General features: G+C 40.7%; 2 protein-coding genes and 1 long non-coding RNA gene across 4 annotated transcripts; 2 read left to right on the forward strand and 1 right to left on the reverse strand.

The window, feature by feature from the left end:
* Positions 1–29,449: 29,449 nt before the first annotated feature.
* On the reverse strand, positions 29,450–71,790 carry LOC134209182 (proton channel OtopLc-like). 2 transcript variants are annotated; one of them, XM_062685172.1, is made up of 6 exons: positions 71,519–71,790; positions 51,860–52,207; positions 37,509–37,729; positions 31,427–31,573; positions 30,903–31,169; positions 29,450–30,596 (listed from the first exon to the last, which is right to left on the reverse strand). In XM_062685172.1, exons 1-6 carry the CDS (start codon positions 71,623–71,625, stop codon positions 29,593–29,595), a joined length of 2,094 nt encoding a protein of 697 aa, XP_062541156.1. In that variant the 5' UTR covers positions 71,626–71,790; the 3' UTR covers positions 29,450–29,592. The 2 variants fall into 2 exon arrangements, with proteins under 2 accessions (XP_062541156.1, XP_062541151.1); XM_062685167.1 differs by lacking the exon at positions 71,519–71,790 and adding an exon at positions 52,273–52,423.
* An 8,613-nt stretch (positions 71,791–80,403) lies between these two features.
* Positions 80,404–81,368, forward strand: LOC134209194 (uncharacterized). Its single transcript, XR_009978726.1, has 3 exons — positions 80,404–80,721; positions 80,787–80,849; positions 80,952–81,368. It is a non-coding gene; the product is annotated as an uncharacterized LOC134209194 (long non-coding RNA).
* A 48,697-nt stretch (positions 81,369–130,065) lies between these two features.
* Positions 130,066–131,365, forward strand: LOC134209196 (argininosuccinate synthase). Its single transcript, XM_062685191.1, has one exon. The coding sequence runs from the start codon at positions 130,103–130,105 to the stop codon at positions 131,339–131,341; it is 1,239 nt and encodes a 412-aa protein (XP_062541175.1). The 5' UTR covers positions 130,066–130,102; the 3' UTR covers positions 131,342–131,365.
* Positions 131,366–144,179: the final 12,814 nt, after the last annotated feature.

Consider the following 144,179-nt stretch of genomic DNA (forward strand, 5'->3'; position numbering starts at 1 on the left):
AAGGAACTTCCAGACGATATCCGGGAGGAGTATCTGGAAGAATTTCCCAGAGGCACTTATAGAGGAATATCTGGAAGAATGTCCAAAGGAATTTCTTGACGATCTTTTAAAAAAACTCGTGGAGGAACTTCTGGATGAATTTCTGGAGGAACTTCTGAATAAATTTTGGCGCTTGAAACTGGTTCACGCCGATCCACGCCGCTGGCTGAAAATGATCTATCACGCCACCGGCGGTTAAATTTCAATCAGCACACAGGTCTACCTGTAAGTACCCGGAGGGTGGCCAATTCAATCGAAAATCGCCGAAATGTACTCCAGTGTACTTGTTTTACAAAATCATGAAGTTTGACATGTCGCAAGATGGGTTCCAAGATTGAACGAAAATTGGCCACTTTCCCAAGGGAACCAGGCCCTGGAAGTACCCGGAGGGTGGCCAACTCGATCGAAAATCACCGAAATGTACTCCAGTGTACTTGTTTTGCAAAATCATGAAGTTTGACATGTCGCAAGATGGGTTCCAAGATTGAACGAAAATTGGCCACTTCCCCAAGGGAACCAGGCCCTGGAAGTACCCGAAGGGTGGCCAATTCGATCGAAAATCGCAGAAATGTTCTCCATTGTACTTGTTTTGCAAAATCATGAAGTTTGACATGTCGCAAGATGGGTTCCAAGATTGAACGAAATTGGGCACCTTCCCCAAGGGAACCAGGCCCTGGAAGTGCCAGGAAGGTGGCCAATTCGATCGAAAATCGCCGAAATGTACTCCAGTGTACTTGTTTTGCAAAATCATGAAGTTTGATATGTCGCAAGATGGATTTCAAGATTGAACGAAAATTGGCCACTTCCCCAAGGGAACCAGGCCCTGGAAGTACCCGGAGGGTGGCCAATTCGATCGAAAATCACCGAAATGTACTCCAGTGTACTTGTTTTGCAAAATCATGAAGTTTGACATGTAGCAAGATGGGTTCCAAGATTGAACGAAAATTGGCCACTTCCCCAAGGGAACCAGGCCCTGGAAGTACCCGGAAGGAGGCCAATTCGATCGAAAATTGCCTAAATGTACTCCAGCGTACTTGTTTTGCAAAATCATGAAGTTTGACATGTCGCAAGATGGGTTCCAAGATTGAACGAAAATTGGCCACTTCCCCAAGGGAACCAGGTCCTGGAAGTATCCGGAGGGTGGCCATCGATCGAGAAGCATCGAAATGTAGTCCAGTGTACTTGTTTTGCAGAATCATGAAGTTTGATATGTCGCAAGATGGATTTCAAGATTGAACGAAAATTGACCACTTTCTCAAGGGAGCCAGGCCCTTGAAGTACCCGGAGGGTGGCCAATTCGATCGAAAATCAGCGAAATGTACTCCAGTGTACTTGTTTTGTAAAATCATGAAGTTTGACATGTCGCAAGATGGGTTCCAAGATTGAACGAAACTTGACCACTTCCCCAAGGGAACCAGGCCCTGGAAGTACCTGGAGGGTGGCCAATTCGATCGAAAATCGCCGAAATGTACTCCACTGTACTTATTTTGCAAAATCATGAAGTTTGATATGTTGCAAGATGGGTTCCAAGATTGAATGAAAATTGGCCACTTTCCCAAGGGAACCAGGCCCTGGAAGTACCCGGAGGGTGGCCAATTCGATCGAAAAACGCCGAAATGTACTCCAGTGTACTTGTTTTGCAAAATCATGAAGTTTGACATGTCGCACGATGGATTTCGAAGCCGATCTGCCAGTGACCATTTTTTCCGGGAGGAGGTAACCCCAGTACTCCCGGAATATATCCGGAACCATGGCCATTGGACAAAATTGACATCGGTTCCTAAAACTATAGGAATTTTGTGATCGATTCCAGAAGATTGCTTGAAAATCCGTTAGAAATTGACTGAGCTGCGTGGTTTTGAATTTTGAGTTTTGTCGTAAAATGGGGGTTGGGGACGTACGTGTTAATTCATATATTGCCTACATACCTGACCATCTTCTCACTAAAAATGTAAATCTGGACTTACTTCTAAGTTCAATCTATGCGGCGATATGATGATATTACCACATAGCGCTAATTTAGGGAAGATATATAAGCAAGTGAACAAAGTGAAAAAATCCCCCCAGTAACGCACTATGCCAACGACGTCGCCGGCTTCAACAATCTGCACGTCGTCGGTAGCGTCGTATGCAAGCAATCATTGATCAGCAGCAGACAGTGATGTCGATATGAACTATTGTGAAATCATAGCGGAAACATGTAAAATATCGATTTAATTAATCAATCTTTTCCTAACGCATTATGTATTGATGCAATAATAATATCTTATTGATTCTGTTTTGGGGTGCGTTTCAAAAATTGAAAAATCGGAGCAAAAAATGATTTTGTTATTGGTACGTTTGACCAGCTGGCAACAACGGTTGAGGATGTAAACATAAACAGCCAGCATCGTGAAAACATAATTCATAAATATTCACCTAAACCAAAGAAAAACTGATGCTTTTCTGGCAAATTCGATCAGTTAATCCCATACTTAGACTGTATTGATTGATACTGTTTCTAAGTTGGGCTGAATTCTTCCGAATGCGTGCAATGTTTACTGTTGTCGGATGTTAACAAAAAATGAATCCCACGTGTATGCTTACTGAATTGGTATTGGAAGTTTCCACCACTACAAATCCATGGTTGATGATTTTTATGATACAAATACATAGCAATTTGAGTGTCACAACGCTTCACCTTAAAAAAATCAGATATTTTGATTTTCGGTAGAGATTCATTCACATTTTGAGCAAAATTAGAGAACTTTTTTTTCGATTCTATTTTTTTTTTATGGAATCGCTGTATATATTTATGAAAAAAATATGGAAAACTTCGATTTCTTTATGGAAAATTCTTCATTAAGAAGATCCATTAATTACGTAACGCAAAAATTGAGCATTTTATATTCCCCTCCCCCCTACCTCACACTTCTTGTATGAAAACTATGAAAATTTTGTATGAAGCGTCACACTTCGCTTAAACCGCCCCTCCCCCTCTAAGCGTTACGTAATTTGTGGACGCTCCCATTTATAATTGTAATCTTAAATGTGTTAATATATTTTTATTAGCCTGCCTACCTACCTGTTTTTTAAATTGTTTATGTAAATTTAGCGTATTTTAGGAAAAAAATTATATTTATTTTATGCTTCTACTCTGATTTCTTCATTGGAAATTGACTACTTCTATGAAAAAGACAAAGCTTTAAGACAAAGAACATTTACCGTATTTATTTTTGGCATGTGCCGCTCATACTAGTCGTCTCAGTCTACAAGTCCTTTTTGTTCCCGTCGGATCGTTGTCGAGAACCATTTTCTCCGGATTACTGTCCGATATTCTGGCAACGTGCCCGGTCCACCGCAGTCTTCCGATTTTCGCGGTATGAACGATGGATGGTTCTCCCAACAGCTGATGCAATTCGTGGTTTATTCGCCTCCTCCACGTACCGTCCGCCATCTGCACCCCACCATAGATGGTACGCAGCACTTTCCTTTCGAAAACTCTCAGTGTGCTTTGACCCTCCACGAGCATCGTCCAGGTTTCGTGTCCGTAGAGAACTACCGGTCTAATAAGCGTTTTGTAGATAGTCAGTTTGGTACGGCGGCGAACTCTATTCGATCGGAGCGTTTTGCGGAGTCCAAAGTACGTACGATTTCCTGCCATGATGCGTCTCCGAATTTCTCTGCTGTCGTTATCGGAGGTCACCAGTGAGCCCAAGTACAAGAATGCTTCAACCACCTCGACTGCGTCACCAACAATACACACTCGTGATGGGTGGCTTGCGTTGTCCTCTCTTGAGACTCTTCCTGTCATGTACTTCGTCTTTGACGTGTTGATGACTAATCTAATCCGTTTATCTTCGCTTTTCAGTCTGATGTAGGATTCCTCCTTCCTCTCAAAGTAACGTTCCATAATATTAATGTCGTCGGCGAAACCAAAAAACTGGACGGACTTTGTAAAAATCGTACCACTCGTGTCAATCCCTGCCTTTCGTACTATTCCCTCCGAAGCGATGTTGAATAGCTGACACGAAAGACCATCACCTTGTCGTAACCCTTTGCGCGCTTTGAAGGCACTCGAGAATACCCCTGAAACTCGAACTACTCACATTACCCGACCCATCGTCGCCTTGATCAACCTCAGTTTATCCGGAAATCCGCACGAAAGCTGCCATAGCTGGTCCCGATCGATTTTATCATATGCGGCTTTGAAGTCGATAAATATATGATGTGCGGGCACGTTGTATTCGCGGTATTTCTGCATTACCTGACGTACTTCGAACACCTTATCTGTGGTGGAGCGTTCACCCATAGATTTCGCCTGGTACTGCCACACGAACTCTCTTGCAATTGGTGTTATTCGGCGGCATAAAATTCGGGAGAGTACCTTGTAGGCGGCGTTCAGCAATGTGACTGCGAGGTAGTTGCTGCAATCCAGCTTATCACCCGCGTACTCCTATGTTCATTACCATACCGCCACCGTTGTCTACCACATCGCCATTCAGGTGCACTTAGTGCTGCCGCCACTTTTGGATCCCCTTACGCTCGTTCGTAAGAAGGTTCCCGTTTATGTCCTTACACATATTGGGCTGTGGCGCGTGGCCCTTACGTGAATGGTTTAACTACTCGTAGAACTTTCGTGCGTTATTATCGCGGTACAGTTGCTTTCTTCACGGTCTCGATCTTCCTGCTGGCGCTTTTTGCTCCGAAAAATCGAGTTTTGTTCGTTCCGCGCCCGTTGTATCGTGCCTCGTTCGCCCTTGTGCGGTGTTGCAGCAATCTCGCCCATGCTGCATTCTTCTCCACAACTAACTGCTCACATTCGCCGTCATGCCAGTCGTTTCTCAGAACCGGGGGCACCGTGCCTAGTGCAGCGGCTGCGGTGCTTCCAATGGCGGATCGAATATCTTTCCAGCCATCTTCAAGAGACGCTGTGCCTAGCTGCTCTTCCGTTGGGAATGCCACTTCCAGCTGCTGCGCGTAGTCTTGGGCTAGTCTACCGTCCTGTAGCCGCCCAATATTCAGCCGCGGCGGACGACTCCGACGCGTGTTGTACACCGTCGTGAGTTTTGAGCGCAGACATACTGCAACGAGGTAGTGGTTGGATTCGATATTCGCACTGCGGTGCGTACGTTCGTGATGTCGGAGACGAACTTATCGTCAATTAGAACGTGGTCAATTTGGTTTTCCGTTTCTTGATTAGGTGATTTACATGTGGCCTTGTGGATATTCTTGCTGGGAAGAAAAAGCTTCGGACTACCATTCCGCGGGAAGCAGCGAAGTTTATGCATCGTTGGCCGTTGTCGTTCGAGACGGTATGCAGACTATCCGATCCGATGACTGGTCTATACATTTCCTCCCTTCCTGCCTGAGCGTTCATGTCGCCGAAGACGATTTTGACGTCCCGCAGTGGGCATCCATCGTATGTCTGCTACAGCTGTGCATTAATCGCTTCTTTCTCGTCGTCGGGTCTCCCTTCGTGTGGGCAGTGCACGTTGATGACGCTATAGTTGAAAAAACGGCCCTTTATCCTCAGCTTGCACATCCTTGCGCTGATTGACTGCCACCCAATCACGCGTTGGTGCATCTTGCCCAGAACTATGAAGCCGGTTCCCAATTCGATGGTGGTGCCACATATTTGGTGGAAGGTAGCCGCTTGATGCCCGCTTTTCTACACTTTTTGTCCTCTCCAGCAGATTTCCTGCAGCGCTACGACGTCGAAGCTGCGGGATGTAAATTCATCTTAGATTATCCTGTCGCAACCTGCGAAGCCTAGCAACTTTCAGTTCCATGTTCGAAGCTTCCAATCGTGATCCTTTATTCGTCGCCTAGGTCTTTGCCGATTATATCGAGTCGTATTATCTTATATGTCGTGCATAATGGTTGTTTTTATTGGCGGCTTATTGGGCCTGCGCAAACCTCCTGTCTCGTCGGAGGACCGTCGTGTCAGGTCTGTTTAGCTTCCCACCTAACACCAGGACTTGTGCGCGTTGAACGGCACACGGTCGCTTTGGCGGAGCCTACTTGCGGATACATGCAGCTTTTTATAGAAGTTTAACAGAGCCCACTGTCAAACCCCACCACATCCTAGGCAGGCACCACAACTCGCAGATGACTTGGGGAGGGATCGTCAAGCCCTTGGACATAGTCCCTGCTGCCATCAAAAGAAACAGTAACATACTCTTATTTTGTGGTCAACAAACATCAATACAGTGGAAGTGGTCGTTGGATTCTCGTTAGTTGTTGAAATCGATCATTTAGTGCTAGCTGCAGCATAATTGGTAAACCTTTCATATGTAATAAGTTAACTCATGTGCGATCAACACAGAAGCATGTAGTTAAATGATGGTATGTTACTCGGTTGTGATACAACCAGCGAAAGACGATAATAACGATAAATAACTTATTTAGTCTTGACATTTAAGAGATGTTTAAATGTCACTACGGGAAAGGATAAAAATTGAACCCTCTATAAAAAACACACGTGGTGACTCGATTTTATTCTGATGAAATGACGCAACGTGACGACGCAGCAGGCTATAATCATCGAAAAAGCGCCACCGGCCAGATCAAAACCGAAACTACTCGTTGCAAGATTGTGTACAATGACAAGGGAATGTGGTCCAAACATTTCAAGGCAGAACTGGATTGATATTGTAAATCGTCCAGAATTTTAGTATAACAAATGAACCCTAATTTAAAGGTACTAGGTACATCTAATTAAAAAGCATCAATTTTAACTGGCACTTATTGCTGGATTCGTTGGTACTTTTCTCCCCTTTTAATAGCTTCAATAGTGCGACAGTGCAACCTGGCAGCGTCAGTAAGGCGGTGCACTTCTGTCATCGTGCCTCCAGTTAAGACAACCCGAAAGTCATTTGACCGGCACTGTTCGAACCTTTCGAACAAAGTGTTTTAAATTACACGCAAGCGGTTCACCCCAAGGTGTAGCTACGACCGACGGTTGCATCAGCGTTGAGTCATAGGGCACCACACATTTGGATTTGTGTTGGGTAGTCCAGCTAAGTGATAATTAACTTTTTTTTTGGCTAGGAGTCGTATTACTGGTTTGAATGTTATCATCATTTGATTGTATCTGCTTGATTGATCTATGATTGGTTTTTCAGTACCTTTAAAAATCTACGTGTTTAATGTATTATAAGGCATTTCTCGCCAAATCGTATTCGGAACCTTCTCAGGTTTTAATGAAATTTTCTGGATAAGTAGATTTTGTCAAAAAAGCCACTTTTCATACTTAGTTTTCCAAAAATAATCTGGACTATCTTTTGAAAAGAGATCAAAAACTATCAACAGTTCGTATATTTTTTATTGAAATTTCTTTTTATTATTAATTTTATTTAGAGTTTATTTTGTTGCCACCATCATTTCCTAATAAGTTATTTCTGAAATGTAAATATCTACCTTTGAGAGCTTTGCGTGCCTTAAACTGTAATGTTATGATAAAATGTTGAAAACTCTTTTCGAAACGATGGATTACGCTTTAAGTTTTAAATCCATAAACCTTCCATATTTATATAATCCGCTAAGTACAATTTTAAAAATATGCATTTGTGTGGAATTAAGACTTAGAAGCAGTAGATCAATTATTCAATTATTATCGCATTGTGGGTTTACTGCAGTAGCTGAATAGTATTGAACAATTCGCCAAAGGTAACCCGGTTTCAACGCAAAATAATTTAACTAACCATTTGAAGCAACTCATGACAGCATTCAATCAATCCGAGAAGAGTGCTGGAAGTGCGTAAATACCTACGACCACAGCGGAGAAGCTTTCGTTAGGTGCTGAAAAGCGTGTACGCATTCTCCCATTTCAAGATTGATTGATTATACCCGTGTTTGTGACTGTCGTTGAAGATCGCAGTTCTGCTAACGATTTAGAGACTGCCTCTCTACTAGTTAGCACGCTCGAAATCTTAATGCGGTGCACATTCTAATCTATAACATTACATCAGTCACCGAGGGCGACAGGTTAGTTGTTTCTCGCCTGCACCGGGGAAACCATTTGATTTATGCTCTGTCAAGGGGAGGGCACCACTTTGTGCAGTCAGTGGCGCTAAGTGACCAGACTCGGTTGACAGTACATATAGTTCTAATTGAGCATATAGCTCCAATTTCATGCGTTAGTTGTCTAGGGTCACTAGTTAACTTAGTGCACTGTACCTTTCAATCGACGATTCGCTTTATAGATGCCAATATCTATTATGACTGGATAGAAATATCTTCGGTTCTTATTGTAATTATATCGTTAATGATGAAAGCTTCCAATAAATGACTAAATTGCTTTTTTGATAACATTTTTATGCTCTGTCTCATGTTTTAAATATTATTTTCTGGCAAACTCCTAGCACTTCATTTTATGCAATACAATTCTAGTGCAAGTAACGTCGTTCATCATTTGCAATTTCTGTATGCGAATGTCCATTGTTATAAATTTAATAATATAACAATAATGTTCCGAGAAAACTTTCCGCTTTATTTTTTAAATGTATTTTAAATTGGGCTGGAACTTTCCTTTGAAATACATAGGGAAAAAAAATGCTCGGCCAGCTTCCCGATGTGTGAGGCTGATTAAACTCTGAACATTTCCACGAGTTCGGCAGGTTGACGTTTCTTAGTATAAATAGAACATTGTTGTTTTTGTGGCAGTTAAATTATACAAAGTTAAACAACATTGGCTGCGGATAGTGGCCTTCTTGCCTCCTTTAGACCACAGAATAAGGAGAGAGCTTTTTTTTTTTAGAAAATTGCTCTAGCCCAAGTCCTGGTGTGGATATGACTCTAATCAGATGTAACACGACGGTCCCCCAGCGAGACAGGAGGTTAGAGCAATCTCAACAAGCAATTAATATTAAAGTTTACGAATGAAAAAAAAAACATGAAAAAGATAATACAGTCGACTCTCTACATCTCGATGTTCTATATCTCGATATCTCTCCCTATGTCAATGGTTTCCTCAGTTCCTTCAATCTATATACATTTGGACTTTCTACAGCTCGATAACCTTCCTATCTCGATATCTCTCCATCTCTATCTCTCTATCGATGTGTTCTGATCATATTTTTTTCAGAATTCACTCTCTATATCGATATGTTCAAATTTTGAGGCTACTAGACCATTTTTGGACAATAACAAACACATAAACAACAGGAAACGACATTTGTTTTGTTGGTTTTTCATAGCAATGAGCTTTTTTGGATCTAGCATCCATTTCAATTTTCCTTCCATTCCTCGATCTCTCCCTATCTCGATGGTCCCTTCAATATCGAGATGTGGAGAGGCGACTGTATTTACAACTGGATACATTTGGCCAGCTAGTCGACAAAAAAGGACCACAACCTTGAACGGTAACAGTTGTTATCGGCCTCTGGTGACAACGGCGATGGAGCTCGTTTTTTGAGATAAACACCTGCAGCCGTTGAGTGTTCTCCACCGATACATACCGTGTTTCGCAGGCGTATAGCAGCCCAGATTGCACGTTTCATTGTTTTTGCAGATATTTCGTAAAATGGCAAAGGCAGCCCTTGCTTTATTGATCCGTGCGCCTACATCGATATTGGTACCGCTGTCTGATGCCATTTGGCTACCAAGATATTAGAAGCTTTCAACATTCTCCACTGATTGCCCGACTACAGTGAAACGGTCGGTGTTTACATCCAACGATTTGGTTTTGTACACATTGATGACCGAACGTGCCGAAGAGGAGCGCTCGGCAAGGTCGTTGATGTTATTCTGCATATCAGAGCGCCGTGGAGCGATGAGTGCAACGTCAACAATATTGAAAAATAAATTACAGTTAGCCGAGAATTGTTAAATAACGTATATTTCATTATAAACAAAAACTAACCTAAAAATTTAATAGAATTAAGAACACTCTTGGTTGACGGGTAAGCTTTGTCAAAATAACTTTTGATCCTCTCCGATGAGCGGAGAAATAGCTTTCAGTAGCGTGTTTTTGCGATTGATCTCCAATTCAACAGGGTGTTCTTGTATTTTCGAAGTGCAAACACTCGAATCCAGGGAGCAGTAAATTGCTTGAGTTGTTTTTTAGAAAACAATGTGCAACGATGGATTGGTTGGCCACAAAGTACAGAGCTACTGTACTTCAGTTCCAAACTTCCTTTCTCCACAACAATTCTTTTAATTTTATCGATGAACGGCCGTTTCGGTAACTTATTGCGAGTGTACTGGCTAACGCTGAAGGCAGTTTGAATAAATTTAGAAGGTTCCATGTTCAACACAACAACCTCCTTTTTTGCTCGCAATACAGCATCAGTGAACTCCGGGAATGTAACTGGTGGCTTTTGACGTATGGATTTTCCCACGGTAGTGTGAAATGAATCCGCGGCCATAAAGGTGTGCCCTGATTATAAAAAAATGAAGGCGATTTTATTCACTTGAATTGTTGAAGAATTGACCAACAATATCAAAAAAGCCCTCAATTTTTATTTTCAGCGGCAAAATTATCTAGCCAGAACGTTAGTTTGTGATAGTTGCCAAGGTGTTCGATAACCTCATGGAAGCAGCTAATAATTTCGCATGCTGATCTGCCTGCGACAGCTTCATTCCATAGGCAAGCTATCACTGAGTTGGATTTGGTGTAGTCCCCAACTGGCGCAAAAGTCTCATTAAAAGCCAGAAGACGTTGCAGAAACTTGATCGTCTTGAAACCATCCAAACGAGGTAGCTGAATCACCTAAAGGAAGAAAAGAGTTTTTTTGTTCTAGCTTTTAGGTAATTGGAAGAAATGTTTACCTTTTATAAATTGACAGCTAGAACTATTTCGTTTGTCTCTGCAAGATCAAGATCTTTCCTATACTCTGTGGGGAATAAAGTGAGTCTGAAAAATGCATTTGCATTTGTTGGTTACATTGATGGATAAAGTGGAACGTATTTCTTATTTCATGATAAAAATAATGAAATAAACTTAAATATTTAAAAATGACATTAATAGAAAAAGTGATAACGAATTTGAAATTCAATCGTAGTTGGCATTTGAAATGCCAGCATACTAAGAAGCTAATGAGAAGAAATTTGAAATTCAATCTCAGTAGGCTGCCAGGAATTCTAAATGATTCGAACGGTGAAAATAAACGATCATTCAGTGTTATGTTTTTGAGGCGTGAACATGCGAATTATCCTTCGGTGTTCCGCGCTTGTTTTCGTTGGTAAAAGGCAAATCGGAAGACTGATTTGCTTGGCTACGACATACTCTTCGCGAGATTCATTTTGTAGACGCTTGTGATCATTGTCGACGCTTGTGATCAAATAGAGCATCCATACTCAGATTCTTCATCTTTATGTCCCATAGAATTTTGATGTTCTTCAGCAGCAACACAGATTTCGCATTGCTCATGACTGAGCTCGACGATAGATATATTGAGCTCTTTTACAACTTTTTTACAACTTTTACTGCTCCGTTTATATTTGCCACGCGTTTTCGGTTTGACTGAAATGTTGTCCTCATCAGAGACAAGGCAACGATATATCATATTTCTTTAAAAGAATCTATATTTCATCTCATGTAAACATTTGTAATCCCGGAGATCGCTTACCCGAAATTTTCTCCGTTATCAACGGTGCACAATAGGACAGCCCCATATAAAGGAGTGGCCAAAACTACCAAAAGGCCAATTCTCGATTTGAGCGAGTAAAATGTGATGAATACACAGCTTATAACCTATATTTTTATAATCAGGACGGTTTTTATTTTTGAATTTTTTTAGGGAAGGGTTCGTTCCAACTTGCCCCTCCTAGAAATTATATATTTACGTATTTTTGGGATAACAGGCCGATTTGCGATATTTTCGTCTCAAAAGTAACATATTTATATATCGTTACAAAGCTCTTAAACAGATCTATGCAATATGCTTGATAATGTAATAATAGCTCCGTCCAGAATTTAGTTTTAAGTAGTTTTGTAAAAGCATATTTTACGCAGTTTTTAACGAACAAAACAGTTTGGTACCCCGCAATACCCCGCAGTTAAACATCATGCCCTATACTATTGAACGTTTAAGCTTTGAGGACCATGAATAAAATTCTGCCCAAATTCACAACTTTGTAAGATACATGATTTTTTAAAAATGCCTATTTTTGCCTTTCTCGTGTACTAAGTATACGTAGAAGCTATATGATTGCTCCAAAAGCATTAAAAAGAACGCCCAAACACTCATAGTGTTGTATACCGATCGTCTCAGTTCGACGAATTGAGGTGATGTCTGTGTGTACGTGTATGTTAATGTCTGTATGTGTGTGAGCAAAAATTATCTTAACTATTTTTTAGGCACTTACACTTAACCGATTTACTCGCAACGAGTTTCATTCGTCAGAGAACGTTGTTCCATTGCTCCCTATTAGAAATAGGCTGGATCGGACTATGGGCTCAAAAGTTATGGCCAAAATACATTTTCTTATAATGTACGAGAAAGATAACATTACCGCTAGGGGATTAATTAGGTGTTTTGGTAAGCTTCTTTTTTCAATTTTCATCTGAGTTATTCAATAATGCAACTTCAATTGAAAATGGTGACGAACACAATTTACATAACATTTGAAGGGGAGGGTTATGTCCAGTGTTGTAAAATGTCATTTGCATTCGTTTGTTTAATTTTCCCAGAACTTTTTTCAGAAGGTAGCTATCGATTCATGAGGTATGACGAACTTATAGCGCTTAAATGTGTCTAGAACTTTGTCGAACAAGACATTGCTGTAAATATGTAATCTGGGGCGTGGGAGGCAAAATGTCATTCAAATGACATTATGTCAAATGACACGTGACATTTTGGAGAGTTTTCACTCTCCAGACTCAGATGTTATATTTAGAGAAATGTACCCTTGGACAAAAATATAGCCCTACTCAAGCGTTATGAGTACATCTAAAATTATGGAATAGATTTGGCTTCTAAAGAAAGTTATGAACAAATTAGTCAAATGACATGCAGATGACATTTTACAAGCCTGGTTATGCCTTAACGTTGCGCATAATACAAGAAAAAATCAACTAACACATAAAAAGCGTCACGCAGTAGAAGGGAAGGGGTTCAAAATTTACAATTTTGACATTACTACATAATAGAAGCGAATTATAGATTTAACCATAACGTGTCATAAAGTGGTGGATGAGTAGTGTGTTAAATAACTCCTTGTCACAATACGTTTTATATTTATGAAAGAAATCTTATGGAAATATCAAATAAATGAAATTCCATTTCGTTGATGTCACAATATGACGCTAATTGAATCTGTTTTACTCACCTTTGCTGGTTTAATAAGTTTTATTCAGTGAATTTTCAACACCAGAAGCTAATAGTGCTTTTTTGATCATTTTAGGAAAACTGTGTTGCGTCCATTTGTCTGTGACACGAATATACAGTAAAACCCTTTATATGACCAGTAGTATTTTATCCAGCATCAATTGGGGTTATTGCAAGCCAAAAAATGTGACAAAATTCCGTTGGTTTTGTAATATATGATTAAAATCGATACTATGCCAAAAATTGGTCCCATACCCCATTAAAGGCTCGAACAAAATATTTTTCGTTTCTATCTATGTTTTTATGATTAATAAAACCAAACACTGCAGGATTCATAATTTTGGCCAAAAATCCCTCCTACCTCCTTTTCCTATTGCTATAAAACTTTCGACAAACTCGCATGACCCGTTTGTCAGCCATCTCAACGTGAAAACCGATATGAGTGTTGCTTAAGAGGTCCCTTGATATCATGACGGTGGGTGCTTCTGGTTCTAACGGATACTCGGTTTACTCTCTCGCGAAAAAACGCGGCTTGTCCTGCGATGTTTAACTTCCAGATAACTCGATGTATAACTATGCGATCTTCCATCGATACATTATTCGGGCAACCTTTTCTGCAACCGCATAGAGCGAGTTTCGGTGGATGAGAAACTCGGCGCTTTTTTGCTACAACAGCTCTACGTTGTTCTTTCTTTGTTCGCTTTCGTTTTCTTCTGCGCTGCTCTGCGAAATAGCTTCCTTCGGAATCTAGAGTTTCACTGCTGCTTACATCCTCCACCGACTGGTTATCAGTCATATTCAATCCGACTAAAAGATTCTATCTCCGTGTATGAAGAATCGAGATATAACGTCCACGTGCGAGACACTTCCAGGTACTTTCCGTTCTGATTATTTGAATCGAACCCATAAAAATCACCTTCCGAACTATCACTATCACTACTCAGTTCACTATCGTAGATTTAATTGCATCGAGAGCAGCCATTTTTCACGAAATATAACGAATGTTAACCTTGTGCTTTCAAAATACAATGTCATCATTCATAGTGAAAAATCAAAGTAAGCGAATAATAGGACTTGTATGCGAGTACTTTTGGTACCTTTAAATAAAGTACCCGAAAAAGCACTCGCAATTAGTTTTATCTGATTTTGGTAAATGAAAAACAAGTCATCTATTAATATTTTAATTTTAGACGATAAATATATATTGTGAAACTTTCTGAAGGATATCGTCGATTTTTACTGCTGTTTGAAGCGATAATCAAACGTATTATATGATTAAATACAAACTTAGTTTTCCTAATGCCTTTATTTTCGGAATGGGACTGATGTACGAGTAACGGCAGTATAGCCTATATAGTCCACCGGTAGACGCCCAATGTTCAGCCGCGGCGTAGGACTTCGACGCGTGTTGTACACTTTCGAGAGTTTTGAGTGCAGGCATACTGCAACGAGGTAGTGGTCGGATTCGCACTGCGGTAAAGGCGGACGTTCGTGTTGACGAAGAAGAATTCACCGTCGATTAGAACGTGGTCGATTTGGTTTTCCGTTTCTTAGTTCGGTGATTTCCATGTGGCCTTGGGGATATTTATGCGGGTGAAGAAAGTGCTTCGGTTTATGCATCGTTGGCCGTTGTCATTCGATACGGTATGCATACTGTCCTGTCCGATAACCGGTCTGTACATTTTCTCCCTTCATGTCGCCGATGACGATTTTGACGTCCCGCAGTGGGCATCCTTCGTATGCCTGGTCCAGCTGTGCATAGAACGCTTCTTTATCGTCGTCGTTCCACACTTTCTGTCCTGTTCAGCAGATTTCTTGCAGGGCTGCGTCGTTGATAATCATACATCGATTGTGTGAACGTGGTCGGCATTGTTTTGGTATTAATTCAAGATTAATATATTCCCAAGCATGTAGAGTGAGAATAGTTTTATAATCCCAAGACGGCCATTCAAACTAAGCAAAGCTCGCTTTCCGGATGTATTTACGGAATTCTGGAAAAAAATATTACTATTCATACCAAGGATGACGTTTTGAATCGTTTTTTCATCTTGCCCCGCAGTTCACATTTCTATTTGCCCCGATCGATGGGTTAAAAATGCGGAGATTGATTTTTGATTGACATTGATTTTTCATAATCATTATGCTTATTTAGCATTAATAATTACCTACCTTCATTGGCACGCCAAAAAGTTGGATTGGATTTTGCAAAGGGCTAAAAGTAAACAATGGCAGAGTGTGCTTTGATTAGCTGCAATCTTCCGGGAATAGGGCACTGCAAGATTTTTTTATGTACAGGTTATCCGACTTCGTCAGTAGATGGGAAAAACCAGCGCGGGGGGAAACATACATTTTCAGTGCAAAACGTAAACAAACGAGCATAAATTCCATACAAAAATCCAAGATGACTGAGTTGGGGATATTGACAAGTCGGATAACCTGTATACATAAAAAAATCTTGGCACGGACTGCTTTGTCCCTTTCTCGCTGCAAAGAAATTAGAAAACAACAAGGCCAGTAAACGTCAAAATTTATGAGGAACGAAAGAGAAAGAGATGTTTCCGTGCAGTGCCCTATGATAGTCTGAAGATGCATTTCGGGGAGTAGGGTAAATGTACTATTTTGGACCCCTAGAGGAAGTGCATTCAAATATAAACTAATAGCTATTAAAATACAGGTTCGATATGGGCGGAAATCACACAATTTCAAAGATGATAGTCTTATTTATGAAACAGAAATTCGAAATGGGCTTCAGTTATTGATAAACCGGTGATATTTGAAAATTTTCTGAAATGAAAATATTCTTCGTTTTGTACAGTGCAACATATTTTGGGGGTCAAATTAAGAGATTTATCAAATTATCAGTTCGTTCTGGTCAATTGAGCCGAAGCAAAGACTTATCATTCGATTGGCATACATCAGCGGTTCTCAACCTTTTTGATGAGTGGTACCCCTTGAGGCTTTGGCAATTTGTAATTCTTAAGTTAGGTGCAAATGAACTGTTCGTTATTCAGAAATATTCCTCTATTTTATTTTAAAATTTATTTTCAGACTTCCAATAAAACTTCAAGAGTTTTGCCTTTCTCGTATACAAAGTATACGTAAAGGCTATATGTTCGCTCCAAAACAAACTTTTGAACCGAGGACCGGAGACCCATAGTGTTATATACCAATCGATTCAGCTCGACGAATTGGAGTGATGTCTGTGTGTGTGTATGTGTGTGTATGTGTGTGTATGTGTGTGTGTGTGCGCAAAAAGTTTAGCTCACTTTTTAGGCACTTATCCTCAACCGATTTGCTCTCAACAAGTTTCATTCGACGCAGAATCCTATCCCATTGTTTCCTATTGAAAATTGACCCGATCGGACTATGGGCTTGGAAGTTATGGCCAAAATACTTTTTTTTCATATAAAAGCACATTAAAAAGTCTAGCTCACTTTTTGGGCACTTATCCTCAACCGATTTGCTCTCAACAAGTTTCATTCGACGCAGAATCCTATCCCATTGTTTCCTATTGAAAATTGACCCGATCGGACTATGGGCTTGGAAGTTATGGCCAAAATACTTTTTGCCTTTCTCGTATACAAAGTATACGTAAAGGCTATATGTTCGCTCCAAAAACGAACTTTTTATAGGAGGCCCGGAGACCCATAGTGTTATATACCGATCGACTCAGCTCGACGAATTGGAGTGATGTCTGTGTGTGTGTATGTGTGTGTGTGTGTGTGTATGTGTGTGTGCGCAAAAAGTCTAGCTCACTTTTGGGAACTTATTCTCAACTGATTTGCTTCGCAACAAGTTGCATTCGAAGAAGAATACTGTGCCATTGTTTCCTATTGAAAAGTGACCCGCGCGGACTATGGGCTTAGAAGTTATGGCCAAAATACTTTTTCTCATAAAAAAGCACATTAAAAAGTCTAGCTCACTTTTTGGGCACTTATCTTCAACCGATTTGCTTGCAGCAAGTTGCAATCGACGCAAAAACCTGTCTCATTATTTCCTATTGAAAACTGACCTGATCGGACTTTGGGCGTAGAAGTTATGGCCAAAATACTTTTTTCATAAAAAGCACATTAAAAAGTCTAGCTCACTTTTGGGCACTTATTCTCAACTGATTTGCTCGCAACAAGTTGCATTCGATGGGGAATCCTGTCCCATTATTTCCAATTGAAAACTGACCTGATCGGACTATGGGCTTAGAAGTTATGGCCAAAATACTTTTTTTCATAAAAAAGCACATTTAAAAGTCTAGCTCACTTTTTGGGCACTTATTTTCAATCGATTTGCTCGCAACAAGTTGCAATCGACGCAAAAACCTGTCTCATTATTTCCTATTGAAAACTGACCTGAGCGGACTATGGGCTTAGAAGTTATGACCAAAATACTTTTTTTCATAAAAAAGCACATCAAAAAGTCTAGTTCACTTTTTGGACACTTATTCTCAACCGATTTGCTCGCAACAAGTTGCAATCGACGCAAAATCCTGTCCCATTGTTTCCTATTGAAAACTGACCTGATCGGACTATGGGCTTAGAAGTTATGGCCAAAATACTTTTTTTCATAAAAAAGCACATTAAAAAGTCTAGCTCACTTTTTGGGCACTTATTCTCGACCGATTTGCTCGCAACAAATTGAATTCGACGCAGAATCCTGTCCCATTGTTTCCTATTGAAAACTGACCTGATCGGGCTTAGAAGTTATGGCCAAAATACTTTTTTTCATATAAAAGCACATTAAAAAGTCTAGCTCACTTTTTGGGCACTTATTGCTCGCAACAAGTTGCATTCGATGCAGAATCCTGTCCCATTGTTTCTTATTGAAAATTGACCCGATCGGACTATGGGCTTAGAAGTAATGACCAAAATTCTTTTTGCCTTTCTTGTATACAAAGTATACTTAAAGGCTATATGTTTTCTCCAAAAACGAACTTTTTATAGGAGGCCCGTAGACTCATAGTGTTATATACCGATCGACTCAGCTCGACGAATTAAAGTGATGTCTGTGTGTGTATGTGTGTGCGCAAAATAATCTCACTGATTTTTCAGGCACTTATCCTTAACCAGTTCATTTCTTAGGCGTTTATCCTCAGCCGATTTGCTCGCAACAAGTTGAGTTTGACGCGGAATCTTGTCCCATTGTTTTGGATCGAGAACCGGCCCAGTTGGACTATGGGCGTCGGAGTTATGGCCACTTTTTACAAGAAAATTCTTTTCCTCTATTTAGGCACTTACTCGGCTGATTTACTCGCAACATTCGACGCAGAATCCTGTCCCATTGTTTCCTATTAAAATTGGTCGGGTTGGACTATGGGCTCAGAAGTTGTGGCCAAAATACTTTTTGTCATACCAGAAGTGCGAAGAAATTACTCACTCACAAGAAACGAGAAAAGCACTTTCACTGCTAGGTGGATTAATCTGGGTTTTTTTTTTTGTATTTTGACAGAGCTGTTGGAATTTGGAAATTATTTGTCTATCATTTGTAAGACTCTAAATTTTGTGGCCCCGGAACCGCTCAGTTCCAGAAGGGAACTGGCCTAAACCCCTAGCTGCTGGTCTAGCCACGGCAGCCGTCTAGGGTGGACTCAAAAGGCCTCTTTTGTTCCAGGTCCCAGGGTCACTGGTGTGGGAAGGTTTTCGGGAGCGTGAAGGACCTAACCATGAAATTGGATAATACAGGTTTTTATTACAAAAAAAAAACACTTACGAGTGGGTCTTAATAATGCAGCCGTCGGGTGATCGAGCGATGGAGCTGCCGACTAGAGGGCCGGCGGCGGTTGGGTAGCAGGGGAGGCTTCCGATCGAATATTCCGCTAGGTGCAGCCGCCGGTACGTCAGCTGCGGAGTAGAAAAGCTATCGGTGTGGCTGGCCGGTGACGCCGCCAACGCCTTGTTGACGAGCTGCGTTGTGGTTGGCCGGCGGAAGAATATTGCGAGCGATGATCAAGCAATTCGGTTGCCGGATGGTGGTATAGCAAAAGGTAAGGTAAGGCGGTCGGACGGAGGCTTGACGATTCCGCAGTGACAGGACGGCCGGACGAAGGGGCGGCCGGGTGATTATAGAATCGACGGGCTCCAATGCTTCGGTGAGGTGGCTGTCGGATGGCTGATCGATGAATTGGCCAGCAAGTGGCCGGGCGACAGTACAGCCGACGGGCGGCGATGCGTTGGCGATGTGGCAGTCGGATGGCCGGATGAAGAATCGGGCAACAATACGGCCGACGGGCTGCGATGCGTTGGTGATGTGACAGACCAACGGCTGGACGAGGTATCGGCCGACAGGTGGCCAGGCGACAATAGGGCCAACAGGGCGGGAATCCGACTAGATGCCGGACGATAATACGGTTGGCGATCTCCACAGTCCCAGGTATGTAGCCGAACTCGGAAGCAGCTCACGGTTCTACCCAGGCGACGAGGCGACCGACCGAAAATTCGGGGTCAGAAATACACTAACTCGTGGCTTGGGACAATGCTACAAATTACCACTTTTCACCATAAACACCTCTCGTGCTCTCAAAGCCAGAAGACTCACTGTCTAGTCCCTTGCTTTCGTTTTTTTTCCTCTAGCCTCTTTTTTTGGTACTCATTTGTCCACAGAAAGCATGCGATCCATATTTCCGCCTTTCAATGTCGTTTCATACTGGGCAAGGCGCTCATTTTTTTGGCTTGCGTTTCGACCACCCAACGCAAGATTTAAACCCACCATTTGGAAGATTAACCTTTTGTCTGTGCTCTGGGGTCAATATGACCCCAGGCCACTTTGAGTGGCTGCCATTTTTTTAGTTTTCAACCGATTCTCCTATTTTTTGTTAGTTTGGTTAAAACGCCGAGATCTGTCTCCTAGGTGCAAATTCGCTTGGAAAATCTTGAAAACAAGCGCTACAGTGTCCTTTTTCAAAAACTTACGTTGTCTGTGCTCTGGGGTCAAATTGACCCCAAATTGAAATTGCTATAACTATTTTAATGTTTGGCCAATTTTGGATTTTTGGGGCTGTTTCGAAAGATAATTTAATCATCTTTCAGGGCATTACCAAAGATTGACTATAGGTAGGCGGGTACATCGCAGGGAGGGGTTTTCGTAAAAAAGGGTACAAAACAGTGATTTTTCATGCTTATTTTATTATATCTGAAAATAATACCCATTTTGAACTGCACCTTTTCAAAAAGGTTATGCAGGAAGGCGTCTGCTTTGACATGAGGCATTGATTAGTTTAGCGCTTAATCGCTAGGTGGCGGTATATTTGAATTCATTATTGTAGACTACTCAAGTAACTCCGATATATGGAATTTTCTTCATTGTAAATATTCTTATCGCACGATTTTGAAATTTGTTCGTCTGGTGGGATTAGACTGTCATGTGACGGAATAAATAATAAGGAAATTTACAAATAGGCGGCGCTAGTGTACTTGCAGTATTCTTGCATATATGAAATATTGCTTTAGCTTGAGATCCCTCATACCTACACCCATCTTGTATTCGGCAACATTGTTCAGGATGTCTAGCACTACAAAGCGGTGCTTAATATAATGAGCACTTCTTCCCATTTTTTAATTTGTGCGATAAGAATATTTACACTGAGGAGAATTCTATATACCGGAATATCTTGAGTAGTCTAAAATAATGAATTCAAATATACCAAAACCTGGCGGCCGAGTTCTAAACTTATCAACGCCTCATGCCAAAGCACATGCCTTCCTGCATAGCCTTTTTTAAAAAAGTTGCAGTTCAAAATGGGTAGGATTTTCGGATATAAGTAAAATAATCATGAAAAATCACTGTTTTGTACCCTTGTTCACTAAAACCCTCCTCGCGAGGTACCCGCCCACCTATAGTCAATCTAGTCAATCTTTGGCAACGACCTGAGAGATGATTAAATTATCTTTTGAAACAGCCCAAAAAATCCAAAATTGGCCAAACAATAAAAAAGTTATAGCAATTTCAATTTGGGGTCAATTTGACCCCAGAGCACAGACAACGTAAGTTTTTTGAGCACAGACAGAAGATTAAACAAATCTAACAAAATCTTCACGCTCGAATTAGGGAAAAAAAAGTTCAAATATTACCCGCCGGTAACACATTTTTCGGCGATTTCGACAAGAAACAAAGAAAATTAAAAAAAAACAAAACCATATAAAAAAATTGGATACCTATGATTGCTCTTTAGGAAAACTCAGAAATCGTTTGAGACACAAATTAAAATTTCTAGAATTGGACATTGGTTTTTGTTTCTGGAAAAACTGTTTTTTTCCCAAACTTAGATATTATGGAGGCAAAATTCGTCCACTTCATTCGATTAATTTGATGTAAACAATGTATGAATATTTTATCTTATGATTCTCGTAGGCTTTAAAATAAAACATTAAAAATAAATCGACAACCAACGTACGTATTTTGTTCGCATGTTGAAAATGTACCAAATATTCTGTATTTAGTTTCTAAATTACATTACATTAATTGGTTAAGTACAAATCAAAGTGTCCGTTTCTCAATGTCCAGTTTAATCATTCAGTTAATAAATAGCGGAGCGAATTTTGAAACAACATCTGTCCATGGTTGTTGAGTTATTTAGATTCAGGAGGTGTTAAATTATACATCAGTATCAGGCCTCTATGCAACTGTACTAACGACGATTGGTTATGATTGATTGGCACGTTTTTAATTTTATTTGTAGAAGTTTTATGTTTTTGATGCTATTTTTATTTTAAAATTCTTAGTTTTTTTATTGGGAATCTGAAATTGTAATAATGTGAAGTGATTTCTGAGTAATATAAGAAATAGTCGTACAACTTTCAAATAGTGACAAATTTCCCTAATTAAATAAGTAAGCGGAGATCTTATTATTTTAGTAAATGTGTAGTAGTGTTTTGCCTTCGTTCAGTTGACGCTATTTGCCCATTTTACTCATATGTCAATAAAACCGTTTCAACAATGCAATCGGTAAAAACCTTTAATTGTCTCTTAATGTTGTATTTTGTACAACACTGTTTTTAGGTGATTAGCTTAAGAATAATCCAAAAATCCCTTTGAAAAAACTTGAAAAATACAGAACTGTCGAAAATTTTGGAATTGGACTGGATTGCACTCTGAAGCGCGCTCGTGCTGAACCGTAGGGGCACCGAAATCCGAACACTTAAGCACATGTAAAAGTCTTCTGAAATACGACAAACATTCGTCGTTGATAAAGGTGCACAAGGGCCTCTATTTTTGATGTGGTCCATTTTTACGCATTAAAAACTACGGAAAACATTAAATCAACACCTCCTGAATCAAAATATCAAAATTCGTACAGCTATTATTGGACTCACTGGACCACCACTGTAAATAGTTCAATACGCACCTTGAGAAGGGATTCATTTGATTTATTTTGCGCTGATCTTACTTTATTCATTGCGATTTGCAGTTTAAACAAAGTCACTATGATACAATTATGGTGCAAACATATGACACCAGAAACTTTGCGTTTACTGGGTGTCGATTTGTGTTTAAATTATAAAGCGTACTTTTTACTTCATTGGCCAAAATGTTCACTGTCACGTATTTGAACAGGATAAGATAAATCATTTATCAATTCACTACTTCAAACACCCTTTATTATTGTCTGATTTTGTCAAAATTGCACGCGGCGAACCCTTCAGGAAAGGTACTGCCGCGCTTTCTGCACCCCGTTTACTTGATTCTTATGTGTAATTGCATTTGGGAACATTACAAACGCCGCGCAGTGTATCACATCCAGAGAATCTGACAATCCTACATGTATAGATAAGATATCTCATAAGGTGGATAGAATTAGGTGTTCTACGGATTTCGTAACCTCATGGTACTTTTTATTTCACATTGTTATGATGCGATGGTTGTCTTGTCATAGTTTAAAATGTTTATACTCTATAACTGAGACATTGTTGTTTAATTCAAGAATTATGTAATATGCAAATATGTTTATATCTTTGAGGTCACACTTTCAGAATAACGGTATTGTAACAAAAAAATAACTCATCGGATTTAAAACATCATCTACCTATGTGCCAAAATGTGTTGCGGGTAACAAAACCCTAATTTCGAAGAAAACTCGCTTTGTGCTCCACTTTGTTTACAATGTTATGAAAACTCATATGTGAATATGTAGGGGAACTGTTCCGATCTCAATCTCACTGTACATATATCCATCTCATCGCTAAACAAAGAATACGGAACCAAATTCGTTGCTTCTTTTTATCAACAGGCATGCTCACTGCTGAAAAAATCACAAAAATAATAAACTAACCAAATTACTTTCCATTTCTGGTTTTGATGGGATGGAAATAGGAGCTATGAGATGAAGTGGCGAACCGTTCCCCTACGTTATGTGGAAGATATTGCTTTGAAAATGTATTGGAGATAACCACTTTCCCTCTAAACATTTGGGAATCTCGAGCTCGTTCAGTAGCCGCTAGGTTGCGAAGGCAGACGGAGGTCCTTCGTAGCTTAGTTAGCACCAATCTAGCGTACTGTAGGGTCATGGTTTCGAGTCCCATCTTAGGAAAAGTGCTTACCTCCAATACATTTTCCAAATCAATATCTTCCACATAACGTACATATTCACGTATGAGTTTTCATAACATTGTAAATTAACGTCCAAGTCGGGTGGTTTAATCCCCGGAAATAGGCAATTAACTTTGATTGAACTCCACTTTGTTATTATGTTAAAAGCAACTTTTAAAGCACAAAAACAAGCCCCGTCGTGCCCAAACTGATTTTATTAAAATTTCATCTAAATATCGATAAGAAAAATTATTTTGAGTCGAGTCAAGTACGAGACACTGAAGACGGCCTTACTGTTGAGGTCGAAATAAGTATCTGTCAAGATACAATTAAGTGGTGGAATTCAATGGGATTGTATTAACTCGTCTTATGACAAGTGATCTAAATATCGTTATTCTCGCACAGGTAAGGTACCCCGGGGCAAGTGAAAATACGGGGTAAGTGGGTAATATGGTTGCCGGTAAATCTAAGAACATTTGTAATGGTAACAATGTTGTAGAAAGATGAAGCAGAACTATCAACGAATTCGCCTGACACAAAAAAATGGAATCAAAACCATACTATGGTATTGTTTAATCATGACTTTAACCCTTTTGTTACCGACAGGGTATCCGGGCACCTTTTTCGTTTTCAAGTAAAATTTTTTTAGGGTTCTAAACATCGCAGGAAATTGAAATTCCGTGACATCTTCAAAATCGGCAAAATTAAGGTTTTGGTGGTACGAAAATGAAAATCCAGTAAGGGGGGGGCTTGGGGAGGGGCTTCTGAATATTTTTACCCCGTAACGTACCGACAGGGTACCCGGGTACCCACGTTTTGGTATGACCATAACTTCGTCAGTTTTCAACCGATTTGGACGATTCCATTTGCTTGGATTAAGAAATTCATCCTCTATCCGATTCATGTCGCATAGGACCAATCAGAATTACCTGGTTACCGGAGTTCCGGATTTGCTAGACCATGTCTCAAAAGTGGAGAAGTTGATCTTATAGAATCCAAATGATGATTTCTTGTATCCTGAGTTACCAGTTTCGCAGAAAATTCGAGGATTATGATTTCCCAACGTATTAGGACCACGTGATCATATGGACTCGGAACGGACATCCCGGAATAGGTTCCCGTGGGCCCTATAGTGGCCGCAAATTCATTCCTGGCAATATGGGTATCAAAATTCTTGGAATTGTTCCGGAAACATGTTTTCCATGTAGTTAAGACCATAGGATGGATGTGAACCGGAATGGTCACTCTGGCACAGGTTCCCGGAGGGCCCGTAGGGGCCAAACACTCATTTAGAATAAACCCTAGCAATATGGGTATCAAAATTTTTGGAATCGTTTCGGAAACATGTTTTCCATCCATGTACATGAGACCATAGATTGGATATGACCCGGAACGGTCCTTCTGGAACAGGTTCCCGGAGGGCCTAAAATGACCATTAATTCATTTGGTAGGAACCCTGACAATATTAGTATCAAAATTCTTGGAATTTTTCCGGAACCATGTTTTTCATGTAGTAAGGACCATAGAATGGATATCAACCGGAACGGTCATTCTGGAACAGGTTCCTGAGGCCCTAAAGTGACCATAAATTCATTTGGGAGAATCCCTGGCAATATGGGTATCAAAATTCTTGGAATTGTCCCGGAAACATGTTTTTCATGTAGTTGATACCATAGGATGGATATCAACCGGAACGGTCATTCTAGAACAAGTTCCCGGAAGGCCAGTAGTGGCAAAAAACTAATTTAGAATAAACCCTGGCAATATTAGTATCGAAATTCTTGGAATTTTTCCGGAAACATGTTTTTCATGTAGTTGAGACCATAGAATGGATATCAACCGGAACGGTCATTCTGGAACAAGTTCCCGGAAGGCCAGTAGGGGCCAAAAACTCATTTAGAATAAACCCTGGCAATATGGGTATCAAAATTCTTGGAATTGTTCCGGAAACATGTTATTCATGTAGTTGAGACCATAGGATGAATATCAACCGGAATGGTCATTCTTGAACAGTTTCTCGGAGGCCTAAAGTGACCATAAATTCATTTAGAATAAACCCTGGCAATATAATAACGTGACAAAAGCGGGACGTGATAAAATCGGGTCGAAAATGTGATAAAGTCGGAGGTAGATAAAATCGGGGAGTGACAAAATCGGGTCAACACTGTGTAACTTTTCACTTCTCTCTTCTCATTTCTCTCATTTCACTTTTCACTTTTTACTTTCCACTTCTCACTGCTCACTTCTCACTGCTCACTTCTCACTATTCACTCCTCACTTCTAATTCGACCCAAGAACCATTCGGCCTAACAGCCATTCAGCCTGATGACCCAACATCGGTCCCATCTTTTTGGAAAAAACATGTTTCCGAAAATATTCCAAGAATTTTGATGTCAGGGTGTCTTCTAAATGAGATTGAGGCGACTTTAGGCTCCACGGGAACCTGTTCCAGGATGACCGGTCCGTTGTTAGACCATCCAATGGTCCAATTAGTTATCAGATCATGCTTCCGAAACAATTTCATGAATTTTGATACCCATATTGCCAGGGTTTCTTCAGAATAAGCTTGTGTCCACTTTAGGCCCGACGGGAGCCTGTTTCCGGAACAACCGTTCCGGGATTAATTCATAAGATGGTCCTGTAACGTAGTTAAGTTATATACTTTAAATTTCCAACGAAGTTTATTAGTCATGACGCAATAAATCTTCATTTGGTTGATATATATTCAATTTACACATACTTTTGGACTTGTCCCAGTTAGTCCAGAATTCCGGTTACCACATATTCCGACTCGGTGCTCCGTAACATGTAGCGAATAGCGGGAAAGATCCTGCTTCCTTAGCAACCACAATCCTCTAACTCGGTGAAAAACTGACAATGTTGTGATAATTTTAAATCCGTAGGTACCTGGGTACCCTGTCGGTAACGTAAGGGTGTTTTTTGTCGGTAACAAAAGGGTTAAACTACCGGCAAAATCTATTACTTTTATTTAATTCAATGGATTTCCAACAAAATAGTCGTTCCTAAATTCATCAATGATGTGGAAAGTGAATATTTTGAGCAATAAAAAAATTGTGTGACATCAAAAACGATTTAAAAGTTTTGATTAAAGCCAAAATCTGCAATTTTCACTTTCCCTTGATTTTTAACATACATGGGGCAAGTGGGACCTATTTGAATAACATTTTCGATAGAGCCATTTTAACTGTTTTTAGATTGTTGTCTAGTGAAAAATAACTTCGACACTCATATATCATATGGATCTGATATCGTTGGTTTAGTTGTTAATAAGTAGTGTAAGTTGATTTACCAAATGTGTATTATACTTTCTGAAAATTATCTACCTCATGGAAAAGAGCAATGGTTAATTATAACTATGCAAAATTTTCCGTTTACAGTGCAAACAATCTCCTTATTCTACAATAGATCAACAGGTTTTGTCTTGTGTTTTGTTATTTTTAAACTTCGCATCAGATTAACAGATTTTAAGATAAATAAAGTGCTTAAGACAAAATTGGCCTTTTCGTTCTATTACAAATTTACAACACCGTCTGAATAAAAACGTTCCGTTTGAGGCTCTTCTTTTTTTTTTTATCTTTTCTTTTTTATCTTTTTTATTGAGAGGGAAAAGCCGGCGGGAGCGGAGTTTAGGAAATATTACGCTCCTTCTCCCGTAGGCATAAAACCTCTATTTTTTTATATCAACAGTTCACAACCAAATGATACAGACATGATAACCTTAAAACTAATAATTGATGATAAGCACTAGATTTTACAATAAAATCTTAATACATTATTACTACGTCTAACATAACAAAAGGCTCAACTTACATAGAATTGGACAAATATCTACTATAGTTCTTCTTTAGTGTGGAACGAGACAAATGAAAATCGAATACACTATAACAAAGATTGAAAGTTCTACACATACCACGGATTGGTTCATTTTGGCCATAATTTGTACGGGATCTTGGGAGGTTCTGAGGATCGTTCCAAGGCAAGAGACGAAGAGCAAAACGAACAAACTTACGCTGGATAGACTCAATGCGTTGGATGCCATTTTGATAGTATGGGGACCACACTACGGCTGCGAATTCCAATATTGGTCTAACTATAGAGCAATATAAAGCTTTCAAACAGTGCACATTTGTGAAGTTTTTAGTAACTCGAAATAGAAATCCAAGATTTTTAGACGCTTTTGAAGAAACATACGCTATTTGGTCCTTGAATGAGAGCTTACAGTCAAGCATTACTCCTAAGTCTTTCACGGTTTTGTCCTTCCGTAAGGTTGTATCAAAGATTTTGTAATCGAAATTAATAATTGATTGCTTGCGAGCAAAACTAATAACAGAGCACTTAGAGGCATTCAAAACCATCCGATTTGTAACACACCATTCGGCAAACGCGTTGAGCTGAGATTGCAAGTACAAAGCATCAGTTTCAGTACGAATTACATGATAGAGTTTAAAATCATCTGCATACGAAACTTTGAAGCTTTCGATAGAGAAATTCACGTCGTTTAAATATAAAAGGAAAAGATATGGCCCGAGATGGCTTCCTTGAGGAACACCTGATGTAACATTGAAAGATGTAGAAATATTGTTTCCTATTTTGACAGACATTTTGCGACCAACTAGATAGGAATTGAGCCAATTTAAGATGTTTCCATGAAATCCAAGTCGCTGCAGTTTGATGCAGCTGCACGCTGCAGCTCTCATTTATATAATAATTTGTGTTAAACGGAGAAACATTCATTCGAAAAGTGAACAAAGATTTGCTTATCTCTTCCATTTAACACATTTGGTAAGAACGTAAGCTAATGTAAAGCGAGACAACAGACAATTAAACGGTAAACCGGCTGTTGTCTTGATTTTATATCTGCTAACATTGTAATCCTTTCTTTGCCAAAAATAAAAAGCCTGACAAGCAATAAACCTCCATCCATGATATGAAATACTACGACTCATAAATTACATGAGCATTATATTTACATTTTTCAAATTAGTTTCGTTCGACAGTATAGAATAGAATAGGTCCCACTTGCCCCGTTTGAAGGGGTAAGTGGGTCCCACAGGTAAATTTATTTAAGTCACTACCAATATTTTTGTAATTGAATAAATGGCTTCCAACACCTCTACACTTTGGAAGTATATAATGATGTATATGTGGTTAATGTCATGAAATACCCTGTTTTCTAAGCATGCTTTAGCGATTTTGCTGATCTAGCGTTTTTTTAGGTCCCACTTGCCCCGGGGTACCTTAACTAAACTAAACTAACTAAACAAATGCAGAACAACATTATTCTCTTGAAACCAGTGATGGAATTAGCAGCGGCATTGATTTTGGGTCAGAATTCAAGAAAATGTCAGCAATAGGGTCCAAAATCTGTAGGGGTCCAACCCTAGTTTGTTGGAAAAAATAATCAGAGCATTCGGTCATTTCTGGTCTAAATTACAACTTCCGTTTCAACCTACCCCATCACGGTGTACCCCATTCCCAAGCATATTGCGCATGACAAAATAAAAACAAAATTCAAACTCAACATAGTTTAGAGAGGGCCTGTCAGTTTGCCTTATACTTACCCAACCTGATCATTTCTCATATTAGAACAATAGCCAATAAAACAAAGTTTAAGAACCGATATATTCTCTATGATAGCGAATAATAACAAAATATTTGTTCCTATTGATTATAATATAATACATGTACTACTTAGTAGCACATAATTGTAACCTATCCCATTAATCACATTTTCTGCTTTTGACTAGCTATAGTCTTATCATATTCTTCAATTGTGGTCGTATCTTACTTTATAAGTATTTTTCCATATTTCGAAAAGACAAATTGTTGAATGAAATCGATAAAATATAGCCATCGGCATCGAGACATGTGTGATGATTGTCCAGGCCCAGACGCCATAAAAGTTCATCAGCGTCGGGCGGAAACTTGCATTGGTTTTAATCAACGTGTTGATAATCCAAAAGGACATATTGGTAATTAACAAAAACGTAATATTCTCTCTCCCTGGCTTAGCCCTGTTTTGTTTGGCGCCCTTGCAACGACGCCACCACGCGTTCATCACAAATAATGTTTGAAGCGACGTCTGCAGGAGTGAAGCTATTTCCGCTACCAGCGAGTAAACTGTAACGTGCTCTGAGACGCCGATCGAAAAGAAAGTTCCGATTATACTGAACATGCAGTAAATGTAGATGCCGATCTGCGCCAGAACCAGAAGAGTGCAATCCAAGCTTATTCCGGCATCGCCCTTCTTCTGGGAAAATTTCAAATCTCTCATTTGAAACATGGCCCAGACAACGGCGATTGTAGTTATCGTGTAGAGGATGATTTCGCTCACAGTAACTTCGATGGTCGCCACCCGTTGAAAGTACTTTTGCTTTTGAAGAACGAAGTACATTATCAGGACGATGATGGTGAGCACGATGACCAGAATGCCTGCGAACATTCCCCGCTGGGCATTGGAGCAGTCGATCGAGAGCATATTGGCACTTTTTCCAGTGAGACTTTTCCGGGAGCTTTTACGCGAGCCATTTCCTCCATGGCCACTTTCCCGAAGCTTCTTCCACATCTCGTACAGAATGACCGCGCAAATTAGCGAATATTCTATGGTGCAGGGGAACAAGAACGGGGCCGCGTTCTGTACCAAAGAACCCATTATGTTGGTCCGGTGGCACTCAAAGCCGTGCAGCGTTGGTGTAGTCACCACATCACGTTTGCTCAGTTGGTGTCGGGTGGCATTTGGTGTGATTGGATTCGAGCCGAATCCGGTGCTGTCTGTGGAATAGAAGTTAGTAAGATGCGTTAGTATTGGTCAGCAATATATTGACGAGATAAATGAATTTATTTTTTGTTAAAAACAGTAGCCAAAACATTTAGAGAAAAAAAAACTTTTGAAGCATATTAAAACTATATGGAATTGGCATATTTTCTTAATTTATTATTTTTCTTGCTTTAAACCATATCTAGGTTATTAAATTATTAATATATGGTCATCAGCATTCGCTTATTTTAAAATCTTCCATAAACAAAATGGGCTACAAGGCTAACAAGACATTCCAAATCACAAATAGGAAATCTCACCTGCCATTGCTGCTGCTGTGTGCTGCTCTATCCCCTCGTGTGCGATGTGGACAATCTCGTGCTTGGCCTCTTCGATAATCACGTACAACCATTCACACAGGTTGGTGGCCAGCATGTGCATCAGTCCGAAGCGGGAAATGAATTTGTGCCGGCTCATGTGCCGCTGCGAAACGCTACTGAAGAACAGAAAGTGCATCTGCACAATGCACAGAGCCATTCGAGCGGCCGGAATTAATGCAATTAGAACATTTTGACATCTTTCATCGCCTGCGTGTCAACGAGAGTCAATGAAAGGGGACGAGAATTTATACATCATGGTGAACGAAACTATATCATATGTACCAGCGCAAAGACGCTGCAGAACTAACTATCCGACATAAATGCGATTGCAGCCAATTCTAGTTGCTAGACATGTGAGTCCACTATAACAGTCGGTATGCCATCCCCGAGGGGAAATCGAATTGAATTTTCTACTGAAATTGCATTCATTCGGCTTCTTACGGTAGAGGTGTCATTCAACTTACGTTTTAACTCAAAGTATTGGCCAAACTCAAGCCCCGCGTATACCATATTACCAATTCCGAAGGCAATCGCTCCGACTCGCAGGTAGAAGGACCCAAGTCGATGTTCCTTAGGCTTGAGTTCTTCCGCTATATGGCTACCGGGTTCATCTATGAAGAGGAAGATTATTTAAACAATGTTTGTCGTTATAATGTCATAGATATTAATAGAGCTTGAATGATTGAAGATTGTCAATAAATATATTTAAAAGGAATCTATAATATTTCAAATTCAAAGTAATCGAAGATTCCAAAGACCAAAACGATAATTGCAATTATTAAATCTGAAACTGCTATGATGCAGATTGCCATGCTAACACTATTTAGTTTTTGTAGAAATAAAATATGGTACATGGCTTAAACAATAGCCTATTACGCTGTGGTGGAGGATATAATCGTTGTAAATCTGCATATATTAAAGCTCTATCCAAAATTATGCCCCTGACGGCTTGCTTACTTTTGGTACGCCAAATAGTAAAAAGTAACATTTATTGCGAACAATCTATTATTTGAGCCTACTAAAGTCTCTAGGGAAATGGACTTCATGTTCGACAAATTTACCTAATCTATAAGCTCTGTTGGTGGATGCTTTTTCAGCCCATGAAAAGTTGGTGCAAGATGTAAGATGTTGGTGGTAGGGGTTGGATGATTTTGCTAATTTATAGTACAATTCTTTAGACGAGAAATACTGTACCGTTGTCCCAACTCATTTACTGTGTTGTGTTTTTGATTATGGTATTTGGTGTGATAACAAGATACAATTAGTTGAGTGACGGTATGATCTCGTGGGAATATAATCGGAATCATTGCCTCCGGATGCACAAACGAACAAACTTTTGTTATGTCATGAACGCGAAAAACATAGTTTTAATCGAGGAATGGACCTAGATGATATATTAGACTGCTTTTGGGTGTCTTTAAAGTGGAGTTTTCGTTCTCTTGCACTTTTGATAATAATGCCATGCCACTTCGTCGGATTAGGAACTTTGCGTGATCCGGTACAGATAATTTTCAGCCGTATTCAGTTCACAATCCGTCAACGATCCAACTTTCCATTTCCTTATGTTTTACGTTTTATTAAACCGGAACACGTATGCGGTACGACTAAGAAGTGGAAACCATTTAGACACTTCTTGGTGATCGATAATTGACTCCAAGGATTTGAAATGGACGAAATATGGACGCAATCCTTCCATGATAGAACTATCGAGGTATAGCTTCACAAACCATTCTTCTTCAGCGTTTTGTAAAAAATCCGGCCTGTTGAACCACCGACTTGTTCTTTTCATGTCTGGCACACGTTCCAACTTTGTACCCTCATCTGCAACATTGTTCTTCGTTTGAATCCACCGCCATTCACTGACGTCTGAAGCTCTAAGGATCTCAATCACTCTGAAGGCAATAAACTGGCTCTATCTTGACATCGCTTGAATCGGTCCAGGGACTGCGCTGTCCTATTTGTAGTCCTGACTCTGATGACTAGCCAGTAACTCCGAACGCGGGACAGACATGAATTTGATTGGTGCCATACGAGCCTTCGATCTTACCAGTGCTGTTTAGATGGAGAGTCCCTCCTTAATCCGCAGATAAACTACCCCAGCAAAACCTTTCTCGTTTGAGTTTTCAACAAACGTAACCATCCGCACCGCGGAACTTCTACTCCGGCACATCAGGCAGTACCTTTAGCCATTGCATCCACATCTCGAATTGTGTCTCTTTAATGGGGACGTCCGGACGTCCCATCGGACGAATGTTCTCCAAATCCCTTGCAATACTACCTTGTGAAACATCAAGAAATGACCAATTCATCCAAAAGGATAAAAAAAACATCATCAGAACTCTGAGAACTCCACGCTTCGCAGGTTTTCGCTGTCCTGAAAGTAACTCAGGATCATAACGTAGAGAAACTTTGAACGTGAAACAGACAGTGGATGTATTCCACTACATTTCCAAAACTTTTTCTGTTTGCACTCCTTCTGCCATGTTAAGGTCTTTCTCTGGTGCTTCGAGTACGGTAGGGCATTTTCATATCCAATATTTGATATATTTTTCACATCACGTGTGAGATCTACTGGTTGTTGGACAGACGTTTGAAAGCATGTCATAGACATAGTGATGATCGACGATAGCTCGAACCGCTAATATATATTCTTTCTCAAAACGTCGGGCGTTGGCATTTTTGACAATTGCGCAACACTAGGAGCGCACAATACTTCAAATAACAACACGTTCATGAGGTACACGTTAGGCTCTGTGATACTGTCATCGTCTTTCCAAAAGAAGCACAGTCGGACGTCTTGCCTCAATAGGACATTTCTCGGGTATCTTCGCAAATGGCAATCTGGAATTCCCGAAATTTTACGAGAACTGCAAGTAACGATGCCAAAAGATCAGGGCCATTAAGTAGAAGAGAGTTGAGGGAAACACCATACAAATTCATTTTTTACAGGGATCTCAGCAAAATGTTAAACTTTTACCGAGATTCGCACAGCCGTGCTCCAGCAAACATATTTTTGCTGCCGCTGTCGCTGCGAACAACTCCCATAGACTACCCACCCATCTTGAGGGCGTTTTGACGGCGGTTTTCCTTCTCCACTTTTTAAAGCATGGCCAAGCGACCAAGACCTATCAGGATCCTAGGGCAAGCGTTGCAGTAAGATTCTACCGGGAGCCCGCTGAGGTGGTGAAACCGGTGCATCATTTTCGAGTTGATTAATCTTTGCGGTCTTATTTGAAGATCCTGAATCGTGTGTATGTACGCTAGACATCCTGTGCGACTTGGAAGAATTTCCGATGGCTGATATGTCTACCACAACTCAATCCTCTTGGTACCTCCCGTCCACATCAAACACAACAGCGTTTGCGGACCATCTACTCCGAGTTCATTTGCTAGGCTGTTCTCCAAAATGGCTAGCCCCGCTGGTTGATACATTCTGTTTCTCTTTATGTTGTAACTGGTGCAATGCATCCTTGAATCCCACTTTCTGCCGTCTACAGGAGCCAATGTGCTTTCTCAGACTCCACTCTTACGGCATTACTTTGCCTTCCGTACACAAGCCCATTTACCATCTAGACTTAATTCAGCAAACCAACTGTGCTGCAGCTACCTTCCATGATTTTGGTGCCGCTAATGATCCTCGAATACTTTCTCTTATCGAGATCGTTTTAACCGTATGAAACCGTCACATCTAGTTCGTTTCTCGAATCTATATCTGTAGCTTACATAACTGTACTTGCATCCTCAGCAATTGAATACAGCCAACCATTGAAATCCAGTAAGATGAGTGCTTGGTGATTTTGGGAATGCTTTGCCCAATCCAGGAGGTAGACGATCTATCAGCTCAAATGTTTCCAATTTTGATGGGAACGACCTTAGGGAAGATCCATTAATTACGTAACGCCAAAATTTGACTTTTTCAACCCTCCTCCTCCCTATGCCACACTTTTTGTATGAAGCTTCTGAAAATTTTTTATGGATTGTCACACTTCACTCAACCCCCCCTCCCCCCTCTAGCGTTACGTAATTTGTGGATGTTCCCTTATCTTCCATATCGAAGCTTGCACTATTGCTTCTGGCATGCCGTATAACATTCTTAGAGTATAAATCACACTTGCCACGTTCTATGGGTGGAGTAGTCTGCACCGTACGGCTTCTAGATCCTTTCCCCTGAGACATTGTCGTAATCGCAGCAAGTTCTCTTAATTAGAAATCCGCACATCTGCGTAAATGAATTGTACTTGGAAAAAAGTAACGACTAGTCTTCGGGATTTCAGTAAAAATCCGGCAGTTCTTTGGATACAGCTGGTCCTGCCGCCAACTGCCTCCGGTTCAGAATGCACACCCTCTCTTCGTTGCAACGAGGTTCCACTTCACAACGTAATTGGTTTCCAACAGGTTGGAAATTTCTACTTGGCTATTCGCTGCCCTGCGGCAATCGGAACTGGCTGACGGATATCCGCATCCGGGAATTGCACGCCAGCGGAAGGAACTGCTTGATGGAAAGAAGAATATCCAGGTTACGAAACTGCACTGCTGCACCACTTATGCGCCGGCTCCAAGAGATTGTATTTAAACCTGGTCGACCGAACGGGGGTTTCCACCACGGACGGTCGGCGGAGCATACTTCCAGAAACAGCAGCCGAAATTGAAGTTCTCTACAATCCGGAAGTCTCCACTTGATTAACCGCTGAACCCCTTTCACGTGGCGTTGATCATTGATGCGGGTTGAAATCATGTAGTGTACACACAGAGCGTCGTTAAGCCAGTCTAGTGTACATGTCCTAGTGAATCGAATGTTGGACTATTTTATTTCCTTCCTCTTCAAGAAGTCCGGGATCATAATATCCGCCTTAATTAGTATCTTGCAGCCACTCTCTCACTTTGGACATCTGCATCTGCAGCGCACGCTCCAGACAATACTGATAGCGAATTCCTGAACATTCCGAACACTACATAATTTTCTAAAATGTTGGATAACACTCAACTAGGCTTTCTTGTTGGAATATTATTTTTTGGATCAAATGACGTCTATGTGAATTTCGTTGGCTCGTGGAGATATGGATTATTCACGTTTAATAATAGAGATACTTATCAATAAATTCAGATTAGGCTAGGGAGAATTCATCAGCAATATCTGACTAGCTTCTACTTAGCACAAGAAAATACAACAAAATACAATATTTGAGGGGTTATATTAGAAATCCATTTGCTTTCCTGTTCACGATTGGCAATAGCTTCTGATGGCGATGGGCTATGGATGTATATTGGCAATTCTTCTCATCACAGCTCTAGCGGTCAACTTTTGCGGTTTCGTTTGACTCATCGACAGTCCTCTCGATAGGTAATGGGTGCGACTACAGTCGCGGTTCAGTTTCGATTGCAAAGGGGTATGTGGAGTTCGATGGAGCTCTGCCGTAGCGCAATCAACAACTATACACCGTTTGTTAAAGCCGTAAGATACGGAATTAGAATATTCTGCTTCAAATGAAATTCGTATGCTATATTTTGACAACGAATGCTTCAAATATAGTCCAAAAAAATGTGGTTTACCGTGTCACTATACTAATGAAAATTGTGAATTTGATATGAATGTTAAAATAGTGTGATTGTTAGCCGTTCATCTAATGTTTGAAAATTGTTAAGTTCATTCGTAAAACTACTTTATTGGGCAAAAGAAAAAAACTCCACAGCTTGCCTGCTTGTCTGTTAAAAAATAAGTCAAAGTGATTCCAAGCAGGTTCGTTGCGTTTTTCAGTTGAAGATGAATCGACTGCATGAATCGAGCGTAAAATAAATAAAATACACTTGCTCCTTTTTTTAAAGGAGTGGTAAATACCTCTCTACGAAACGATGTATTATCGCTGATTGATTTACTAACATCACCTCCCGTCACATTTGTAATGTAAGCATAACGTAAGCATAATGTAATGAGCAAGAAACGAATTGAATAAAAATCTATAAGATTTAATTCTAATTTATGTATGGACAACTAGTATATTTTTATATGAACAATTAGCAGTTTTCATTTCAAGTGACAAAATATGTAACGCAAACTTGGGCAATTTTAGACCCAGCCCCGTTCTTCCTCGTAACAGCCTAGCCTAGTGGTAAGATGCGCGGCCATAAAGCAAGACCATGCTGAGGGTGGCTGTGTTCGATGCCCTGTCACTAACATAAGTTTTTTTTTTAATTATTAAAGATGTAAATATTCAGTTTATTATTTTCAGATCAAATTGTTTATTGGCAATTTTCATACTTCAAATTTCCCATGGAGCGCTTCTGTTTTGGCCGGTAATGAAAGATTACAGAAAATAATAAAATGCTTGGTATGAACGTGCGCCCGTGACTGACTTATCTAATCAAGCTAATCGAAATAACTAGATAGCTGCAATTGCACCGCCAAAATGGAAACCTGAACAACATATAAGTCTCGTGCTATAAAATTTCAAAGACGCAGGTGATCCCCGTCAACGACTGATAGAGGACTCGTAAATTACGGTAATTTCGATTGATAGACAGATGTCTGAGAGAGTCAAACGTACTTACTGTATTGGCCCAGAATGTAGTTCAGCTTGGCCTTGTGACGGTATTGAACTACGTAAAGGAACATTGTGAAACAGAAGCTGAGTGCGTACAGATACAAGTAGAAGCCCTGGTAGAAGTTCTGCGGTGCTCTTTCAGTTACGACATCCGTCACAGGAAACGCAATGCCTAGTACTATAAGAAGTTTGGCGTACAATGCCGACACCGCGGTACTGATTTGATCTCTGGAAATAAAGGGAAATTATTAGTAGTGAATCTTATTATGCTTTGACTTAGATCTATTGTTTCCATATCACAAATTATGTCCACTGTAAGTTGTGTTCAATATAGAAAAGTTTTATGTTTTTCGAATAGAAAAGTTAACTCATTCATTCACAGCATTCGGGCATAAAAGTAGTTTTGTTCAAAGCGTTCATTTAACCTTTGCGAATGCAACCTCTATTGTAATACTTAATTTTGATGATGTGTTTGCTCTTACTCAGACGTAAACCATAAAGTATCAAAGCTATTAGTATAACGTACAGCTGTTTCCGCACTAGCTGTGGAAATTTTTCGATGTTTTCACCTAAACAAAAAAGAGTATCGATCCATTTTAACGTGTAGATGTAGATTTATAAAACTAGCTACATTTCATAATGATATCTTATTCAAAACAATAAGATTTTGTATGACTTCCTAACGCATTTAAAATAAATGAACGCATGGTTGATTGTTTTGTCCCAATGGATTAAACGACAATCTTACAGGTGAGGTGAATAATTCGCAAATAGTTGAATTTAAGCGAAAATGAAAGGATTTTGTTATTTTTTTTTCATTGCAGCTTAATAATAAATAACAACTATTGAATTCTAATAGTAATATTCGTTCATAAATGTCCTACAAAAGATTATACGAGTGATTTTATCAGTGAAGCCATTTGCCTAAGGGGTGCGTTTATGCAGCGGAGAGAAGGGAGAAGAAAGAAAGAAGAAAAAAGAAGAATAAAGAAGAAAGAAGAAAGGAGGAAGAAGAAAAAAAGGACGCAAGAAGAAATAAGGGAGAAGCAAAATGGAGAAGGATGAAGAAAAACGGAAGTAGGAAGAAGAAAGAAGGAAGAAGGTGATGGAAGAAAGAAGAAGAGAGAAGAACGAAGAGAGAAGGGAGTGGGAAGAAGGGAGAAAGAAAAAGGAAGAAGGAAAAAGGAAGAAGGAAGAAAGAAGGAAAAAGAAGAAAGAAGAAGTAATAAGTGAGAAGTAAGAAGTGAGAAGTAAGAAGGAAGAAGGAAGAAGGAAGAAGTAAGCAGGAAGCAGGAAGAAGGAAGAAAGAAGAAGCAGGCAGGAATCAGGAAGAAGGAAGAAGGAAATAAGAAGAAAGAAGAAGGAAGGAGGAAGAAGGAAGAAAGAAGAAGGATAAGGAGAGAAAGAAGAAGGAAGGAGGATAAAGGTAGAAGGAAGAAGGAAGAATCAAGGAAGAAAGTAGAAGAGAGAAATAAGATAAAGGAAAGAAAAAGACAAAAGGAAGAAGACGGAAAAGAGGTATAAGGAAGGAAGAAGGATGATGGAATAAGGAGAAAGGGAAAGTGAATAAGTATGAAAAAAGAAAGAAAGGAGAAAGAAGAAGGAAGAAGGACAAAGGAGAAAGGAAGAAGAAAGAAAAACAAAGAAGCAAGAAGGAAGTTCTTTTCGACCGTTTGTCCCTTTCCATCTTTTTTTTCGTCCATATATCCTTTCGGACTTTTGTCCTTTTGTCTTTCGATTTTTTGTTCCTAACCCAGTTGTGCAAACCTATCTTGGTAAATTTGTGTATTCCAAGTTACAGGTAGTCTACGAACTCCATAGAGTTAAGTACTGCGAATAAACTTCCGTGACGGAAGCAGTCAGTGAAGAATTACAGCGATTATAAAACTGAATCATTATAAATGTCAGGACTGTCCTAAACTGCAAAAGAACAGGACAATGATTGTTTGCCACGCATCTTGCCAGTTTATGACGATGTTTTCAAATAAAAATGTATCGGTTGTCAATATGATGACATGAATGCAGTTTTGGTTTTGAAATATACAAATAATTGAAAAGATCACAACAAATGATTGTACGACAATTCCCCGAATGCAATTTCCTGAATGTAACAACTCCCCGAATGCAATTTCCCTGAATGTAACAATTCTGAATGTAACATTTTACTGAATGTAACAAATCCCCGAAAATAAAGTAGTTTATGCAAACACATAATTGTCATCGACTATTGACACCCGAACAGAGCAGCGTTCAAAGATTTGTTCCAGAGTGTCTCTTTGGAGATGCCGAACATGACCAAATCTTTCGATAGTATTGTATGCCCTTGATCTTCCTTACTGTTAAATTATATATCTTATTGTTAAATTATAAAGATATTATAATAAAGTGTTTTCCTATTCATTTTTTTCTAAAATATTCGAACATAGGCTGAATTTATTTGGTGGAGCAGAATCGCGAACATAAATTCAAAAGCATAATGGTAAAAATTTGTGAAATCAAACTCCTGTCCTATGTAAGGTCTATCTCTTCTTAAGAAGTTACTGTAATCGTGGATATGAATCCTTAAAAAAATATTGCGTATGCCCGGAATAAGGCAATGGTGAATGTGATCTCTTCTTTAAAAGTAGTACATCTACTCGAACTAACGCAATGAATTAATTTGATCTCTACTTTGAAAGTAGATGTTTTTTCCAGAATAATGAAGAAGTGAATGTTATTCCTTCTATAGAAATCTGTATCTTCCTGGTCTATGGAAACGGTAGATGTGATCAATTCATTAAAGTTAGGCGTTAGCTCAAAATAAGCCAAAGTAGAATGAAATTACCTTTTCAGAAGTAGAAATTTGCCTGCAATAAGGTTATGATAAATGTAGTCTCTTCCTTTGATGTAGACGAGTTGGCTGGAATAGATATAATATATGAGATAGCATCTAGCAATAAATATCAATTATATAAACCGAAAAAATGATGTGTTCATTCAAAGAAGGCAATATCTCCTCCATTGTCCTTATAGTGCGTAGACGCGATCATTTAAGGAAGGCATTATCTCCTTCCTTCGCTTTACTCCAGGCAAACGTGTACAATTGAAGAAGGGCCTATCTACCCTCTTTGTCTTATATCGGGCAAACGTGTTCATTTTAAGAAGGCATTATAACTCGTATTATCCCTTTCCTTCCTTTACCGGAAGACGCATTAATTTTCTTCCTGTATCTCTATCCTTTTTCCTTATTTTTCCATTCTCTCTTCCTACATCTCACTTCGTATTTCTCCATTTCTCGCTCCTCACATAACACTTCTTGCATCATATTTTTCACTTCTCACTACTTACTCCATACTTTCCACTCTTTACTATGTACTTACTTACTGTACTTACTTCTCATTTCTTACTTTTCACTTCTCACTTCCCACTACTCACTACTCACTTCTCACACCTCGCTTCTCACTTCTCATATCTCGCTTCTCACTTCTCACTTTTCATTTCTCACTTCTCATTACTCACTTCTAATTACGCTCTTCTCACTTCTCACGTCTCACTTTTCACTACTCACTACTCATTTTTCACTTTTTACTTCTAAACCTCCAGTTTAGACTCGATATCGACTCATGGAAGCAAATTATGCCATATTAAAAAATATTTCCTGGGTTACTTAGATGGTCCCTTCAATCAGCTTCCAAAGGATTTTCTATTCCACATCTCGAGATTTCCATGAGTCGACGATCCCTTCTACATCGACTCATGGAGGTTTGACTGTAATGATTGTACGACAATTCCCCGAAAACAAATTCTGAATGCAATTTCCTGAATGTAAATTCCCTGAATGTAACAATTCCCAGAATGCAATTTCCCCTAATGTAACAATTCCTCGAATGTAACATTTCCCCGAATTGAACAATTTCCCGAAAACATAGTACCTCTTATAAACACATTACCAGCGCAATATCCTTTGGTGAATATGGGTGTGGCCAGGAGTAGTAATCCTCGCTTTCGTGATTTTTATCCTAGATTGAAATCAAGTATCACACCTTCCTTGATTTCTGATAGCAATTTGTATAAGGATTTCAAAAGAAAAACATAAGTATCACTAGTGTCAAATCTACAAAGTACACCGTAACTATGCTACACTTATCAGCTAAATATCCTTTGGTAGTGATATTTTTGATCCTCCAAGATCTGTTTTTAAATTAAAAAAATATCAGTGTAGTATGATTTTCAAGGTGCTTTTTAATCTATAATAGTCGATCAACGGCTGTTAAAGCAGAATCGCAAACGGCGATTCCGATTGAAAGCGTTTTTGGTAAATATTTTTTTATCTTCGAAATTAAACTCCGGTCCTGTAAATACCTTCTTAAGAAGTTTGAGGCAATGGTTGATGTGAATCCGTTTAAACAAAAATATTGCACGGAAGACAATGGTGAATGTGATTCCTTCTTTAAAAATAATGCATTTGCTCGGACTAATGCAATGGTAAATGCGTCGCTCCTTTAGATAGTGTTTCCTCAGATTATTATTATTCTATTTTTAATAACACGTATCTGCCCGAAATAAGATAATATGGATGTAATCCATTCTTTAAAAGAAATCATTTCCACGAAGTAAGGCAATGGTAGGTGTGGTCCCTTCTACAGAAATAGGCGTTAGCTCGAAATAATGCAAATATGAATGAATTGAAAATGATAATAAGAATTAATGTGCTCTCTCATTTCGATATCAATTTGGCCAGAATAAGGAAAAAAATATAAGCAATATATATTGAATGTATAATATTTTATCGAAAAACAATTTGCCGAATTCATTTTCTTATAATAGCATTAGACTTTTTTTTCAGATTGTTTCTCAAATTGGCTTTTTCTTGGATAAGTGTGGCATAGCAGCAGTTTTGAAACATATATTCTCCATATCAATCCTTTATTATATCCGGCAAGCGCGCTCCTATAGTGAAAGAATTATCTCCTCTTCTTGCCTTATTATGGACAGACGTTCTCTCTCGAGACGCTTTATACTTAATAGACGAGTTTATATAAAGAAGGCATTATCTCCTCCATTACCGTTACATCGGGTAGAAAGGATCATTTAAAGAAGGCACTGTCTCATTGATTCACTTTATTTCAGACAAACGAGTTCATTTAAAGAAGGGACTATCTATCCTCTTTGCCTTATACCGGGCAAATGTGTTTGAGGAAGACATTGTCACTTCCTTTTGCTTTAAACTAGGCAGATGAATTCATCATACCAAGGATACTAAAACATTTAAAGAAAGCAATATCTCTTCACTTCGCCTTGGGCTGTTTTTCAACTTAGTGTTCTACTAGCATTTCCACATTGAAAGCTTTCCCGTGCCTGCCAGTTACATGAATGTCTTGTGTAACAAGTGCAATGGACACACTGTGCTCAAAGCGCCGAAAATGCTTCTCACCCGCAAGGATGTTAACGATCATTCAGTAATTTGCGTTCGATCATTTAGTAGCTTGTCAATAACACATTCCAGAAGCTGAATTTCAAAATATGTTGTATGGTGCGAAGGTTTTCCTACAACTCTGCCTAATGGTTCGTTGTTTGAATTCAACTAATAACGGAGTTAGAGCGCTAGTTGCAGTAACTTAGACTAAATGATTGGAATTTTGTTATCATTTAGTCTAAGTTACTGAAACTATAGCTATAACTCCATTACTAGTGGAATTCAAACAACGAACCATTAGGCAGAGTTGTAGAAAAACCTGCGCACTAGAAGTCCACCATGCAACATATTTTGAAATTCAGCTTCTAGAATGAGTTATTGACAAACTACTAAATGATCGAACGCAAATATTGAATGATCGTTAACATCCTTGCTCACCCGGAAGTATCCTAAGCCGAACCGAGAATCGAACTTGCAACCTCCGGATCAGAAATCCTCCAATCGCTTTGTGCCGCACTCAAAAAGAAGAGAGAAGCATTCGGGGAAATGTTACATTCGGGGAATTGTTATTCGGGGAAATTGCATTCGGGGAAATTGCATTCGGGGAATTGGTTTTCGGGGAATTGTCGTACAATCGACTGTAATTGCCTTCGGCCCAATGTCCCAGCATCTTTTTTTTACAATTTTTAAGCGAGTTGTCCCACGACCCTTACTTTTGTTGCAACTCAAAATTATGTCAAAAGCCAATTATGCGAATTTATGTTAAACAACGCAGATTCCTTTTTCAGTTTTAGTTTTATCTGCAATTCGGGGAAATGTTACATTCGGGGAAATGTTGTATTCGGGGAATTGTTACATTCGGGGAAATGTTACGTTCGGGGAATTGTTATTCGGGGAAATTTCATTCGGGGAAATTGCATTCGGGGAATTGGTTTTCGGGGAATTGTCGTACAATCCCACAAAGTACCTCACCATATTTGTTACAGATAAAATTTCATGTAATATTGTTCTCAATCTATGTGTCCTTCTGAAGTAAATAGAAATGCTGCTCCCGCCCTCAATCGACTGCAAATCAGCCTTAAATCTACTACTTATGGTGTACCTGGTGCTCAAACCAACCAGTCTTCCACGCGGCCACCTTCATCTGACTCGTCGCAATTAATGCTATTCAGCCGAGTTGCAACGAAGAACTACTCATTTACTATCAGAATGTTCGGCTACGATGTTATTATCCTAACAGAAACATGGCTTGATGACAAGATATTTCCTGGGCAACTTTTCGGGAACAGGTACACTGTGTTCAGTAATGATTGTAATGAGTAGAACAGCTGCAAGTCTCGAGTTAGTGGAGTACTCATTGCTATCTCTGCTGGTTTAAACTGTCTTTACCATACTTCTGTTGATAGTTCTCTTGAACAGCTTTGGGTATTATTCAGATTGTCAAAGCAAAAAATAAGCATTGGTGTTGTTTATCAGACTCCTAACCGTAAGAATGATATGCCAAGTATGCAGGATCATGCTATTCTATTTGGCGATTACAACCAGTCTGCACTCGTTTTGGAGCACGACACGAAATCGTCTGAAAATCAACCGAACAGAATCACACATATCGAATCAATGCGCCGCAATTCTTGATGGTTTTAGTCTCAATGGTTTGAACCGAATCAATGTGATTGTGAATAGAATTGGAAGAATTCTTGATCTCTCACTAATGAGTGATTTTTTATTGCACCAATGTGAACTAATCGAATGTATTGAACCGTTGATTCCTCTTGATTTTGATTATCCTGCTCTCACCGTTAAAGTCGCAATAGAAGAAATGACAGTTTTTGAAAATATGCCTAGTGGATATGATTGAAATTTCCATAAAACAAATTTCAAGTGCTTCGTTCACTTCGCCAAATTAATTGGGACGCTTTGGAAACAATTCCCAACGTAGATGACGCCGATAGTCTTTTCACACAACTGATTAGTAGCACCTTGTCTGACTATGCTCCTGGCCATAGGCCCACTCCCAAGCCTCTCTGGTGTAATGCTCGTTTAAGGAGACTTAAACGCATTAGGTCGAATTATTTACTGAAGTATTGCAGAACTCGATGTCCATATGTCAAGTAAAAATTCAGCCATGCGAGCAACAACTACTGGATTTACAATAAGATGTTATACCAAAGGTACACTCTAAGGACTCAAGAAAATTTTAGGCGAAATCCTAAACAATTCTGGACGTTTGCCAACTCCAAGCGCAAATAAAATGGCTTACCGGTTCGGATGTTTCTTGGAAACGATAATGCTGGCATCTCTGCCGAAAAATGTGAGTTGTTCGCAGTACATTTTAAGCGTGCTTTCAACAATTTCATCACATCAAGTGACGAAGTAAAAGAAGCTTGCGAGATGTACCTTATATAACACATGCGTGATCATCAGATTGAGACGATTATTGATAAATTGTAGTTTTCGACTGCCGCTGGACGTGACAGAATTCCATCATGCATTCTGAAAAAAATGTGCAAGTGACCTGGTCCGTCCTTTGGCAATTTTGTTCAATAATCCCCTACGACAGCGCACATTCCCATCTGACTGGGAAATTTCTGTTGTTTTCCAAATATTTGAAAAGGGGGACAAACAGAATGTAGAAAACAATCGTCGAATAACACCGTTATGCGCTGGTTCTGCAGTCTTCGAGATCATTATCTATGAGCTACTGCCCAGTCAACACAAAATCATATATATGATGTAACATAAGATGCTAAAGTGGAGGCGATATACGTACATATTATATGGGGAAGTACCTATATGGCCTCCACTTTTGCATCTTATGTGACATCATATACGATCTTGTGTTGACTGGGTGTTTGCATACTGCAAAAACTACATATATCCCCTCGGATCAACATGGTTTCTACCCCTAGAGACCAGTGTCCACAAAAAACAAGCTGACTAGCGAGTTTCGTGATCCTCTATGTCATTATACATCCTCCGGTCATTATACTGTGCAATAGTGCGCTCTATACCGGTATCGTGCTCCGTTGTATGGTGTCCATATCAGGCGTCGTAGATCTTAAGATTTGAGGCTTTTCAAAGAAAGTTTGCCAGACAAGCACTTCGCACTCTTCCTTGTCATTATCCGCAGAATCTTCCGCCTTACGAAGATCGTTGCAGGCTACTGGGACTGCAGACATTAGAGGAAAGAAGATATATGAGCCAAGCGGTAAATTGTTGCTGGGTGATATAGACTGCGCTGGAGTATTGGGACATTTGAACATCTATGCACCGGAGAGAAGTCTCCGTCAACGTAGTTTTCTGCAGCTTGAACAACGCCATAAGGAATATGGCCTTCATGATCCAATCCGCTTCATGTCTTGTTACCGTACAGGGTAACAATGGTCGACGCACTTGCTTGGACAAAAATATACTAATCAAATTAACAATACAAAAAGCATTGTGAAACTATGCATGAAGTACCCCAAAGGTAGAATAGGTATTAAGTGAGATACTTATAATGCCTGTTCTACCTTAATCGTGTAAATACTTAAATTCATCGTAAGGCTCACATCTCGCCCGCGAACACGACTATGGCACCCCGACTGGCGTAGTATTTCCGTAGTGAGCAAGTTCCTAAAAAGGTTTTTCCGAAGTCGCACGGCACGTTTTACTAAAATTTGGCCGAGGAAGTGGTGGCTTTGAACCCGAGCGTGAGACGCACGGCAGCTGCCGGTAGTTTTGCCGTGAGATCTAGGTGTGCACTACCCTACCTATTCGACCCGCAATCCCGGGTGCCACGTGTATCGACGAATTGTTAGATTCGAACCCTGGGAAAGCTGTGAGCTGTGAGTGGCCGTTTCCTTGAACTCCCCATACGGGGCACGGCCCGCTGGGTCCCAAATTAGATAGTTCGTACTGGGAAGCGGAGCCATTTGATCGGAGAAAATTAGCCTTCGAACTGTTAAACCGGTTTCTGCACGGGGACGGTCGCCATTGCTGCGACACCCGGAAGCCACGAGGCGCATGTTCGTTTGGCAGTGCGAAAAGCTTGGGGGTACGGAGCGTCGAGACCGGATTTATCGGCGAGTTCCACACATCAAGTCAAGCCCAAATCAAGACATTCCTACCCAACTCCACGATGTTGCCAAGTATTCGTCGTTGTATCGTCGACCGTTCATTTTTCGCTGTGGAAGTGGACGCTAAGAACGATACCAGCTTGCTGCCCGCTTTCGCCTGACGGAACTCACACTAAGGGAACCAAATCTTCGTCCAATCCCAGATAGTCCAGTTCAGCATCGCGCAGGTGGGCCGAAGAGGACTATCGGTCTAAGGGACGCTCCCTCCGGATACTACCCGCACTATTCATCGACAGTTCAGCGACAGCAACGCAGATCGGCAATGCCAAGGGCAATGCTACAAATCCTACCACGACCGAAGTTTAATCCCAACATCCAAAGGTATGTCGCTTGTCCACGTCATTCCACGTCATTCCTTTTTCCTGATCATTGAAAGGTTCTTGGTACTTAAATTCATCGTATGGCTCACATCTCCGCCCGCGAACACGACTATGGCACCCCGACTGGCGTGGCAAGAAACGTAAGAGAAAAGAGGGCACGAGTATTTCCGTAGTGAGCAAGTTCTCTAAAAAAGTTTTTCCCGAAGTCGGCACGTTTTCTAAAATTTGGCCGAGGAAGTGGTGGCTTTGAACCTGAGTGTGATACGCACGGAAGCTGCCGGTAGTTTTGCAGTGAAATCTAGGTGTGTGCACTACCCTACCTATCCGACCCGAATTCCCAGGTGCCATGTGTATTGACGAATTGGTAGATTCGGACCCTGAGGCTCTGAGCTGTGAGCGACCGTTTTCTTGAACTCCCGATACGGGGCACGGTCCGCTGGTTCCCAGATTCGATAGTTCGTACTGGGAATCGGAGCCATTGGATCGGAGAGAAGTAGCCTTCGAACAGTTAAACCGGTTTCTGCACGGGGGCGGCCGCCATTGCTGCGACACCCCGGAAGCCACGAGGCGCATGTTCGTTTGGCAGTGCAAAAAGCTTGGGGGTACGGAGCGTCGACACCGGATTCATCGGCGAGTTCCACACATCAAGTCAAGCCCAAATCAAGACATTCCTACCCAACTCCACGGGGTTGCCGCTGCCCGCTTCCGCCGGACGGAACTCACACTAAGGAAACCAAATCTTCGTCCAATAGTCCCAGATAGTCCAGTTCAACATCGCGCAGGCGGCCCGAAGAGGACTATCGTTCTACGGGACGCTCCCTTCGGATACTACCCGCACTATTCATCGACAGTTCAGCGACAGCAACGTAGATCGGCAATACCGAGGGCAACGCAACAAATCCTGCAACGACCGAAGTTTAATCCCAACACCCAAAGATATGTTGCTTGTCCACGTCAGTCCACGTCAAACAACACCGTCTATCAGCCGCAACGCTATACTAACCCTTAAACACTAACCTTAACAAACTAAAATGATAAAATAACAAAGATATATAAAATGTACATCTCATTCTTTTTTCCTGATCATTGAAAGTTTCTTGGTGCATGCAAGTCCGTTGGTTTTCCATGTACCGTCCACTTCCGCTACATCTTGGTCTGTGTGTCCTTTGAGCAGGTAGAAGGCCGACCCTGAGTATCAATTCCCCAAAAGGTGAGCTAGTTTGGGACGTGTGGACGTCCACTGCATAGACGTGTGGACGTCACCGGCGCGGCAGTTACAGTCTTCCAGGTTTAACCAAGTGTTCCACATTTTTTCAATCATTCCAGAGCTGCTTTTCAACGATGTTTACAAGCTAGGGATATATTACCGATATGACACAGGTGAGTTTCTGTCCAACGATTTTGAAGTTTTTTGTTTTGCAAAATTATGAAGTTTGACATGTCACAAAATGGGTTCCAAGATTGAACGAGAATTGGCCACTTCCCCAAGGGAACCAGGCCCTGGAATACTTGAAAATGCGTAAAAACAACTTATCATGCGTTAATATATCAACATGGATGTGCAATACTTATGAAATCCCTTCAGATTATCTGGTAGATGTGGGATCCTGACTCAATGGAGTTGTTGGATAACCTAGAATAACAAAAATGAGATAGAATGGCTGAATATGTTAACAGATTCATGTGGAACTGGAGCGTTTGTGAGTTTTCGAAATATCTTCTGTGCTAGCTTTTAGATATGGGGTCTGAACTCCATGGAGGCCTTATAGGACCTAGAATACTTAAAAATATAAAAAATCTGCCTATTATGTATTTGTATATCAGCATGGACCTACAGCGCTAGTTAAATAACCTAAAATATCTGTTGTTTAGTTACTAGACCTATAATACTATTTCAAGACTTCTTGGCGCACCGAGAACATCTTAAGGCCTTAAAACTCATACATTTAGACGCCCCGGATATCGATAAAAATCGGAAATTGGTAAAAGATACTTCTGTGGACAAAAAGCAAGTAGAATATCAAACTTTGCTTCATAAAAGATTGCAAGCTTTTTTTGCTCTCAAAATATTAAATAGTGCTCTCTCTTTGTACGCCCCAAATTCGGAATAACGCTTTCTCTTTTTACGCTCTGATTCAGTTTACGCTCCCAAGGTTTTGCAGTTCGTAGATCAACATAGGTCAGCGGTTCTCAACCTTTTTCTTAAGAGGTACCCCTTCGTGTTTTGTATCCATTGAGATACCCCCTATTTTAATAAACGTAACTCATAAGATTATCTTGAGAGAGTGCTTTCGAACCTTTTGAGCATCTTGAAATGACGTTTCTGAACCTTTTGAAAGTAGGCTTCGAAGTCTCTTGAAAGAATAATTCCGAGGCTTTCAAAAAGATTCTTCCAAGCCACATGAAAGGGGTCTTTCGAGCCTCTTGAAAGGGGGCTTTGAGGATCTTGAAATGGCGTAACTGAGCCGTTTGAAAGTAGACTTCCTGAAAAAAGAATCCCCAGCCACTCGAAAGGAAAATTCCGAGCCACTTAAAAGGGGGCTTTACAGCCTTTTAAAACTCGGCTTCCGACCCTTTTGAAAAGAGGCTTTCGAGCCACTCGTGATGGTTGGCTAAAAGGATTTCGAGCCCCTCGAACTGAGAATTCTGAGCATCTTGAAAGGGGGCTTCCAAGCCTCATGAAAAAGGGCCTTTCCAGCCTCTTGAAATGAGGCTTTGGGAATCTTGAAGTGACATTTCTGAGCCTTTTGAAAGTAGGCTCCTAAGCTTCTCGAAGGAAGAATTCCGAACCCATCCAAAGGAATCAACTCCACTTGAAAGGGGCTCTCGAGTCTCTTGAAATTGAGCCTTTTGAGAGGAGGCTTCCGAGCCTCTTGAAAGGAGGCATCGAGCGTCTTAAAATGACGTTGCTGAGTCTTTTACAATTATGCTCCCAAGCTTCTCCAAGGAATAATTCCGAGCCCCTCAAAAGGAAGTTTCCGATCCACTCCCTTTCAGGTTTAAGAGTCTCCTGAAAGTGGGCTTCTGAGCCTCTTGAAAAGGGGGCTTCCGAGCCTCCTGAAACTGGGTTTCCGACCCTTATGAAAATAGGAGTTGGCTGAAAGAATTCGGAGCCCCTCGAAAGGAGGCTTTCGAGCCTCATGAAAGGTGGCTGGCTGAAAGAAGAATTCTGAGCCCATCGAAAGGAGGTTTCCAAGTCTTGGAAGGAGGCTGTTGAACCAACAGTTTTTATTTGAAAAAAAAAGCCTTTGTCCTAACCTTCAAATTTAATATTTCAATTATTTTTCCTTGGTGCTTCCAGGTTTCTGAACCTTCTACTTTAATATTTTAGTTAAGGAGTATATTCTTAACAATTTTTTATAATTTTGTTTCGATTAAGTAGATTGTTTTTGAAGATTTTTTTGATCTTTTGTCCCGCAGCCCTTCATAGTCATAGTGTTGGCTGTGGTGGACATGATTCGATATGTTTTGATTTACTAATTGCTATGCATATTATGTACAATACAAACTCTTGGAATATAAATTTATACAATTATTTAAACTTTCCCAATAGTTGGAATTGTAATATGTCCGCCATTACGCATTTTCTTCCGAGGTACCCCCTGAGGTCAGCGAAGGTACCCCCAGGGGTACATATACCCCAGGTTAAGAACTGCTGACATAGATAAACGGATCAAACAATAACGGCTGCCGGTGCGAGTTAAAAAAACGAGTCAAAAGAACAAGCACAATCCGGTGCGGTAGTATTTCAAAAGTTGTCAACATTATTAAATAGAAGACCGAGAAATTTATAAAATCTAACCGAATGAAAAGCGACCTCAGTGTACTGCAGTGGGAACGCTGGCCTTATTTTAATAATAAATACCTGCTCTTTTCATCATTTATCAAGTGGTAAATAAGAGATTGATTCATATGCATTTATGGAATTTAGTTCCTGCACTCTACAACAACTCCACATCTACGGAGTCGTATCTCAACAGGAACGCCCGAAGTTTCCCATGTGGGACAAACAGGATGTTTCAAAGAATCGCTGAACGTTCACCACAATATTAAATCGCACATAATATAACTATTATCAAGTTTCTAATCATGAAAGTTCTCCCTGAGTTTAATTATATGATTCACTCGTAAACCGTTTCTGTAATCTTCAAAATTTCTATAGAAATGTTTGCATCAATCAATTCAACAAGTAAGAAAACCTCACGTGCATCTACTTTATGGGATTAGGACAATTGTAGCAGACTTATTTAGCTTGATGATGGAACCGCGCCATGTCAACATCTCAGAGTGAGAGCAAAACAATATGCCATAATCATAGCCAGGCCATGCATTACTAATTAGCACAAAACGAAGCCTGAAACCATGTTGTGGCGCATTTTTGCCACGAGCGCAATGTATTCGCGCTCGAAGCTAGTGAGAATCGCTTGTTTTGACGGTAATGATCAGGTGCCACAAGATACAATCTGCCAATTCACGTTCGTAATCTCTATCGTTGGGAAACTGTTCCTGACACTAGGATACTTACTCTGCTACCGCACGGTTTTTGTTTCGACTCTTTATCACCGCTGGGGGAACCACTTTGGTTTCGTCTTTGTGATTCAACGAAAGTTTACTGCCATGCTTTTGTAGGAACTCCATCAGCTGTTTCTTGTGCAAGCTAAGCGACATCCGCGGCAAGCCGTTGAACATCGAAGGTCGTCGGGAGCCACCCGGGTCCAGCGGGGACTGATCTTCCGAGTTGATGCTGTTGCCCGTAGCTCGTCGACTGTTCGGTTGATAGGCGAAGCTGACATTCGGCGTGAGCTTTGGTGATGTGTGAATGGGATCCATCGAGCGCGCTTTTCCTGGAGCTAGATGAACCATGTTGGTTTCACTGCAAGAGAAGGAAAACTGGGATGAACTCGAGATTTGTCTAGCAAGTTTTGCGAATGTGAATACAAATTACTGCTGCCCCGTATGGATCTTATTTCATCTTCCAAGGATGAAAATGAGCTACAGCTTTCCGAATACGACTCGTCCCTTCCGTTGATTCTGATTTTAGGTAGATTCATTTGAGATGTACGCCGCTCTCGAGCGTTTTGATCAAAATACTTTTTATTACTGAACGCCTGGAATTGTCATATCCATAAGAATACGACTCGGATTCCGAAATGTGTTAATTGATAATGTGAATAACATATTCGAATGCAGTTCGAGTTTAAACCGAACTAAACCGCCGTAAGATGACTTGATTTCAATAGGTTGTGATCAGATTGCGGTATTCTTTATAGTCAGTTTTGTAAAAATTCCATGGATAAGTGACAAAGCTTTTCGGAAAATTTTCTAAATGTTTTACCGAAACGAATATTCAAATAGGCATGATATCTAGCTTAAAAGAAGCATTCACCTCCGTTACATAGCCATTTTTTGAACATGTTTTATTACATGATTTATGTTCTTGAGCACTAACTATGTAACATATGTACTGGAGGACATCATAGCTGGAATGCAAACAATGGGAATGCTCATAAGGGTACTGCTCAAATATATTTTCTCTCTTATCTCTTGTCTAAAGTTTTAGGAATTTAATGAACAACCCAACTAGATCATGGAATATATATTATGTCATTGTAATCCAGTAATGCGTCCGATTATCTATGGTATAAAAATATGGCGTAAGTGTTATAATCATTTAGCAGCGGAAACGGCTTTGTTGTCTTTGAATGTGCACAAATAGTATCGGAATTGAATTCCAATAGAGGAACGCCCGTGATCAAACGGATTTATCAATGAATGCAACACAAGGTGAACGATTGTAAGTCGTTAGTTTTATTTATGCATTGCAGGGAGTAGAAAAGTTAGCCGTTTGTTCCAACAGGAACGAAATGCTTCGTAAGAAGATCCGGACAGAACAGTTAAGGACAATCCTCACGGAATTCAAAACTAAATGCACTCGCGTTTTGAAGGGTAATCCCTTCAAAACGGGAACCACGCACAACTGTCATTTTTTTATTCCACGCATGCTGCGACGCAGAATGTGTCTAGAAATACACCAGATTGCTCAATTGACGGTGAAGTTTCGATCAGCTGATCTATTGCAAAATAATTCAGTATTGGAGAAGTTTAACATTGTACCATTCCGGCTTTAGCTACCTTCAGGATACTGGGTTCGCCGTAGAGCTGCACGAGCTCGAATTTACCTCGAGCATTGTCCATGTTTCGTGTCCGTAGAGGACCACCGGTTTTATCAGCGTCTTGTACATAAATTGGACCTCATCAGTAAGACCGAAGACATAGAACATGACCGCTTTTACTACGATATCAACCAGTGTGACGAGGACTCAATTCAAACTCATCTCTCATCGGTTGATTGGGCGTCTTTCTTGGCAGATTGCGACGTCGACGACGCTGTTTCACGATTTTATGGTATAATTTATGAAACGATTCATGAGTACATACCTCTTAGACGGAAACGGTCTATAGTACACTACAGTCAACCATGGTGGACTCCTGAACTTCGGAATCTTCGAAACAGATTGCGAAAAGCTAGGAAACGGTTTTTCAAAACGCGCAATGAACAAAATAGGCAGTTACTGCATGATACAGAAGCGCATTACTCTACCAAGTTAAGTTCTGTTTTCCACGATTATATATTGCACCAAGAGTCAAATATAAAACGCGATCCGTCAACGTTCTGGAGCTACGTGAAGAAGCTAAGACGCAACGGCGGCGTACCTAGCAATGTTTCGTATAAAGGAACTTGTGCTAATTCCACAGAACATGCTGCTAAATTGTTTGCTGAGTTTTTCAAAAATGTTTTCTCGGACTTTCGTCCTGCTCACACCCCGGATGAGCACCGTGACTTGATAAGCGGTATAGCTCATTACAACGTACATCTACCGCATCTAAATGTGTCGTTAGAAGATGTGAAGGAAGTTCTTTCATCTGTAGACGGTTCCAAAGGTCCTGGCCCAGACAGTTTGCCGCCATCTTTCATTAAACAATTTGCAACGTCTCTCGCTGTGCCGGTAACGATGATCTTCAATCGCTCGCTGGATAGTGATATTTTCCCAACTGCATGGAAGATCGCCTCAATTACTCCTATTCACAAATCCGGTAATATTCACAATGTAGAAAACTTTCGTGGGATTTCTATCCTGAGCTGCCTCCCGAAAACATTCGAAAAGATGGTTTACGAAGTCGTGTACCAAGCGGTTCGCCCTATAATCTCAGAATATCATCACGGATTTGTCCGGAAACGATCGACAACGACTAATCTGATGGTTTTTGCCAACACACTAATCAACTTCATAGAGAGAAAAAGACAAGTTGATGCCATATGCGTGGACTTCAGTAAAGCTTTCGATAAGGTTCCACATTCATTTGCTATCGATAAGATGAGGTACATTGGAATTCCTGACTGGGCAACGACTTGGTTCCAGTCCTATTTGACGTATCTGCATATATCTGCATATGTTCACATTAACGGAGTTAATTAATCGAATTTTGGCATTCCGTCAGGTGTCCCCCAAAGAAGTCACATAGGACCGTTAATTTTGACGTAGGACTTACGTCTCTCTTTACTATACCGGGTGTCATTTCAAAATATTCAAATCGACCGCGTTACGCGATTACGTTGAAAGATTTTAAACGTTAATAGCGTTCGTCTCAGTGGACGAATTTCTGCGGTAAGCCCCTCAATCGACAGATTTCAAGTATGCCTTTCATGTCCATGCTTGATAAGACCCGAAAAACTTGTTTCAATAGGCATAAAACTGTTTTCAATGAAAACATTGAGATCAAGGGAACCTATAAATATGGGTACCGCATAATTCTTGCATCATCCCATTACCACGTTCTGATTGGTGCAGACTAGACTGGCCCAGATTAGTATGGGGAGAAAAAAGTTGTCGAATTCCACAGGGCACCCCCCAGGAATGTGTCCTTGGGTGAGAAAATCAATCTCTCAAAATTTCAGCTCAATCGCTTATTGCATAAGCTGGCGCAATTGATTTGAAGTTTGTATGGGGATTTCAGTCAAAATATATAGGAAAATACACCTCCGTCAATCATTCGATCTGGAAATTGGTTCTGATTGCTCGATTGAGCTCAGAATTGCAAAAACAGCAGTTGGTATGCCACAGAACAATTTCACAGAACATTGAATGATCATTAAATGAACTTTTATATAGTTTTCGACTGATTTATTAGGAGCTGATTTGTGTATTTTTGGATTTTTTGATCGAATCGCATCAGCCGAAAACTATATAAAAGTTCATTTAATCATCATATAATGTTCTGTGAAATTGTTCTGTAGCATACCAACTGCCGTTTTTGCAATTCTGAGGTCAATCGAGCAATCAGAACCAATTTCCAGATCGAATGAGTGACGGAGGTGTATTTTCCTATACATTTTGGCTGAAATCCCCATACAAACTTCAAATCAAATGCGCCAGCTTATGCAACAAGCGATTGAGCTGAAATTTTCAGAGATTGATTTTTTCACCCAAAGACACAATCCTGGGGGGTGCCCCGTGGAATTAGACAACTTTTTGTTTCCTGGGCCAGTCTAGTGCAGAACAAGCGGAGGAGCAGCCGCTGGGTCTGCCGAGAAGCCATAAAATAGCGCAACGCGATTTTTTCCTTTCATTCTGACCGGGACAAGCGAAGCAACCACATCATCGATTGAACAGCACTCACACCTATTAGCAGGGAATGAAGTCTGCACCGACCGCTTTTTCGGCTCTACACCATCGTACTTCCCACCTGAACTGCAATTCTAAGCTCGCTTGCCCGGCTTATTGGCCTGTATCTAGCTTCTAGCGAAAAGTCCCGTTAAGAAATAGACGCCAGCAGCGAGCAACAAGCGTAAAAAAGAAGAAGCCCTACTCGAACGTGTTGATGATGATGACGCTTTGGCTGACAAAGAAGCGGGATACAAGACACTAGCTGATTGGCCCACCAATTGGGAAGCAGAGAAGATTCAAAATAAGGTATAAAAGAAAAGTGCATTCGCTCGCAGAGCATTCAGTCTTTTTTATACCATCACTAGAAATTCGCGGTTATTTGAAAAGATCGTTTTCTTACTTTTTGCACTTAGCCGAAGCTCACCAGGGGATGTAGACTGTATCTCAGCCCTTCCACTGAAGAGCCTTCTAATCCGTGCGATAGCGACTGAAGGAGAACATTATTTTTAACTCTTAAAGCCTTGAAAAAGCTCTAAGAGTTAGAAATAATGTTCTCCTTCAGTCGCTATCGCACGGATTAGAAGGCTCTTCAGTGGAAGGGCTGAGATACAGTCTACATCCCCTGCTGAGCCAACTTGTGGTATATTTCAGGCAGTCCTTCAGTGGAACAGTGGAAAGGTTGCCACTGTCGAGGCTAATATTTCGTGACCGGACAGATACTTCCTGAATTTTTTTTGATGATTCTTGTTCGAGGTAGATTTGATTTCTGTGTCGGTTTGATGAGAAGATTTTGCCAAGGAATGGTATGCAACGCCGATTATTTATCCAAAATAGTTGATGAGAGAAATTTGGACATATTATGTATCTTAAAGGCATGGTCAAGTCAAGTCCTACGTCCACTTAGCGGTTATGTCACAGACATTACCCACTGTTCGTTTTTAGTTTGTTTTTTTAATGACCTGTGCAATAGTCTTCGCTCTTCTAAGCTTTTATTCGCTGACGATCTAAAGATATATCGTGAAATTGAGACTAGTTTGGATTGCTGCGTTCTCCAAAATGACAATGATACACTTCTACGATGGTGCTCATTAAATGGTACGGAAGTCAATGTTGCTAAATGCATTTCCATAACATTCAGCCGTTTGCGAGAGCCATTGCTGACTGATTACTTTATTGGAAACAGCCGTTTACTACGAGTTTCATCGATTAAAGACTTGGGAGTCATTATTGACTCTAAAGTCAAACGACCACATCAACATGATCACAGCCAAATCGTTTACCATGGTGGGATTTTTGAAAAGAAACACGAATGCATGTGCTCTCGTCCGCAGTCTTCTAGAATACGCAGTCGTTGTTTGGGCACCCTTTCATGCAACACTGACTAACAGAATAGAAGCGATTCAACGAAACTTCATCAGGTATGCTCTCCGGGTACTACCTTGGAACGATACGGCTAGCTTGCCCCCCTACGAAGAACGGTGTATGCTTATAAATCTGGAATCGCTAGCTGCCAGAAGAAAACTTCTTCAAAGACTCTTCGTGTTCGGAATTCTCGCTGGAGATGTAGACTGTGGCTTTCTCCTAGCTAAAGTACACATCAACGTGTCTCGAAGACAACTACGGCATTACACACTTCTTGCCGAGTCTACTCACCGTACAACCTATGGATACAATGAGCCATGGAGCATGTGCTGCCGCACGTTTAATGAAGTTAGTCACGTGTTTGATTTTAATATTAGTAAAGAAGCCTATAAGTTAAGAATACAAAACCTAGTATAGCTAAGAAACATCTGTACAACTTTACGTTGAAGATTGGAATAAATAAATAAATAAATAAATAACACATTTCTGGTGTTAGGTGGGACGCTAAACAGCTCTGACACGACGGCCGTCCGACGAGACAGGAGGTCCATTAAGCCGCCTGGGAAACCAATTATTACGAACAATATAAGAGATATTGCGACTCGATATAATCGGCAAAGACCTAGGCGACGAATAAAGGATCACGATTGGAAGCTTGGAACATGGAACTGCAAGTCGCTAGGTTTCGCAGGTTGCGACAGGATGATATACGATGAATTACATCCCCGCAACTTCGACGTCGTGGCACTGCAGGAGATTTGCTGGACAGGACAGAAAGTGTGGAAAAGCGGGCATCGAGCGGCTACCTTCTACCAAAGCTGTGGCACCACCAACGAGCTGGGAACCGGCTTCATAGTGCTGGGTAAGATGCGCCAACGCGTGATTGGGTGGCAGCCAATCAACGCAAGGATGTGCAAGCTGAGGATTAAAGGCCGTCTCTTCAACTATAGCATCATCAACGTGCACTGCCCACACGAAGGGAGACCCGACAACGAGAAAGAAGCGCTTTACGCACAGCTGGAGCAGACATACGATGGATGCCCACTGCGGGACGTCAAAATCGTCATCGGTGACATGAACGCACAGGTAGGACGGGAGGCAATGTATGGACCGATCATCGGACCGGATAGTCTGCACACCGTATCTAATGACAACGGCCAACGATGCATAAACTTCGCAGCCTCCCGCGGAATGGTAGTCCGAAGCACCTTCTTTCCCCGCAAAAATATCCACAAGGCCACATGGAGATCACCTAACCAAGAAACGGAAAACCAAATCGACCACGTTCTAATCGACGGTAAATTCTTCTCCGACATCACGAACGTCCACACTTACCGCAGTGCGAATATTGAATCCGACCACTACCTCGTTGCAGTACGCCTGCGCCCAAAACTCTCGACGGTGTACAACACGCGTCGAAGTCGGACGCCGCGGCTTAACATTGGGCGGCTACAAGATGGTAGACTAGCCCAAGAATACGCGCAGCAGCTGGAAGTGGCACTTCCAACGGAAGAGCAGCTAGGCGCAGCGTCTCTTGAAGATGGCTGGAGAGATATTCGATCAGCCATTGGTAGCACCGCAACCGTTGCACTTGGCACGGTGCCCCCGGATCAGAGAAACGACTGGTATGATGGCGAATGTGAGCAGTTAGTTGAAGGGAAGAATGCAGCATGGGCGAGATTGCTGCAACACCGCACGAGGGCGAACGAGGTACGATATAAACAGGCGCGGAACACACAAAACTCGATTTTCCGGAGGAAAAAGCGGCAGCAGGAAGTTCGAGACCGTGAAGAGACGGAGGAACTGTACCGCGCTAATAACACACGAAAGTTCTATGAGAAGTTGAACCGTTCACATAGGCCACGTGTCACAGTCTGATATGTGTAAGGACATAAACAGGAACCTTCTTACGAACGAGCGTGAGGTGATCCAATGATGGCGGCAGCACTACGAAGAGCACCTGAACGGCGATGTGGCAGACGAAGATGGCGGTATGGTGATGGACCTGGGGGAACGCGTGCAGGACATAATTCTACCGGCTCCAGTTCTCCAGAAAATCCAGGATGAGATTGGCCGACTGAAGAACAACAAAGTCCCTGGGGTTGACCAACTACCAGGAGAGCTATTTAAACACGGTGGTGAAGCACTGACTAGAGCGCTGCACTGGGTCATTACCAAGATTTGGGAGGAGGAAGTTTTGCCGCAGGAGCGGATGGAAGGTGTCGTGTGTCCCATCTACCAAAAGGGCGATAAGCTGGATTGTAGCAACTGCCGCGCAATAACATTGCTGAATGCCGCCTACAAGGTACTCCCCCAAATTTTATGCCGTCGACTAGCACCAATTGCAAGGGAGTTCGTGGGGCAGTACCAGGCGGGTTTTATGGGCGAACGCTCCACCACGGACCAGGTGTTCGCCATTCGCCAAGTGCCATACAACGTGCCCACACATCATCTATTCATCGATTTCAAAGCCGCATATGATCTAATCGATCGGGACCAGCTATGGCAGCTAATGCACGAACACGGATTTCCGGATAAACTGATACGGTTGATCAAAGCGACGATGGATCGGGTGATGTGCGTAGTTCGAGTTTCAGGGGCATTCTCGATTCCCTTCGAAACCCGCAGAGGGTTACGCCATGGTGATGGTCTTTCGTGTCTGCTATTCAACATCGCTTTGGAAGGGGTAATACAAAGAGCAGGGATTAACACGAGTGGTACAATTTTCAATAAGTCCGTCCACCTATTTGGCTTTGCCGACGACATAGATATTATGGCACGTAACTTTGAGAAGATGGAGGAAGCCTACATCAGACTGAAGAGGGAAGCCAAGCGGATCGGACTAGTCATCAACGCGTCGAAGACTAAGTACATGATAGAAAGAGGTTCAAGAGAAGACAATATGAGCCACCCACCGCGAGTTCACATCGGTGGTGACGAAATCGAGGTGGTAGAAGAATTTGTGATGTGAGAAATTGTGAGCTGACTGGTGACTGCCGAAAATGATACCAGCAGAGAAATTCGGAGACGCATAGTGGCTGGAAATCGTATATACTTTGGACTCCGCAAGAGGCAAGACTATTTCGATCGAATAGAGTTCGCCGTCGTACCAAACTGACAATCTACAAAACGCTCATTAGACCGGTAGTCCTCTACGGACACGAGACCTGGACGATGCTCGTGGAGGACCAACGCGCACTTGGAGTTTTCGAAAGGAAAGTGCTGCGTACCATCTATGGTGGGGTGCAGATGGTGGACGGTACGTGGAGGAGGCGAATGAACCACGAGTTGCATCAGCTGTTGGGAGAACCATCCATCGTTCATAGCGCGAAAATAGGACGACTGCGGTGGGCCGGGCACGTAGCCAAAATGTCGGACAGTAACCCGGTGAAAATGGTTCTCGACAACGAACCGACGGGCACAAGAAGGCGAGGTGCGCAGCGGGCAAGGTGGATCGATCAGGTGGAAGATGACTTGCGTACCCTCCGTAGGTTGCGTGGTTGGCGACGTGTAGCCATGGACCGAGCCCAATTGAAGGTTTAGGGTCATTTGGCCGAATGTCGTTTGGCTGAAAGTGACATTTGGCTGAATGCTATTTGGCCGAATGCCGTTTAGCCGAATAGTTGAAATTCGTTTTCTTACGAAGTGAGAAGTGAGTAATGAGAAGCAAGAAAAAAGAAGGAAGAAGGAAGGAAGAAATAGGAAGGAATAAGGATAAACGAAGAAAGATGAAGGAAGAAGGAAGAAGAAAGAAGGAAGAAGGAAAAAGGAAGAATGAGGAAGGAAGGAGAATGAAAGAAGAAAGAAGAAAGCAGGAAGAATGAAGAAAGAAGAAGGAAGAAGGGAGGAGGAAGAAGGAAGAAAAAGAAGGAAGAGGAAGGAAGAAAAAATAAAGAAGAAAGAAGAGGAAAGAAGGACGAAGAAAGAAGAAAGAAGACAAAGAAGGAAGAAGAAAGAAGGTAGAAGGAAGAGGGAAGAAGAAAGAAGGAAGAAAGAACAAGGAAGAAAGAGAAAGGAAGAATGAAGAAGAAAGAAAAAAGAAGGAGGAAAGAAGATGGAAGAAGGAAAAAGGAATAAGGAAGAAGGAAGAGGAAGGAAGAAAAACTAAGGAAGAAAGAAGAGGATAGAAGGACGGAAAAAGCAGAAAGAAAGAAGAAGGAAATACGTAGAAAAAAAGAAGACGGAAGAAAAAAGAAGGAAGAAGGAAGAAGGAAGAGGAAGGAAGAAAAACTAAGGAAGAAAGAAGAGGAAAGCAGGACGAAGAAAGGAAGAAGAAAGAAGGACGAAGGAAGAAGGAAGAAAAAAGAAAGAAGAAGAAAGGAGGAAGAAGGAAAAATGAAGAAGAAGATGGAAAGAGGAAGAGGAAGGAAGAAAAACTAAGGAAGGAAGAGGAGAAAAGAAGGACGAAGAAAGCAGAAAGAAAGAAGAAGGAAGAAGGAAAAAACGAAGGAAGACGGAAGAAAAAAGAATAAAGAAAGAAGAAGTAAGAAGGAAGAAAGAAGAAGGAATAAGAAAGAAGGAAGAAGGAAGAAGAAAGAAGGAAGAAGGAAGAAGAAAGAAGGAAGAAGGAAGAAGAAAGAAGGAAGAAGGAAGAAAGAAGAAAGAAGAAAGAAGAAAAAATAAGAAGGAAGAAAGAAGAAAGAAGAAAGAAGAAAGAAGAAAAAAGAAAGAAGGAAGAAGGAAGAAGGAAGAAGGAAGAAGGAAGAAGGAAGAAGGAAGAAGGAAGAAGGAAGAAGGAAGAAGGAAGAAGGAAGAAGGAAGAAGGAAGAAAGAAGAAGGAAGAAGGAAGAGGAAGGAAGAAAAACTAAGGAAGAAAGAAGAGGAAAGAAGGACGAAGAAAGCAGAAAGAAGGAAGAAGGAAGAAGAAAGAAGGTAGAAGGAAGAAGGAAGGAAAAAAGAAGACGAAAGAAGGAAAAGGAAGAAAGAAAAACTAAGGAAGAAAGAAAAATTATGGAAGAAAGAAGAGAAAAGAAGGACGAAGAAAGCAGAAAGAAGAAGGGAGAAGGAAGAAGGAAAAAGAAAGAAGGAAGAAGGAAGAAAGAAGAAAGAAGAAGAAAAAAGGAAGAAGGAAGAAGGAAGAAGGAAGAAAGAAGAAGGACCACTCGTAAACTGAGGTCATTTTTTTCTACAATTCGGCCAAACGGCATTCGGCCAAATGACCTGACACCCAATTGAAAAGACTCTTATATACCGCACAGGCCACTTCGGCCTTAGTCTGAATAAATGAAATAAATGAAGAATTGAAGGTCCTTACATGATATGTTTGTTTCATCAAAAAAATCATACAAGACACGAGCACTCGACGTAAACTACGTAAAACCAAATCTATACACATAAGAATGAATTTTTGTCTGTCTGCCCTTATAGACTCGGAAACTACTAAACCGATCGGCTTGAAAATTTGTATGTAGAGATTTTTGGGAACGATGAAGGTTCTTATGATGGTATTAGACCCCTCCTCTTCTGGAAGGGGGACTCTCATACAAATGAAGTACATTCGAGAATTAATCTAAAAAATGGAATCCAAATTTGCAAATTTCGAATTCTTAACCGTCTTTTAAATAAATTTCAAATGTAAAAAATATATAATTAATCAAGTTTAGGTGAAACGAAGCTCGTCGGTTCTGCTATTATGGTATATTAACAACTAGTTTATTTGTGGACGTAGCAAGTGTGTTTTTTTAATATCAACGGTTCATGTGTTATTCAACATCTGTTGTCTGTGATTTTGTTCATCATATGCTGTGTCTGGTTGTCTAAGGTTGTCACTGGATTTGTTTTCTGCATCTGATAGTACAAAAGAATGAATCGCCTGCTTTGAGCGTGCTTACAGCGGCACACTAGGAGTTAACTTTCTGAAATCAGTATGGCGAAAGACATCTAAGGTTCGATTTCTCAAAATAAAGCACCTTCATCGAAAAAATATTTGGTAGGCGTAGTAGCGGACACCATCCTTCATAACCGGTACCAAATAGTTTTTCATGACAAGTTCCTAATTTTGAGAAAATCCGCGTTAGATGTCTTTTGCCATACACATTTCTGGCGGTTAACTCTTGCTGGCTACTTGGGACCATAGCGCCTGCATGTAAGCGGCGGGTAGAAAATCAGCCACTGCCAATAATTCATTGAAGTGTCAAATATTTTTTAGTCACCGGACAGACAAACAGGGCTATTATATATAGTATACTAGCGAAAGAAACCCAGCTTTGCCCGGGTGTTGAAAATGTCACAATGAACTATTTGCAGCACCGCACTCTAGATCAATTTCCGTCCGTTTGTTTTGTTTTTCTCAACAGCTGACCCAAAATAGTATTCTAATGATTTTTAACATTTCCCCGTTAAATTCACCAACTTTTTGTATATACAAACCTTGCGGTTCCCAAAACGAATCGATTAGGGAAAAAATCTTGCAAATCGGTCAACCCGTTCGCGAGTTAAATCGTCAGGAAGGAAAACTCAACTCATTTTTATTATATAGAACAGCGGTTCTCAACCTGGGGTACATGTACCCCTGGGGGTACCTTCGTTGGACCCAGGGGGTACCTCGGACAAAAATGCGTAATGGCAGATGAATTACAATTTTTATCAAAACTTAATGATGAAGTTTTGATAATTTTGTATTTTTTATTTCAAAACTTTGTCTTGTACATAATATGCATGGCGATCAGTAAATCATGGCCTATTGAATCCTGTCCTCCACAACCGGAAGCCTCATTTTAAGAGGTTCGGATACTTTCTTTCAAGAGGCCCGGAAGCATTCTTTTAAGCTTTTTCTATAAAGTTTCTGTTTTTCTGCTTCTTTTAAAAGCCTCGGAAGAATCTGTTCAAAGGACTCGGACGACATTTTTCAACAGGCTCGAAATCCTCCTTTAAAAGGGTAGGAAGTCTCCTTTAACCTTCTGTCTGTTCTCAAAAAAACTTACGTTGTCTGTGCTCTGGGGTCAAATTTACCCCAAATTGAAATTGCTTTAACTTTTCTATTGTTTGGCCGATTTTGGATTTTGATTTTGGGGCTGTTTCGAAAGATAATTTAGTCATCTTTCAAATCGTTATCAAATATTGACTATTTGTGGGCGGGTACATCGCGGGGAGGGGTTTTAGTGAACAAGGGTCCAAAACAGTGATTTTTCATGATTATTTTACTTATATCCGAAAATCCTACCCATTTTGAACCGCATCTTTTTTAAAAATGTTATGCAAGAAGGCGTGCGTTTTGGCATGAGGCGTTGATAAGTTTAGAACTTGGCCACCAGATGGTGGTATATTTGAATTCATTATTTAAGACTACTCAAGATATTACGATATATAGAATTCTCCTCAGTGTAAATATTCTTATCGCACAAATTTAAAATTTGCTAAAATGGCGTCTTGATCAAAGGTCGTCTAGTGGGAATGGACTGTCTTGTGACGGGAGTAATAATTGGGAATTTTACAAATGCAAATTGGCTGATCTTTGGTTACGCATGTAGACCCAAAGTCCTTAATTCCAGGGTTTTCTTGGATGACCTAAAACATATTCTGTAAACATGTTCTATTATTTGCAGCATCGCTGGAGCAAGTTGAATACAAAGAAAACTTTTGATGAGCTCTACCACAACATTCATGTTTGCCAAAAATGCTACAAATCAAAATACATCAGATCTCACATGGAACAATATACACAAAATATAACATCTCACTAGCGCCGCATCTTGGAAGAAGTGCTCATTATATTGAGCACCGCTTTGTAGTCCTGGACACCCTGAACAACTTTGCCGAATACAACTTGGGTGTAGGTATGAGGGATCTCAAGCAATATTTCAAATATGCAAGAATATTGCAAGTACACTAGCGCCGATTACTTTCAAATTTCCTAATTATTTATTCCGTCACATGATAGTCCATTCCCATCAGACGAACTTTGTTAAAGACGTCATCTTTATAAATTTCAAATTTGTGCGGTAAGAATATTTACAATGAGGAAAATTTTATATATCGGAATTACTTGAGTAGTCTAAAATAATGAATTCAAATATACCGGCTCCTAGCGACCAAGCTCTGAACTAATCAATGCCTCATGTCATAGTACACGCCTTCCTGCATAACTTTTTGAAAAGGTGCAGTTCAAAATGGGTAGGATTTTCAGATATAAATAAAATAAGCATGAAAATCACTGTATTTGTACCCTTTTTACGAAAATCCCTCCCGCGATGTACCCGCCCACCTATAGTCAATCTTTGGTAACGACCTGAAATATAATTAAATTATCTTTCGAAACATCCCCAAAAATCCAAGATTGGCCAAACATAAATAAGTTATAGTAATTTCAATTTGGGGTCAATTTGACCCCAGAGCACAGACAACGTAAGTTTTTTGAAAAAAGTACACTGTAGCGCATATTTTCACAATTTTTCAAGCAAATTTGCACCTAGGAGACATCTCAGCGATTTTTATCAAACTACCAAAAATTTATAGAATCGGTTGAAAACTAAAAAAAAATGGCAGCCACTCAAAGTGGCCTGGGGTCATATTGACCCCAGAGCACAGACAAAAGGTTAAAGAGGCTTGGAAGCCTTCTAGAGGTCCGGAAGTCTTCTTTTAACCTTTCTTTTTTCTTTTATCTTTGTTTTAAAAAGCTCGGAAGGCTCCTTTCAAGAGGTTCGGAAGCCATCCTTCATTCAGGAGGCTTGGATTCTATTTCATCCAGGAAGCGTCATTTTAAGTGGCTCGAAAGCCTTCTTTCAAGAGGCTCAGAAACCTTAAAGTGTTTCGCATCCTTTCATCCAAAAGGCTCGGAATGCTCTCTTAAAAAACTCGGAAGGCTTCTTCCAAGAGGCTCGGAAGCCTCCTTTCGAGTGGTTCGGAAGCCTTTTTCCAAACAGCTCGAAGCCTTCCTTTAAGAGGCTCGGAATTCTTTTTTAAAAAGGCTTGTAGCCTCCTTCTAAGAGACTCGAAAGCCTCATTTTAACATGCTTGGAAGCCTTCTTTTAAAGGCTCGTTTTGCCTTTCTCGTATACTAAGTATACGGTAAAGGCTATATGATCGCTCCAAAAACAAACTTTTTATAGAAAGCCCGGAGACCCATAGTGTTATATACCAATCGACTCAGTTCGACGAATCGAGGTGATGTCTGTGTGTGTGTGTGTGTGTGTGTGTGTGTGTGTGTGTGTGTGTGTGTGTGTGTGTGTGTGCGCAAAACTACTCAACAAAATGTCACTCATTTTTCGGGCACTTATCCTCAACCGATTTGCTCGCAACAAGTTGCATTCGACGCAGAATCCTGTCCCATTGTTTCCTATTTGAAATTGGCGAGATCGGACTATGGGATCGGAAGTTATGGCCAAAATACAAATTCATTTGAAAAAATCGCGTAAAAAATGTCACTAATTTTTCGGGCACTTATCCTCAACCGATTTGCTCGCAACAAGTTGCATTCGACGCAGAATCCTGTCCCATTGTTTCCCATTTGAAATTGACGAGATCGGACTATGGGATCGAAAGTTATGGCCAAAATACAAAATCATACGAAAAAATCGCGTAAAAAATGTCACTCATTTTTCGGGCACTTATTCTCAACCGATTTGCTCGCAACAAGTTGCATTCGACGCAGAATCCTGTCCCATTGTTTCCTATTTGAAATTGGCCAGATCGGACTATGGGATCAAAAGTTATGGCCAAAACACAAAATCATACGAAAAAATCGTGTAAAAAATGTCACTCATTTTTCAAGCACTTATCCTCAACCGATTTGTTTCGCAACAAGTTGCATTCGACGCAGAATCCTGTCTCATTATTTCTTATTTGAAATTGGCCCGATCGGACTATGGGATCAAAAGTTATGGCCAAAACACAAAATCATACGAAAAATCGTGTAAAAAATGTTACTCATTTTCGGGCACTTATCCTCAACTGATTTGCTCGCAACAAGTTGCATTCGACGCAGAATCCTGTCCCATTGTTTCCTATTTGAAATTGGCCAGATCGGACTATGGGATCGAAAGTTATGGCCAAAATACAAATTCATACAAAAAATCGCGTAAAATGTCACTCATTTTCGGACACTTATCCTCAACTGATTTGCTCGCAACAAGTTGCATTCGACGCAGAATCCTGTCCCATTATTTCTTATTTGAAATTGGCCAGATCGGACTATGGGATCGAGAGTTAAGGCCAAAATACAAATTCATACGAAAATATTGCGTAAGAAATGTCACTCATTTTTCAGGCACTTATTCTCAACCGATTTGCTCGCAACAAATTGCATTCGACGCAAAATCCTTTCCCATTGTTTCCTATTAAAATTGGACAGGTCGGACTATGGGATTGGAAGTTATGACCAAAATACCTTTTTCATAAAAATCACAAAAATGTCACCTATTTTTCGGACACCTAACCTTAACCGATTCACACGAAACAAGTTGCATTCGACGCAGAATCCTGTCCCATTGTTTCCTATTGAAAATTGGCTAGATCGGACTATGGGATCGGAAGATATGGCTGAAACACCATTTTAGCCTTTTTATACGAAAAGGCTGTATGTTCGCTCCAAAACCAAACTTTTACAGAAGGCCTGGAGACCAATAGTGTTATATACCAATCGATTCAGCTCGACGAACTGAGATGATGTCTCTGTCTCTCCCACTTCATACGGGAGTTTGGCAGAAAGACGGTCATGAGATTTATATCATAACAAATATTGCCCTCCGCTCGCGTGATGGGAATGACATTTTCGTTTTCTTTTGTGTAGTCGGAGCTTCAGTTCAACTAACATCCAAAAGTGATATCCTTAAAATATATGACTGGGTGAAATAAAACAGGGTTATGTACGTCAAAAAGATTGGAAAAGGAAACAAAAATGTCGAAATTCTTATTAGCATATTGTAGATCAAGCTGAAAACCGAACCGAGGTCGAGGTCGAGGTCGAGAAAGGCACCATCACCGCTAGGTGGATTAATCTGGGTTTTTTTTCTACAAGAGGCTGTTAAACGTTCATTCAAGATACTCCTATGCCTCCTTTGAAGTGGCTAAAAAGCCGCCATTCAAAAGGCTCAAAACTATTTCAAGATACTCTGAATCAGAAGACTCTTTTCCAGAAGCTTGGTAGCCTCCTTCCAAGAGCTTGAAAACCTCCCATCGAGATGATTGGAATTCGAAAGCCTCCTTTCAAGTGGCTCGCAACCCTTTCATAAAATGGCTCGTAAGGTATTTCAAGAGGCTTGGAAGCCTCCTTTCAAGAGGCTTGGAAGCCTCCTTTCAAGAGGCTCGGAAGCCTCCTTTCAAGAGGCTCGGAAGCCTCCTTTCAAGAGGCTCGGAAGCCTCCTTTCAAGAGGCTCGGAAGCCTCCTTCAAGAGGCTCGGAAGCCTCCTTTCAAGAGGCTCGGAAGCCTCCTTTCAAGAGGCTCGGAAGCCTCCTTTCAAGAGGCTCGGAAGCCTCCTTTCAAGAGGCATCGAAGCCTCCTTTCAAGAGGCATGGAAGCCTCCTTTCAAGAGGCTCGGAAGCCTCCCTTCAAGAGGTTTGAAAGCCTCCTTTCAAGAGGCTCGGAAGCCTCTTTCAAGAGGCCCGAAAGCTTCATTTCAAGAGGCTTGAAAGCCTCCTTTTAAGATGTTCGAAAGCCTACTACCTTTGAAGAGGTTTAGAAGCCTTCTTTCAAGAGGCTTGGAACCCTCCCTTCAAGGGGCTTGGAATTCTATTTCCAAGAGGCTTGGAAGCATACTTTCAAGCAGCTCAGATGCGTCCTTTCAAGATGCTCGGAAGCCTCCTTTTAAGTGGCTCGAAAACCGCCTTTCAAGAGACTCGGAAGCCTTTCTTCAAGAGGCTCGGAAGCCTCCTTTCAATACGCTCGGAAGCCTGCAATAGTCAAAAAAAAAAGTTCTGTAAGATGCTCGATGTATGAACTTAATTTGAATTGGAAAGTTTCAAACAAAATAAAAATTTCGGAAAAGTTTATGGAGAGCCAAGATTCCATTAGTTTTCAGGTTCATTTTTCATATATCTTAAAGGTTACGATTATTTTCATTTACAGCAAAAAACATAGGGGGTACCTCAATTAATGCAAAAGTTCGAAGGGGTACCTCTCAAGAAAAAAGTTGAGAACCGCTGATGTAGAAGATATATTCCACCTCGTGAGTCTTCATATGTTGGATAATGGGTAGCACTGTCCTGTCCAGCAGCTGGAGCCACCCCATTCATACACTACGTTTCAGAGTTGAATAATTGATAATACCCTAAAAGTAGGCAATTAAATATGGTTGAAATGCGCTATGTAGGAACGGGAATGGTTATGAATTTCTTGATGAGCTTGGAAAGTATTGAAGTTGCAAAAGGAAAACCTATCCTGTCAGCCACATAAGGGTTGAAATACTACGGTGTTGCTATCACTTTTGATATAATTCATGGTCTTCATAAAAATCTGAATAGAAGCATTTGTATTTTAACACTTTTTAAAATAAATGCCAACGCCGGATATTTTGTTCGTAGTTTTGGTACAATCAAATCACATAGAATTGTGCGTGGTATCTTTTTAGTGTGTGTTTGGTATGCTCACAAACACATTCTCTCGCTCTATTCTGAAGTGTGCTGCTGTCAAAGAAAACGATCAGTCCCGATTTTATTTAGTGAAACACAGAGCAAATATTGCATAAATATGATCTATGTGGTGATAATCAAGTGGTGATAAAGTGTAAAAAGTAGTTTACGTACTTAATTTGTCGTGCCATACACAATAAAGAGGAGAAACAGGCGATCAAAAAAAGTAAGTAACAGTTTGCTTTTCGTGTGCTGCTTTCTTGGGTGATGCAATAGTAGGTGCACATTTGTGTCGGTGATTAATTCGTCAAATCTTGCTACTTTTACACAAACAACTTATTCAAATGAAAGCCTAGACTTGAAATTATGTGATTGAATCAAAATTATGTTCATAAGTAGTGTATGCTTGCTGGAAAACGCAAATATTGTTAAGGGTGCCAACAACTGTCGCACCCTGCCAATGCCGTATTCTACCCTACTTTGATTCGTCCGGTGGACTTATACGACCAACTTAGAACTTAAAGGAAGCTGGATAGATAGCTTTCAGAGTATTCGAACGTAAGGTGCTGCGGACAATACTCGGTGGTAAACAGGAGAACAGTATCTGGTGGCATCGTATGAATCACGAGTTGTATCAGGTTTATAAGAGGATGGACATTGTTAAACTTATGCAACACGACAGACTACGGTGAGCTAGACATGTTGTTCGTATGCTGGAAGAGCATCAAGCAAAGTTAATATTTAGTAGAGAACCCGGAAGATGTCGTAAGCTTAGTCGAAGACTGGGAAGAGGACTTGAAGGGCGCTGAACATTCAGGACGACTGGAAGCGATTGGCTCACAGGTCGAGTTCAGTGGAGAAGGATACTCCATTCGATGTAAGCTCATTGAGGAAGAGCTGTAGCCCATCTGGCGTGTAACCATCTTTTCTTTTAGGTGCAAAAAATCATCGAAAAACTTTAACGGATGAAAGCAAATCATATTCTTTCTATGTAATTGAACGGGATAGATGATTAAACGTCATCAATCTATATTAGAAAGTCATCAAATGATCACGTGTTCCCGAATTGTCTTGTGTGATATCACAAGTAGGAGTGAATTCACGTGACTATACATTTAGATTGAAAATTCTTGGAATAAGGTTCACGTGCACCTCATCAGTCTATTGGCGGATATCGTGTGCATTTTAAGTAACTTTATCGGTGATGGAAGTATAGAACTTTGGAAAATTTAGAAAGTTATTGGAAAAGATTCTGCGTATACTGCTCGTCGTTCATGCGGAGATTGGCCAATCCGACACTGTGTAAAGATTTTTATCGTCAATGTTTTTTTGCCCATGGCTATAATTAGATCATAATTTAGCTTCCAGTAGACTTCGTGATATTTGGGCACGTTCCTAATTACTTAATAAATTCATGTTTATTCCAGTTTTTTCTATGAGTACGTCAGATAACAAGATACTATATAAACAAACGATTGCGTCGTTTCACTGTTGTATTTAGATACACGGTATATTAATAGAACCCCTGCAGCTATTCTCAAACATTGGCTGGTGAAAGAACCAGTTACGGGAAACAAACGTCGTCATCACACGAAGCACCATATCACTCTAAATAACAATGGAACTTATCACCATAGTAAATATAAACACACCTTGCCGATTCTTCCGTTACCGTGTTCAGCCGCTCACGTTCAGCCTTCTTACGGCCCAACTCGTCCACTATTGCAGTACCGGCAACCCACTCGTATTCTCCTTCCATTTGATGGTGGGGCAATCACTTTGAAATCGTTTGAAATAATCAATTGAGATCAAGTCATCCAAATCGAAACGAAATTATCCGTTCTGGGGATCCGCTTCCGTTAAAATCCTGTCAAATACTGAACCCTCCTGATTTATGAGGTGAAAAAGTCAGTAGTCGGTCCGTTCCAGTTTCCAGTGCGTGGCGTCATTGTATACACAGTCTTCTGTTAATGATAAAAATATAGCCAAATCCATCTGACGGGTGCCACAACTTGTCTAATGCTGTCTTTTGTATACTTGCGTTCTAAGTTTGCTGATTGCTTTATAGCTCTAGTTGCTTCTAGTAAGAATATGTTGATTGTGAATACCGTTGGATTTTGTTGACCTTGTCTTTATGAGTCGACTCATCTCGAAATTGCATGGCTGTTAAAAGGAAGTTAATCCGTTTCTTGGAAACACAGAAAGATAAGAACCCGGCAAAATGTTGGTCAAATAATGCAACCAATTCACGCCTATCTTGGTCTTGTCTACCCGCGCTAAGGTAGTAAGTTAATTTGCCAGAGGAAGAAGCAGCAGGCGTAAGAGTGAAGTAGCATCGTAAACGATCGATAGATTATCATAACCTGTATTGAAATGTTTATCAGTTAACCGTGGGTGTAATGAGTCTTTGAGTGATAAAGACCGACGATGTTTAGTCACGAGATGGTTGTGTTAGTTTTAATGCACTATGATAACTCTTAGGACACTTTTTATTGTTGTATGAATTAGACAGACGTAAAATTAAAATTTCTGAAAGTAATCTTTTAGTTTACTTGTGAAAAATTCAAATTATTTTTAAAGCAAGTGAGAAATATATCGTAGTTCACGGTAAAACCATGATTAAGCAATAGAAAAAATGAGAAAGGTTAAATATTGCACAGATCTCGTATTATAAAAAATGTCATATAATGTAAAAATATATATTCGTTTCTATGTTTTGCACAATCGAATATTAATTTTAATTGTTTTGATCAACTTATTTGCTGATATTTCTCACTGTGTTGGAACAGTATTTTGACAATAACACCGTAATAGTAAAATCGAGCTGACCTTTCTCAGTCTCACTAAAAACAAGTTTCGCCAAGCTACCATGCGTGATAGGCAATCGATCTTGTACACCCGAGTTCTAATTTGGTATCCCTAGTATTTGAACTGTATAATAATAAAAGTCTGTGACTACCAAGCGGTGCTTCTTAGAAAACTAATTCTACTTTTAAAAAATCACTCAAGTCACTGCAAATATTACTGCTGGTAGACAACATTTCGCTCTTCAAATTAGCACCAATAGTAAATTACATTTGTACCCATTTTTAACGAAAAAGAAGCAATTTTCTTTTCTCAGATAGAATCATACTTACGATTTAGATAATCCCTTTGACCAATTCGTCCGGTGATCAATGCTAACTGAGGCTGTACCTGTTGATATTGAATTTTCATATTAAGTTGTTATTAGTAAGTAGATTCATATAGCCAGTCTTTCAAGCAATACTAGCGACCTATTATGACTAACTGATAAATGACTGGTCTGCGGTAAAACAAGCCAGGACCAGTGAAAGTTTCCCCGAGTGGCGGCTCACCTGGCTTGAGGTTGACGGAAGATTTGATTTTCATTAGCATGTCTTTCGCCGGATTAGGAGACGTACTCCAAAGCGTCTTCGACCAAGGAAAATATGTTGATCCTCTTCTTTTTCTTATTGGCATTACATGCCTCTCTGGAACATTGCTGTGTACCGTTCTCAAAGTTCTATGCAAAGTTATCCTAGCCCAAATTCAGGAGAAGATCGATGCGACTCTCCGGCGGCAGCAGGCCGGATTCCGTGCCGAAATGGACCATATTGTTACGCTACGTACCGTCCTGGAGCAGGTCAACGAATTCCAAGAGTCTTTCGACCGTCTCAATCACGAGAATATGTGGGGCGCCCTGAGACGCAAGGGACAGTACGGGACCTTCTCGTGTAGCGTGCTGCACAATGGGTCTTGTCCGACCCTATCCGTTCCTAATCGTAATCGACGAGATTCTGGTAGATGCGATTGACCGTGAACCAAACCGCGGGCTGTTATGGCAGCCTATAAGCATGGAGCACCTAAACGACTTCGAATTGGCTGATGACGTTGCACTCCTCGCGCAACGGCGCTCTGATATGCAGAGTAAGCTCAACGACCTTGCCGAGCGCTCCTCTTCGGCAGGCTTAGTCATCAACGTCAACAAAATCAAATCCCTGTCATAAGACGAGTTTAGTACAATTCCATTTCATTCCACCATCTCCTATTACTTTTACATATACGTATTTCAACCTCAACTGTAAGGTGTCTCGTACTTGACTCGACTACGAGACACTGAAGACGACCTTACAGTTAAGATCGAAATACGTATATGTAAAAGTAATACGAGGTGGTGGAATCAAATGGAATTGTACTAAACTCGTCTTATGACAGTAAAAACATTCCACTAAAAAAAGCTGAATAATTTTCTTGAAAATCAATTCGTTGGATGTAAACACGGAGACCTCTTGCAGTTTCACAGTAGCCTTGCAATCAGTGAAGAATGTTGAAAGCTTCCAATATCTTGGTAGCCAAATGGCGTCAGACGACGGTACCAAGATCGACATAGCCGCACGGATTAAGAAAGCAAGGGCTGCCTTTGCTAGTTTAAGAAATATCAGGAAAACCAGGCAGATAAGTGAACGCACCAAAATACGGATTTTCAAATCTAACGTGAAATCTGTTCTGTTATACGCTAGCGAAACATGGTGTGTACAATTGGAGAACACTTCACGGCTGCAGGTGTTCATCAACAGATGCCTGCGGTATATAATTCGGGTCTGGTGGCCTCACAACTGGATCTAAAACAACAGAAATTCGGGATCGGAAGTGGAGCTGGGACGGCCACACTCAACGTAGGGGCGGAAACGAAATCTGTAAACAAGAATTACGTTGGAACCCATGGGGACATCGTAGCAGAGGCAGACCCAGAGGCTCATGGCGGCGAAGCCCCAATAAAGAAATAAAAGAAGTCGACAGTAGCTGGACATCACTCAGGATGGAGATCTTTCAAGTTGGCCCTTTGCACCACCGGAGGTGTACAGGACCCATAACTAACTGGGACATTGCTGTCTCAAGCACGGTTTGTGAAATCAGCGATGTATAAAATTAAGTGGAACATGTGATTTGCTGTTGTCCAAAGTTTGACATTCCAGCTGATCCAGCTGCGGAATACCGACGAACATACGAAATGTCTCGTCTGACCATACCCATATTTGCTTCCCAAAAGATGGAGGGCCGTACCACCAGATCTTGATACGAGCTTGCCCTAGTCTGGCCAGGGTTGTACATCCCCCCAGTGACCAAGCTACTTGTGTCGTAAGTCCTCTGTTCCGAAAAGTATGCCACGCCTAAGCTATCTTAGTACTAAGTACCATGTCATCACTTTTATCAGACGTTCTGATCAGTTTACGTCATTCGTCGCGAACAGAAGAGAAAAATATCTATTCGATATTCGGTGGATCGTGCGCTTGTATTACGCTTTGGTCCGGTCGCGACAAGGAATGTATAGCCATAGCTTGCAGTAGCCATCGGGAAAAAAGTACTGAGTGCTGCGCGTCGGTTCGGTCCAAAACGCGATCCTCAGTTTGCATATGCCACCGGGCGGGCATGCATGATGAGTAGTGTTCATATTTGTTTCATAGACACGTCAAACGATCAAGTATCGTTGTGCTTTTGGCGGTCGAGAAGTAAATCAATTGATACGCGATTGATCGTGTTCCTGCTCGGTCTGCAGGTAGTTGATTCGTTCTGCTTTGTAGTCCGAATCATTGTTAGTTAAAATCATTGCGTAAAAAAAAAGGCATGGACGTATCGCTTATCAGTAGGAAACCAGATCCAACAATGCCTTCCGACTAACTGATAATCCTTCATGTGGTTTTTGTGGAGACGCAGAGGCAAACGTGGTCTTCAAATAAGAAAAACACGCGTCGAAGTCGGACGCCGCGGCTTAACTTTGGGCGGCTACAAGACGATGAACTATCTCAAGATTACGCGCAGCAGCTAGAAATGGCACTCCCAACATAAGAGCAGCTAGCCGCAGCTTCTCTTGAAGATGGCTGAAGAAATATTCGATCTGTCTTTGGTAGCACCGCAACCGCTGCACTTGGCACGGTGCCCCCGGATCAGAGAAACGACTGGTATGACGGCGAATGTGAGCAGTTAGTAGAAGAGAAGAATGCAGCATGGGCGAGATTGCTGCAACACCGCACGAGGGCGAACGAGGCACGATATAAACAGGCGCGGAACAGACAAAACTCGATTTTCCGGAGGAAAAGCGTCAGCAGGAAGATCGAGACCGTGAAGAGACGGAGCAACTGTACCGCGCTAATAACACACGAAAGTTCTATGAGAACTTAAACCGTTCACGTAAGGGCCACGTGCCACAGCCTGATATGTGTAAGGAAAGGACATAAACGGGAACCTTCTTACGAACGAACGTGAGGTGATCTAAAGGTGGCGGCAGCACTACGAAGAGCACCTGAATGGCGATGTGGCAGACGAAGATGGCGGTATGGTGATGGACCTGGGGGAACGCGAGCAGGACATAATTCTACCGGCTCCGGATCCCCAGGAAATCCAGGAGGAGATTGGCCGGCTGAAGAACAACAAAGCCCCTGGGGTTGACCAACTACCAGGAGAGCTATTTAAACACGGTGGAGAGGCACTGGCTAGAGCGCTGCACTGGGTCATTACCAAGATTTGGGAGGAGGAAGTTTTGCCGCAGGAATGGATGGAAGGTATCGTGTGTCCCATCTACAAAAAGGGTTATATGCTGGATGGTAGCGTCTACCGCGCAATCACATTGCCGAACGCCGCCTACAAGGTACTCTCCCAAATTTTATGCCGTCGACTAGCACCAATTGCAAGGGAGTTCGGTGGGCAGTACCAGGCGGGTTTTATGGACGAACGCTCCACCACGGACCAGGTGTTCGCCATTCGCCAAGTACTGCAGAAATGCCGCGAATACAACGTGCCCACACATCATCTATTCATCGACTTCGTATGATACATATGATACAATCGATCGGGACCAGCTATGGTAGCTAATGCACGAACACGGATTTCCGGATAAACTGACACGGTTGATCAAAGCGACGATGGATCGGGTGATGTGTGTAGTTCGAGTTTCAGGGGCATTTTCGAGTCCCTTCGAAACCCGCAGAGGGTTACGGCAAGGTGATAGTCTTTCGTGCCTGCTATTCAACATCGCTTTAGAAGGGGTAATACGAAAAGCAGGGATTAACACGAGTGGTACAATTTTCAATAAGTCCGTCGGCTATTTGGCTTCGCCGATGACATAGATATTATGGCACGTAACTTTGAGAAGATGGAGGAAGCCTATATTAGACTGAAGAGGGAAGCCAAGCGGATCGGACTAGTCATCAACACGTCGAAGACAAAGTACATGATAGGAAGAGGTTCAAGAGAAGACAATGTGAGCCATCCACCGCAAGTTTGCATCGGTGGTGACGAAATCGAGGTGGTAGAAGAATTTGTGTACTTGGGCTCACTGGTGACTGCCGAAAATGATACCAGCAGAGAAATTCGGAGACGCATAGTGGCTGGAAATCGTACATACTTTGGACTCCGCAAGACGCTCCGATCGAATAGAGTTCGCCGCCGTACCAAACTGACAATCTACAAAACGCTCATTAGACCGGTAGTCCTCTACGGACACGAGACCTGGACGATGCTCGTGAAGGACCAACGCGCACTTGGAGTTTTCGAAAGTAAAGGGCTGCGTACCATCTATGACGGGGTGCAGATGGCAGACGTTACTTGGAGGATGCGAATGAACCACGATTTGCTTAAGCTGTTGGGAGAACCATCCATCGTTCACTCCGCGAAAATCGGACGACTGCGGTGGGCCGGGCACGTAGCCAGAATGTCGAAGATGACTTGCGGGCCCTTCGTAGTCTGCGTGGTTGGCGACGTGTAGCCATGGACCGAATCGAATGGAGAAGACTCTTATATACCGCACAGGCCACTTCGGCCTTAGTCTGAATAAATGAATGAATGTATCTTGTCACATGCTATAATAGAGGTAATAAACTATAGAGGACGATTGTCGCTGCGGTTCCCTTTGTTATCGTCCCCAAACATGTTGGGTACCTATCTGTCAAAACGTTCTGATTTTTCCTTCGTTGACATTTAGTGCCATATCCTCGCCAGCAAAAGATGTTTCGCCAGTGACGACAGCGACAATCTCCTCTATAGTTTATTACCTCTATTCATGCTATGTGTATTGATAGTGTTGTGGTGTAGTAGCCGCTTCCCGTCCCAGAGATCTCGAATTCGAATCCAGATTGGGACGTTTTGCTTTTTTTTTTGCACGTAAAACAGTTTTTTGGCCATAACTCCGAAAGGCAAAGTTGAATCGATCAAATTTTATGGGACTGCATTCCGCGTCGAATGAAACTTGTTGCGAGCAAATCGGATAATGATAAATACCCAAAAACGTGTCTCACATTTTTGTACACATGCACACACACATACGAAATTAAACTCCAGTGTAAATTCGATAGACGTGATGTTTTTACCTCCTGCCAAATTTTGTAAATTTTAGTATAGTCCTTACTTTACATAAATAATTGAAGATCAAAAGCCGAATTATGATATTGTTGGGAAAATGCTTGGATCTGAAAAAGGAAGAATAGATACGTACAAACAAAGACTTCGCGCATTGATGAAACGAGAACGTACGTTACCGTGGATTGGGATATTCCTGGCTAAGCAGCAGAAAGTATTCGTCAAAAACCACATACATGGGGACACGATCGACATATCTTTGAATAGTTTTTGGGTCGGTGCACCGGTGAGTAGTCGTTATGAGTTATAGGCGTGTCTACCCCTTTATGCTACAATGCCCCGCAAGGTAGGTGAAATAATTATTCAATTGAAAAACAAGTGCTATTATAGTCATAAGGGACGCCAAAGTTCTTGCGGGCTTACGTGACGTAATGCGAAGCTAAATCTTCACATGAAGGAATAACTAGTTTGCATTTTTACTGTCAACTGAACAGTGATGTTTGGCGTTATAAACATGGATTTTGTTATTAAAATTGCATAACAATAATCTGATTATCGTATTCTATAAGTCAAAGTGATTATTTTCAATTTTTATTCAACCACCAAGTTTTTTTTTAAATCATTATCTAAAATTCGTCTACGTGAGTTTAATAACAATTACGCAATCAAGGTAAAGAAATTTTTATAATTTAATATTATTTTGTTTTGTTTTATTTATCTCGTTCCAGAGAGCGAGTAATGGCGCTTTGACCTAGGCATAAGAGCCAGGACATATGGAAGAAATACCTGTGTCCCATCCCTGGAAGTTGAACCAGCAAGGAGGGACAATAATTTTCTTAGCAATGTCTCTCCCAACGTTACCATCCATATACTCCCTGAATATGGAACGGTTGGTACGGTTGTCCCCGTTTCTTCCTTTTGTGAATTCAAAACTCTTCGTTGATCATGTTATTCATTATTGAATAATCTGATTGCCGGTGAGTTATGGATTATCTCCCAATTTCAAGCCTGCACGGTGGGCCTGGCCGTTTTAATATTTGTGTCATTTTTATGATATGCTGCAAATATTAATGCTGACAAGAAAATGTTCGGAAATACAACCGACATTTCCAGGATGCTTTTCAATACTGGCTGTGCATGTGCTAAGACAAGAAGACAAGACATACACACAAACATACATACACACATACAGACATCACCTCAATTCGTCGAGCTGAGTCGATTGGTATATAATACTATGGGTCTCCGAGCCTTCTATAAAAAGTTCGGTTTTGGAGCAGTTCAGCCTTTCCGTATACTTGGTATACGAGAAAGGCAAAAACGGGTACAGTAAGATATACCGCAGAAAGGTTATGTCAAATAAACTGTGTGTTTAACCCTCGTTTCGCAAGCTCGCCTGCCTTCTCATTGTCTTCAATGCCACAGTGTGGTATCTAAGTATCTTGACTTGAATAACTTCAATCGTTTGAGCTTAAGGACAAGCTTCCAGGTATCTAAATTTAACTCTACTTTGCGTTTTCAAGGGCACTCAATACGAAAGCAACCGGTTCCGGATGGGACACGTTTTCGATGGAATGATTACATATTTGTCTGCGAAGGGTTCAAATAGTGGGACCTTGTTGTAGTATTCCATTCCTTCCAAAGCTTTCAAAACACACAAAACATGTGTCGAAATCGGCTTATTAATGGTACTACAATAGTTCGTCATGTACTTATAAATGTTTTTCAAATGCTCGGAAATTTAAAATAAGTTGTATTAGCATTTTCATGTGGTGAATTCATATCTACCTATTTAAAACATAGTTGCTTGGTTCGGGATACTCTGAGAAGTGGATAATTCTACGAAAAACAAATGTCATACAACATATTTTCAATGGGATATCAATACTTTCATTCAAGAGGCTGCTGGCTGCATATAATCACATTACGCTGTTTTTTACTGTTTACCAGTTTCGTCTCCGACAGTAGCAATCGTTTTCCTAGCGCCATGAATGGCTTAATAGGGGCTGACAATATACCAAGTAGACAGATTCCTTCCCTTTCCTAGTGTTGTAACCGTTGGTCACAAAATACAGCTTGTAGCTCCACCACAAGCAAATATTCCTTGTTTTCCTGTTAATCCTTCGTGAGTTTTTTTCTGTTTAGTAGTCCGACCCTGTCCTTGTCAAAAGAACTCACACGTTTATGCTGTTATGTCTGTCATCCAACTGTCATATTGTTTGTTTGCAGCGGTTTGAACGTGTACTTGTTTGCAAGAAAGTACGCAAAGCAAATTAAAAAGGTAACCCAGAGAGGACCGTTAAACCATAAATTAGTAAATGTTCGTGTCCGTTTCTCAAATTCATAGGTTTTATATGCTTGGCCTAAATCGATGTCGTTCTTTCTGTCCGTGTCCATCAAAGGAAATAGAAGTGCGCGACGTGATCCTAAAGTTAAAGTTAAAACTTAAAAGTTACGATAGTAGTAGATCTTAAAAACTATTATCACAGTTCGAAGTAGTACGGTTAGTTGTTGAACAAAAGTGTATGTTATATTGTTCTAATTGTTTCATTGTTTCTATTATAATAGAATATAATAAGCCACAAGAAGAGTGAAGAAGCATTGTTTAAACCCAATTAGCCTCACAAAAAGGTAAATGCCAATATGTTAGTTTTAAGGAAGTTTGTGGATGTAGTGTGGTACTGGCGGGATGGGCAAAATTATGTGTGATTATGTGCTAATCTGCTTTGGCAGGTCCGTCCAACGGGCCTTTTTGTGTTTTTTGCGAGTGCTTGCCTGGCAAGCCGATCTTCCCCAGAACCCCCGGAACAACGTCATAAAGGCTGAAGGATTGGAATCCGTCAACACATTCCGATCGGGAATATCCCCAAAACGGACAGAAACCCTATCCAGCCCCAACGTTCCACCAAGGTTCATCGAGGAGACCGACCGGTTTATGTTACGGCGTAAATTCGGTCTAGTCCATCCGAACCCAGCTACGAACCGCCATTGCTTGACGCCAACGAAACCGAGCATCCCAGACCGGTTCATGTTCCGGCGTGAATTCGGTCACCCCTCAACCGCCCTTGGAATCCGCCACCGAAGCCCGCACACCACCAGTTCCCGTACCACCTCTACCAACCAACAAGCGCACAATCCCGAAAAATTGTAAACCGCAAGTACCACAAACCTACCAAAACCAAAGTGACGTCACTAATAGGCCAGTTTAGGTGAATAAATAGTTGTAAAACGATTATAGTTGGTGGTTAAGTTTTTATGCAGTGTTCCCTAACAGTTGAGTAGTTTACACCTAATTTCAATTTGTTTCCGTTTTCCGTGCTCAGAAAGGAGTTCCAGGCCTCATCCTGGTTGGACACTTTCTGAAGCGTCGACACGTGTGGCTTTTTGAGCACTCAGCATTTGAGAACTGTGGTTTCCTTTTCCAGCGTAACGTAGTTTCTGGTGATTTTCCTTTCTGTTCCTCTCGGATGAATTTGTATGACTGTGAGAGTGTAACCGACTGACAGCATAAGCGACCCGGTCTCAGCATAATTATCCCAGTGATAAATTCCTACCGTGAGTTGCGGCTAGGCTATAGTGTGAACAATTAATCATATGAATATCAAAAAATTTGTCTGAATTTTGGACATTCAGAAGAGCCAATATTTTTCTCTCGAAACTGTCCAATGGATAGTCCTTTATAGGGTGAAATGATCGTTTGTAAACCCCCTTCTAGTTCAGTTTGCTACTTGCTGCTAATATGAGAAGAAACTTCCGGAAAACCAACTATGCGGAAGTACGTAATAACAAGCGGTAAAAAGACATTCAATTGATTAGTAAATTCAATTCTTCTTTTATTGGTGAGTGACCTGTGATTGTGGGGTCAGTGTATGAGGATCACTGTATGCAACTTGCTTTTCGCGATAATGAAGCAAAGACATTTTCAAAAGCTAAATGAACAAACAGCCCACCAATATTTGTTTGAATTGTTACGCATTAGTGACAGTGAAAATTTTATTTTCAACTTCCATCCATCTATGACGATTTGACACTAATCTGCAAATTGATTCATGCGGTTGAATTAGCACAAGCATGCGATTTGACAATTAACTGGATTATAAGATCTATAATTCTTCCATTTCATTCTAGATTTCAAAATAACCGATATGTGTTTCGTCTTCTACTTGAAAACTTATTCATTTTGATCGACATTGGTCGCATGCTTTAAATGCGATTGGAAGCATATTTGTTTATTTATTTTAAATTCAACTGGCAAATGGTGTCTAATTGAATTACTAATCTAATAGATAATGATCAGCGGCTCGAAAAATAATTAGTAACTCGGCAGTAGTAACAATTCTATTTATTATACCACCGAGCTTGTCTTGGAGTAATATTATAGTTCGTTTAGTGAAAGACAAGATGCAATTTGGAAACTTCTAAGCATGTTGGCTATTAAAGCTCAGTTGAAGTAGACTACAATTTCATTCAAGATAAAAGCCCATCTGAAGTTAACGTATTTTTATTGCAACGAAAACTACCTGAACGATGATAACTGCCAGGCGTTTCGTACCAAGCCACGGTAACCAGATAATGAAATGCATCTATCTGATGTATGCATGGATGCAGGTTTCCCACCAGAGTCTTTATGGTGGTCAGCATCCATCACCATCAGCATCATCATTGGGAAAATCTGAGCGAACGAACGCGGCATAGCTTGTGCGCTTGTGGGAAGAGGTAGTTTTGGTCCAACCCAATTACGGTCGGAAAGGATGTCCTGATGGACGTTTTTGCGTGATAGTTGAAGCAGCGCTGCAGCGCCACACGATTCACGATTCGTATGATGCTTTCGCTGGGTGGTATCAGCGAAACACCCCATCATTCACAATTGTTCGAAAATGGGTAGAAGTGCATGAAGTTGACTGGCGAATAATGCGATAATTTGTCTTTTTGTTGGAAACGGAGTTTATTTGTTTATTGATGGTGTTCATCAACAGATTGTTCGTAATCCTAATGATGATTTAAAACTGATATACAATAATAACTAATTAACAGAACAGTAAAATCACAACGAAAAATCAAATTGTCATTGGACTAAAATACACTTATCTTGCATATGCGCGTCAGCTAACTACGACGAAAAAAATTTACAAAACTACGGCGAAGCGCATCTCTTGTCAAGTGGTAGTCAAATACTGATGCCACCCTACTAAAAACTCCGGTCAGTCCGTTGCTCAAACCATAGTTGATGCGGCGAAGGGGAATTCTCAACAGTATGCTATTCCGCAATGTCCGATGTTGCACGTTAATGTTAATGTTGCAGAATGTCTGGACAATCGATCCTTCCTTGTATAATATCAGCGACGATCAGTGCTCTGCTTAAGTCCCTACGGATACGCAACGGAAGAAGGGCGATCAGCTGGCAGCGTTCCTCGTAACATAGGGAGGCGAAATGGGTCTCTCCATGGTAGTTTGCGCAATGCAAAACGAATAAAGCGGCGTTGTATTGATTCGATGCGCTCCGATCCGTTGTGGACACCAGACCGCCGAGCAGTATTTCAACGTCGATCGGACGAGAGAGCAGTAGAGTGCTTTCAAGCAATGTACGTCGGTGAAATTTTTCGCCACCGTGAACACAAAGCCAAGCGTTCTGGTCGCTTTATCGACGACAAAGGTTATTTGCTGGGTAATTGTAAGTTGCGAATCCAGAAGAACTCCCAAATCTTTCACGCAATGCACTCGGTTGATCGTCGTTTCGTGAAGAGAGTAACTACCGGATCGGCTTCTTCTGTGTTAAAGAGATAACGCATAAAATTATCTTCGGCAATCACTAGAGGGCGGTGATGAGCAACATCCTTAACTAAGAGTGCAGGAGCCAAACATATGGAAGGTGTCGCGGTACGACCACTCACGACTCAGAGGTCCAGAGAGCGATTAGTCTCGTTAACCTCGCCATTGACTTGAGGTAGCGTTGCGATACTGTAGTTATCCAGAAGTTTAACAGCACATGCGTGGAACGTGGAGCTTTCAAGATCCGGACGGAAGAAGCCGCTGTGAATAGGAGTCCATGCAATACTCGTGAGGTTGAAGTCGTCCAATCTCATCACAAGGCGCGGCCATATCTGAAGCACAAGATACAGATTGGCAGTGTGTGTCAATGAGATCCAAGTCGCGAGTCTGACCTGGAGGGATGTATGTACACAGAGGAATAGTTGCCTGTCACCAAGCTTAATAATAACCCATACTTGCTCAACGGTGTTTCAAGAATCGTCCTCAACCATTTCAAGCTGGAGTTAACTGCAACAAGTACGCCACCTCTGGTAGTTTTCCTGCTATTCGTCGGGTTGCGTCCAAAAACGTAGCTCGAAATAGTCCGAGAATCAAGGCAGGTTTCAGTAAACACTATGACGTCATAGTTCTAATCCAGAACAGCTAGTCGATATTCGTCCAGAAGGCCGTTAATTCCTCCAACGTGCTGGCAGTCGATGGATATGTCGGACTCCATGTGGCGAGAAGTGGATGAAGCAGTGCAAATCGAAACACTATCAGGCGGAGAAGAATTCATTTGCTGAGAGTACTTGCCGATATAAAGAGTTCGGAAGACCCCATTTCCTGACCCAAGCACAGGACCAGGACGTCTGCTGTTCGCTGGCAGGAATGGCACGACTGGGTTGGGAGGATTAGGGGCTTCCTCAGAGCTTGCGACATCAGTGCGTTTCGGGAGCGTGCTGGATGTAGAGGCAATGTGTGCGATATCATATCTCGGTTGAGCTGCCGGATAATCAGGTTCTTCGCCATATTCAAGTTGTTGGATGACCCTCTCCCCGCTTCCGACAGCAGGACCGGAACAACTGTGATGAGCGGATAAGGCAAGAGGTTTGGCTGACTTGATTGTACATGCCTGTCGTCGCATGCTGGCAGACCCCGATTTGCAGCTAGCGCCAGGACCAGGATTACTGAGGTGAGCGCAGGCAGCAGAAGGCAGAACTGAGCTAGAGGAGTTGGGGCTTCCATAATGCTTTGATTGACCATAATGAAGGATTGACAGTGGCCTTACATGTAAAAAATGTTCTGGTCGGAGCTGCATCACCACCGGATCTACCGCTTGAAGGTACAGCGGAATAGAAATTTGCCTTGGAACACGGGAGCGGATTAGGCGAAGAAATATTGTCACGGATTGCATACTTGCCTGAAAAAGGTGGTTGGGAGACCCCTACACTAAACTCGATAGCAGAGCCAGAACAACTCTGATGGCAGGGAACAGTGCGGTTGTGCAGGCAGGAAGCAGCCAGCGTGACTGGATTGAGTGGTTCGGGGTCTCCCATGGGGCAACAGGCAGTGCGTTCTGGCGTACAGAAACGGAGAGAATGGATCAATTTACAGTGAGAAATTACAGGTCACAGGTTGCGCCGGATGCTGCTAGCATTAAGCAAGTTGAATCTACTCCGGACGCAGGAGTCGAAAACGGCGATGTTCCAATTTCGTCGGAGATCATGATCGTAGGAGTGTTCGGGCGGGGTTGCCACACGTTTTTTGAGGAACCATCCTCGAACTCCCGGAAGAGAATTCCCAAGTATCGGTATTTAATTCCACTTCGCGGAACCTTGGATCAATTCCGATAACAGTATCTGCACCCGGCAGACATTCCTTTACATTTTTTTTACCACTTAGCTAGCACCAAGAAGCTGGTGATTGTTAGCCGCGTCATCGTCACGACGTCTTTTCGACGGAGGTTGCGAGGGGGTTGTTGGAAACTGCCAGGTACTCTAGCTGGAGTTGATGACGATTCTGCATCTCTGGACCAATTTAAAAACAAAAATCCCTACGAAGAATCTCGAGGAACCTTAATTTGAAGTTTATTACTATAAGAAATATCAAAAGAATCCATATATGAACTCAACAATAAATATCACCAAATAGTTTCAAACAGTTTGTACTTGTTGCTTTTTTCAAGTTAATTAATTTGGTAGGCTCAGGCGTATATAACACTTTACGGAGCCACGCTTCTTTGTGATATGTAAAATCGATATCATCTTATTATTAAGTTAGTAATAGAGGGACATATGCCAACTTACTCGTGGTGACTCGAAGTTAGGTTTACAATGGTTAAGGATGGACGGGGCTTAGCATTCGGGATCAGGGAATTTCAACTTTTCATGCATAGGCGTGAACATTTTGAGCATGAGCAAAACCTTTGGCGTTGTTTGTTTTATATAATTTTTCCTTTTGGGAGTGTGTGATAAGAAGTATTCAATCATCGGGATTCAATAACAAACATGAAGTACGGAAGAAATGGGTGGATATGACAGCTTAAAGATTGGTTTGAAATAGTGTTCACGCTTTGTTTTAACATGGTTTGGTTTAAGTCGTAGCGACGTATAAAATTGCAGCTTATTCCAACGAACGAATAGACACTCGATGTTCAAATTAATATTACTGAATTCTACAAGCAAGCACGGTTCAATAGAACAGGAAGACCGATTGAATGTTACGTTTATTTGCATGCTCCAAATATGTGCATGAAAATAGATTTAATATCACAACATCACGAGGAAAACAAAATACAGTGAACTCTACCTAACTCGATATTCTGTAACTCGATTTTTTCCCTTACTCGATAAAATTTTAAGTCCCTTGAATCTAGCGCTCCCTCCGTAAGTCGGTATCTCCCTTACTCGATATTCTCCAAGTCGAAAAAAAAATTCCAATGCATTTTCACCTCGCTAACTCGTTGTTGTCAGGAACAGTACATGCACGATACAGTTAGAAGTCAGAAGTGAAAAGTGATAAGAGAGAAGTGAGAAGTGAGAAATAAGAAGTTAAAAGCGAGAAATCAAAGATGAGATATAAGAAGTGAGAAGTGATAAGTTGGAAGTGAGAAACTCCAAGTGAGAAAAGAAAATGAGTAGTAAGAAATTAGAAGTGAGAAAGGAGTAGTGAAAAATACAAAGTGAGAAGTGAGAAATTCGAAGTGCGAAGTGAGTAATAAGAAGTGAAAAATATGAAGGGAGAAGTGAGAACTGAAAAGTTAGAAGATAGAGGTAAAATGTGATAAGTGAGAAATGAAAAGTTAGAAGTGACATTATGAAAAGTGAAAAATATGAAGTACGAAGTAAAAAGTGAGATGTGCGAAGTAAGAAGTGAGAAGTGCGAAGTTAAACTATTAAAATATAAATCAACATTTTAGTATGTATGTATGGGCCAATAATTCCAGTCATACAGCCAGTGTTGCCAGATTCACTAATCATTTTAACTCTTCTCAACACTTCCACCCGTGAAACAACCAGAAATTGTATCAGAAATTGTTTTCATCCTGGATCAAAATTCTTGTTTTCGCCAAACACTCATCATTTTCTCTCACCTTCTCTAATGCGCAAAACAATCCGCTTTGCATCGGATAGTCTACCGGTTCAGATTCAATGGTTTTGTTTTTTCTTCCGATTTGTGTGTACCAAGTCGATTGATATTATTTTATGCGTAGCCGTCTTTAATATGTCCGTATCGTTATGTGCGACACACAATGGCACTGTCCTGAGTTTCTTTACGCATGAGCTATTGGTATTACGACGGACAACTGCGGGTGCGGCATCCAAACACAATTCACTAACAAGCTCATCTTTTGGTTTTGTTTTGTTGCCGCAAGAAACTTGCTGCTCTTTGTCTCGCAATCCTCGTTCAATTTATCTGATTTACGTTGATAATCCAGCTGGATTCCCTTCTCGATTTCGTGCTGTAGCCCGTCATGCTTTGTTCTGCTGCTCAAGCACCACAAGTATTCGTTTTAGCTCATCCAGGGCGAGTCTCCTGCACTTAAAAAATAGTTTTTTTTTGTAGAATGTTGCGATGATTTTCCTCTGGCTCGAATGAAACCTCCTTGACAGTATTGTCCATTATGCAAAGCTTCAAAGCTAGATTTTATTTAACATTAGTAATTAATATTTCCGTATACATAATTCATCTTACAAACTAGTTTCCAACCAACTATCCAGAACAACATCACAACTCTTGAACTATCAAAATATTAATCAGCATTTCAGTATACATGTATGGGCCAATAATTCCAGTCTGGTTGTGTTGCCAGGTACACCAATCATTTTAACTCTTCTCAATAAGTAGGAAGTGAGAAACAAGAGTTAGAATAAGAAAATTATTTTGAGCTTTTTAGTGGAATGTCTTCACTTGTCATAAGACGAGTTAATACAATCCCATTGAATTCCACCACTTAATTGTATCTTGACAGATACGTATTTCGACCTCAACAGTAAGGCCGTCTTCAGTGTCTCGTACTTGACTGTGGGAAATAAGAAGTCAGAAGTGAGTTAAAAGAAGTGAGAAGTGAAAAATGAGATGTGCGAAGTGAGAGGTGAGAAATTAATAGTTTGAAGTGGAAAATGCAATGTGAGAAGTGAGTAGTGGGAAAAAGGAGGTGTGAAGCAAGATGTGCGAAGACAGACGTAAGAAGTAAGTAGTGAGAAGTGAAAAGTGAAAAATCCTGAGTGAGAAGTAAGCTGTGAGAATGGAGTAATAAGAAGTGAGATGTGAGGACCGAGGAACAAAACGTGAAAAACGTGATTCTTTCTCTATCTTTCTTTCTTTTTTTCTTCCTTCTTGTTTTCCTTCTCCTTTTTGTCTTACTTCTCTCCACTTACTTCTTACTACTCAACATCTCGCTTCTCACCTCATAATTATCATCTTTCCTTCTCACTCCTTGCTTCTGTTTCTCTCACTACTCACATACTTCTTCTCACTTTGCAACTATCACATTTCACTTCTCACCAGTTTCTCTCACTCTTATTTCTCACTTTCCACTACTCACATGCACACATCGCACTACCCGGATAAAAAATATGATTAAAATATCATAAATTTTACTGTTACATCACCAATTAAAACATAGTAATTACCATTGAATGTAATGAAATTTTAACAACTAAATCACATCAGAGACAATGGTTTTCCACGATAAAGTGAATGGTAAATGGGACTTTTACAATAAAAAAGGGGGGTTGTTATGTATCTTTACAATAAAAAAATCGAAAAAATTTCATACAAATTTCAGAGCAAAACAATTGACTTAACAGTTCTTTAATGGGATGATTTCGAAGGCCAAAACAATAGAAAACAATGTGTTTCAAATGTTTTCTCGTATTTTTCTATTGTTTTACATTAAAAGTACAATGGGATTTTAAATACATTTTACTTCAATCTCGACTTCAATATTACAATAAAAATTCAATTCAATTTAATGTTGTTCAATTTGTTTTAATGGTACTACATATTTTATTTAGCTTTAATTAAGTTTAAACTTTATTTGTAATCAGTCAATTTAAATTTCGTTAATATATATATTTGAAATAAGTCTACTTCAATTTTAATTAAGTTCAATTTAACTTTAATTTAATTTCCTTCCTAAGGGTCTTTCACGTGAAAAAATTAATGTTATTAAATAAGATTTCTAATACTTTTTTGTGCTTAATGATATGTATAAGAAAAAAACTTATACATTGCACTAGGCACATACATTCCAAACTTATACTTTTCATTAACATATGAATTTTTTAGCTTTTTGGTATGGGATCATTCATTAGATGACATAATGAAGTGTATTGATATTTTCGTTGTTGTTACTTATGAGGTTTTAATTTATAAGTTTTTTTCTTTACGTGTTGAAAGATTTCTCCCACATCAAAATGGTCCGGTATCATGATAATAACAATATAAATACTCACCACGGTACAGCGGCCAATGATCCGCCGTCGCTTGCTCGCAGAATCAGTATTTAAATAAATAAAAGGAACACTTCGTTTACTTCGTCTTTCCACTAATCACAAACAAAAATTCTCCAAGTAAAATTAGAAGTGAAAGATTTTTTCCTTTGAATTTTTCAAATTTAAATTGATCAGAACATGAATATTTCAAGACCTGCAATTAAAATATATATTTGAAAGTCGGTAGAACGTTTTTTCATGTAATAATGAAAGTTATTGTTATTTTATTGTTTTCAATTGTTATTTCATCAACATAATGGATCAATGAAATATTCTAAAATTTTATTTTTATTTCCCTTAAAACGGATTATCTGATCACCGAGATGGAATACCTTTATAGTTTGTTTAATTTTTGGATGAGCAATATAAAACATAAGCGAACAACCAAAATATTATAGAATGTATCGGTCACATTTAAATGTATTGTACTTTTAAAGTAAGTACAATACAAGATTTTACAAACTGTTGAAAATCTACAATAAAAGTACAATTGATTGTATTATTTACCACATAACCAATTGTATTCCTATGGAACATACCATACAAGGTACTGTAAATTTTTATCCGGGTAGTCAATACTCACTTCCGTTTGTCAATAATCACTTCTCACTACTCTGTACTCATTTCTCAGTTCTCGCTATTCACCATTCACTTAGAACATCTCAATTCTCACTTCACTTAATAAAGAAACAACGTGACAGAGAATTTTGACAGTTCATTGATAAAAAATATTACTCCGCGTCGAACGTCGCATTTACTCTGGTCAGACACCTGCCAAACAAGAGGCAGCAGAACGAACCAAAGAGAGTTTACCAGAACGCAGGTTCTGAAAAGGTTCATTTCATTTTCAATTATGCGTCTTTCGATCAATAAGAGCCGCCAAACGAAAATCTGAACCATGCGAGAAAATTTCACTTGAGTGTAGTGTAGGACAACACTGCTGGACATGATGTCTTTTTTCAAGCTAAGAGCTTTAGAGGGGGGTGCTGATAGCCTATGGTCTCAATGCCCATCTCCTTTCGATAGCTCTTTCGTATGACAGTTTGCATGGTTTGATCGTTTCGAGTCGAGATGCGCAATGCCACCCCTGGTTGACTTGCCTGTTGACGTCTCGTTGTTGTTTGTTTATTTCGAAAAAGTTTTTTGTTCCGTTATACAGTGGGTCCAAAAAGTATTCGTCTAGCTGCATATTCTTCAGTAAAATGTAAAACTTAGGCGTGATAGAAGTGAGATCAAAAAACTTTCTTCTAAATTTGGAAGAAAACTTATCAACACACAATAGAAACTTCAATTACTTTTTCTGGTATGTATAAATATCTAAATTTCATCAATTTAGCTCGCTCAAAAAGTATTCTTCTATTCAGAAAATAATCGAGTGAAACACGAATATAATAGTTTTATTCGCAAGCAGTTACACTAGCAAACTTTAGTAATGTCTAGCAACATTTTTGTCAATATTCATTGACAGATCAAATAATGTTTTTGTTTTGTTTGAACTTGGCGCGGGAAATAGAAGCACCATGGGTGGGAAAAGTGAAAAAATGAGTCCAAATGAAAATAAAAACTTATTCTACGCCTGCATAATTAGTTGACTTATGACTTTGCAAGAAATGTGGGGAGACCAAGGGTAGCAAGAATTCAACCATTTAATTGGCGATTGATCGCATCAGTGCCACAAAAATCTATCAAAACAAATAATAGAGTGGTCGTCAGCGATGATAAACTGATAACGATGAGCGATTTATTGCGCGGAAAATAAAAAAAGGCCTTAAAAACGAGTTCACCCATATAGGCAAGTGAGTTGGAGAGAAGAAGTGCTCAGATATGAACCAATACGAACAGAAATACTTGTGAAAAGTATGAGTATTAGAGTTTCCATTTCCCGGCCATTTTCGTTGTCCTGGGATTCGGGATGAACTTGCTCTTATATCCCGGGAAATCCCGGGATCCCGGAATTTTTCGATGTTTTCTTAGAAAACTTATTCTTGATTTAAAAACGATTTTATTCAATGTTCAGGGGTAAAGTTCATATTTTGGAAAGGCCAGATAATACAGAGTTCAAATTGGAAGTCAATTCAATGCTTATTTGAATCGATTCTTTCGAAAAAAAACGAGTTTAAGAAGCAAATAATATTCACGTCTTTCTCGGAAGGTAGAGTACCCTTTTGGAATATATATGATCGAAGAGTCCGAGAAGAAGGGTTCGCTGGTGGTTGAAGTCTGCTTGACTGTTTGCATTATTTTAGAACTACCCAGACAATTGTACATCAATATATGTACGCTTCTACCGCCGACGCATGATGACTTTTTCTTTTTTAAGCAAGGATAAGCAGCTGGAGTCGGAATCCCTCGGCAACATGTTAGGATCCAAGCTCTAAAACAATATTTGGTGCAGCGACTTGCATTACTGCATTCTAGGCATAGAGTACCTTCACCGAGTAAAAATACTCTCAATGAATTGGTGAACTAACCTCGTCCCCTATTCAGTATGATTCGGTTAGGCTAAGGAATTTTGTCCTCACTGTTGGTCATAAAATAATCATTTAACTGGGTGTTTTGCATCTACAAAATAGAAGTTTTGTTAATCATACTAAATTAAACAGTTAAGACATTAAAAATATTCTAAGATTATTCACTATGGAAAACTAAGACCCTGTAAAAAAATTAATGATTGTCAAACTCGGTGACCTTCTTGAACTTCAATTAAATCCACGATTTAAACGCAATTCTGAATATTTAAAGGTGATGCAATGCTTGAAATAGGTTTTGTGAAACCAACTTGAGAATATTTGTACTTTTAACTGTAGTATACGTTACAGTTAATTCGATAATTATCGATAAATCAACGAGTACTCGATAACGATAACGTTAAATCAACGCTCACTTTATTGACAACGAAACATCATTGTACAACCGTTATCGTTATCGAAGTTGGCGATTAGCAACCCTGGAACAGATTGTGATCCAAAAAGGTTTCGGATCTTCAACATAGTGTCGATGGATAATCTACAGAAACGTAATCGCAGTCCGGGATCCATGGATCGGGCGCATAAGTCTCGTGGCATCGTGGGATCATGCATTGGCTGCGAAAGTCATGGGTAGCGCCGTAAAGAATTTAGTGGGAGATACGATCTTTCGGTAGCTTGCTAGTTGGTCAGTAGGAATCTAATATTTTTTGTGAAGGTGTTCTATTAACTATCTCCGATATTTTCCTGTCTGTTCCTTTCTTCTTCTTCTTCTTCTTCTTCTTATTGGCATTACATCCCCACACTGGGACAGAGCCGCCTCGCAGCTTAGTGTTCATTAAGCACTTCCACAGTTATTAACTGCGAGGTTTCTTAGCCAGGTTACCATTTTTGCATTCGTATATCATGAGGCTAACACGATGATACTTTTATGCCCAGGGAAGTCGAGACAATTTCCAATCCGAAAATTGCCTAGACCGGCACCGGGAATCGAACCCAGCCACCCTCAGCATGGTCTTGCTTTGTAGCCGCGCTTCTTACCGCACGGCTAAGGAGGGCCCCCTGTTCCTCTCTTACTAATTTAATAATAAGATGATATCGATTGTGCATCACAAAGAACCATGGCTCCGTATACACGCCTGAGCCTACCAAATAAACGAACTTGGAAAAAATCATGTCTGATGGGACTAAACATATGATATGAGATTATCACCAAAGTTGGTTTTCGCATTCAAAACAAATAACTTTTGTAAGCAGAAAAATTACACTGTTTGCGAACCGGAAATGAAACAGTATTTTTTGTCCCGGGTATCCCGGGATTTTCGGGATTTCAAAAATAATATCCCGAAATCAGAAATCCCGAATTTTCCAAAATCCAGGATTTTTGTCCCGGGATGTCCTGGGATGGAGACTCTAATGGGTATAATGGGCGAGTATCACGGGAGAAAATTCAAGTTAGCCATCAAATTATCAAAAACAGCTCGATTTCTGCTAAAAATATCGCTGGAAGAAGATGACTTTCGGAAACAAGTCATGTTATCTGACGAAAGCAAGTACAGCATATTTGGATCAAATGGCCGATGTATGGCATGGCGGAAAGGGAAAATTGAGATACAGCCGCAGAATCTCTTTTGAGCAGTAAAGCATGGTGGAGGCTCCGTCATGGTATCTGAAGTGCTTGAGCGCAACCGGTGTGGGGAAATTTCACATTATTGAAGGAATTATATATCACAAAATGTTCATCCGCATTTTGAAAGAAAATTTGAACGCCAGTGCTGAGAAATTGGGCTTACAGGGTGCAACCTGTCAGCCTCACGAGTTCCTGGGTTCAAGTAAAATGGCTTAAGCGCCACTCCCAAAGGAGACCATCTACCGCGATTGTGGGTTGCCCGACCTATGAGACCCTTAAAGGGAGGGTTCAAGTTTTCCCAGGTGACTGGGAGGGAAACGAGTGGGCTGGCAGGGAAGCGTGGGGACGACAAGATTATTGCCTTCGCGGCCGTTATCATCACCGGAACTCGACTCAAAAACCCTTCGAACGGCCTCGTCCGAATGAAAAGCTGTCCGTGGTTGGAATCGGGCCAACCATCCCAGTAAATGGACCTAAACTAATAAAATAAAACGACCGAAACGTGAAAAAACCTTCTCCCTTTACCTCATTAGATTTCTCTCATTCGACTAGTTGTTCAAACACTTCCTAGCTTCAGTTTAAACATTTTTTTTCGACAAAGAAAAAAAACATTTCATTCTTCATTTCATTTCCTCTATTCTTCTCTTCTTTACCGATTATATACTCTTATAGGCCTACTCTTCTCATTCCCTCTATCTAGCTAGCTTGTGCGATGGATTCGTGCGTTGCGACTACTGGTAACTGGGGGTGTGCAAATTAACTTTGCCGACTACCGACGCATAAACGAGACGAGCGGTAGGGCTGTCGAAACGGTGGCCACGCTAGCGGTTTAACTCGGGCTAGGGGCAAACTTCACCAAGCGCTTGGAATTATGAAAACATGCATGTACTCACGGTTCGCTTGCGACACGCGGCCGTCTAACTCCTGCGGACTCCGGAAAAACGCCTATCTCTGGCGCCGTGCTTCACGCCCTCGACGCCTCCTGGGCGTACATCGGTGGACTTCTAGCTGTCGTGTATGGCTGTCGCGGAGATCGCCTCACTTGGTGGTGTAGGGTTACCGTGCGCGCCTTGCACGCTGGGGTCGTTGGTTCGAATCCGGATCCAAAAACTTTTTGCAGCTGTTTCCGGTTGACGACCGGAACGTTGGTCGACTAACGGCTTCTGCTCTCGGTTAGTCCACAGCTTGTTGCTCTAGCCCTGCCTAGGGCGCGGAAAATAGCGTCCGCTGCCCTCTCCGGTTGGCCCCGTGAACCGCCGGGAAAATGCCTCGAAGCTGGACTGCGGGGTCGAAAACGGTCGCTGACGAAAAGGGTGGTGTGACGGGCCTCGCAATTCTTGCCACAGATCTGTCACAGAATTCAAGAGGCCGTCATGCAGACGGGTTAACTCTGGCACATTAAGGACACACATATCGGCATTTTTACCTGTCGCATCCAAATTCTACGCACTCTCACGCACTACTTTAACTGTCGCACGCACGCACGCACTTAGGCACCTTAGCTACTCTGCCTATCTACTTGAAGGAAATTAGGAAAGAAAATCTAATCAGGTAAAACTCGAAGGTTTCTTCACGCTTTCACTAGTTCACACCTGAACTTCACAACCACGGCGCGGGACTTAACATGGACCGCTCTCGCCTCTTCCACAGACCAGAACGAAGTGAAAGAGTCAAGTTTTATGATCCTCAGATCAAGGCGCGAGATTTCAGATCTTCGTCGTTGAAATTACGCGAAAGCGACGAAGTGGATTATTTTCGCGAACGGTCATAAATCATCATACCGCATACAAATCCTTTCATTACTTAGAAAACCATTTCGTCCCCAGCTTTAGAGCCAGATTTTCCATCTCGCTTCCCAACCCGAGTGTTATTTTACAGAGCTGGGGTCAACGATACTTGAACCCAGGTCGATGCCCGGTCTGTTGATTTGGCTAACGACTTTACCTTTGGCGCCAGGAATAGATCGTGAACTCATTTACTTCATGATGCAGATCATGAACAAGTGAACCAATGAACATATGAACTCTAATCTTCCACGTGAGTGAATTCATCAACCATCAACCATCAACGTGAGTGGTCTCTAAACAGGGTAGTTCAATTCGACTTAATCTATTTGTACAACTTTAAATAATTAATAATTCAAATATTCGTGGTACTGCCACAAGGAACATACATCTTACGGGGTGATAATTCCCTCAAGCACACAGCCCAAAGTACTAAGCTGTAGCTACTCTATAATACCCCAATCAACTCAAAACGCCTCCTCAGATCCCAGATATATATCCAATTTAACTCCATTAGAAGGTTCTGGACGACAAACTTTTCGTGAAATTCGTAACAGTCATATTTCGAGCATCAACGAATTGAAATTAGTGTTGAAAGAAAAATGGAAGAATATTCCGTCCCCCATTAAGGCTAATTTGGTCAGTTCCATGCCACAAGAACTATAGCCCGTCATAGATACACAGGGGAATCCAACGAAATATTGAATTCCATTCTACAACTCCTGTTTTCGTTTCAAAAGCGCGCTAAACCTGACTAGACGAATACTTTTTGAGCCCGTATTTAATGAATTGTTATGTTTTGTTACCTTTGTTTTTGTTATTGTTTTATTTTTCTGTTTGATTTTAAACAATAAAGATGAATTGATTAATTTACTACACAATGTAATCGATAGTTTTATTCTTTGAGCTTACTAGATTCTATCTTTGACATTTTCCAGAAAACACACATCTAGACTAATCCTTTTTGGACTCACTGTAGTTGTGAAACACCGCCAAGAATTTCAACTATGCTAACATCAGCATCGTAATTACTTAAGCACCCTAAACTCCTTTGGTACTGTATTATTGTATTCCCTAACCTCGAACAAACCATGAGTCTTTCGGCTCCTCAAAACTAGCACTATGTACAAGAATAAAAAAGTATTATTAAACTTGATTTCGGCTCCGTAACGCTTTACGGCAAATCCAAATGGCTTTCCAAATGAAAGAAAGATAAAAAAAAACTAAAAATGTAATGCGAGACAATGTATTTGCACATAAAGTATCTCTTCGAAATCTTCACCTTCCATATTTTATAAATAATCCAGTTCAGAAACATTTTGGTTGGTCCATAAACATTCACTTTCGTTATTTTCCATTCGACCTTTTGTCTACCAACCTGTCGCAAGCATATGTCGTACAGAATGTCTGTGTGAGCCGGTAAATTGAATAAATTGCTAATAAAATTATGATAATTATATCAAATAATTATAAACAGAGGTTTTCAGCGGCTGGCAGCAGCAAGAGATCGCACGAACAAAGGGAAATGTCGAAGCGCCACCGAATGGTGGCGGTTTGCCACCACTTCGTAACATCGAACAAGTATGGTAGCACCACTGTATCACTTCTTTTACTGTAGTAAAGCTGTTGTGTGTATATGCACCGTATTGTTGACATGCTTGTTGACGAACTGCAGGAGTAATGAACATTAGTCTCATTGGGAGTGATTGGGTGGTGGATTAAAAATAAGATAGTCATGCAGTACTGATGATTCAATCTAACTTGAAGTTAATATCGTGAATAATACCACACAAAAGAGAAATGGATTGAGCAGGTTTACAGTTGTGTTTAGTCATTTTTAGATTGCCAAAATCAAAGCTATGAAAAGTTTAAAAAACCAAGATGGATAACTAGCATAACAAAATAAGCCTATCCAGGATATTCTAGCTAGAAAAGAAAAATCAATCAAACAATGTTCTCCCTGTATGGTTGGGAAATTAACAATCCTAAAATCTAGCTGCTTATCAAAAAACAAGTATAAATGTCCTAAAATAGACCTTTTTATTTTGTGTTTCAATAATTCTCACTGAAAACAATCTTAAATTCTTTTATAACAAAGTCTCCATTTCATATATGAAGATTCGCACTCGATGATACCTATATGAATATTTGGTCCTATAGAAGCTACATATTATTTGTAGCTGTACAATGCAATGCACTTTGAATGTTGATATCATTTTTCAAATGACCGAATACATTCATAATGTTAATTGTATGAAAATCATACCTTCGGCTCTTATTTATGGTAAGCCATAGTGGAAACATTCATTGAGTCCATTTAAGCTATATGTGAGTCATAATGTTGGTGCCAATTTGCTGGCCTCACCTTCCACTGTTTGGAAAGCTCGGTGTTTGACCGCCGTTTGAACCGATCGCTTCACACATTCTTCCATCGTCCATGTGCACAAATTCAACAGTAAGCCAGAGGGTAAACAAAACGGGAATATTAAAATTAACGGCTCTTTAAGTTCCGACCATATTTCCGCGGATATGGTTGGCGGTTTTTATGCCTCTCTGTGTATATTTCTGTAAGCATCGAGCGGAAACATATTCCGTTCCATACTCGGCTGTTGTTGAAACGGGCAGCTTTACGAAATTAGAATTGATTGTTGATGAGCAATTGGAAAATGTGGCACTTTGTGCTTGTCAAGCCGTTTTTTCCTACAAAATTTATTCTTTTTGCCAACAGTCGCAAATGTAAATGACTCGTTCTTGACTCGATTTTATTACGATACATCGAGGTATAACACTCTTCAATACCACACCACCTGGTCAATTGGTCCTCCAATTGATCAGGTGGTGTGGTATTGAAGAGTGGCAATCCTTGACGCCTTTGCTCGCCAGGCCAACAGTTTTGCAGTTAGGGGACCGCTGGACTTCAAAATGATGTCAATGTCTATAATAGCTGCATTGCGCTGAACAATCAGGTGCACTTCTATTGTATCTGACGTCGACAAACTACCGTTTGATGTCTAGAATGCGTTGCAGTTATCTAACGGCTAGTCTATTGTCCATAAGAAATTCTTGTGAAATGCCATTGGCTGACAGCAAAATACGGCCGAACTGGTCTTTTTGCCGTAAAAACGTTTTCCCTAACAGGTCGTCTGACCGAAATGGTCATTTGTCCGAATATGCCATCAGCCGATAATACCGTTTCGCCGAAATGGTCGTTTGACAGAATGGGCCATTTGGCCGGAAATGTTGTTTGGCTCAACGGGTCATATGGCCAAATGACAATTACTGAACGGATAATATGGTCAAAAATGTCCACACGTTTGCCCAAATGACATTTACGGCAAAATGGCCTTATTGAAAATAGATCATTGAACGAAATTTCGTAACCTTTCTACTTTTATAAGTCGATTTAAGCAAAAAGTCATCTAACCAAATTTCATTAAGCCGAATTGAACGTATATCCGTAATGTAGTTTGGTCATTTGGCAGAATGGTTCAAAATGTCCTTTCGGTAAAACAACCATTTCGGTCAAACGGCATTTTCTGCTGAATTACCTTTGGGAAAATCCATTAATTACGTATCGCAAAAATTAAGAACTTTGAAGCCCCCCCCCCTGTCACACTTTTTGTATGAAGCATCTGAAAATATTGTATGAGTTGTCACACTTCACTGAACCCCCCCTCTCCCCTCTTAGCGTTACGTAATTTGTGGACGTTCTCTTTGCGGCTAAACGACTTCTTGGCAAAATGATCAATTCAGCGACACAACACTTTTCGCAGAAAATGCCATTTGACCGAAACAGTGGTTTTGCCGAAAGGACATTTTGAACCAAGCGGCTCTGTCTGCCAAATGACTATTCTTACCAAATAGCATTTTGGCCAAATGATCTATTCGGTCGAACGACTTTTTCGGCCAGACGGCATTTTCAGTCAAATTACCTGTTAAGGCAAATAACCTTTTCGGTCAAATTACCAGTTCGACCAAATGTTCCTTTCGGCTGTATATCGCTTTTGGCCAAACAACATTTTCGGTCAAACCATTTTCGACCTGATCACAGTTTCAGTTATATGACTTTTGGCTTAAATCGACTTAAACAGTAGGAAGTGTGCAATTCAACATCGTACTTATGAATCACCCATCATGTTTACATCGCTTGCACTGGCGACTCACCTCGTGATGAAGGAGGAATTGACTGACTGCGAATGTGTATATTGCATGCGATGGCTGCTACGATCTGTCATGTAACTGAGGAACAGTATATTTAACTTGTTCATGTATAATATATAATACATTGTATATAGGCCTGTCCATCGTCACACATCTCCCCTCTTCTCTATAAAAACGGCTGGCATCTATGTTTAAAGAAAAACTAATTTGCATGCAAACTTGAAACGGCTTGTGCTAAATCAGTTTTAATCCAAATGAGCTCAAATTTTTAGAGGACACTCAGAACATGGTAAAGAATCAGATGAGCGCTGTGGAGCAAAATCAATTTTTTGAACCACCAGTTCCTCAAGTAATCCCCCGGAAAGTTCCTAAAGGCATTCCTCTAGAAGTTCTTCTGAGAATTCTGAGAGTTCTTTCTCAAATCTCTCCAGAAGTTCATCAAGTAATTCCTCGGGGAGCTGCTCCGGGAGCTCCACCGAACTTCTTCCGGAAGTTCCTATATGAAAAAAGATCCTCCGTGAGTTCTTTTTCGAATTGGCCACATTCACGAATGTTAGGGATCTTCCGGAGTACCATTACCGTACAGTACCGAAAACTTTGATTGCAAACATAATTCGCCAGGATAGGTGGTTACGAAAAAATCGCGATGCTTTGAGATATTCTTTTGGAATTGAGCACTTTTACGAATGAACTGGATCTTCCGGTGGACTGTTTCTTAAGCTCTTGGAGGTCACAGAAGACTTCCCCTATTAATTTGCCAGAAGGAAAGGTTACGAAAAAAATCACTGTGCTGAAGTTTTGGGATTGTCCACTTTTATGGATGTTTCAGATCTTTCGAAGGATCGTTTCTGCGACATTTGTAGACCAGACCAGAATGGATGTTTACGAAAAAATGTCTATGCTCTGGGGTGAATTTTTGGAATGGCCACTTTCACGGATGTTCCGTATCTTCTGGAGGACCGTTTTTGTGGCATTTTGGAGGTCCCAGAAGATTTTCATTATTGATTGCATCCTACATTTGCCAGAATATATTATTATGAAAAAAAAAACAAAGCTCTGGGAAGAAATTTTGGAATTGGCCATTTTTACGGATGTTCCAGATCTACCGAAGGACCATTTCTGGGACATTTAGAGGTCACTGAAGATTTTCATTATTTATTCCACGTACAATTTGTCAGAATGGATGCTTACGAAAAAATCGCGAAGCTCTAGGATGAATTTTTAGAATTGGTCGTTTTACGGATGTTCCGGATCTTCCGGACGACCGTTTCTGGGACATTTTGGTGTCACAGAAGACTTTAACTGTTCGTTGCACCACCAATTTGCCAGAATGAATGGTTATCAAAAAATCGCGAAGCTCTGGGATGAACTTTTGGAATTGGTCATTTTACGGATGTTCCGGAGAACCATTTCTGGGGCATTTGGAGGTCACAAAAGACATTTACCATGGTTACGAAAAAATCGCTGAGCTCTAGGATTTACTTTTAGAATTGGCCACTTTTACGGGTGTTCTGGATCTTCCGGAGGACCGTTTCTGGGACATTCGGAGGTCACAGAAGACTTTACCTATTTATTGCACCCACAATTTGCCAGAATGAATGGTTACAAAAAACAATTGCGGAGTTCTGGGAATAACTTTTAGAATTGGTCGTTTAACGGATGTTCCGGATCTTCCGGAGGACCTTTTCTGGGACATTTGGGGGTAACAGAAGACTTTAACTGTTTGTTGCATCCACAATTTGCCTAAATAAATGGTTATCAAAAAATCGCGAAGCTCTGGGATAAACTTTTGGAATTGGCCACTTTTACGGATGTTCCGGATCTTCCGGAGGACCGTTTCTGGGTCATTTGGAGGTCACAGTAGACTTTAACTGTTTGTTGCACCCACAATTTACCTGAATAAATGGTTATCAAAAAATCGCGAAGCTCTAGGATAAACTTTTGGAATTGGCCGTTTTACGGATGTTCCGGATCTTCCTGAGGACCGTTTCTGGGACATTTGTAGGTCACAGAAGGCTTTAACTATTGATTGCCCCCACAATTTGTCAGAATGAATGGTTACCAAAAAATCGCGAAGCTTTGGGATGAATTTTTAGAATTGGCCAATTTTACGGATGTTCCGGATCTTCCAGAGAACTTTTCGATGACCGCTCGAGGGATAAATTTGCCCAGAAATGGCATATACAATATAGCAAATACAGTTGGGATCATTAGAGCACATATTTGCAAGCAATTTTATGTTTCATAACACAAAACTCGAAAATTTTGTGCCAAATTGAGAAGCTCAAACAGTACCTCTTTAGCACAGGTTCCCCGGGGACTAGAGTGGTCAATTTGGATGAATCACCCCGTGGGTGTTATTGGAACCTACAGCTTTCGTTTGGTGCCTAAAGATCGAAAATCGGTTCAAATTTGAGTTTTTTGATCGAGATGAAATCTTGGGTCCAAATGGACCCCAATGCACAATGTGTAACTTTTTTCTAATGCATTAGGAAGGTTAATATCCAAGAATACTGAAGCCAGTTGTTCCTTGTGCGCATAGACCAGCTGTATATCTGAAGAGAGAATTTTCCAAGCATTTTCTGTGAACAATACAAAGAATTTCCTGTAGAAATTCAAATAAAATCTTAAAAAATTTCGAGCATTTTTTTTCTTCAAAACCAAAAATTTATTTTTAAAATCTTCATTTTGAACAATCTTCCGGAGAAACTTTGAAGATTTTTTCCAGGGAGTTTCCAGCGGATATTCCGAAGAATTTTCTGTTTTAACGTTGGCTATGCTAAACTAGTTGTCTTGATTAACCTAGATTGAAAAAGTCAATGTTAAAGCATCCCTTCTTCCAGTCATAAGCTCCTACAATTATAAAAGATTTTCTGTGTTAATTTTGAAGAGTACCTAACAGAAACTCAACTGGAACTTTCCGCGGATATTCCGAATATTTTCCTGTAGAAATTTGGAACAACTTCCCGTGAATATTCTGATGAGATTTTCATGTAAAATCTGAAAAAAAAAATCGCTGAAATTCCAAACAATTTCGTTGGAATTCCAAACAATTTCGCTTGAAAATCCAAAGAGCTTCACTTGTAGCACCCGTAGAAAATCTGAGAATAAATTCCAAATGAATAATATTCTGGATAAACTTGAGCTAGTCGGCCAACCGATATTTTCAGGCAAATGAACTGTTCGACCAAATAACTTTAGGCTACTTAGTCTTCTACCAAATGGTCTATTCGGTCAAACGATATATTCGGCCAAACAACTTTTAGCCTTGTAGTCTGGCTTTCTGCCGAACGATCCTTTTTCGTTCAAACATTCAATTTCAACGAGAAATTCTTCTTCAACGTAATTTCCACACAAGTTTTTTCTTGGTTTTCTACGGGATTTTTTTTGAAATTTCAATAAGAAATTGTAAGGAATTTTCAAGAAAATCATTCGTGAATTAGGGTGAAAATTAAAGATCAGCGGCGTGCCAAAATTTAAACGGCAGCGCACCGATGCAAAAATGTCGGTGGCGGCGCACACCTTTACTGTCTGGCACTTATAAACTCGGAAACTACTGGACCGATCGGCATGAAATTTCGTATGCAGGGAAAATTCTTAAGATGGTTCCAGACCCCTTCCCCTGTAGAAGGGGGACTCTCATACACATTTAACACAAATTTCTGCATTACTTGAGAACTAATCAAGCAAATGGAATCAAATTTTGCATGTAAGGTTTTTGAAGGCAAGATTTGTTCCTGAAGTGACTCGAGACCCTTCCCCACTTTGAAAGGGAGGGAGGGGGGTCTCATATACAAATGAAACACAAATTTTCCACATAACACGAGAAAAGCAAATGGAACTGAATTTGGCAAGTGTAAAAAAACAAAAGATTTGATGTTTGCTCTGCGAGTGAATTTGCCCCTTCTGAAAACTTCATCGTCTTAATTAATTTTGGGCGAGACAAAGATAGACGGCGCGACAAAGATCAGCTAGTGTTTAATAAACTGTGTAGTTTGATTGAGGAAGAATCAACTTAAATGCGGATATCGAATTGGAACTCAGGGATCATCTTAACTCACATGGAGCAATAATTTGACCGATATTTTCTTGGGATTGTTTAAGAAAATTCATTAGTTTGCAATTTGTTTTTGATAACATTGCACTACGGTCCAGGATACAGATTTACGCGGAAAGATGAATTTTATGCCAAAACTATATTTTTTAGAAAAAACTGTTGTTCTACAAAATTGTTCGAAATAGTAAGGCCATCATTATGGTTCTACCAAAAAAAAAGGGTGGCCCATCATATAAAAAAAATTAGAAAATATTTTTTTTATTTCTCAGAATATTGACATGTTATGTTCTACAAAGTTGTAGCGCAACTTATTCCAATCAATTTTGCTGAAAAAACTTTTTATGTAGCTCTTAAGTTGGCTGATTTAGAGTAATTTCACCTAATTGGATTAGGGTGTACCTAAAAACAGTATTTTTGATCTTTTTTTGTTTTATATTTCTCGAAAAAGTCGTCTTCAGGTGACTTTTAGAGCTCAAAAAAATGCAACTTTTGATGGGTAAATACGCTCAATATCTTTTTCCAATGATAAGTTATTATCGTTTTTCTGTTAAAATTTCATTTTTTTCATAAGTTGATATCTCCGGTTAGGGCAGACCAAAAAAATATATTCACACGGCAACTGAAAGAGAAATTAATATTCTTTATTATGTCATAAAATTGGGGATATGTTATTTTTTTATCTCAAGTTTCAACCATTTTACTAAAATCATGTTTTTTCAAATAAATTGATATAACTCGACAACGGAAGAAGATACAGACGATATTCTTATAGCAAAACACGCGTTTTAAAAAGCCCCAAAAGTCTTCAGAAGGTGACATTCGTGAAAAATAAAAAATGAAATGAGCAGATCATACATATTCTTTTTTGAGGGACACCTTAATCCTGGTAAGTAAAATTACTCTAAACAATTTTAAGCTCAGCTACATAAAAAGTTTATATAGCAAAGTTGATTGGAAAAAGCTGCGCTACAACTTTGCAAAATATTTTATGTAAATATTCCGCAAAATAAAAAAAATAAAATTTCACATTTTTATAAAATGGCCCACCCTATTTTTCGGTAACTCTATAATAAGGGCCCAAGTATCCAGAACAACTTTGTATAACAAATTTTATTTCCTCAAAGTACGTTTCAGACCGAAAATGCATCTTTTTTCGTAAATCTTGCAATACGATAATAATGATAAAATTTATAAAAAGTGTTTAAGCTGTAGATTTTTTATTTTTCATTTCTCACGAATATCATCTCCTGATCATGGAGCTTTTCAAAACGCGTGTTTTGCTATAAGAATATCGTCTGTATCTTCTTCCGTTGTCGAGTTATATTAATTTATTTGAAAAAACATGATTTTAGTAAAATTGATAAAACTTGAGATAAAAAAATAACATATCCCCAATTTTATGACATAATAAACAATATTAATTTCTCTTTCAAATGCCGTGTGAATATATTTTTTTGGTCTGCCCTAACAGGAAATATCAACTTATGAAAAAATTGTAATTTTGACAGAAAAACGATTATAACTTTCGATGGGAAAAAGATATTGAGCATATTCACCCATAAAAAGTTGCATTTTTTTGAGCTCTAAAAGTCACCTGAAGACGACTTTTTCGAGAAATCTAAAACAAAAAAAGTAGATCAAAAATACTGTTTTTTTGAGGTACACCCTAATCCAATTAGGTAAAATTTCTCTAAATCAGCCAACTTAAGAGCTACAGAAAAAGTTTTTTAGCAAAATTGATTGGAATAAGCTACGCTACAATTTTGTAGAACATAACATGTCAATATTCCGAGAAATAAAACAAATATTTTTTATTTTTTTATATGATGGGCCACCCTATTTTTTGGTAGAACCATAATGATGGCCTTACTATTTCGAACAATTTTGTAGAACAACAGTTTGTTCTAAAAAATATAGTTTTGGCGTAAAATGCATCTTTCCGCGTAAATCTGTATCCTGGACCATAGTGCATTGGCTAGCCTTCCAGATGAATTTCAGAATGAATTGAAGGGACTCAGAATGAATATTTGGATATGCGCAATGGTTGATCGTCTCGTGATATCGGTAAAAAAATTGAGCCAGTTTTGATGTGCATTATTTGAAGTGTATCGCAAAGTCGCGTTTCAAGCCTTCAAGATTCTAATAATGTTTGCTTCTACATGGCTTTTCAAGAAACATATTAAACATTGAAGACGATTTGAGATTCGCTTTATCAGACGCGCAATCTCGGTACCACAAATGTAAGTACAACTATCGTACTGAATAAATCGCTGATAAAGAATAAAAAAAAAAAATAATGAGATTAAAGAATATATGCTTGTTCTTGATTTTGTCGTGACAAATTCAGAGGACCGTGGGCCACTTGGTTAATCGTAAATGGGGTCGCAAACTCGTTAAGGTTGGGAACCACTGCCCTATACTTTAATATCTTGAACTTAATGATCTCACAAAACAAGTTCATAGAAGTGTCCACTTTTTAATAATTTTGATCCCCGGCTTGCGATGTCTCAAATGTATATATAATATTATCCAGCGTATGTATATGTGAACTAAGGAAATAGTAATCCTACTAACAGTAAAACCATTTCACCCATTTGTTTTTTCCATTGATTGGGCAGATCCTCGAACTTCCGGGCGAGACCTGCAATAAAAAAGCGGCTGCCTACGGCATGCCTCTTATTGATATTCGAACGATGACGACAAGCCCTCGGTTTGAACAAGCATCGCATCGTTGTAGTAGTTTAGTTCAGATCTGTGCGCCGATTAGTACTATGTTATGTACAGTGGCATGATGATAACGCAGTTTGTTTGTAATTATAATTTCAATTTATTAATTAAATATAAAAAAAGAAACAACACAAACTTCTTTTTATTCCCTTGAATTCCCCTTTGAATAGGATGAATGTAGAAGAGTAAGAAATGGTGAATGGCACATTATATCTATAAATCGGTATCACAGTAAATCAGTAATCTGTTGACTATTTTACTGTGAGATAAGTATCGGCGACGGTGCACAGGTCTAGTTTAATTCCCTTGATTGTACCTAAAACGAACGTTAGAGGCGCATAGTCAAGGACTTAGGGAGGTCCGTTTAGGGCGGACTTTTATTTTGATTTTGCAATATAACATTGACCTCCCTGCCTTTTACAACCAACTCGCAGCTCCCGTTGCTGTGGATAAAATCATGTTTCCTTTGGTGGCTCATGCCACCACTCGGAACGTACCGTGGTCTTCTGTGCCAGACGATGGCAGGTGCGTATACATATGCAAGTAATGTTGATGCTGGGGGACTGGAGGAACGAAAATACATCAAATAAATCGAGATTGGGCGGTAATTTACATTTCCGTCGCTAGATAGACTTTTCTGCTTCTGTCTACCGGCGACGTTATGCTCTTGTTAGAAGGTGGCATGAAATAAAAAACAAGTTCCGATAATAGGGGAAAGTTCATTGATTACGTAACGCAAAAAAAAATTACCTCATATCACGTTTGTCCGACTGTTTGTGCAACACCTAAGGGGCAAGCCAGAGTAAACGCAACGAGCGACGCGACGCGACGCGACTCACGTAAAAGAATAACAATCATTATCAACAGGCTGACAAATTGCACTGTCGCGTCGCGTCGCATCGCAAGTTGCGTTTACTCTGGCTTGCCCCTAAGATAATGTTGTATGGATCGTCACACTGCATTGAACGCATTACACACTCTTTTCTTTTCTCAATGCGTCAGGACATTTATGGACATTCTCTATTTTTTCTAATTTTAGTGAAGTTAGCCATGGAAGTGGATTTTGCATGACATGTTACGAAAAAAGATTTGGCTGTCGATGGGATTAGAACCACTAACAGACCTTGGATGTTTCTCGTTTAGTCGCCTCTCGTTTAGCTCGAAAAAAGAAACACAATACATAGTCGTGTTATGCTGCCGATTCCAATCATACGGATGCCGCAAAACAACAGTCTCTTGAGAAAGACCTGCTTCAACTGACACATCATCTAACTCCATAAACATTTGAAACTGCGTATTCAGAATCTAAGTTAATATCAAATAATTAGATGATTATACTATTTTACTCCAGATAACGGTCGAATTGAGAGATTATATTTGTAACTGACATACACACTTACACTTTAACACAAAAATTCACTGCATGTGATCAGAAAAGGGTGAATGAGAAATTATTGAGTTGCCCGAGAATAAAGATATTTATAATACATGAGTACTATGAGGTTGGCTGCCAGCTCTGGGAGCTAAGGAGCTCGGAGCTAAGGAAACAACCAAAGTTAGTGCACAGTTTATTTTCGAAGTGCAAGTTTCCAGTGAAAAGTGGAGAAGTTGGTATATTACCTATCATTTATTGAATCAGGTAACAACAGCAACTGATCAACCGAAACCGAAAAGAATATCCTCCATTTTATGAAAAATAATAATAATAATTCGATTGCTTTCACTTCTAAAGTTCAAATAAATACTGGTAATAGGAAAACCTAGAATGAAAAAATTTGATAAATTTTGAGCACACCTCAATATCGTGTCCGATTTAGCTCAAATTTTGCATAGGGGGATATTTTTGGCAACGAAAACGTTTGCGTATCGTCCGGTGTTAAAATTCGATAAAAAGTCCCAAAAATGTTCTGAGAGAAAAAATCGATTTTTTTTCATTTTTTTTAAATAACACCATATCTAGACGCTTCATGCATTTTTAAGTTATTTGGCATCAAAATCAAAAATTCGATTTATGACTTTTCCTTTGGAAAATTTTCATGAGTCAAAATTTCAAAACTTTGATTATTTTTAGGCACCCATAAGTCATGTCCGATTAAGCTCAAATTTTGCATGGGGTCATATTTTGTGGCAATGAAACTTGTGAGCAATGTCGTTTTTTGAAATTCGAAAATGCCATTTTCATTGGCACCCTAATTGTCCATAAACCGTCTTCAAAGTTCAGAAAATTAAAGCTCGGAAGCTGAAGCATCCCACTAAGCACGTGTCGTCGTGCCGAAGACAAGAAACGAAGCTGTTTGCGAAGTGTCATTACCTCAACGCATCTGTCACCCTGATCGGCCTGTCTAAGCCCGCATTGTTAATCCGGCCAACCGATCACGACGTTGCTAATGCGATCTAAAAACCTCGTGCACGGAGAGTGAGTTCGACTGCCATTACATCTGGAGCTGATCGTCCGTCCGGCCACCCGATACCTAGCCGTCGCTTTTTGAGAGGAAAGAAGCCATTCCGGTGGAGCCCATCTGATCCACTCAATACGAACGACCCCTCGTGTACCGAGAGCAGGGAACCCAGGGTCCAAAGCTTCACTGCCGTAATCTGAATATGGTGTTAACGAATAGTACTCGTCGAGCTCTTCAACAGAAAAATGGATAACATGTAGGTTGTAATTTGGTACATACGTCACTTTTTCAGATTACGGCAGTTTAGCTCCAGTGAGTGGCACTGAGTCGCACATCCAACTCGACTGACCCCGCCATATTCTCGCCATCGTCCCCTCCCCGCCATCTGATCCCACCGAAGCCGGCCGGCCCCCAGCGCTTTCTGCATAATCCTAAACACACACAAAACACATGTAAGTTTTAGTTAATAAGCTGAGTAAAATATATAAAGTGATTTGGGTTTGTATTTCCGATCCGTGTCTTCATCGGTGCTTGAGCCGACCTGTAAAGATAATCATCTTTAGTTTGATCTAGCCGACCCTAGCAGATAGACCTCAGAGAGTCATAGCTAACATATTTTGTTATTGATACTTCATCATTTGACTCGACAGACAGGCTTTTGACAAGGATGTTATCGATCACATATAGCATCACTGCCGCATTGTGTTAATTGTGCGTTTCACTGAGATATTTTTTAAAGTTTTTTTTTATGTTGTATCGCGTTAATCGCTGTTTGTGCATCGGATAAACAATTATTACATCCCGTACTATCCAAGAATACTGAAATCCTTCGGTCTTCAGTGATCCGGAACCCAGTTTTTCGTCACAATTCTTCGACCTGCAGCTTTGCTTTTACCGCAACCGTCAGCACCAGCTACATACCTTGCCAACTAATCCGTTCGACACTATCACCTCTATCATTATTCGAAAGGAGGCATGGGAATTTTCGCGTTTGTCAGTGACACCTGACAAGATACATAAAAACATGGTCAGTCAAAAACAAACTTGTCAACTTCCAGTTTTCCGTCGCACGACTGGACCCCCACGACCTGATGACAACTTTTTCCTACCGCGACAATTTGCTTTTGTTGTATGTCTTGTTAGAGCACACATCTGCGACAAAAGTGTGACAACGCATACAGTTTCGACTCTGTGCACGACACAACATTGGTCCCGAAAGTAAGTTAGTAATGTAGTAGTAAAATTCTTCTTTATTTAATCATTTTCTGTTCTACAATTATGATTTTCTACATGTACAGTGCTCGGCCGGCTTGGCCCTCCAACTTCAATTTTAAATTTTTATGGTTACATTGTTATTTATGTGTTAATATGATATATCATGACGGCCTTTAGGAGGCGCTGGTGTGTTTTAAAATTTGATAACCTAACTACTATGTACACTAATATTTACAATAAAAATTTGATAACCTAGATTGGAACTAGCGCCCTAATTGGAGCCTGATCCGAATGCAAGCAACGGACCCTAAACTTTTCTTTACACTCACCAAAGCGTTCATGTAAGGTTTTTATTCCGGCCAGACGGTGGACCTCGGATGTTCTTGTCCTGGGAGGGATGTTGAGGATCATCCTCAGGAATTTGTTTTGGACCCGTTGAAGTTTGAGGTGGTGGGTTTTAGCGCAGCTCTCCCAGACCGGCATGCCATATTCGATCACAGGGAGGATGATTTGCTTGTAGACAGCAAGCTTATTTTTCAGGGACAATGACGACCGGCGGTTGATCAAAGGGTACAGTAGTTTCAACAAGACGTTACACTTTGTCACCGTTTTGTCAACCTGTTGCCTGAAAATAAGCTTGCTGTCGAGGGTCAAGCCAAGGTAGCCGGCCTCATTGGCCCATTCCACAGTCGTGCCATTTAGGATGATTTTACAGTCCCCAGGCGGAACAAGTTTAGGGGATTTGGAGTGGGGGAAAATGATGACCTGGGTCTTCGCCGCGTTGATACAGATCTTCCAGCTGGTGAGGTACTCTGTCAGGGCATACAGGCCTCGTTGGAGTTTTGCCACTAGCGCTCTGATCACTCTACCGTTGTAGACGATGGATGTGTCATCTGCGAACAGAGACAGAATGCCGCCTTCTGGAGGTTCTGGCATGTCGGAGGTGAACAGATTGAAAAGCAGGGGCCTGAGGATACTGCCCTGGGGAACGCCTGCGACGATGTTGTGCGCATTGGAACTCGCCTGCTGATTGAGACCCGGAATGTCCTTGCCGACAGGTAATTGTTGATGATTTTCACCAGGTAGCTGGGAAGATTGTAGCGTTGTAGTTTGTACACCAGGCCATCATGCCATACATTGTCAAATGCCTTCTCGACATCGAGTAAGGCCATGACGGATGTTTTCGAGACAAACTTGTTCCGTCTGAGGACGTTGGTATACAGTTGACCGACCGCGTCGGAAACCAAACTGTTCCTCGAGCAAGATGTTGAGATTTTCGGCAGACTAAAGTAACCGATGATGAATAGCTTTTTCGAATAGCTTGGATAACCCTGAGAGAAGGCTGATGGGTCGATAACTTTTGGGGGAGGAAGGATCCTTCCCAGGCTTCCGGATGGGGATGACTTTCGCTGACTTCCAGGACGATGGGAAGTAGCTAAGCCGGAGACACTGATTAAAGATCAGCGAGAGGTGCTCAAAGAACGGAGCACTCATGTGTTTGAGCTCGAGATTCAGGATGCTGTCGAAGCCTGGGGCCTTCATGTTCTTCGACGATTTGATATAAGCCGTCAATTCGTCAGCTGAGATCTCCAACTCCTCCGAGAAGTCGTTGGGAATGAAATGGATGTTGTTAGCATGCTCGTTGACGGCTGCTTCGTGTGGACTGACGATTTTCTGCCCAAGATTGTGTGAGCTGACGAAGTGACGACCTATTTCAGCGACCTTCTCTGCATAAGTTATCAAGCGATCCTTAGAGCCATTATTGTCTAGTGGGATCAAAGGTGGAATGGGCCGAGGCTTGGATTTTAGAATTTTGGTCATTTTCCAGAACGGCTTAGCATAATCTGGGAGAGTGCGGATCTTATTCGAGAAGTCGTTATTTTTGAGGTCCACCATTCTGGCCCTGATAATTTTGTGATTCGATTGCAGCGTGCCTTAAGCTTAGGCGGTCCAGTACTCTTAAACTGCTTGCTAGTGTCAGGCCGCAATCGAATCAAATCTTTTGTGAGTGTATCGATGTTACCTGCTTACCTGCCGAGCCGTCGGTACGTGTTGCTCTCGGGCCGCCGTGATCGCCTCCTCGATAGCGCACAGCTGGCGGTCGATACTTTCCGGCGTCTCCGGACGCACCTCGTAGTTGACGGTGTTATCGACGCACTGCTGGAAACGCTGCCAGTTCACTCGGTGGTAGTTCCGCCGTAACTGCTGGTGCCGATTGACCGAGGAGCCCAGTTCCGCCACCACCGGATAGTGATCCGAACTGAGCTCCTGGTATACAACCGGCTGCGAGACGTGGTCACTCAGGTTTGTTACGTAGAGGTCGAGCGTTGCGTGGGCACCGGACCGACTCAGCCGAGTGGGGAATCCGGGCTCAGGATCGTGTAGTGGCCTTCCTCCATGTCGTTGCTCCAGATGGTGCCGTTTCGATTGCCGCGACTGTTGCCCCAGGCTTGATGTTTGGCATTCAAGTCGCCGGCAATGATATACTGGCCTTGCCTCCGCGTCAGCTTGACGATGTCCCTCCGAAGGGCAGCCGATGATCCATCGCCGGCTTTGGCTTGCGTTGGACAGTACGCCGCGATGAGCGCGATTGTGCCGACCGAAGTGGTGATTTCGACACCGATGGCCTCGATGACACTGAGCTGGAAGCTTGGAAGCAGACGACAGTTGATGTTGTAGCGAAGAGCGATGGCCACACCATCTCCCCTGGTCGGCCGGTCGAGTCGCACGATGCGGAAGTCCGGGATGTTGATGTTCACCTCCGGTTTTAGGTGCGTTTCGGTGATGAACGCCACGTCTATTTCCTTCTCCTCAAGGAAATCCTTCAGCTCGATTGTTTTGCTCTTTAGCGAGCAAGCGTTCCAGTTGACCAGGCCCACCCTAGCAGCCATTTTCAATGATGAACATGCCAAGTGTGAAGACCTGGTCGAATCGGGTTTTGCAGCCGCGCAGTCGAGTGGCGAGCTGCGCGAAGATCGGCATCAGTTGCTCCGGAGTGTACAGTGGGGCAGATTCTTCCGGTGGGACGGCTTCGTTCTCCGACTGCCGACGGAACCCAGGAGGAGGAAGCGGGGGCCATTCGCTGGTGGATGGTGCCGACGATGCTGGAGCTTGGACCGATGCAGCTGCCGCTGCCAGTCGCTTGTGCGGCTGTAGCGGTGGGAGTATTGGAATCACACGACGGGGAGCCGGGATAGCTGGAAAGTTCACCTCGTTGATTACAGGAACACGGTTCTTCTTCGGAATGGTCCTGGTGGAAGCCTTCTTCCGGATTTCCAGGAACTCGGCTCGCTTTGGGCAGCCCTTTGTGGTGGCCCGATGTTTGTCGCCACAGTTGGCGCACTTGGGATCGGCCACCTCCATTTTGTCGCACTCGTCCGTCGGATGGGGTTCGCCACACTTGTTGCAGCGCGGCTTCATGCGGCAGTTCCTGGTGCCGTGCCCGAAATTGAAGCAGTTGGTGCATTGCGTGACATCACGGTGCACTGGCCGATATCGCTCCCAGTCAACGACGGTGTAATTTATAACGCCAACCAGCTTCAGGTCCTTCCAGGTAGTGAAGCCGTGCTCCAGATGGATCAGGTAAAGCTGGTCGCGATATCTCCTCGCCTTGTCGTGACGAGCGATCTTGTGGACGGCTACTGGCTTCAGTCCGCAACTTTCAAGCTCTGCTTGGAGCTCTTCCTCCTTCATGTCGTGAAGTCCTCGCAGCAAAGCCTTGAGCGGCTTCGTGCCGGGGTGGTCATGAGTGTAGTACTCATACTTGTGGACCTCGAGGAACTCCACGACGGATTGATGATGGTCCCTGTTGGCCGGCATCACTTTCACGCCCTCGCTGCAGAGCCGAAAAGTACATTTCAGCCCCTTAGCGATCAGCTGGCGAATTTTGGGCGTAAATCCGGCGGATCGCCCTTCATAAACACGGGCGGGCACTTCTCCTTCCGCTCCGGTTGCACCTGCGGCAGCTGCGATTGCTCCTTCTCCCTCTTTTTCGGCGGATTGCCGGCGTCATCAAGCGGCAACGGGGAGAACACGTTGCTCTGCAAAATCTGCTTGGAGGGGTTAACCGCGCCTCCAAGAGCAGTGCGATTAGGCACTTTTCCAGCGACCGAATCGGCCACCGAGTCTCCCATGATGGGTCCGGGAGAAAATAACGCCAACGCGACAAGCGAAAACGTAAACAGCGAAAGAACGAGAAAAAACACTTGGAAAAAATGCGCGAGCAAAAAACACGTCCGTACGTGTTGCTGTCTCGAACTGGAATGACCCCGAAAGTAAGTTATGTCTCATCTTCTATTTGTCCATCTGCGTGGAGGAGCAATAGCAGCGGACAAATTTGAAACCTATCATACCGAAAAGGGCACTTTATAACTAATTATTTCTTTTTTTTGACAGATTTTCTGTTTAGAAATAAGAAATTTTATTCAATTTTTGCGTTGTTACGTAAGGTTAAAAGACTATTATTCTTCCATTTACTTCCACTATTCCAGGAAGAAGGAAACGAAATACGTATCTGTTGATACATAAAAAGTGAATAGTGGAAGTAAATGGAAGAATAATAGTCTTTTAACCTTGTAGCATTTCCCCTAAGACGCTCTAAAATAATTAATCGTTGTTACGTACATAATAAGGCCGATACAAATATTTAAAATTTATTTTGTCTCCCCCCCTCGGATTTTTTTTGCCAAAAAATTAATATTTTGAGGGGGCAACAAAATAAAATTCGGATAATTTTGAGGATTTTCAAAACATTCTTTAAGAGAAGTCCGAGAAGTTTTTTTAATTTTTTTTATTTTAATGTTTATTTTTTATTACCGCCCCCCGCCCCCCCCTTGACTTTAGACCAGTAGGACAAAAAGTATATTAAATATTTGTAACGGCCTAATATATAAATAAAAAAAAACAAGTGTTTCTTGCATAGAGAAAGATCCCCCAGTGTCGAATAACTGAGCCTTAAGGTGAAGGTGGGTTGAGTACCAAAACAAAGCTTTGAAAGTATTGGTACTATACAAACTGTCATATACTGTAGTAGTATTGGTGTCGTATTTATGAAAAAACAAAGAATATTAGTAGGGTGGTTCAAAAAACGACCCAGCTCCACCACGCTCACTTGATTCTGTCCCATGCTCCGAGTGTCCTCCAAAAGCCGATTTGAACAAAAACTGATTGAGAACAAGCCGATTTAAGTTTGTATGAAAACTATTATGGGAAACTAAATCATTCATTACACTGGCTACAGCGCCTCCCCTCCAAACGCTGGCGAAAAGAGAACCCACATAGCTGAAAGCAACATTCCAGAGACTTCACTGAACGCACCTTAGGAAAGATCCGTTGAAATAGCATTTTATACTCCGCTCACACTTTTTGTATGAAGTATCTGCTCCTGGTGAGATAGATATGTATCACAAAAAATCTGGCTATTTTGTTGAATTACACAAACACAATGTCAGCGGAACGGAAACGGCAAATTTGACGGAAAATATATGGGCTAACTGTCAAATTTGCCGTTTCCGTTTCTGTTCCACCGACATTGTATTTGGGGCTTTATTATCATGCTAAAGATTTGCAACCTCGATTAAAATCGACTCCCAACTATTGGAACGTCCATTTAATATGCATTGTCTAAGAAGTTAATGCTCTTGAATTTCATCCAGTCATATGGTCTTCCCCTCACCAGCGCACAATCACGGAGTGCCACAATCAGAATAATGTAAAATTCAACCTCGCCATATCAACTGCCATACAAACCTGAAACGACCTGAGCACGGTAAGCCCCTACTCAAACCAACCGAAACCGGCGAACGAAACCCAAAATATGAAACATAATCGACTGAGCGCGGCGGAGCAAAATCAGTTTTGAGCCACCCTGTTTATTAGTTTGCTGCTATCGGTATCGGCGTTTACATTCGCTCCACGATCAGTTTTTAGTCGTTTTTTTTAACAAAAATAGCAGTTTTTATTAAGCTTTCGTGTCAAACAAGTGACTGATTTCATAAAGTGATGTTTCATTTGCATTCCATCAACATTTCGGGCTGCTCATGTGCGGAGAAGTGTGTAAAAAAATGATTTTTTCAATGCCCTTTGAGAAGAAGTGGAGTGCAGTGATAAACCAAAAAAACCGCGGACGGCAGTTAAGTTGGCACGAAACTGCTGGTTTAGGCTATATTTCGAGCCGAAATGCATGGGACTTTTTGAAGAAACATGTTAATTATCACGGGAAGTACATAAATATACTGTGAACAGGTTGGTAATCTGAATATTAAACTTTTGTTCGATGCTGTTCGATGCATTCGAATGTTGGTGGGAGAGGAGTGCGGGAGGTGTGGGGTTGACTCGTGGAAGGTCCGGTGCCATATTGACCGCCATTGTGGTACTCTTCCAACTATGTCCTTAACGCAACGCAAGTTTGCTCGCTTTTCACGCGGTTTATTGAGTTTTCGTGCTTTTCAAGCGGGTTTTGGATTAATACGATTTTTTTAACCGATTTTGTTCACGTGGTTTTGAAAAAAAATCGGAGCCTACGAAACAGCGATTTTTGATAAAGTCGTTTTTACGCGGTTTTTGTGATTTACGCGGTTTTGACTTACGCAGTACAATCGTCCGCGTAAATATCTACTTCAGTGGATTCTGACCGGTACACCGTTTGTAGCAATTGCCTGATAGACGTTTATTTGACTGCAATATTTTATGTATAAGAGAAATACGGAATTTTATTTGAGCGAATATCCTACATTAGGGGCAATTAAGGAACATTCGATACATTTACTGTTGTGGGGCCGTACACTTATTACGCTGCATTTTTCTGTGTTTTTTCGAAACCCCTCCCATGTAAAATTTTTTTCTTACACATTATTTTTTATTTATATGGAGAGTAAGAAAATGATAGTACTCCCCCCATAAGTGCTTGCGTGATAAGTGTACTGTCATGAAACGCTCATGCGGGCTTGTTCATGCTATGTACAGCGTGGTTTGTTTTTTGGTTTATGTTGTTCAAAATACAACAGCTTGTGTACTCGAGTGTTAATGGCCCGCTTAAAAGATTTTCGGATATATACAAACCATTCGTGATTTTTAAACATACATTTTAGATATGTAATTAAATGACGCATTTTGGTTAAACAGGAGGAGCTGGACTAAAATCACCAAAATTCGACACATTATTATTATGCCGTACATATTACCCAGAAACCACACCATTTCAGTGGTTCCCCCACATTTTGTCATCAATTCATAATGACAACATTTTGCTGACAACGACAACAATGTTTGTCGCGACAAAATTCAAAGGTGACAAGACGAACTTTTTTGTCAATAACCATGACAACTATTCTAATCCGTCTGGTTGCGCAAAACCTTTTTCGTGATGGAGAGCGTCACACGACAAATATATCGTAACAAAATAAGTATGTGACAAGATTCAAAATGTCTTGTCGGAGCGAGAGACCAGTAGTACGCTGTATCGAGCTACGTTGGTTAGGTTTTGTTGTCCAGTTTGAGGTGACTGTTTTCTCTTTGGTTTTGTCGCATGGTTTTTCTGTATGAAGGTGACAAATCCCAGGCCTGGTCGAAAGTGTACAAAGAAGGAATGGATAAAAACACTGAGGGAGTGCAGTTTGGTAATCAATGAGCTTGAGCCAGTTCGCTGTGGCTTTTGTGATACCTACTTTCCAGTGGCGTAGCCACGGGGGTGGTTTTGGACATAAAACCCCCCCCAAAGTCAACATTTTTGGAAGGATTTTTTTTTTCAAAAAAAAATAATGTCAGAAAACCCCCCCCAGACCAATTTTCTGGCTACGCCACTGCTACTTTCACATCAGCCAGCAATGTTGTGGTTTCAATACACGCGCCAACAAAGAGCTGTTTTCGAACGGGAAGGCAATGTTCATCTGTCCCAAATGCAGGGATACTCTAAACGGTCGTAGCGTATGTTCGTTTCTCAAGGAGTCGTCGGGTGCTCAGTCGTCGTCACCTATAGATTTGAATTCGCTCTGCAGTCAAGTGCAGACACTCGCCCGATTGGTTGAATCTCTAAGCAAGCAAGTCGAAATTATCATCAACGAGCGCCAAACATCCAGATCGGTTAGTACACCCAACTGGCCTAAAACTGGTGTTAAACGACGTCGTGGGAATGATGGACAAGCGGTTCAGGCAGCTGCCGAACGCGGAATAAGTTCAATCGAATTATCGGATTTGTCTGTTCCTTTCATCGTGCCTCCACCGCAACCCCCGAAATTCTGGCTTTACCTATCCGGATTTCAACCGCTGATTAAGGTAGAAGATGTGCAGAAAATTGTCGCTCGCTGCATGGACGTCTCCGCTCCTGCTGATGTCGTTCGTCTGGTGGGCAAAGATGTTGACATTTCAAAATTGACGTTCGTCTCGTTCAAAATTGGCTTGAATCCTGACCATCGTGAACTAGCTCTGAGCGCTTCAACCTGGCCGGCTGGACTACTTTTCAGGGAGTTCGAAGATCAATCCAATCGTCGTTTTGAAAAGGTAGCTGCTGAGACCCCTTTCGACAGCGCCGCGCAGATGAATTAACTTTAGAACGTTGTATTGTGGACGGTGGAGACCAACTGGTCTCCACCAGAGGCGAGTATTTTGAATTTAAATTTGACGATCCTGCACCTGATTTTCATCCGTTGCAGCTGACTGATGGTGACGGGACATCTTTTACTGTTTTACCACCGGACGAATTTAACCACGATGACCATGACCCATACGGTACACTGAATGTACAGACAGAGACTTTTGCACGTACCCCTACAACAATGCGATATCTGGAGGAAGGCGGAGGTGCATGCACCTCCGTCAGAGGCGAGTATTTGCTCTTCGAACAGTTCGAGAATCGATCATCGCCTGTGCAATCATTTCAGCCTTCGCAGAACAATCGTGAACTGCATATGTATTTCCAGAACGTTAGAGGATTGCCCACAAAAATCGACGTGCTATTTTTTAGCCGCGCATGGATGCGAGTACGACATCATCGTTTTTGTGGAGAAGAATCTCGATGCAATTGGCGAAAACTATGTGGTCTACCGGAACGATCGTGACGCAACTATTAGCAACAAGAAATCAGGAGGTGGCACCCTAATAGCCGTCAATCGAAAACTTCTCTCATCGCCAATTTCACCAGCTTGTTCTGGCCCGGGTTCGAGTGGCAGATTCGTCTTTTTTTTATTTGTGCAGGATATATTCTGCCAGAACTGCGTTCAAATTATCAGTTCATTCAACACTTCCCTGACACTATCAGTAATACCCTCGATTGCGCATGTGACGGTGATTCGATTATAGTCTGTGGTTATTTCAATCAAGCAAACCTCGTATGAAAGCAAATTGAACAGAACTGTGTTGATGTTGAACCCAGTAGTGTTGGCTTGGCGAGCGCCTGCTTACTAGACAGCATGGCCGTGTTGGATTTGAAACAGTATTGCCGAGTAATGAATCCCTGGAGCAATGTTCTAGATTTGGTGTTCACTAACGCCGATTCTTGCGTTGTAACTGAAGCTGCTGTCGCTTTGGTGAAGGTTGATCGCCCGCATCCTGCATTAGAAATTGCATTTAACGTTACCGATTTTGAACCCTTATTCAATCACGAAGACACTCTTCCATTGGACTTCAAGCGCATCGATTTTGCTTCGCTACATAACTTCCTAGATCATGTGGACTGGACAAGAATCCTCGCTAGTGTTGATGTTGACAATGCTGTACAAATATTTTCCGAAGTTATCTTGAATTGGCTCTCATCGAACGTTCCTAAAAGCTTTTACCTGCGAAGCCACCCTGGGGAACGGCAGACTACGTTCGCTAAGATGCGAGAAAAATGCATGCCAGCGTCACTACCGCAGACTACGAACGCCACTTCAAAAGCGCCGCTTTCAAGCTGCTAGTGATGCATACAAATCGCTCAACAATCATCTTTACATGCAAAGAAGCCTCCGTCGCCATCCTAAACGATTCTGGATTTTCGTGAACTCTAAGCGTAAACAGAACGAGCGTTTATAATACTGATTGTGCAACAGCTGATGATGCAACACTAGCTGCCTCAAATGTACCCGAAAATCTGTGTTACATTGGTATTCCACTCGTGACTGAAGATAACCAGCGAGGTGTTGCCGAGAAGATGAAATCGTCCACGACACCAGGGCCGGATTAGACTCCCGCTATCGTATTTAAAAAGTGCATAGATATACTTGCCATTCCGTTGCGCTACATCTTTAACCTCTCGTTAATGCAAACAAAAAGCTTCTTGTGTAATGGAAAAGATCCCTCATGATCCGAATCTACAAGCATTGTGATAAAAGCGATGCTCGGAATTACAGGGATATCACGTCACTAAGTGCCGGCTTCATGTGATTTGAGATAATCATCAAGAACTATCTTTTCACTCAAACGAAAACAATTATTTCCACTGACTAACATGGGCTCTACCCTGGCCGGTCAGTAACAACTAATCTTCTTCGCTTCACTTCAAGTTGCATCAGTCACCTAGAGGATGGAAGCAAGTTGATGCCGTTTACACCGATCTGAAGGCAGCCTTCGACAAAATCGACCATCGCATCTTGTTGTGCAAGTTAGCCAAACTCGGTACCTCGAACGCAATGCTGGAGTGGTTGAGTCATATCTTTGCGGCAGAAGACTTTGCGTCAAGATGGGATCGCATTCCTCCACCTGGTTTTCAATTTTCTCGGTGTACCCCAAGGAAGTAATCTTGGGCCACTTCTATTTGCAATCTATTTTAACGATGTAGCTGCTCTGCTAGGCATTGGATGCAGACTTTTATACGCCGACGATCTCAAGATTTATGTTGTCGTTGAATGTCTAGCTGACTGTGAACGATTGCAATTTTTCTGAACGCTTTCGTCCGTTGGTGTGAGGTTAATCGCATGACTCTCAGCATCAATAAGTGCTTCGTAATAACCTTCCATCGCTCTGCAGCCACTGTTCATATGGATAACAAAATTGGAGAAACTAGTATTCAGGGTCAGTCAAGTAAAAGATTTGGGTGTCCTGCTTGATTCCAGACTTACCTTCAACGATCATCGTTCTGAAATCATCGATCGCGCAAATCGTCAGCTGGGGTTCATCATGAGGACAACACAAGATTTCACTGATATTCACTGTCTAAAAACACTCTACACGTCGTTAGTTCGGTCGATTTTGGAATCCTCATCTGTCGTATGGTGCCCATATCAAGCGAACTGGATTTGCAGACTGGAACGAATCCAAAAACGATTTGTACGGTATGCTCTACGGCTGCTTCCATGGAGGGACCGTGTCAACCTCCCACCATACACTGCCCGGTGTTGTTTGCTTGAAATCGAAACGCTCAAGCAGCAGCGGACTATTCAACAAGCTGTCACTGCTGCCAAGCTGCTGAACGGTGAAATAGACTCTCCGAATCTCCTCGCAAGGTTGCCTCTTAATGCTCCTAATAGGATACAACGTAGAAGCCTCGAACGGATGCTTGCTACCTATTTTCATCGGTCTTTATATGGCTATTATGAACCGATGTCCTCTATAATAAGTGCTTTCAATGGTGTTGCGTACTTGTTTGAGTTTGGTATTGTCTTCGTCAGTATTTGGACAGGAAATTAAACGTTCTATGCGCCCAATTAATGTTTGAATAGTTTAAGTAGCATTCATTAAGACTTCTGTCAGATGGATTAAAAACAAAAAAAAAAAAATAATAAAATAAATAAAATAAATAAATAAATAAATAAATAAATAAATAAATAAATAAATAAATAAATAAATAAATAAATAAATAAATAAATAAATAAATAAATAAATAAATAAATTCCTTTAAAATCTCTTAAGGAAATTCATCTATAGATTTCCCCAAAATAATTTTGGAGATACAGTCTGCTCGATATCTCTCCCAATGTCGATGGTTTCCTTGGTTCCTTCAATTTACAATAATTATGTAGATTCTACATACATTTGGGCATTCTACATCTCGATAACCTCCCTATCTTAATATCTCTCTAGTCTCTACCTCGATGTGTTCTGCTCATATTTTGCTCTGGATTAACTCTCTTTATACTACTAGATCATCTAATAACAAACATATCAACAACAAGAAATTACTTTTGTTTTGTTGTCGTTTTTCATATCAACGAGCTTATTCGGATCTGGTACCCATTTCAATTTTCCTTCCATTCCTCGATCTATCCCTATCTCAATGGTCCCTTCAATATCGAGATGTGGAGAGGCGACTGTATATCCAGAAATTCCTCAAAGAAAGAGTTCCAAGAAAATTTCGAACATTTCTTCAGGAAATACTTTACGAAATCTTTTAGAAATTTCTTCAGGAGTTCTTTTACACATTCCTTTAAGAAATCCTTCAAAATTCCTTTGGAAATTTCTTCGGAACTACCTAAGGAAAATCATTTGGATATTCTTTTAGGAATATCTACAGAAATTGTTTTAGGTGTACCTTCGAAAATTGCTTTAGGAGAAATTCTTCGTAAATTTCTTCAACAATTTTTTTTGAAATTCCTTTAGGAATTTGTTGAAAATTGATTTAGGAATTTCTTCGGGATGTTTTAGGAAATCCTTCAAAAATTCTTTTGAGAACTCCTCCAGGAATTAATTCTAGGAATAATTAAGAATATTACTCCAGGAATTCCTTTTGACAATCGTCCAGGAATTCACTCTGAAAAGGCCTTTGTAAATTTCTCCGGAAATTCCTTAGAAACTTCCTCTAGGAAATCCTTCGGAAATCTTTTTAGTGAAGCCACATGGATTTTTTTTTCCGAAATTCCTACAGTAATTATTCTGAAAATTTTGTGAGACTTTTTTTTAGGAAATTTATTAAGGAGTAAAATAGGAAATACTAGAGGAATTTTTGGAAGAGTTTCTAACTAAAATTTCAAAGGTATTTCCAATTGAAATTTCCTAAAGAACTCTTATAGTATTTTCTGAATTATGCTTAAAGAATTTCTGAATGAATTTCTGAAGTAATTTCCGTATTTTTTCGGAGGAGTGTCCGAAGGAAGTATTCCTAGATGATGTTCTATCGAAATTTCAAAAGGATTTCTTAGGAAACTACTAAAATAAACTTTTTTTGAGAAATTCCTGAAGGCACTTCTTACAAATATTCGAGGGAATGCCTTAAGGACAAGCATCTCGGATTCCAAAACAAAATTCACTCGCGTTTTCAAGGGCACACCACTCAATACGGAGGCAGCGGAAAAACAGAAAACTCCGAAGGAATTCTTGGAGGAATGTACAGAGAAATCCGTAAGAAATTCGTTCGGAAGTTCAAAAAAGGAATTCCGGTGGAATTACAAGAGCCGACAAAATGGAACACCTGGAAGAACACCCGGGAACTCTTGGATGCGAACGAACTTTTGGATAGATTCATGAAATATCACCTGGATGAATGCTGGAGAAATTTCCGAAGCAACTCCTGAAGTAAATTCCTAAGGAATTCATGAGAATATCCGAAGAAGTATGATGATGGATCGACTGCAATCCCGATATTTTTGGGTTTTTCTTCTTGGGATGAAGTCGCCTCATACAGTCGTGAGGTGTGGACGTTTTTTCGGTACGGTCCGCCATTTAAATTGTATATATATATATATTTTTACCTCTACGACGCAACCGCGTTGTGCGCTTCTCGTGCTTCGCCAGTTTACTTTTTTATAAATATACATAAGTTTTCGTCACACGCAAGTCATCGAACCAACTGTATCGTGAGAGATCTATTTTCTTCTACAATTACTCATCATGCCGTGTGGTGTTAAATCGTGCAACATAAACGACGATCGTTATTTGTGGAAATGCGAGTACTGTAATAAGCGATTCCATGCAGCCTGTATCGGAGTTCAACGACATCGGGAAGAACTTATCACTGCGTTTGTTGCTCCTTTATGTGCGGACTGCCAGGACATTCTAAGGAAAGAGGCCGATGTGCGCATAATGCTACATCAGCAGGAAGAGCTTATAAAGGCTATTCGTACACAAACGGACGCGAACCATCGTATTATGGCTGACCTGAAGAACTTTTCTTCAGTGTCATTGCTATTTGAAAACATTGAGCACCTGCTCAATGATGTCAAAAACGTACTGGCTACGACCAACCAAAACAACGAACGCTTATGCACTTCGCTAAATGAACATATGAAGTCGTGTGACTCACGTGCGACCTCAACAATTGCCAACATTTGTAAGTCGAATACGGCATTGTCACAAAAAATTCACCATCTTTGTGACGAGAGGCTTATTTGCCTACAAAATGACGTGGTTCTTTTAACAAAAAGTACCGAAACACTGGCATCATCGAGCCAAGCATCAAAACTTCAAGAAATTCACGACGAAGTAAAATTTGTGTCCGCGAATATATTCGCCCCACAATTAAATGCAGCCAGCCAAAAACTCTGGAGGAAGAATTAACAGAAAATAATAGCCTACCTCTCATCACCCCGCTTCAACAAGCAACTACTGCTAATGGCAAAAAGTCAATTTTCTGGTCCTCCAATAACAATAGAACATCCAATTGCAGCTCTATCAGCTCCTAGTGCAAAATCTTTCATCCACTTTAAGAAGGGTGAAACCATCTATCCAGCTGAAAAATCACAAATGAAACCTCAACCACCTTACGCTAATACTCAGCAGAATCAACAGCAACGGCAGCAGCAGCAACAACAGCATCAGCAGCAGCAACTACAGCAACAAGAACAGCCACCAAATCCTGACGGCCAATTCGAACTAAACCCAATGAGACCACCCATCGTTCCTAAAAGCCAGACTACGTGACCCTACCATCATGAGGGTTGTTCGGTTGTATCTTGCGTACATGAAAGACCAGTCCCCAAATGTATGCATCGATGGAATGACGTCAACCAGCATCAAGATGCCTCTTGCATCTGAAGGATTACCATCGTCTCCTGAACACCTTCATCGCATATTCACCGAAGTACATCGGGAATATGGAGTTGGGCCAGTTGAAGCCGCAGCAGACCTGCAGTCTTATCGCCAATACCTTTCGAGTGAACGGACACATCGCTTGCAACAGCTAAGGGAGAGCTCAACCAGGTTCCACTCTCCTTCCCCCAGACATTTTCGCAAGTAAGGACGCCTTCTTCGCCTGAAGTAAATAGCACTATTTCTTTGATCGAAGAGCAGCCAAAAACTTTTTCAGAATTTAAACAGAATGTGACTGAAGTTTCGATATATTGTCAAAATTTCAATCGCATGAAAAGTCCAGCTAAAATGAAGCAAATTTATAAAAACATTTTGAGCACGTCTTTTACGGCCATTTTGGCTACCGAAACTAGCTGGGACAAGTGAAGAAGTTTTTGGAAGCGGCTTCAATGTATTTCGAAACGACAGAAATTTTCATGAGTCCAATAGAAAATTAGGTGGGGGAGTTCTTGTAGCTATTTCGACTACCTTTAATTCAGAAATGATTCCTACATCTAAATTTAAAGAATTTGAGCATGTTTGGGTGAAATCATACATCGCAGGTGAAACATACGTGTTTGCCTCGGTGTATTTTCCACCTGACCATGCCCATAAAAGCACGTAAGAAAGTTTTTTCCAATGTGCTGAACAAATTTTATCACAACTCCCTCCAGAGGTTAAAGTTCACATCTATGGTGACTTTAACCAACGCAATGCCGATTTCATTCTGGACTCTGAAAATGAAAGTTTTCTACTCCCAGTCGTTGGGGACAATGAAACATTGCAATTTATTTTCGATTCAACCTCTAAACTTGTGCTTAATCAAATTAACCATATAAAAAACAGACAGCAATGCTATTTGGACTTTTTATTAACTAACGTATATGAAGATTTCTGTGTGACTGAATCATTTAATCCATTGTGGAAAAATGAAGCGTTTCACACAGCAATCGAATATTCTTTAATTATTCACGCCCACCAAAGACCCAACCACTATGAGCACGAGGAAATCTTCGAATACCATTCAGCAGACTATGAAAGAATTAAACTAAGATTAAATAGTATTAATTGGCAGTCAATTATAAGGAATGAAGGAAACATCGATACTGCTGCATACACTTTTAACGAAACTTTACAGCAAATAATTGAACAAGAAATTCCACTTAAGAAAAAACGACGACAAAGAAATACAAAAAGTCCAAGCTGGTACAACAGTCAAATAAAAAATTTGAAAAATCGCAAACAAAAAGCTCAAAAAATCTACAAGAAAGAAGAGAGTGATCAAAACTTAGCGAAATATTTGGAAATCTGCGACCAACTGAATCTAGCCATCAGTAATGCACTTAAAAAATATAATTCAAAAACAGAGCTTGAAATAAAGTCCTGTCCAAAGAACTTTTTCAATTACGTAAAAACAAAATTAAAATCAGACAATTTTCTATACTACATTTTCGGAAGAAGATCGCGATCGCGATTATTTTGCGTTTTATCCAGAATTTTTCAGAGATGTTGGTGTAAATCAAATTCAAGTCCAGGAAATTTTCGACGCTCTAATGAACTTGGATGCTTCGAGGGGACCTGGCCCTGACACGATTCCACCAGTATTTATTAAAAAATTAGCAAAAGAACTCACTACTCCTCTATATTGGCTTTTCAATAAGTCTCTGGAATCTGGAATCTTCCCAAAAATATGGAAAAGCTCTTTTCTAGTACCAATATTTAAATCTGGTCGAAAATCTGACGTACGTAATTATCGTGACATAGCCCTTATCTCTTGCATTCCAAAACTTTTCGAGGCAATTGTCAACGAGAAGCTATTTTTGCAAATCAAAAACAGAGTAACTGACACACAACACGGCTTTTATAAAGGTCGCTCGACCTCAACAAATCTGCTTCAATTCGTAGACTTTTCATTGAATGCAATGGATAACGGCAACCATGTAGAAGCTCTTTATACGGACTTTAGCAAGGCATTCGATCGCATTGATATACCGATGCTGCTTTTTAAACTACACAAAATTGGATTTGAACCACGACTCTTGAAATAGCTTGAATCATACCTAACTGACCGCCAACAAATTATCAAATTTAATGGACACAAATCAAAACCAATTCATGTCACTTCGGGAGTCCCTCAAGGCTCTCATTTGGGCCCTCTTCTTTTTATCTTGTACGTAAACGACATTTCCTTCATTCTGAAAAACATTAAAGTGTTAATTTATGCCGATGACATGAAGCTCTTTATGGAAATAAGAAATGAAGTCGACATCAATGTATTCCGCAATGAAATAGACAAATTCTACATATGGTGCAAGAAAAGCCTATTAGAACTGAATGTAAAGAAATGCAACTTAATATCATCTAGCTGGAAAAAGACAATACCAAACATTTCAATCGCATTAGGGAATCAGAATGTGGAAAAATGTGAAAGAGTAAGGGACTTAGGGGTAATCTTAGACTCTAAACTTTCTTTCGTAGACCACTACAACACAATCATTCACAGGGCTAATAACATGCTAGGGTTCATAAAGCGTTTCTGCTATAACTTTCATGACCCATATACAATCAAAACACTTTATGTAGCTTATGTTAGATCAATAATGGAATATTGCAGTATTGTATGGTCTCCTTTCTTCTCTTCGTAAATTAGGCTGGACATCATTTCCACTCCCATCATACAAAGCACGCTGCATGCTTATTGACATACAGACTTTGAAAGAGCGGCGTGAAATAGCAATGGTTTCCTTCGTAAATGATACCGTTTCGCAACGTGTTGATTCACCTGAAATCTTAACAAAATTAAACTTTTATATTCCTTCAAGGCAACTTCGTAATCGTATCTTATTTATAACAAACTATCATCGAACAAATTATGCCAAATTTGGACCTTTGAATCGTATAATGGACATTTACAATCAACACTGCGAAGCTATCGACTTTACAATGTCTCGGCAGAATCTTAAAACATATTTTAATAGAATTCGAAATCGCAACACATAAGACAAAAGATATAGCATTTTTTATCTGTACTATTTAATCTCTAGTTAATTTTTATTATAAATATATGGTAAATACTTCACAATTTATGTATATTAGCATTAAGAAATGAAAAATTATGTATATTTATATGTACTAGTCTACGACGGTTGACGAAAATTTATAAATAAAATAAAGAAGTCTTAATTATAAATTCAAAACAGTATTTTATCTTACTACTGCCCAGATTATCAAAGGAATTCCCGAATGAAAATTCCAATAAGTATTTGCTTGAAATTTTCAATTTTTTTTTTCGTGGATGCCCATGCCCATGCCCGTGTTCCTACTGAAATACATATTGAAATTCCTCCAATTTCTTCTAAAATTTCTCCAGAAAATCGTCCGGATATTCTTTCGAGAATATCTTGAAGGAATAATTTATAAAATTTCCCCCAGAAGCTCATTTGAATTTTTTTTCAGAAATTTCTTTAGTAAAACAATGTAATTTTCCCTTCAAAATTCCTGCAGGAAATATTCCGGAAATTTTGTTGAAAGAATTCTTATGAAAAAAATGTTGAAGAATGAAGTAGGAAGTCCTAAAGGAATTTCCGGAGAGGTTCCTGAAAAAATTTGAAAGGAAATTCGGAAGAAATTTCAAAAGGAATCTCCCAAGGTCTAAAGTTATTCCTGGAAGAGTTGCTGAAAGAATCAGAATAAACCAGGGAAGAAATTCTTATAAGAATTTTCGAAAGAATTCCTGGAAATATGAGAAATTCCTGAGAGTTTCCGAAGGGACACTACTGGCATAACTCTTAAAACATGTTCCGAAAAGAATTCATAAAGGAATTTCGAAATGACTTTTGAAATTTTCTTATACTTCCAATCTTTGAATATTCGAAGGAATATTATGAGGAATATCCAATTCAATCCTCCAATTAATTTCCGGAATTCCATTTTGTTCAATTTGGAATTTTAAATACCAAAATAAGAAATTGCAGCTCCGCAAAGTGTTATGCACGACTGAGCCTGCCAAATAAACGAACTAGTGAAAAAAACAATACTTATTCTTAGAAAAGCAAGGAAATGTTAGCATGTTAGCAGAAAGAAAGACTCAATGAATTTGGTGCTTTATTTCCTTGTTTCGAGATGATGTTTCGATGAACAGTTACAATACTTGGAAACAATATTGATTGTGAAAATTATATACATAGTTATCATCTATTGATGTGGTATGATCAATTTGTACAGATATTTGTGTAGCGGATTGATATGCGTAATTTTGAATATTTTTGAGCTTAATTTACATTTCAAATGCATTTTACGGAATTTAAAACAACAATTCATGTTATGCAATAAGCCGCTGTCTTCACTCGCATTGAGTCAACAATCCTATTGAAACTTGACCTGTTTTTCAACTTAGTGTTTGTTTGGTTATTAATTTCAATTTTTTTACTCATGTATTTTGTTTTTACATACCGGCAAGGACAATGATATGATGACTGAAAATATTCGAACGGAAAATCGAACTCTCCTACGCCGTTTGCTCGAAGAGCCAACTATAGACCTTTGTATAATTATATACAAGCGATTATAAAATAATAATCTCAAGTTCAAGAGCACCAGCGAACTGATAATGTTCTTACAGTTGTTCTTGTTCACAATTCCGTAATTAGCTGAAAAAATATGCAATCTGTTGCATGATAACCCAGTAACTGATGAATAAACTTTCGCTGTCTTCGTTGTGTTCTGAAAATTTGGTATCAGTGGTACCGTAACAGTTGAACAACAAACATCTCATCTCTAAGCGAGCAACATGTCGGGAAAGGAGAAAATCCTTCTTGCGTATTCCGGAGGTCTGGACACCAGTTGCATTTTGAAATGGCTTCTGGAAAAGGGTTACGAAGTGATTTGTTTCATGGCGGACGTTGGACAGGAGGAAGATTTTGCTGCGGCACGCGAGAAAGCCCTTCGCGTCGGTGCCACTGATGTCATAATCAAGGACATGAAGCAAACGTTTGTGGAGAAGTTCGTGTGGCCGGCGATTCAGATGGGACTCGTCTACGAGGATCGCTATCTTTTGGGGACGTCTTTGGCACGGCCGTGTATTTCGATTGGGCTAATGGAGTCTGCTATCGAACGCTCGTGTGGTATTATCTCCCATGGAGCAACTGGTAAAGGAAACGATCAAATTCGGTTTGAACTGAGCTGCTACGCATTGAATCCTAAAATTAAGGTCATTGCTCCATGGCGTTTACCAGAGTTTTGCGAACGTTTTCAAGGTAGAACAGATTTGCTAGAGTATGCGAAAAAGCACGGTATTCCAGTAAGTGCCACACCAAAAGCTCCCTGGTCAATGGATGCTAACTTTATGCACATCAGTTATGAGTCCGGAATTTTGGAGAATCCAACTATGGCTGCTCCGGAAGAGCTCTATCAGATGACACAGTCTGCGGTGAAAAGTTCCAATACGCCTTTAAAGGTGGATATTACTTTCAAAGGAGGATTACCTGTAAGTGTGCTGGAATATTCCAGTGGAAAGACGATAGAGGATCCTTCGGAAATATTATCGTTTTTGAACAAAGTAGGAGGAGAACAAGGTGTAGGCCGAATTGATCTGGTAGAGAATCGTTTTCTTGGTTTAAAATCAAGAGGAGTGTACGAAACACCCGGAGCAACGATTCTGCATGTTGCCCACAAGGACATCGAAGTGTACTGCCTGGATCGGGAAATTTTTCGAGTCAAATCATTCTTAGCGTTGAAGATGGCTGACTATGTTTACAATGGGTTCTGGTACTCGCCGGAGGCGGAGTATGTTAGAACATGCCTGGTAGCAGCTCAGAAAAATGTGTCCGGCAAGGTTACGCTGGAAATCTTCAAAGGACACGTTATGGCCGTTTCTAGAGAATCGAAGCAAACTATCTATAATCAGGAGCTGGCGTCGATGGACGTGCATGGAACCCTTTCGCCATATGCTGCAACCGGATTTATTGAGGTCAATGCAATGCGTTTGAAAGAGCACTACAGAGTGTTTGGAAGTGCTAATACTGAATAAAGAAAATGTGTCAGTGCCACGTTATTTTCGTCTATTGTTTATTTATCATGTATTACAGTTCCAATGAGATCTTTCCTTTTTCCGGAGCATATAGTAAGCTAACCACTAGAGCAAAGCGCAGTTATATCGAAAACTTAAACTTCATCCAATCAAGTGAAATCAAAGTTTTGCTGATTGTTACGAAGATGGTCACGTTTTTTATCGCCTGTTTCCGTCCTCACTTCTGCACTCCGTATGCGTCCGTCTTTTCCAAGATTACTCCTCGTCTCCAATTGCTCCTTCTTGTTCTGCCCACGCTATAACCAAATCTCCCAGTCGTACTGGCTTTACCGTACCGCCTTGTGATAACCGGTAGACCATCTCGGTAACCCATCTTGCCCAAAAACAGAAATGCTTTAATATGAGTGCTTCACTTTCTGCTGACTTCACGGGTAGATATGTAGGTGAACCAGTGTTGACGATGGTTTAAGCTTCAGTCAATGCGGTTTGAAAGGTTCCATCATCTGGGTTTCTAAATGTCTCCATGGCTGCCAAAGCCAGGGGCCTCATGCGCATCTCTTTCGTATGACAGTTTGCAGGGTTGCTCGTTTCGAGTCGAGATGCCATCCCAGTTCTACTGAGCGTACTAACCTCTCCTATATGAGGAGCGTACGGCAGATTCATCTTTCACTGAGTGAAACTTGAGGCACTTGATTCAGCTTTCGAATTTCATCAGGCACCTCCTTTCGTGTTCTTTGGATATAAGGTCCTTGGTACTAGTATAGTATCTCTAACGGTTCCCCACGGTGACCTATGATTTAACAAACGGCAAGTGTACATAATTTGGTTAACAGCGTAAAGGCTGCCTTTAGGTTAATCGATCCTGTTGTGAGGCAGATAAATAATACTGCCCATCTATCCACGTTCGTTTGGCCAACCTGCACAGCTGCGGAACCAAGGTAGTTCAAGCCGGGGAAGGGGACTGCCCTGATACATGGAGTCAAACGTGCTTCCAATAGAGGGCTCATCTGAGTTAGTCGTACCCATTGGGGTAACTAATGGAAAAATCTTAGGGGAGATAACCTTTTTTTTAAACTTTTCTATTTTTAAAGCTTTTCTTTTTTTGGCACGGCAAATGCTGGGTAAAGCGTACCATTGGTACTTCGCGTACCTGAAGGAATAAAATAGACCCCATCTCGCGGTCCTTAGCCTCTTACCCAGCAACTCCTATCCCTACCTCCCCGTGGTGCTGGCCGGGATACGAGCAACCTTAGGGAAGATCGGGTAACCACCCCGGTGGGAACTATTGTCGTATGCTGACAGGGAAGGGGGTTTGCTCCTGTCCGGAGGCGCAAATCTTATTGAGCGTCTGTTCTCCATGTCAGGATCGGCTCACAACAGCGTCTGTTCTCCATGTTAGGGACGGCTGATCATCGTCCGAGAGTGCCAGCGAGGGACTCTAAATGAAACTGTGCACCATGGTCCACCGGAAATAAGGAGGAATGGTCCTCCAGAAATTTAGGGGAGTTTGGTGTCAGGCCCTGCAAGCCAGCCTTTAAAAATCATAAGCAACGAACAATCAACAAGAGAGTACGGACCGGAACCATCGGCGAAGACCACTGCGACGAAAAGGGACTAGCGATTGGAAACTCGGTTCGTGGAACTGCAAATCTCTCAACTTCATCGGGAGCACACGCATACTCGCCGATGTGCTCAAGGACCGTGGATTCGGCATCGTAGCGCTGCAGGAGGTTTGTTGGAAGGGATCAATGGTGCGAACGTTTAGAGGTAATCATACCATCTACCAGAGCTGCGGCAACACACACGAGCTGGGAACAGCTTTCATAGTGATGGGCGATATGCAAAGGCGCGTGATCGGGTGGTGGCCGATCAATGAAAGAATGTGCAGGTTGAGGATCAAAGGCCGGTTCTTCAACTTCAGCATAATCAACGTCCATAGCCCACACTCCGGAAGCACTGATGATGATAAGGACGCATTCTACGCGCAGCTGGAACGTGAGTACGACAGCTGCCCAAGACACGACGTCAAAATCATCATAGGAGATTTGAACGCTCAGATTGGCCAAGAGGAGGAGTTTAGACCGACTATTGGAAAGTTCAGCGCTCACCGGCTGACGAACGAAAACGGCCTACGACTAATTGATTTCGCCGCCTCCAAGAATATGGCCATTCGCAGCACCTACTTCCAACACAGCCTCCCGTATCGGTACACCTGGAGATCACCACTGCAGACAGAATCACAAATCGACCACGTTCTGATTGATGGACGGCACTTCTCCGACATTATCGACGTCAGGACATATCGTGGCGCTAACATCGACTCTGACCACTATCTGGTGATGGTTAAACTGCGCCCAAAACTATCCGTCATCAACAATGTTCGGTACCGACGACCGCCGCGGTACGACCTAGAGCGACTTAAAGCAACCTGATGTCGCCACTGCATACGCGCAGCATCTCGAGGCAGCGTTGCCGGAAGAGGGTGAGCTCGATGGGGCCCCTCTTGAGGACTGCTGGAGTACAGTTAAAGCAGCCATTAACGACGCAGCGGAGAACAACGTCGGGTATATGGGTCTAAGTCGACGGAACTATTGGTTCGACGAAGAGTGCAGACAGATTCTGGAGAAGAAGGACGCAGCGCGGGCGGTCGCGCTGCAGCAAGGTACCCGGCAGAACGTGGAACGTTATAGACGGAAGCGGAGACAGCAGACCCGCCTTTTTCAGGAGAAGAAACGCCGCCTGGAAGAAGCGGAGTGCGAGGAGATGGAACAGCTGTGCCGTTCTCAAGATACACGCAAGTTCTATCAGAAGCTCAACGCATCCCGCAAAGGCTTCGTGCCGCGAGCCGAAATGTGCCGGGATAAGGATGGGAGCATCTTGACGGACGAACGTATGGTGATCGAAAGGTGGAAGCAGCACTACGAGGAACATCTGAATGGCGCTGAGAGTACAGGCAGTGAAAGTCAAGGCAGCGGAGGAGATGACTACGTCAGTTCAGCGGACGATGGAAGCCAACCAGCTCCCACCTGGAAGGAAAAGAAGGATGCCATTCAACAGCTAAAGACCAACAAAGCCGCTGGTAAGGATGGTATCGGAGCTGAGCTCATCAAGATGGGCCCGGAAAAGCTGGCCACTTGCCTGCACAAACTGATAGTCAGAATCTGGGAAACCGAACAGCTACCGGAGGAGTGAAAGGAAGGGGTTATATGCCCCATCTACAAGAAAGGCGACAAACTGGAGTGTGAGAACTTTCGAGCGATCACCATCCTTAATGCCGCCTACAAAGTGATATCCCAGATCATCTTCCGTCGTCTGTCACCATTAGTGAACGAGTTTGTGGGAAGTTATCAAGCCGGCTTCGTTGACGGCCGCTCGACAACGGACCAGATCTTTACTGTACGGCAAATCCTTCAAAAATGCCGTGAATACCAGGTCCCAACGCACCATCTGTTCGTTGATTTCAAGGCGGCATACGACAGTATAGACCGCGTAGAGCTATGGAAAATTATGGACGAGAACAGTTTCCCTGGGAAGCTTACTAGACTGATCAAAGCAACGGTGGATGGTGTGCAAAACTGTGTGAAGATTTCGGGCGAACACTCCAGTTCGTTCGAATCGCGCCGGGGACTAAGACAAGGTGATGGACTTTCGTGCCTGTTGTTCAACATTGCGCTAGAAGGTGTCATGCGGAGAGCCGGGTGTAACAGCCGGGGTACGATTTTCAACAGATCCAGTCAATTTATTTGCTTCGCGGATGACATGGACAATGGACATTGTCGGCCGAACATTTGCAAAGGTGGCAGAACTGTACACCCGCCTGAAACGTGAAGCAACAAAAGTTGGACTGGTGGTGAATGCGTCAAAGACAAAGTACATGCTTGTGGGCGGAACCGAGCGCGACAGGGCCCGCCTGGGAAGCAGTGTTACGATAGACGGGGATACCTTCGAGGTGGTCGAGGAATTCGTCTACCACGGATCCTTGTTAACGGCTGACAACAATGTTAGTCGTGAAATACGAAGGCGCATCATCTGTGGAAGTCGGGCCTACTACGGGCTCCAGAAGAAACTGCGGTCAAAAAAGATTTGCCACCGCACCAAATGTGTCATGTACAAGACGCTTATAAGACCGGTTGGCCTCTACGGACATGAAACATGGACAATGCTCGAGGAGGACTTGCAAGCATTCAGAGTATTCGAGAGACGGGTGCTTAGGACCATCTTTGGCGGTGTGCAAGAAGACGGTGTGTGGCGGCGAAGAATGAACCATGAGCTCGCCCAACTCTACGGCGAACCCAGTATCCAGAAGGTAGCTAAAGCCGGAAGGGTACGATGGGCAGGACATGTTGCAAGAATGCCGGACGGCAACCCTACAAAGATGGTGTTCGCTTCCGATCCGGCAGGTACGAGACGGCGTGGAGCGCAGCGAGCGAGATGGGCAGACCAGGTGCAGAACGACTTGGCGAGCGTGGGGCGTATCCGAGGATGGAGATGGCCTCGAACCGTGCATTGTGGCGTCAAATTGTTGATTCAGTGTTATCTGTTTAGATGTTAACTAAATAAATGAAATGAAATGAATGGTTATTCAGCAATCCGATGTACTTCTGGAAGATCCGAAACATCATGAAACTCATTTTGATGGACCTGAGTGGCAACCGAAGGTCCTTCGGAAGATTCGAGGCATCCGTAAAAGAGGACAGCTCATAAAACTCATCCGTCTCTGAAAAACGAATAATTGATGTTGCCCATTCTCATGAACAGGAGTGGCCTCCGGAGGTTCTCCGGAAGATTCAGAAACTCCGCAAAAGTGGTTAATTCATAACACTCATCTGAGAGGAGCGCAACTTTGTACAAAGCTTTTCATTATCGTACTCTGAGTAAAAAATAATTGTCTTAACTCCCTTCTCATGGACTTCTTACGCTCCGGTAGATCAAAATCCTCTGTTGTTATGCACAATTCATAAAAAATATGATGACACTTATTTTTTTGTTACAAAAATTAAATTATTAACTATGTTCACCAATATTCTTTTTGGAATATCATTTTTAATTTGAATACTTTTTAAATTAAGCTCCGTTTGTTTATCGATTAAATTAAACTTGTTTTAATCATTATTTAGAGTTACTTTATGTCGAATTCGTTTTTAAACCTGGGTCAGTGCCAACCCGAACCCTGAATAAAAAAACATTTTCAGTTCCATCTGTCATTGGATATGTTGGTGTGCGTAGCATCGTGTTTGTTTTGATTCGAAACATATGATCCAGGTCATCCAGTGCACTGGCAGTGCGTTGGCGTTGACTAATCAGATCATGATAAATAAATATGTTAAAGTGCGTGAACTGATTTTTGCGGATGGTGGAATTTACTTTTGGGTGGATATAAATTGGAAACTGCCCCTGGAATTTATCTCATGGCTCCGATATTGATACCATCAAGGCCGATGCAATGGAAAGGAGTTTGGATTGTTTATTATTTGTGTGATTTTTCTCACTAGTGAGCACGCATGTTGACAAAAGAGGCGACGAAATTGGTGCTGCATTTCTTTGTTTCCCGATGAGATGAATTTATGTTCAGTGAGATGGAGATCGGAACAGTCCTCCTGTTTAATTATATTCAATAATCCCGTGCACATATTTATACCAAGAATTCCGTATAGAATTCACATAAAAGAGATTTTATATTCTACAAAAAATCATCTATTTCTGCAAAAGTTTTTTTCGGAGAACACTCAGAAGCATGTAATAAAAATTCTCCAGGATTCGCTAATTTTTTCGCCGCGCTACCTCTCCTGCTAAAGGTAGCCTCACACCTCCGGAAAAAGTTCCGCCGGATTTTGGGCCGGTGCATGTTCGATTTTCAAGAATCTCCCGGAGGAATTGCTCAAAGGTACTTCCAGGAGAGCTTATGTACGAAACTTGCGGAGCAATTCCTGAAGGATACTTCAGTAAGTTCCTGTATTCTAGAAGGATTTCCTGAAGGAAAATATTGTAGGAAATTAATTCCTGTTGCAACTTCCAGAGAATATCCTGGAACAGTATTCAAAGATATTTCTAGAAGAATTTTCAAAGGAATTAATCTCGAAAGGATCCCTTGGAAAAAATATGGAGGAAGGCCTGAAAGACATCGCCAAAAATTCAAAAAAAGAATTACTGAAAGAATTCCTGAAGTAATTTCTGGCAGAATTCTGAACAAAATTCTGAAACGCACGAAAGAGTTTTTGGAACAATTTCAAAAGAAATTTTGCATAAGAAATAATTCTATTCGGTATTCCTCAAATATATTTTTCTGACAATTCTTAGCGCATTTTGTGAACGGGTTTCAAGGGGAATTCCTAAACTACATAATTCCATCCACCGACCTAATTTAGGACACCATCTGTGAGGAAAACCTGAATGAACTTATGAATATATAACTTCCCTAACAATTATTTTTAAAACTGAATCTAGACAACAGTACCGGATTAATTTAATTTTAAAGTACAATAATAAATATAACAAAATTCCCGGAAAAAAAGATTTTCAACGCGCATTTTGTTTTAATAAACAGACAGTTTCTCCCTTCTGCTTGTTTATTCCGCCCAGTCCCACCCACCCACGTGGTTTTGACAGTAGTACAGTTGTATTGGTGAACCCGATGCGAAACCGTGAAACAACACAGTGCGAACCCGACAGCTTTGGGGTTGGAACTAGTGCGAACCTAGTTCCAACCTGAGCGAATAAAAAAACACTTTGACAGCACTTAGGTTGGAACTGGTTCCAACCTAGGTTGGAACTTTTTAAAAACGAATTCGACATTAGAAATTCAAATTAAAAACGAACCTTGTTGTTTTGAATGAAGTCAAGTTTTTCCAATAATTATTTATATTCTTTTTTATAATTTATATAACTTCCAGAGCTTAGATATCATTCAATTCGATCTAAATTTTCTGAAATACTTAAATTGTTCTGAACTCTAAGAATCTAATGTTTACGGATGTAGAATTGATTCGTCGAATATCTTAGGCGAAAGCCATCTTCTTTCAGAAGAAAAATTTTGATAAACATAGACCAAAAGCAAAAAGATGGTCAAAACAGAGAAAAAGTTTTAATATAGGTCAACATGGTTAAAAGACTATTATTCTTCCATTTACTTCCACTATTCACTTTTTATGTATCAACAAACAGATACGTATTTCGTTTCCTACTTGGAAACTTGTAGCATTTCCCCTAAGACGCTCTAATAATAATTAATCATAGGTCAACATAACTAGATCATATTTTTAGTTCGAATCACTTAATTTTAAAAATGATTAAGACAAATTTCTTCGCCAGATTTTGCCAGATTTTTAAGATGAGCATGCCAGATTTTCCCAAAAAGTAGTGGCAACCCTGAGCACAACTGCATATTTTTAACACTGAGTGCACACAGCCCTAAAAAGACGCTACGTGAGCATTGGACCCTAATACGAAAAATGCATTGGAGGTAACTTACATAACTTACAACCAAAAATTTACATGGCTGTTTGATTCTATGGAAACACTTCAAAACTTGGAAGAAAGATTGCGTGCTACAGAAGGTGGTCTAGAAAACAGCGATAAAGTTTTGTTCTCGAGAGCAAGATAAACGGCTTTGGAGATTGTTGTGACAGAGAACTTAAAACAAATACTGGGTAGTACAGGAAGATGTACATGGACTGGACGAAGTTGAATAGTCTAAGCAAATCAGGCGCACAGCAGCATTCATATCGTAAGGTTGGGGAGTTGTTATGCGTTCAAATTTCAATAGATAACACATTATACGTTATGCACAAGAAGAGTTCACTTTCGATTCATCGGATACATGGAATTGACTTTTATTTTATAGCCTATTCAGTCTATTCAGTCGTTCCATTGAACCCAAATTTATCCCCCAGCGGACATGATGCCTATCTTGAAGCAATCGTTTAAGTTCACTGTGATGTGTTGCATACCAAAATTAATTGCCTACTTTATGGCTTACACGAAAGCTTTATAGCGAATCGTGCACTTACTCATAGGTTCTGTACACCCCGAGTCGACTTCTTCTATTTCTTTATGGAGGCTACGCCATGCCACCATGAGCCTCTGGGTCTGTCTCTGCTGCGATATCCAGCTGGGCTCCAGTCTAATGCTTGTTTAAAGCTTTCATTTCCGCCCCAACGCCTACGTAAGGTGTGGCCGACTCAGCCATTATTGCTTTCCTGGGCTTCAGTTGCTATCGGACTCTTGTGACAACAAAGATGGAGCTTGTTGTTTAAGGTCCAGTATGGCCACCAGGCACGAATTATGTACCTCAGGCATCTGTTGATGAACACCTGCAGCCATTATGTGTGCTCCAATGATACACACATCATGCTTCGCTAGCGTATAACAGAAATTTGGATTTTGAAGCAGATTTTGCAGCCTGTTTTTTCAGATATTCCTAAACTCACAAGGGTAGCCCTTGTCGTCTTGATAAATGCACCTATGTCGATCTTGGTACCGTCGTTTGATGCCATTTGGCTACTAAGATATTGGAAGCTTTCAAAGCTTCTTCACTTTACATTCAATGGTTTGGTTTGCCATAGCACCCCGCGGTTTGGCTTACGGTCAGTCGTACCTAACAAAATCTCATTGTTTACTATGGAAAGAGTAGCGGTGATAGAATACATCATTGCCTCCCATCGGCTACGACCCGGGTAGGGTCAGACAAACCCCCGTTGTGCAGCACTCTACACGAAAAGGTTTCGTACTGAACCTAGATAAGGCCGATTATTTTCTCAAAATCCCCCTTGTGTCTTAGGGCGTCCAACATATTCTCGTGATTGAGACGTTCGAAAGCTTTTTTGTAGTTAATAAAAACCAAATAAAGTGGCATTCGTTGATCTGCTCCAGAATGATGTGGAGCCTGACAATATGATTCACACTGGATCTTCCGGCAACTTTGCTTAAAACTACAGGAGAAAGTAGCACTAAGGTAACTGGACGGTAACTAGACCAAAACTGGAATTTCTTACTATCAGACCATTCTGCTCTCATTCATATTTGGCTGGCACGTAGTAGGGGAACGGTTCGCCACTTCATCTCATAGCTCCTATTTCCATCCCACCAAAAAACAAAGAAATGGAAAGGAATTTGATTTGTTTATTATTTTTGTGATTTTTTTCAGCAGTGAGTACGCATGTTGACAAAAAGAAGCGACGAATTTGGTGCCGTATTTCTTTGTTTAACGATGAGATGGATATATGTACAGTGAGATTGAGATCGAAACATTTCCCCTAGGTAGGTAAATTTGACATCAGAAACCTGGACCTCCAATTCCTATACTATTAGAAATTTTTGTGCGCTAAATGCTGTGTATAATACTTGGGAAACACTGGATAATTTTGTGTGGCACGGAAGCATAAATCTCAATACCTACGAAGCGTAGTTTCTTTTATTAATGTTTTTACTTATTCAATTATTCTTTTTTAATTTATTTATTTTTATGATTTTTATGTTTATTGCAAGTTTATTATGGTAAATGGCTATTCGTACACAACGCCATCCGACTATTTGCTTCTCATATTTGTATACATTCTCCATCATTCTGTGCAGGATCCGTGGTATTTATTGCATAGCAAACACTGTTTCATTAGTTCAGTTTGTTTTTCCAAGAACCGAATTTCTATCTCAATTTCCGATGCCATTAGCCTTGCAATGTGCAGGTTTCGTCGACAACGAACTGTTATTCAACATGGTGGAAGCCCGTTTGCCGCGAAACCCGATCCAGGCAAGGTTCTACACACTTTCGTTTGTTATCACCTATTTCTATTTTTATGAATCACAAATTCTATCGTTTCCACTGGTTCACTGGTTATCGCGAGGTCATTCAAAATATCAACATATGGTGATGCTGTCACTTGTTTTACTTTAATCACTCATTCACATTAGTGCTTTGGGCTAGACTTTGATTTGTTTAATTCTTGTATTTCTCACCTTTATTGTTTGCCATACACGTATTTTTGAATCGGAAATGCTTTGAAAACTCTGTCCACCTAATTCACTTTTTTTATTCGTTAGAAATGGTAAAAATACATAAATCCAACCAGCGTCAGATTTCTTTTATTGTTATGTATAAGAACAAAGAACCAATCATAATCTAAGATCAAACAATATTGCAAGTTTTTCTTACATTATCTATATAAAAATCTCGAGAACCTCAGAGATGATTTAGCTTTGCTTGCAGATTTTAGGATTTTGCTTTTAACAATTTCAGTTAAAACATTATATGATGGATTTTGTTAGTATTACGCATGTGTTTCAAAAACTTTTCTCAGTACCTCAGTACCTTTGTCGTACCTCAATAAACATTTTTTGTATTGGCGTATTCCACACCTCTTTCCCATTGCCTTTGGTAAACCTTTTCGCAGAAATTGCGATTGAGGGCAATGTGGAAGTTTGTTTCACCCTACTCTGCGGGAGTTAGCAATCTATCCTAATTAAAAGTTGTCCAATTAAAGTTCCCAGGCTGCGGGAGTTCTTTCGCGGTAAACTAAAAAGAATAAAATTCGACGAATTAAAGGTGATGATTAGACTCGAAATGCGGATGGCAAAATCAAAGTTCCCTTCAAGGGCTTTTTTCTTCGTTTTCCTTTCGATTCGTCTCAGATTGCAGCATAATACGTTTCCTAAGGCGAACCATGGAGTGTTGTCTTAAGAAGCAATGCTAATTATTTGAGCTTGATGAGGCGAAAGGAAGTAGTAATCAGAGCCGAACAAGTGCAATGAGTGGCAACACTACAGATTTAATTGTGGAAAACAGCTTCTTGAGAACTTAAATCTGTTAATTAGGATGCTGACTGCTGGAATTTACTCATCATCATTGATATGGTTGGTGTGGATTTGTTTAGCATCAAAATATATTATGATGTTTTCATCATTTTATGCGATTCAAATGATGCATCATTAGTGGCACCAAAGGGTATAAACTTTAGGAAACCACAATGGTAGGCAACTTGGAGTTTGACTCATTTGTCAATAACTCATATCATGGGTTGAATTTCGAAATGTGTTGGCGCAATGTTTTTCCTACAGCTTTGTCATACGTATCACGGAGTTCAATATTTACAGAATAAGATCTCTAATATCACTTGCTATACTTAAACGTAATTTTTTTTTAATCATTTAGTATAGTTTACTTTACTGTACCTAGTGTTTCAATTCCGTTATTAGTGGAGCGTTGCAGGAAAAATATAATGCTGCAAGCTAATTTTACATACACCTATTTTGAAAGTCGGCTATTGTAATGGGTTATAGATATAGAGCGAGAATGTAGTGAACGTAATTAAACAAGTCCAACGTTTATGGGACATGGTTTCTCCTATGCGAAGGCCAGAAGGGTCCTCCAACATGAGAAGAGTAACGGAGGGTCTTAGGGGAAAACCAGAGTAAACGCGAAGAGGGATGCGATGCGACTCACGTAAAAGAATAACAATCATTATAAACAGGCTGTCAAATTACACTCTCGCGTCGCATTGCACGTCGCGTTTACTCTGGCTTGCCCCTTACGCAGAAGCCACCTAAATAAATCTTATCTCCACAAACCTGCCAGCTTAGCCAACGCTAGTTGATGACGTTTCTGCCCTACTAATTAAAACACTAGCCATGTGCAAGGAACTGGAATCACTCCGCCTTGAGGTACATACACTCAGGATTGAGAATGAACAATTAAAAAGGCAACGGGACATCAGAGCCGCTTTCTCCCGGAGACACCCTTCCCCCCAAACTGCGTCGATAGATACTCCCACTCAAACGTCTCAATCAATGAGCAATACATCTGAGGCTACAAATCATGTCGAAATATAGTCTGGAACCTTTACACTTGATATCGATCCGTTCAACGTAACCCGAATCAGTCGTATCAGTTTCGCCGGAAAACCATGTTCTACAATAATTTGCCATAATTCATTTCGTTTCATCGAATCGTTCTCTGCTTTGAATCATTAAACAGATGATGTGTCTGCAAGTTTTACTATCGGAACTTATCGAGGATACGTCTCAGGGTTAACATTTAATCCGTTGTTGATCGGCCCTCATGAAAACATGTCTGGTATTCGCCGACGAAGGACTTTTCAAGCGGTCTCAATCTGTTGAATAATAAAAAATGTACGCTGAATTAACCTTTTGTCTGTGCTCTGGGGTCAAATTGACCCCAAATTGAAATTGCTATAACTTTTTTAATGTTTGGCCAATTTTGGATTTTTGTGGCTGTTTCTAAAGATAATTTAATCATCTTTCAGAGAATGACTATAGGTGGGCGGGTATATCGCGGGGAGGGGTTTTCGTAAAAAAGGGTACAAAAACAGTGATTTTTCTTATTTTGCTTATTTTTATTTTACTTATATCTGAAAATACTACCCATTTTGAACTGCACCTTAAAGGTTATGCAGGAAGGCGTGTGCTTTGACATGAGATATAGATTAGTTTAGAACTTGGCCGCTAGATGGTGGTATATATAAATTCATTATTTTAGACTACTCAAGTAGGGGGAATGACGGCTTTGGCAGGTTTTGTTCTATTATTGTCAGGGGTTTTTTTTATGACTGATTATGCTCAAATTTGGCCTATACATTCTTTGCATATCAAAGAATATTGTGGCCAAATTTCATAAAATTCGGTCGACAAAAACCCCCTGCCAATAATAGAACAAAACCTGCCAAAGCCGTTTTTTCCCCTAATTCCGATATATGAAATTTTCCTCATTGTAAATATTCTTATCGCACAAATTTGAAATTTGTAATGATGACGTATTTAACAAAGTTCGTCTGGTGGGAATAGACTGTCATGTGAAGGAATAAATAATTAGGAAATTTACAAATAGGCG

The sequence above is a fragment of the Armigeres subalbatus genome, chromosome 1 (genome assembly GCF_024139115.2).
Source record: "Armigeres subalbatus isolate Guangzhou_Male chromosome 1, GZ_Asu_2, whole genome shotgun sequence".
NCBI lineage: Eukaryota > Metazoa > Arthropoda > Insecta > Diptera > Culicidae > Armigeres > Armigeres subalbatus.

Excerpts from the sequence above, each read along its gene's own strand:
- LOC134209182 (XM_062685167.1), bottom strand. The coding sequence starts at position 52,385 with ATGAATCTACCTAAAATCAGAATCAACGGAAGGGACGAGTCGTATTCG. Across the intron at positions 37,730-51,859 it reads AAAAACCGTGCGGTAGCAGA|AGATCAAATCAGTACCGCGG; the intron begins GTAAGTATCCTA and ends CTTTATTTCCAG. Across the intron at positions 31,574-37,508 it reads CTACATTCTGGGCCAATACA|ATGAACCCGGTAGCCATATA; the intron begins GTAAGTACGTTT and ends TCCTCTTCATAG.
- LOC134209196 (XM_062685191.1), top strand. The coding sequence starts at position 130,103 with ATGTCGGGAAAGGAGAAAATCCTTCTTGCGTATTCCGGAGGTCTGGAC.